The 121,896-nt window shown below is 38.1% G+C and overlaps 2 protein-coding genes and 1 long non-coding RNA gene across 7 annotated transcripts in view; 1 reads left to right on the forward strand and 2 right to left on the reverse strand.

Annotated features, from left to right (window-relative positions):
- LOC108263757 (uncharacterized) overlaps positions 1-31,677 on the forward strand; it is a 34,881-nt gene extending 3,204 nt beyond the window's left edge. The window contains exon 2 of the long non-coding RNA XR_001812260.3: positions 30,443-31,677. This is a non-coding gene — a long non-coding RNA (uncharacterized LOC108263757). The remainder of the gene's footprint in view (positions 1-30,442) is intronic.
- Positions 31,678-65,146: 33,469 nt separating this feature from the next.
- Positions 65,147-78,683, reverse strand: bcl2l11 (BCL2 like 11). Of its 5 annotated transcripts, none has more exons than XR_006982243.2 (5): positions 77,271-78,255; positions 76,294-76,711; positions 74,173-74,306; positions 67,101-67,262; positions 65,147-66,986 (listed from the first exon to the last, which is right to left on the reverse strand). XR_006982243.2 is itself a non-coding variant. In XM_047154400.2 (5 exons), exons 1-4 carry the CDS (start codon positions 77,657-77,659, stop codon positions 67,149-67,151), a joined length of 978 nt encoding a protein of 325 aa, XP_047010356.2. In that variant the 5' UTR covers positions 77,660-78,248; the 3' UTR covers positions 65,147-66,986; positions 67,101-67,148. The 5 variants fall into 5 exon arrangements, 4 of the variants coding, with proteins under 4 accessions (XP_047010356.2, XP_017320172.2, XP_047010357.1 ...); XM_047154400.2 differs by having other exon boundaries at positions 76,371-76,711; positions 77,271-78,248; XM_047154401.2 differs by lacking the exons at positions 65,147-66,986; positions 77,271-78,255 and adding exons at positions 78,344-78,487; positions 78,579-78,683 and having other exon boundaries at positions 67,042-67,262.
- Positions 78,684-84,792: 6,109 nt separating this feature from the next.
- On the reverse strand, positions 84,793-120,593 carry acoxl (acyl-CoA oxidase-like). Its single transcript, XM_047152909.2, is given in 20 exon segments — positions 84,793-85,502; positions 90,406-90,469; positions 98,910-98,943; positions 99,017-99,027; positions 100,621-100,708; positions 100,953-101,061; positions 102,751-102,821; positions 102,823-102,861; positions 105,502-105,591; positions 106,500-106,653; positions 107,634-107,747; positions 114,486-114,520; positions 116,873-116,919; positions 116,922-116,951; positions 116,954-117,014; positions 118,875-118,933; positions 119,041-119,124; positions 119,975-120,050; positions 120,053-120,091; positions 120,459-120,593. Coding segments are annotated over 20 exon segments (1,530 nt in total). The 3' UTR covers positions 84,793-85,312.
- Positions 120,594-121,896: the final 1,303 nt, after the last annotated feature.

A 121,896-nucleotide genomic window follows, 5' to 3' on the forward strand; every position in this document is an offset into this window, starting at 1 on the left:
CGTTCATCGCTGCTTGCAGATTTAATTAAGTTTATAATTGACCACTATGGAGTCAACATCATAGACAAGTTATTTCAAGTAAATATCACACCAGTAGTCTAGTTACAGGTAATGAGGTAATACATTTCAAACAATTTAGACAAGTTGTTAATAGGGAAGCTAAAAAAATAGACAGGTTGCTTATACTTAAGTGTCTGTACTCAGAATGAAACCATATATTTTAAAGTTAATGTAATCACATAATTTAACCAAGTACAGGCCAAACTGGTTTGCCAGCTTGGGTTTTAGCAGCTGCTAGCTGATCAGACCAACTTGGATTTTTTTTTTCTCTGTCAGATGATGGTTTACATCAAGTTGCCTTCTTGACGTTTTGTAAAATAACATTAAAGTAATCATCTTTTTCTTGCTGTCTGTTTAAGTAAAAAAAAAAAAAAAAACTAGAAATAAGTGTTCATGTGTTTTAAACATACAGCATGTGCTGTAGTAAAGATTTACTGTAGTTTAGGTTTTGGTGGACATCGACATCTGGTGGACATTTAGGGAACTGCCGGAGCAGCGTTTTAGCGCCTACTATCAAATAATGTGGTTCGTAAATTGGGGTCCGCAGTTTTATTACATATTTTTTAGGATGTGATTACGATAAGAATGATAAACTACTACCAACTGCCAGTATACTGTTTTAGTCGTTGTAGTTATTACTAATTGTAATGAAAACCTAATTGAATAGACCACATTGCTTTAATTGAATCAGGTTAGATTATGGCAGGCATTCAGTGTCTTTCTTTTATGAAGTTGATGATTTCATAAGCTAAACCTCAGTGATATAAAATCTACTATAAAAAATATCAGCTTGACTCAATATTAATACTTTTATAGCATGTTATATGAATATAGAATGAAACAATGTTTATAGGCCTGCTGTATGTTAAAAAAAGTGTTACTGGGTGGAAAAAGCAATGGCTCCAATAAAATAAAAATATTCCTAATGTGCTTATTTGAATAAAACTGATCTGTGCTGCTAACAAAATGGGGTTCTTGCATACAAATCGTTTGAAAACCCCAGGTTTAATGACTAGCCTGTTACTCTATAGTGAACACTGAGTGCTCTGGGCATAATTAAAACGCTATCTGACAGGTTAGGTTAGTTTGTGGATCACAGCCCTTTTGTTATTGCTGTCAATATAGAGCAAATAAAACTTTAATTAAATTTGGTCTGGCATTTGCACGCAGTGGTAGTCCTACCCATACTGAGGATGGTTGTTTACTAATGAACGGCTTAATGCCCGAGATGCGTCATAAAACACTTCAAAGTACAATATGACCTAACATTTTAAGTGATGACGTGTGTGTGCTTTATTAATAGGTTCCATGTACGTATATGCAAACCAGAGGCTTTATTTGCACGCTGTTGGGGTTAGAAATGCAAAGTCCAGTTTCACCGCAGTATCCGTATTCATTTCCTACTAAAGACCTAACGATAAAAGGAGATGTGTGTCCACTTAGTGAGATGTAGTTCACTATTCACACCAGGGAGATATGGTATTAAAACCGCCAGAAATTTAGTGTGGGACATTGCCCACTGTTTGCATTAAAATGGCTATGGAAGAGACTCAGCCACCAGATGGCGCTGCTGTTTACATTTTGATGAAAGGCTGCCGCAATAGAGCAGTAATTACATTACACTGTGGAAACAAATTAGGAGCAAACCAGTTTATATTTGTCATTTTGGCTTTTAAAGTGACTGGGTCTTCCTGTGGCGATACTGCTTGGTGATTTCCATGAGCTTACTAGGGACAAAACTATAGTGTTCAATTTGACACGTCATTGAACCTTAGTAATTTTTGGTGTGTAGATTTTTTTTAAAATAGTTGTGACAGCGCACATACTATTAAAACTGAATGAATTGAGCATTTTTTTTTACATAGTTTTTTTTTTTTAATCTTAAAACAAACCAATATAAGCTGCTAAATTGTTGTTTAGCTAATCGCTGTTGGTGTATCAGTTATTGGGTTGTAGGCATTGCCATAGAAACTACTAATTAATCTGAGTTAAAGATGAGCTCTTACGAGTCAGGAAGTGACTTTTTCTCTCTCTCTCCTATTTTAATTGCACCATGCTCTGTTGTTTACAGACAGCTGTAAACACTCATGTTTCGATGATGTGGAATATCCTATTTTCAATTTATTTATTTTTAATGTATAGAGAAACTACAGTACAAACCTCTGTAAGATAACTTCATATTGTAGGAAATGGCGTAAGACTTCAACTTTGTGCTGTTCATGTCCAAATTTAGACTCTGACGTCTAGTGGGTTAAAGTTACAAGTTGCTGTCCACAAGGTGGCAGCATACAGGACGCCAACACAATATAAACAATAGGGGTTTATAGGTCTAGCTTTTGTAACTTTAAATAGCACTTTTATTAAGACGTGTGAATTCTAAACTGGCTCATGGTATGTCGTACCATAATGAAATGTATTTAATGATAATGAGAAAGGCAAATTATTAGCAGAATACACAAAATAAGAAGCAGCCTAACAAATGGAATTTTATGATTCAAATAAATGCCTTTGGACTACAGCTGACAATTTGGGAAAACATGTTTCCCAAAACAGGTCCTGGGCTAAATAAAATGAAAGACCACTGCCTGACCAACCTAATCGATAAAAGTGCCATCTTTTATATGTTGCCTCATTTTCAAAATTACTGTGAATATTAGGACATACACTCACTGAGCACTTTATTAGGAGCTATACTAATACTGTGTAAGGCTTGCCTTTGCTCTCACAACAGCCTCAGTTCTTTGTGGCATGGATTCCACAAGATGGAAACATTCTTTTGAGATTCTGGTCCATGTTGAGGCAACTGTTGCTTTGTGACATGCTGGATGTAGCCACTAGTAGATGGTTAAATTGTGGCTGTTAAGAGATGCACATGGTCAGCAACAATACTCAAAAAGGCTGTGGCATTTAAGCGATATTTGATTGGTATTACTAGGCCAAAAGTGTGCGAAGAAAACTTTCCCCACACCATAAAACCACTTCCACCAGCCTGGACTGTTGACAAGGCAGGTTGGGTCCATGAATTCATGCAGTTGGCACCAAATTTTGACCCTACCATCTGTGTAACTCTGTAGAAATTGACTGTCCAGTTTTGGTGATCCAATGCCCACTTCATCCTCAGACAGAAATAGAACCCGACATGGTCTTCTGCTGTTGTAGCCCATCCACCTCAAGTTTCGACGTGTTGTGCATTCTGAGATGCTTTTCTACTCGCCAAAACTGTACAGAGTGGTTATCTGGGTTTCTGTATCCTTTCAGTCAGCTCGAACCAGTCTGGCCATTCTCCACTGAACTTCTCATCAACAAGGCGTTTCCTTCCACAGAAATAGTGCTCACTGATGTTTTTTCTTTAGTGCACCATTCTAGAAACTGTTGCGCATGAAAATCCCAGGAGATCAGCAATTATAGAAATACTCAAGCCAACCCCCTGGTACCAACAACCATGCCACGGTCAAAATCGCTGAGATCACATTTTTCTCCATTCTGATGGTTGATGTGAGCATTACCTGAAGCTGCTGGCCTGTATCTGCATGATTTTATGTACTGCATTGCTGTCACATAATTGGCTGATTAGATGAAAGAGTGGGTATACAGGTGATCCTAAAAAGTGCTCAGTGCCTGTACTAATATTGTGATTAGATTATCTGACACAGAGCCAAGCATGTAAAATTTTAAAGCTGGCAGTTTGCAGGTTTCTCAGAATTTTACCAACTTGTTAACATCAACTGTGTGTCCAGCAGGGAAAAACGTCAAATATTTGGTTTTCCTTAAGCTTAGTTATATCATTAATCTATTTTTGCTATGTCATTCTAACAAATAAAACGCCTTTGATTAGTCACAGCAGGAGAAACCTGTGAAACGATGAGTTAACCTGCCTTTCAAGGCACAGAGATCTAGTTCTGAACATGTGTCTTCACAACAGTGTTTCGTATTTACTGTGTCCAATCATTCTGTCATCACTCATGCAGTTACAAAAGTTGTTTCTTAAGCTCCTGTAAACGTGCTTAGTCAGTCCGTCCTAATAGCCGGAAGCAATTGAACCCTGGACTTAGTGATCAATGTGCCCTATGAGGATGACACTTCCCTGTGACTTCTATGTGGGAAAAAGTATAAGTCATTGTAGTGGCATTTAATGAATATTGATAATCCTTAGAGGTGCTCTGTAGCGGAGAGAGACTTTGTGTGTGTGAGGTGCTGAGTGGAACTCATGATGAGCCCCTCTAGGGTTTCTCACTCCCCGGAGGATGTGTGTAATGGGAGAATATTGATCAGTGTTTTTGTGTGTGTCGTTTCTCCAAGGAGACTGATTCAGTGAGAAAACACCTGCACTTCTTTCTCACAGGGTTTAGTAGAAGGAGTAAGGTACCCTGCTGTGTGTGTGTGTGTGTTTGTGTGTGTGTGTTTGTGTGTGTGTGTGTGTGTGTGTGTGTGTGTGTGTGTGTGTGTGTGTGTGTGTGTGTGTGTGTTGACTGTCACACTTGCCTCAAATGCGATTTCCCTGTTTTGAGAATAGTAACATGTAGTACGTTTTGACGTGCATATGTCATGTGGATGGTATTGTTAAATGGAATTTTCCATGCAAAAAAAAAATCGTCCACCGTGTGGGTGGTTGCAGCCACCAAAAACTACCACAACTCTCTGGTGGACATGCAGTATCATACTGCTTCACATCTCTTTATTTAATGGTGCAAATTAGGTCTTTTTTTCCCCATATGTCCACTGCTATCAGAGCTTCTAGATTACTTTCAAGTGTCCTAAAGAGTCAACCCTAAAATGTTTGGTGGATTTGAAACGGTGGATGATGGGTCAAAGCTCTGAGTCAAGAAGGCTACTGTCTTAGCATGGTTTAAAAAAAAACAAAAAAAAACACCATGTATCCACCAATATTTAAACTACATTTTAGTTTCCACATTTTCCCAGTTGTTGTCTCTTTATCCTCTACTACAGCAATAAATCACTAACGTATGTAGTGAGTCAGTAGGCCAGAGGGTTTGCCTGTAGATATCTGCTGAGCGAGTGTTTTTGGCTGCTGGTGTCAGACGAGTGATGAGAAGATGGGGATCTTCTACAATCCCATCCATGACATGAAAAGGTGGCCCGTTTCTGGGTCTTAAGGGTCTTAAATGGCTTAGACTGTGCCATTGGAGTTTTGTCATCATGGCCTTTAATGTGAGCTACTCCACTCTCTAAGTGTGCGGGTACGTGTGTGTGCTTGGTGAACAATAGGATGGTTATCCATCATCTGTCACTGATGCAATTTCAAATGTCAAAACAGTTTCAACATCTGATAATGGACCATTTTACATAGGAACAGGAAAGCCACTAGTAAGCATGTTTTATTTACAGAGTCACTTGACCGTAAACCTATTCATACAAAACGCTATTGGCCTCAAGGCAGGGGACACCCTGGATGTAGGGGCTAACGCATCACAGGCCAATTTGGAGATCCCAGTCAGCCTACAATGCATGTCTTTGGACTGGGGGAGGAGTACCCAGAGGAAACCCCAGAAGCACGCAGACTGCAGCAGACCTGTATATTAACCCTCTCTTTATTATTCTGTCATTAGACTGAGTGTAGGTCAGAATTAAACCCTAATGACACAACCCTGTGTTGGACTGGAATCCCAGGGTGTGTTCCAGACTCATGCCCAGTGTAGTTGGGACAGGCTCTGGATCCACCGTGACCCTGACCAGGATAAAGCGGTTACAAAAACAGAGTGAGTGATTGAGACATGACACAATAAACTTGCAACTCCTAGACTGACACTCCATCAGTTATCATTACTCATATAATTATAACCCGTCATGGATCTTGTTAACTCTGTTTTATTGAGCAGATAAGAATCATAACATTCTTAGGTTTTACTGTAGTAAGTAATGCATGCTATCCAGAATTGCCAAGACACAAGAACAAAACAATAAGTAAACTTGCATTCAAACTCTCGCCAGGCTTAAGAACAATGCAAAATTACAGTTAAACCAAAACACAAGCTCCACATGTATCTTGAATTATAAAGGTCACATGAAAAATATTGCGCATAGTCATGGGAATTGACGTCACCTTGAGCAACAATCAGAACATCCGTTTAGCGGGGAAAAAAAACGACATCAGTATTACAACATCTAGCAAAATAATGCAAGCACAGGAATACAACTGATGACAACAACTGCAATTTCTGGTCACACACTATGCCCTGCCTTTAAACATAGTGTTTTGTAATTTTATGTCTAATGTGCAAGGCAGTGATCAATGCAAAAGAAGTTTGGTCTACTCTTTAAAGACATCTATGCTGAGCAAAGGTACTAACCTGATATACATCAGTTAAAGTAAAGGCATTGTAAAGCTAATGACTTATGATTTGTTTAAAAAAAAAAAAAGAAGACGCACAGCAAATGTGAATTGTCAGTCTGTGACAGTCTTAGTGTGGCAATTTCAAAACACCTGTAAGCTTAAGGACATCGGGTCAAGAGAAAGTGGGCACTTCAAATATCTAGGGATAGTATATTATGCCATTTTAATAACACATTTTGCTAGCTAAATTTTAGAACTGCAACAACTAGTCGATAATATGAAAATCATTGTCAACAAATCTCGTTATCGATTAGTCGGGCTGCGCGTGGCACGGGACACATTTACTTCTACGATACTTCTGTTCTGAAAACACGCATCAGAGAGTACAGAGCAAAGTTGTCCCAAATGACACACTATGCACTCTAGACAGTAGAGTATGAATTTTACAAGGGTAATATCATCTCAAATGGAACACTAACGTTTTTTTACTAACCAGAAGTATAAGCTGCTTCCTAATCGATGGCACATGACGTCAAACGCACGTAATGTGACGCCATTAGCTTTAGCAGAATACCCAGAGTCAACAAAAATGAACTTCTACAGTTTACTGTTTGTTAACGTTACCTTTTATACCCAACATGACCTCAGTCACCATCAGACGGAGGTATAATAGTCCAGTGACAGCAGAATAAAAGTGTGTGACCTCCAAATCCTTTATGGCAGTGGAGCATTTTATATTAAATGCCATGAAGGCGAATGTCACCTGTAAACTTTACAAAGTGGAGCTTGTGTAGAACAGAAGCACGACAGTGATGCACGAGCACAAACTTATCTTTATAACCAAAATGCTCCATGATCTGCAAGGGTTTGGGGAAACTGGTGCGAATTGCTTAAAAGGTTTAGTGTAATTCAAGTTTGTCATTATGTGCTGTATTTGCACACTTGCAGTGTAAGTGAGATTTTATTATTAATTTAGGAGTGTAGTTTAATTATCATTGCTTTTATAAATGCATCCAAAAAATACTTAAATACACATTTAAAAAAAACAAACACATAATAACACATAAAACTGACAATTTGTAGTAATTTTCGCAATTTAAATTAACTAAAAACAGATCAGTCATATGGAAAAAGTAAGTACACCCCTACATTCATCACACCTTCAAATCCCTAAAATTAGAATCAGCTGTTCAAGATTGGGTGCCAGTGATTAGAACCTGCTTAGAGAATGCAGGTGGGACCTGTCTTATTTATACCCCTTTCATATCTAATGTCTGGTCTTCCTTTTGCTATTGAGGTGTGTGGTGTCATCATGCCAAGATCTAAAAATTTCTATAAGGTCTTCAGAAAAAGGTTGTGGATGCCTGAGTCTGGCAAGGGATTTAAAAATGATTTTAAATACATAATTCCACTGTAAGGAAAATAATCTATAAATGGCGCAGATTTCAAAGAACTGCCAATTTGTCCAGGACCACCCGTACCAGCAAATTCAGCCCAAGAGCAGACCATCTGGTGCAAAAAGAAGTCTTCACGACACCAAAATTTCATCACAGGATCTGCTAGTATGTCTTGCAGCTGGGGGTGTCAAAGTGCATGCTCCTACAATCAGAAAGAGATTGCACAAATTTGACCTGCATGGGAGGCGTTCCAGGAAAAAGCCTTTGCAAGACTACAGTTTGCCAATGAGCATAGGCAAAGGCCAGGCCTTTTGGAATAATGTGCTCTGGAAGAACGAATCAAAGATAGAGTTGTTTGGCCACAGTAACAGCAGACATGTTTGGCGCAGACCAAAGACAACTTTTCAGAAGAAGCACCTCATACCAACTGTGAAGCCCAGTGTTGGAAATGTTATGGTTTGGGGGTGCTTTGCTGCCTCAGGGACTGGACAGCTGGCATTCATTGATTGAACTATGAATTCTGCATCATATCAAAGAGTGCTTGAAGATAATGTGAGGCCATCTGTCTGAAAGTTGAAGTTGAATTGAAAGTGTACCGAGGAATGGCTCAAAAAGAAGAAATGGAGGGTTATGGAATATCCTAGTCAAAGGCCAGATTTGAATCCCATTGTAATGTTGTGGGGGGATTTGAAACGGGCAGCACATGCATGAAAACTCTCAAACATCTTGCAACTGAAAGAATATTGCATGGAAGAGTGGTCAAAAATTCCAGCAACCTGGTGGACAATTATGCAAAACAACTACAAGAAGTTATTTCTGCCAAAGGGGCAATACTAGCTTCTGAGGTCAAGGGTGTACTTACTTTTTCCACATAAGAATATCACATCTTTTGATATTTCTGTTGAATAAATGATTGAAAAAGCTCAATTTCCTTGTAGTTTTGTTCAAGTATATCAACTTTATTAATAGACACTGTTTCAAACATGATCAAATGTTTGCTTGTCCAAATATGTCAAAAAAGCCATCAATTTCCATGGCGTGCATGTGATTTTCATATATATATATATATAATATATATATATATATATATATATATATATATATATATATATATATATATATATATATATATATATATATATATATATATATATAATCAGTTGTGTTTGTTTGTAATACTCAGTTTGTGGGTATTATTTTAAATAAATGTTCAGATTTTCCACAAAAGGCTGCCTAGCTTTAAAAATGTGAAACACGTGACTAAGTCCTGAGCCAGAAAAATGAGCATCTCTAGGCATCTGTGAATTGACTAACAGAAATCTGACTAATAGACTGAGAGTGACTACCTGACGTTCTCACAGTAACAATTTGACACAGAAACACTGGCTTTGAAAATAACTTCAATTTCAGGCATACCAGACCCATTCAGGTATACTGTTTGTGACCACTGATACGAGCAAGACTGAATTTGAGCAAGTTGAATAAGCTCACTCACCACAGGATTAGAAAGACAGAGAAGTATCAGGTAATATACAGGAAGGATACCGAGTACTGATATGTTCCCAAAAATGTCAACTAGCTCATGGTATCTGCATTGTCTTAGATCTGATCTGTGATTTAAATGCAACTTGTTTCTCCGTGTCATCATTTGCTGTTTACTGTTCACTGAAAAAAAAAAACTTGACAGCACTATTTGCTGATTAAGTGCCTTAGTAGCACAACTGGACAGCAGAAGATTGTGAGTACATTGTCTGCTCTTTTTCCAGTCTTCAACTGCTCAGTTTGGGTGAGCCTGTACACATGGAAACCCTCAGATTCCTGTTCTTGGCTTGGAATGGAACCTTGTGTGGTCTTCTGTTTTTGTAGCCCATCTGCCTCAAGGTTTGGCATGTTGTGCATTCTGAGATGCTTTTCTGTTCACAACAGGTGGAAAGAGGGGCAGTTTGAGTTACCATAGCCTCGAACAAGACTGACAAAATGTGTTCTGAGGAATTTATTTTACAATTAAAAGGGTCTCTGGCTGCAAAAAAATTCAAATCTCACACCAGCGCTGGTTTTCATTGTCCGTCACATAACATGTGACTTATTTCTCACACACGATGTTTTTTTCCCCCCTCACCATTCTGTGTAAACTCTAGAGACTTTTGTGATTGAAAATCCCAGAAGACCAGCAATTTCTGAAATAGTAAAACCAAATCTGGCACTAACAACCATGCTTCCAGTCAAGGTCCCTGAGATCACATTTTCCCCTCATTATAATGTTTGAAGTGAACATTTACTAAAGCTCTTGTCCTGTATAGGCAAGATTTTATGCATTGCACTGCTGCCAAATGATTGACCGACAGGATAAATGGGTACAGGTGTTCCTGTTAAAGTGGCCGGGGTATTTTTATTATTTTTTTAATTAAAATTTTTATTTTTTTAACACGTGGTATGTCATATGATGTAAGTGGTCGTATTCGTGAAACTGAAAGTTAAGAAGATGGGATCCCTGCTGCAGATTATTCACAAGGGTATAAGAGTGAAACTGTAGCCCCATGAGTCATTCGGTTCGTATGGTTCAGTAGGTTTTGCCTTTGCACCTTTAAAATGCCAGCAGTGCTTGAAAGTATGACTTTAGTCATTGTGTTTCTCTCCTGTTATTTTTGACTTGGTAGTAGTACCTTTCTTAGATATTATTCATTTAAAAAAAACAGGCCCATGGTCATCAGTGAACCTGTAGAAGCAGTGAAGTGTTATGCCTTTCCGTCTGTATTCGAGATTGAATGATATGGTGCGTAAAATTGTACCAGTTGACAGTCGTAGCTAGCTAGCGTGATAACTACTGAGATATTCACTGGCAAATCTACTCACTCGCCCACTTTCGCTTTCATGGGAACATAGGGTATGAGGCAGGAATGCATCCTTAAAATGGGACTCCAGCCCATAGCAGGGTCCCATGGACATGCGCGCACACACACACGTACACACACATTCATTCACATACTCATTCACACCAGGGGGCTATTCAGCACAGCTCCTCCACCCACTGGTGGGATTTTGGGACGTGAGAGGAAGCCAGAGAACCCCATGCAGACACCGGGAGAAGATGCACAGGAACTCTGCGGCAAATCTATTCCTAGGGGAAACTTGCACTGTATGTACTTCTAGCTCGCTAGTAACAACTACACCTTCTGTATATATTGTAGATGTGCTACCTTTGGGTGGCTGTGGCTCAGGTGGTAGAGCGGGTTGTCCACTAATCGTAGGGTTGGCCCACATGACTCCACATGCCAAATTGTCCTTGGGCAAGACATTGAACCCCAAGTTGCTCCTGATGGCAAGCTAGCACCTTGCATAGCAGCTCTGCTACCATTGGTGTGTGAATGGGTGAATGAGAACCAGTGTAAAGCACTTTGAACCGCTAAGGTTAAAAAAGTGCTTTTTTATAAGTGTAGACGATTTACCATTTTACCACTTACCTTTTGAAACAAAAAAGTCACCTAAAGTTGTAGCGATTTACAAGAGGAACACTCCGATTTGACTCAGTGTGTGTGCTTGCAGTGGTTGCATAGGAGGAACTTAATTTTTCCCATGGACCTCATGCTTCCACAAACTCCAACTTGAAAAGCAGTGCTACATCATATCCGGTGCCTGTGACTTTTTAAGACCTTTCTTCTAAAACAAACAAGCCAATATCCCCCTCCATTATCCAAATCCAAAATGAGTTCCTAGTTGTCTGGGATTTTGTGGAGGAAATGTTGGAAGACTTTTGATTTACTTTAACTCGTTCGTTCTCTTTAACAAAGCACAGTCACATGCCCACACACATCTTGGCCAGGGGTTAGATCATGTTCCTTTGGTGTTAGAGGTCCGCACAGGCCTCCCCTGCACTTCTGTGGGAACTTGGCCAGTCATCTGTGGAGTTATGAGAGGCATGTGGGGGAGAGGAAGCCGTGGTTTGGTGTGTCAGCGCCTTATGTGCGTTCCATTCTGTTAACCTTCCACTCTAGCTTTTTGACTCATCTGGATCCCTCTGGTCCTTTGAGATGGGTGTGTGTGAATGTGGGGGAGGAAAAAAGCTGTTGCTTCTTTAGGAGGTTTGTTCAGTAGTGCCTTTATGGCTTCTAGGAGAATGAAGAACAGAATGGTAAGTCAGTACATGATCAATACTATTTGAATGGAGAGTAATGATGAGTGAGTGAGTGAATCAGTGAGTGAATCGGTGAATGAATCAGTGCGAAGATTTTGCTGCTGAAAGTATTTTGGAGTTTGCACTAGGACAATAACACTGCCATTTTGGATTGTACGTAAGAATAGGAAGCGTATTAGCATTTATTTTAAGATGACATGCACAAGATTCCACTATTTCATAATTTGTTTGCGACTGTAGGGCATCGGCTTATGCCTAGACAATGTGTGAGGAGTTGCTTTTTAAATTCAGGTTAGTCAGAACATAATTATGAAAATGAATTCAGTAGAAATATTCTGCAGTCTGTGGCATGGTGGCACAGTTGTTAATTTTGCTGCTTCACGGCTCCCGGGTCTCGAGTTCAGTCCTGAGCTTGGGTTACTGTCTGTGCAGAGTTTAGCATGTTCTTCCCGTGTTTGTTTGGGTTTCCTCCCACCTCCCAAAAACATGCAGGTAGGTGGATTGGTTTCCAGTCCAGGGTGTATTCCCACCCAGTGCTCCCGGGATAGTCTCCAGTTCCACCGTGACCCCTTGCAATGACTTGCAGTTATTGACATAATAATGGACAATCACAATTCTGATTCTTTAGATTATATGTATATAATGTTTTAATGCACAGTTTACACTGATTTTTTAATCTTTTACATCTACTTTACTTACATTATTAGTCATTTAATTCAGTTATTAACCTGGATATAATAGCAAACAAATACATTTTTTGCTGATCAAAAACAAGGAAAATACAGAAGCATTTTTTTTCCACAAATGAAAAGTTATTGTGCAGATGATTTTTGCTGAGTCTATGACGAAAAAGGAAGCCCATCTTGACCTCTCGGTTTTCCCAGCGAGGCTTTTGATCCGTCCTCTATTCATTGTGGGAAAACTGGAGAACCCGCCTCCAGTCTATCTTTAGTTCAGGATTTTAGCCGTACGGGGAGGGCTGTGTGATCTCATGTAAACTCAACACGGCCTCATGATTGCAAATCCATAAGGATTCACACAAGCCTCCTAGAGAATAAATATTAGGATAGGGGCAAGGTTATCTGATGGATGCTTTTTTTGTTTTTGTTTTTAAAAAATAAAATAATTTATTTTAAAGCAACTCATAAAATCCAACTAAATCTGTCTGACTTACTAGGATTCTTGCATATCTTGCATGAGATTGGGTTTGGTGAACTACATGCAATGGCAGCCTATCTACTTCCTTTCAATTCATAGTTTCAAATCTGTTTTAGCTAGTAGCAAAGACATGTTTCATCTATTCTACTTTGTACAGACGTAAAAATGAAGGGCAAAAAAGACATTCTAGAGGATCTGAGTAATATTGTAGTCTACACGTTTTCTTGTGTATATTTCAGTGAGTCGTTGATGTCAGTGAGCATGACGCGGTTCAAATACCCCCTTCACCGAAGCAAATACCCCACACTGGTACCGTTTACTGTAAACGAGGAAGGTTTGAGACATTTGTGCAAACCGCTGGCCCGGGAGCTCACGGTGCACTGAGCAAAGCTGCGTGGGGCTGTGTGTGGGCAGCCATGACACAGATGACTCAGCACCCAGCAGCAAAAAACTCCCTTAATAACTCACTTAAACTGATCTAGAATGCAGTCTGAATGATTCTTTAGCGATTTATTTGTTAGACATAACACTCAGGGCTATAATATGGTTAGTTCAGAGTAGATACTGAGTATAAATTGTTTGATGTATTACTATCAGACAGAGGAGTTAGTGGCAAAAGGTAAGAAATGATACATACTTTTATATCCAGTGTCCAATATACTGTAGCAGATCCATGCTACAAGTCTAATATATTCTTGATCAGAAACAATTCGTTGTTTAAATAGTTCAAAAATATTTTAGCTGTTTTTAGTTTAGTTATGCTTCACCAGCCTCTTTTATAATTTGACTTGTTTGCTGAACTTTACATTTTATTCCAGCACCACGTCATTTTTTGAGCATATCTGACCGCTGCATAGGCACCACGTCATTTATGGCAACCATAACTGACCACTAAATATTGCTGTTGGTAGTTTGCGTTTATATCATGTATTTCATGCCAATATTTTGTGTCACCATAAACAGACAGTAATGTGTACAAGCATCGATCAACATGAAAACTAAATCTGCCTGTTTTATGTGTGTGTGTGTGTGTGTGTATATATATATATATATATATATATATATATATATATATATATATATATATATATATATATAATATAATATAATATAATATAATTTGTTTACTTATTTATTTTTTGCATTTTGTTACAGTCTAACTAGTACATAAAATGAACAAAAGTTCTGTTACAGTTTAATATACTTGAATTCAAAATCATTTAAAAGGCCTATAATGTATAGATACTTTTTATTTCTATGCGGATTTCTTTAGTTTTATATGTAGATATATTTCTGTGTGGAACTGCCATGGATGTAAGGTAAAAAATTTGTAACCTTATACTATTACTTTTAATAACAGTAAAGTATTAAATACAATCATAAATAAATTGTACCTTTATATAAATTCTATTTTATACATTATATAGTGTGGCAAATAAGCTACTACATGGCCCCGCTTACAGGAATTTCGTATAAACAGACCGAAACAAAAATTTACTGCCTGATTGTATTGCTGGGTGAAATTTCTGGTAAATATGAAATAAGGCAAGGATTTTGAAATGTCACGTTAATGTCACAGGTAAAGATCAGTATCGGTATCAGATCTGGTATAACATGACTAAGAAATTGCCTGTTTGATCATCTAAGTCAGGTTTCAGTCTTATTTATGGTCACAGTGAACTAAACAAATTCTTGTTTGTGAAGCTGATAGTCATTTCTGCGAGTTTCTTTTCTAATGTTGGTAAGAATCAGCAAATTTTCTTGAAGAAGTCACTAGGTTCAAATAAGGTTGCTGACGCACAAGTCAGATGCACTGCGTGGGTGTGGGTGGTCAAGGCCCAAAACGAGGGTTGTGCTTTGAGTCAGCTCAACTGCAAACTGCAAATGCTAAAAACAAAAGCTTATTATTCTCAAGTGTCTAAAAAAAAAAAAAAAAAAGTGATGAACAATATATGGAATTACAGAAACCTGCTGGAGAAATTAGTCCTCGATTTAATCTGACACACTGTTATTGATAATACTTGCTCATGGTGGTTGTGTGTGTATTTGGCTGGTAGAGGTTCATAGGTTGAAAGGAAAGTGTTGTTAGGTGTTGTGCTGAATAAACTTGATAAAGACAGCCACCTTTAATAAGTGCTTTCATGTTCAGTACACATGCACAATTGTGTGTGTCTTTTGACATTTCTGTTTTGAGAAATTATACTGACTAATATCTTTTGTATTAGGGTTTTTTTTTCTTTCATTTATACTTATGATCTGGTCTACATATAAATGTTTCTCTTTATTGAATAGAATTAATACAGATTGCTACTTTTGTATCACAGTAAATGCTACATGATTTAGCTAATGTATTTATTTTAGTTACTTGTTTCATTTTGTTTTCCCCCTTCTGGGACATGCTCAACAGAGATTTTTATCTCTCCAGGAACAAACAACTAAGTGACTACTAGCTGCCTGCCTGCTAATCATCTTGTACCATAATGCACTGTGACATACTTGTATATGTAAATGAATTTGTTAAATTAATAATTAGTCTGGTGTTACTTCACTAATTTGTGACTAGAGATTGAACCACCAGTGGATCCGTTTGTTTTTCCTTAAATCAGTGATCTTTAGTTATTAATTACTATGGTATTTCTTTTTCGAATATGCATCCCTGGTGATACTTTGTTGTGCATTGTCATGTCTAAAAGTTACTGACGATCTGTTTCTAGCAATGAAAAACCCGATGCTTTTATATTTGACCACATCTGACTAAACTCAAGAGGTTTGTAAGAGAATATGAAACTCCTACATTATTGTGGCACATTTTAAAATGCAAACATATTACATTGTACTTTTTGTTTTTGTGTGTTTGTACTTTTTCCAAGGCTGATGCTAATCTATTTGTGATTTTTCTTTATCCTATTCACATATTTTGATTATGTGCAATGTCTTATTTAAAAAAAAAAAAAAAAAGTTAGAGTATTTTCAACTAAGAGAAAAACAGAGCAGCATGAATCTTGCTTACAGTATGCTGTCACAAATCTTCCTGATAGCTAAATTCTTACCTGAACAATTTTATTCCTACATTTTACCTCTGATATGATTAAATTTACATAGTGTTTGTTTTTCTGTTGTTGTTGTTGTTGTTGTTTTGTACCTGGCTGTTGGATTTATAAAGTGCTCAGAGCAACTTAAATTATACTTAAATTAAACTGAGAGGAAAGCAATTCTATGGGATCTGTATAGTAGGGCCAGTAAAGTAACGGTTAGGAGTTAGTAAAGGCTTAACACAAAACATCTTCCTCACAAAAACAGAGTACATTATATGTTCAGTAACCTACTTTACACTGCAATGCAGTACAGCTGTGAACTAAACAATAATATAGTGTTTATTTTCTGTTTTTAGAATCTGTTGTCATACTGTGTAGTGTAGAATTAATTCTGCCTTTTTTTTCATTACATGGAAATTCTAGACCTGCCAGAAATGTACACTGAATATTCGTTCATGACTAATTTTGTTTTATGAAACGGTTCAAGAGAGTAGGTGCTGTTTCAGCGCTGTTTTGTTTTCGTGTGTGTATTCCGTTCACGTGTTCCTCATAAAGGCGGCAATGCTTCATCTGACCAGAGGGGGGCAGCGTTTCTAAACTAATGAACACAGTGTTTTGTTCAGTGAGACAACAGACACGTCGTGTTTTTGTTTTTTGTTTTGTTTTGTGGTTTACGCACACCCCCCCCCCCCCCCCCACAAGATGTCACGCAATTTTGAAATGCGAAAAGAGATGAATAAAGCTCATTTTATATACTCTAATTCCCTTATTAATAATCCATGTTAAAACAGCCGGGGTTGTATAGGCTCTCATTTGACAGCATTAAAACAGATTACAGAAGCACTTTTTGCTATTATAATACATTACAATATTGTGCTGAATATAGCATTATAGACTTGTAAAAAAAAAAAAAAAAAGCATTTTAATTAGGCATAAAGTGACACGAGCACTTGTAAATACCTGCAAAACAATTCAAATGAGCAAAACAGATCATTACTTAGTTTCAGATGCAATGTCAGTCAAAGCAGATACAACATTTCAGGTTCTGATATAAGAAATATGTTGCTGTAGAAGGTGTAAAGCACATTTTATAACATTTATTGTTTAGCAAATGAGCTAAAATGTATTTACATTTAATGACGAATTGTAATCACACGTGGCATAATTTAGCTAGATTTTAGACCATAATTTTTATTTAGTCTACATGAATAAATATGTTCTGGAGAATGGGTGCCACACACTGTAAACTAGACCTGTTTGAGAGGTTTAATCAGTTTTAATGCAGAGACAATATTTAATGGCATTTTGTACCATAAGTGCACAAATGTATGTGTGTGTATATATGTGGTTGACTAATATAATTTTACTGTGGTACATTTTTATGTGTATATAATGTGGGCTATTAAATATTGTCTTAATACCACAGTAAAATAATATTACTCGACCACATATGAGAAATATTACTCAGATGTGAGTCTTCGGCTATTTCACTGTGAAATTCCCTTCATGTGTATTCATGATCAGTATTTGTAGCACATGAGAAAGGACCACTGCTGGCAGTTTATCCGTTTTAGTATAACAGTATAATCAGTTCACATTAAATGTGCTGGTTAATTTGACATTATAGAGCAAACTGTGGTGCTCACTTCATGTGAGGGTGGATAAAAACAACCACATTAGTGTGACACAAAGTCGGCATTATCAAGCTCACTCGCTTTCCGTCGCAGATGTTTAACTAACCTGCTGTTTATAATATTCTCTTGAAATCCTCATGCGTTTGAAAGACATTTCTCATGCCTTAAATCACATTTCCGTTTCTAGTAACTTCCATGATTTCTTTTATGAATAGTAATCCTGCTCAGAGTGCTGTTTAAAAACCGCCCACGCAAGGCGAGATCAACAGGCTATTTGTGTTGAATGGAGAAAGATATTATAGCGTACATCATGTTTAAGCTAAAAGGCTGTGTTTACTGTTCGACATGAAACGAAATTTAGCCTACCTGTACAATTCATTGCCGTAGTCATGTTTTAATGTCTGCATTAAACCCACACGCCCGAAGTTACTACTTTCAGTCAATTCCAGGCGCTGAAAACAGAAAGGTCAAGTTGTTTAAAGAAGTTTTTCCACACGCACAATGTCGTGGTTTATTGAGTCTTGAGACTTGAGAGTACCGGGTTGTGTCTTTTTGATTTCATAGCGACGCAAATGTAATGATTATAAAATCATCTATACTCTTTACATCTTATCTCCATCTGTAATTACTAATGTAGACAAAAATTACAGAAACACACACATACAAAAGCCTGTGTACTGATGTGAGAGTTAACATAAGATAGAAGAAATGTATCATATATAATATATGATATATTATTTCCACTATTATTATTATTTTTTTCAGATGAGTGTTTTGAGTCAGGTTTAAAAGTTTAAATGCTTTGGTTACAGGGATATTAACAGGGATATCTTAATTTGGGTAGATACCATAATAGCACAGAGCATTACTATCTTATTACTGTGTAATGGTCACATACTTTATATATATATATATATATATATATATATATATATATATATATATATACATATATATATATATATATATATATATATATATATATATATATATAATATAAATATATATATATATATATATATATATATATATATATATATATATATATATATATATATATATATATTATATATATATATTATATATATATATAAACACAACAAAATAGCGGATGTGTGTCAATTCTAGCCACAATTTTTTTCCTTGTGTATTTAACATAGAAAAAAGGTGTGTATGAGGCTCTTGGCCTCACTTTTGTTGATTCACATCAGAATTCTGACTGACAAAATGCCTGAACCACATTGCTTTCATTTTTGGCTCTGCCTTTTTCCTTTCTTAATGCTCTTCTAAAACTATAAATAAAATGAATACATTTTGAATGCAATTTATTTTGTGATGTCACCGATATAGGTGTGAGGGCAGTAATATGAGGGTTAGTGTAGTCTGTGTTACGTCTTTTCAAAATTCATTCATGCAAAAATCTCATTTGTATTTGTCCACTTGGGAAGCATACACTTTGACTTTTCTGTGACAAAGCTGTTGTATTGTTTGACAGTAGACATTAAATTTAGATGGGAAATTATGTAGCTTTTCACTGTACAGACTAGGGAGTGTTCAGGCGTTAAATCACGTGACGAGAAAATAAAAATGTAGGCTATAATTTACAAATGCTTGTCAGATGTTAATCTTTATGCCTTTGATATGAGAGCATATCGATGTTTCGTGGTGTACAGGTTGAATATTTTCCTTTGTTTATATCTAAACTAACCCCGGCCCGGTTTGAAGAGAGAGTCCTCTTAATGTTACAAGCTGGACTCAAAGAATTGAGCATGAATACCTGTGTTAGGCATTATTTCCACTCTCTGTTATCTTTCTCTAGCATGCAAGATTCAGTCGGGAGCACTAGTAGCTTTTTGTGGTCGATGGGGATTACTACTTTCCTAATAAGTGAATGAAGTGGGTGGAAATGATTTGCTCTGCATTTTAAAAATATGGCTTGATTAAAGTTGCCTGCATCACGGATCCCGGGATTGTGTTAGATTAGAACTATTGGTATTTATTATGTTACTTGATTTTTGACTGGCCTCTCGATGCTACATTGTGTCTGAGTGTAATCATATGGTGGAATAATCCTATTCTACAGGGTGTCCCAAAAGTCTCCATACATAGGGGAAGTTAATACTTTTTTAACAAAATGTACCTGTATTTACAAAACATTCTCTACATGATTCCCTCTCCCAATTTTGGCTCCCAGTTTGGCAACAGTGTGGTGTGTGTGTGTGTATGTGTGATGTGCTTGCTATGTTTCCAGTTAAAGTCCATGGCACACAGCTTCCCGATCACAGAAGCGACAGCTTCCTGATCCAGCCATAAGGATGATTTCAATACATTCTTCTACTGTCGAAGGCATTCTTAAAGGCTGGAATGTGTGTATAAATATAAGTATGAAAAATTTGGCAAGACATTCTGCTAAAAAGTGTTAATTTCCCTTTACAGTTGAGACTTTTGGGAAACCCTGTATATGTGCTTGTTTTTCTTTGGTTGTCATTTGTGCATTCAAGCAGAAGTGTGTGTGTGTGTGTGTGTGTGTGTGTGAGAGAGAGAGAGAGAGAGGGAGAGAGGGAGAGAATGAGAACATGCAGTACATAATGAAGCCATTCGATCAGATATCTTTGGGTAAAAGGGTTTATAAAACATGGTCTTTCCCTGCGCTGGTTTATTTGAGGCTGCTAGCTAATTGTGCATGTAGTGTGTATATATAGCATTTATTTTTGTACTTCACTAAAATTCAAAAAGCTTCAAGATTATGTAATTATGTCTCTCAAATATATACCATGGACTTCAGAACAAAGTCTGTTGAAGCTATATTATAGTGAAGTATTTTTAGGTTCTCTGTACTCAAGGCATGAGTGATTAATTAATTGACATAAGACAGAGTATGAAATCTCGAAAAGATGTGGTGTTATTTACACTGTTGTATTGTGGGAATTGGTCAAGTTACAGTAAAAAGGAAATTCTAAATTGATCTCTTTTCTTGTCTTGTAATCTTTGGTGACAGTATGACTAACAAGCATGTGAAGGGAAGCTGTATGTAGCAATGAATAGAAAATAACAATTGTGCCCTAGTGTATAACCTCATGTGAACAGGAAGATGATGGTGAATCAAGCACTTATTCACATTGAAATGGAAAAATAATTGTCACTGTTTGTCAAAAAAAAGTGCAGAGTTCATAATGGAAGTGATATAATTTGGTGTCATTCAGTATATCTTGTCTTCAGTTGTGTTCCCGATACATTTTTGGTATATATTTTTTTTACACAGTCATAATTTGAGCCATATTTGCAGGTGAAACAGCCAACATTTTCAAAATAATTTCATCACTGGGCCTGACATTGTCTGTTTTAGTTGTAAAGTAGGCTGTAAAAGCAGGTAAGTAATATCAGGTCTAGCTGATATTCAGATGCGATTGCAAGTGAAAACAGAGAGTGACATTATAAGGACGATGTGAGCAGATTACATCTCTTAAAGCTGAGCATCGTCAAACGTAGCTGAGGAAGACTGATACTCTAGTGGACCTCCATAGTGCAGTATTTAAAAGAGCCTGGTTGTCTCTCGATGGCTGGTTGTTCTGCTTTGAATGTGGAAATTGAGCAAGGGACCTTATTTATGTCATGATATGGAAACATCACATTCTTGTTAAAAAAACAAAAAAGGTTCCCAAGCTTCCTGTGTCCCTAAACACACATTTGTAATAGTAGATTGTGACTGTGGGTGACATGCGACATTTAATGATGGGTGACATTTTATGTACTGAATTCCAGGGACGATAAACTTTTTACAATTTCTCAAAGTGTGAATTGTTAAAATAACGGGAAGGTAGACAATTCGGGAGAGAAATGCAGAATTACAGAGCTGTGTCACTACATTTACTGTCTGAATATTTATTAATGTGTTCCATTTATTTGCAAGTAAGTTCAAATTAGTCATCAGTCACCACTGGCTTTTTCAAATCTCTTGCCACACATGTATTTTTAGGACAGAACAGTGTCTTATTCATTTAAGTGCGTTTTAGAGTCTCAATCAGCTCTGTGTAATTTCACTTTGGAGATTGTTGGAGCAGCGTGGCCTAGTCAACAGCTGTGACTTTTAACCTTTTGCTTGCCCAGCTGCAGCAGTTCAACCGGTTGCTGTACAGGTTTCCGTGTGTACCGACTTTTTCACCATCTAAAAAGAAACGACATGTCTACTTATCCAGTGCAGTTCTATTTTTAAATAGTTGTTTTTTTTATGTGCAAGGGTTTTCAAGCTCACTTACACAGTAAGTGTTAAGTGACAATCGCCTGATAATATATGAACAGTTCAAATACTGTTTCAGGATGAGCAATGCAAAAGGTGTGTGTGTGTGCGTGTGTGTCAGAGGGAAGAGATAGCGTGGGCTGAATTTGAATACCGAGATGCCAAGTAGAAAACATAGGATGTGTAAATGCCACATAGAAATATCGAATCCTTCTCAAAATATTGCACAGCCCTGAATAATATGCATGACCTTTTTTTCTTTTTTCAGAAAACCACAAGCCTTCTCAGTTTTGTTTTTCGGGCGTAATTTGGCTTATGTTTAAGTTCACCATCTTTGTGTTAAGACAAACATTCTTCGAACCTCTGCAGGATAGCAGCATATTTAGAAACGTGCATGGGCATAAAAACAAAACCGATATATGTAGATTTTTTTTCTTTTCTTTTTCCAATCAGTCTGTTGTCCTGCACACATTTGATTTGCTATTGTTAGCAGGTTGCAGTGTAGTGTGTAATGTGTAGAGCACTGTCATATGGCAGTGTTTTTTAAGTGAGATGTTTGTTTATTTTAGTTTGATTTTATTCTTAGATTTCATCTGTGTAATGTATTTTAACTGAGTTTGCAGTTGTAGATGAAAACAGGTCCATGACACATACTTAATTAAAATGCATTTGTCAACTGCTAGAACAGAAATACAAGGCTCTTAACACCTTTATGCACTTTACTCCATGCACATGACTATACAATACAAATTGTTTTAATTCGATTCTGCAAGTGACACTTCATTTAGCAGTGATGTGAATTTTCTGCTGTTGTAATTACAGATCACTGAGTAGTAGTAGTAGTTGTTGTTGTTGTTTTTTAGTGGCTCATTGCTTATCACAAACTTCTCATTTTGTTTTGACCATGCTGCCTTAACATTACTCGACTCTCAAAAGCCACGAGGTGGGCGTATGTTTCCAACACAATTTTAAAAAACAGCAAAAAAAACCCCCCAACCGGCTGCCTTAAGATCGGTGCTGTTAGTTTATACACTTAAATAATGACCTTAAATGTCTCATATTGACTATTTATGAGTACTGTTCTGTTGTTGGTGTTCATTCTGGTTCAGCTGTTTAGAAAAGGGTGGGGGAGGAAACATACATATGTCTGCATGGTATGATATGTATCTTTCACTTAAGAGAACTTTTCAAAAGTCAACTTTCAGCCTCTTTTTTTGGTCTGTATGTCTACATATGTCTAAGTGTGTGTCTGTGTGTGTGTCTGTGTCTGTTTGTGTGTGTGTTTTGTATTTCACAAAGTGTATCAGTACTCCCACCTGTGGTTGTGTGCTGCTTGCTGCTTTGCGCACAGACAACAGTAAGAGGTTAATGGTAGTCACAAAAACACTCCAGCATTTAAAAAACAAAACAAACAAAAAACAAACTAGAATTAGTGTCTGTGCAAATATGGACATTTAGTTTGTTTCTAGTTGTTACTGGTTTTAGTTTTTACTTTGTTGTTAGTTGAAACCCTTAATCTGTCTAATTCCTAGTTAATTCTAGCAATACAAAGCTATATATTTGTAGTTACTCTGATGCAGTTTTACACAAGCCATTTCTGTAAAGGTTTCTTCATTCTTAGCATGTCATATTTTCCTCAGTTCAGACCTCATTTCACAACAGAGGTAGAATTTAGTAGTGCTGTTTTTCCAGGCACAGAATGTAATGCAGTTCTGAAGCTCTGAAGCTTTTTTTTTTAACCGACTGTTACTAGTTAGGTTAGGCATGACTATTTAAAAAATGTGTGCTTAAATTGTACGGTTTATGGAGCTATGAGTAAGATTAGATGACATGCGTGGAGATTTGATCTTTGTTGTCTGTGAGAGTTTCAGTATTAATTGTCACTGCGTCTGCGTGTAGGAGTAACTTGTTATCAGCAGCCAGTCAAAAACAGAACACCGAATTTCACTCTACGTTTTTATTATTAAAATCGCTCATATTGTACGAACGCCTGGACTGCTTCGTATCGCGCTGAAATTCTTTCAATGATTCGCTTTTTTACCCCCCTGTTTTGCTTTTGTGGGTGAAGGTAAAACAGAAAAAGCTCCCCAACAATATGAGGTAATGTCTGCACAAGAAGTCCTTCGCAGCAGCAGCTCCTAATATATTATTGAGTAAAATTGTGTGAAACCGATGTAACGAAAACCAAGCGAGATTTGTTAGAAAATCACCATTTAGAATAAAATGACAAAAAAGGAGGGTTTGGTTGCATTTCCTCTCCTGCTGTGAGTTATCTCATGCAGCAATGCTGTATTGTCTGTGCTTCAGTTGAAGACCTAATTACAGTCGCAATGTTTTAAAGGAGACTACTGTTATTCTCTCGATCCTGATGAAGCAGAATCGAGTAGAACAAATGCGCTGGCCACAGCCGTTCTCTGTGCGCTTAACCACGGAGCCTTCAAACACACCTCTGCGCACGCTCTGTCACCTTCAAATGACTAATTTAGATGTAAAAAAAACCAACAGCAGCTGTGTGTGTGTGTGTGTGTGTGTGTGTGTGTATTTCATATCATGACAAGGAAATAAAATAAATTTCTTTTTCTGTTTTTAAGGTGCTTACTCAGAAATGAAAGACATATGAATACTAAATAGACTCAAAAGTACTTCCAAGACTATAATATAAAATTCCAAATCATTTTGTTGACCACCAAATTAATATCATTTCGATTTCAGATTTAATCAGCTTTGTAAGAACAACCCGAGAACTTTATTGAATATTGTTACTGGGAACAAATCTTCATCAGGTTGTGAACTGGTATTTTTAAATTTCAGAGCTAATTTAGGTTGGTGTTTTTGTTTAGTTTTTTTTTTGTTGTTGATTTTATTTATTTATTTTTTCAATTACATATATATTGATAAGTGTCATGTAGTTGTTTTTATATAAATAAATCCTGAAGTCATTTTGAAACTGATGGTTTAGATGATATTAGAGACACTCAGGGGAAATTTGACTCTCAAACATGTTCTTTCACAACCCACTCAGTTTCATAGGAAAAATCTTTAACCTTTTCAGCGCTAACAAATGCCCATCAAAGTGAGAGAGTGATTGTGTGTGTGTGTGTGTGTGTGTGTGTGTGTGAGAGAGAGAGAGAGAGACTAAGCAATGTTTTTTCAGGCCATACAATTTTTTTTTTGCCATTTTTTGCACACCAAGACACATAAAATTAAGTTAAGATGCATGAATATATATATATATATATATATATATATATATATATATATATATATATATATATATATATATATATATATATATATATATATATATATACCTGGAGATGTTTTATACCTGACATCATGACACATCTAATATATATATATATATATATATATATATATATATATATATATATATATATATATATATATAATATACATATATATGTGTATATCTGTGTATATATATGTATATACTATAAAAATGACAGAGGTGTTGTCAGTGCCAGGTCTTGATAAAGTTGAACGCGTGGGCAGATCCATGAGTTTGTGAATCAGGGGTTTTTTTTTTTTTTTTTTCCAATAGACTCCTCTTTAAGAGATGTTAACATGATTTAATAGTCATTTATCACGCGGATTTGAATGAGGGACTAGTTGTAGATTGCTCGGTGAATTTGACATGTAAGTTGTCTTTTACTCTCTGTTTGATATTAGCATTATATTAGTTTTTATCTGTCCTGGTTTTAAGTTGTTCAAGTTTGCCTGTAGTTGAGGGGGAAACAATAAACATGACTCAAAATATATCTGTCTATACTTTACCAAACAATTTAATATTTCATACACTCATATCGAGTTCAAATCACATGTAAAAACTAGAACTCATCTGATCTCAATTCAGGTAAACCTAAGAGTAAATTTCTTGAATTATTGTAATATTGTAGTAAACCTCTTGCTCAGTATGATGTCCATGTTTTAAAGTAATCTGCCCCATTCAACACATCTCTCTTTGTGAACATTTGATCACTTAAAGGCATTTCTTTTTAAAAAGGAAAAGAAATCAGAGTTTGTGCATTGATCTTGTACAGCTTTAAAAAATGTTCATCTGTGTCTTTGAGCTGTTCTTAGTTGGAACACAGATATTTGCCTCCCACTTCCTGTTTAAGGCTGTGTTGTTTACCATTCAAAGGTGCTAAATTTTTAACCCTGTCACCAGTTGTCCATTTGAGACTTTTAAGTGGGACACGGTTGTAAACCCACTGTAAGATCTATGCAAAGAACTACGCAAACTCTGAGCAGACAGACAAAGAAAAATAATACATCTCACCATACAAGAATGCACTTAATTGAACTTGGTGATGTTTAGAGGTGAGGATGATTTTAAAGAGGGATTTTGCGGTCTGATCGTCAGTCAGAAGCAGCCGGCGATGTTCAGCAATGTACACAGTAGTGAGAGAAAGTCCTAGTCATTAAGAAAGAGTATTGTGTTTCTCTGAATAACTCGAGCAGTAATCGTGGCAAATTTCATTTGTACTTGTAACGTGACATCAATCTTAATCTCTACACATTTCCTGATAGTCTACCAGAGTTTTTGTATGTTTCTTTCAGTGCATCTCTCTCTCTCTCTTTCTCTCTCTGTCTCTTTTTAAGACAGTTTAAGTAACTGATTAATTAGTTTCTGGTACTTTTCGCAGCCAGAAATCACACCTCTTCCACCCACTTTTAAGACAGATAGAAAAAAAATTGTTTTCCTTCGTTGACCTGCTTCTTTCTACCACCATGGGGGAGGTGTTTACTAATCACCGAGATCTGATGCTGACTCAAAGTAATGGATATGCTTTTCAAACTCATTTGCTAGTTAGTAATGGATGAGCACATGAAGCATCGGCCCTGTGTCTGTGACAAATGTCTGTTTAAAAAAAGCAAAACAAAACAAAAAAGCCCTGAAGTGGGCTGGAGAAAGCTTTTTGTAATCATTTTTTTTGTTCGTCTCTACGTGCGATGACTGTGTGACCAAAGGCTCAGACTGTCGATTTGATGGTCATATTTTGTCGCTAAACTCCTGACCACTGCATAAATATTAAACACGAAGCATGTAAAAACGTGTGCTGATGAGGCCTGAAGACAGCTGGCGATTAGCGTGAGCTACTGGCGTTTTCTCCGAAGACGTTTATGGGATTTAGTTGCATCTGTTCCTCAACACATTTATCGTGCGTTCTTATTGTCCTAGCATACAGCAAACAAGTGATCCCTCAGTAACCTAATGTGTTCTGTTAGTGGAAAGGCTTCTGTAGATTTAATATATAGCCAAAATAGAATCTTAAACATTTAAATAATGAGCCTAATATGTGAGAAGTTTCATTATGAATGTGTTGTAAGGAATTTGTTTTATAATTAAAGGAGTCCCCTGGCTGCAAAAAGTTCAAATGTCGCACCAGCGCTGTTTCTTTTCTTTCTTTTTTTTTAAAAATAAATATATTGTCTGTCTCCTAAACCAGCTTTCAGCTTTGATTCAAGGGGTTTAACAAAAAATATAGCATTAACCGTTCAGGAATGACAGTCCCTCCCTTTTCACAGGCTCATAAGTAATTGGACAAACTAACATTATCATAAATTTTAGGATTATTTTTAATTCTTTGCAGTAAGTGTCTGCCTGAAATCTGGAACCCATGGACATCATCAAATGCATCAAAGAGTTTCCTCCATTGAAATGCTTTGCCAGGCCTTTACTGCAGGTGCCTTCAGTTGCTGTTTTGTTTGAGGGTCTTTCTGCCTTCGGTTTTGTCTTCAGAAAGTGAAAAAATGCTCAGTTGGGTTGAGGTCATTTGACATTTAAGAATGTTTAATTTCTGTGCATCGGTTTTGCAGCATTTGACTGAATCTGAGCAGAGAGTATAGCTCTATACACTGCAGAATTTATCCTGCTACTTCTATCAGCAGTCACATCATCAATAAACACTATATATACACATATAGTGTATATACACTACCGGTCAAAAGTTTTGACACACTCATTCTTTACTTGTATTTCCCTCCACACATTTTAGAATAATAATAAAGTTATCAAAACTCTGGAGTAACACAAATGGAACTATGGGAATTATATTGTGATTTAAAAAAACAAACAAACAAATAAATCAAAATAATATTTTAGTATCTTCAAAGTAGACCCCCTTTTTGTCTAGAATTTCCAGAAATGTATTCTTGGCATTTCCCACCTATGCTGGACACCTATTGGCTGCTTTTCGGAATATTTCCCTCCGAGTTGTCCGTTTAAAAAGAAAATGTAGTTGTAAATAAAATGGTAGTTTTCTAATGAAAGAAATGAATATGTTGGCACAATTATATTTTTGTCTACAACACAGATTTCAAACATTTTATATATAATTACATCACTTTACCAGATTAATGGCCCTTTACTTTCATAAATTGTTCTCTCTTTAAGCTAATCAGAGTGACTACAGACAAAGGTCACCTGTTTATTAATAACCCCAGAATGAAATCTAGAACCCTGAGCATTATCAAAGCCTTTTGTATGGATCATCAATCAGACTGTTTAGCAGTAAGCATTTGCATGTTTTGTGAGCTCTCTAGAGGAAGTATGGAGGGTAGGAGAGAAGAGGCTGAAAATGCTAGCGCTGTGTCATCTCGGCCACATTTCACCCACCACTCCAGGCATTTGTCTGGTTTTAAACACACCAGAAAAAAAATCTGAGTTTATCAGTTTCTCACTCTGTTGGTCTTGTGTAATTATATGCAAATCCGGCACAATCAAAAACAGGAAAGGGAAACAATGCTATATTACACTGTAGCCTAATGAACCCGAAATGCACTAGAACAGGTCGTGTGTGTGTGTGTGTGTGTGAGGATTGTGTGGAACAAGACGATTTCATTATGATATATATTTCTTATTATTTTATGTTGTTAAAGAATGAAACATTTTAAAATATTATGCCTCTAATCTGACCTGAGACTAACTCATTTTAGATTAATAATAAGAAATAATCACTGTGATCATTATAGCATGTTATTGAGAATGATAGAGCTGTGCTGTGTGTGTACCACACAAACTTTTTCATAAATTACCTCTTTAATCTAATGTGGCAGTGACTAGAGACACAGGTCGTCTGTATATTAATAACCCCAGAATGAGATGTGAATGGTCTTGGGCGAATGAGAGGGGTTTGGGTTCGTGTGTGTGGATGTTTCATTTGGTGTGGACCAAATGTCTCAGTTCTGACCTTGCAGGGACATTTGGCTGGCCTCTATGAGAAAAAGTGCACACACACACACACACACACACACACACACACACACACGTGCAGCTTTTAGTTAAAAAAAAAATTAATGAACAAAACGAACGAACAAAGTTGCTTCCTTTTGGTTAACGAGGTTAGGGTTAGATATAGGTGTAGGCATAGCATTAATTAGCTAATTATGTCAATAGAAAGTCGTAATAAGTACAGTTAGACAAATTTGTCCGTCTTTGTCCGTGTTAAAGTATCAGGGGCACTTTATTGCAGTGTCAAGTTTCATACCAAATACTGAACTAAAGGTCCTCTGGTTGCTGTATATTTTCTTACCTTTTTCCACCCCATTTCTCATATTCATATTCTCATTTCTATTATTCATGTAAGCATTTAACGATAACGGTTTGTATTTTATGTTTGCCTTTCTAAATACTTTTCCTGTTAAATTGGACGTGTTTTTATCTTGTTGTGCTTTCAGGATGTGGGCTTTGAGACAAATTGTTGCCAATAAACCGAAAATGTATCTCGTGTTAATGAGTTAGTAAGAAAGGGGAAACAGCAGAGAAAGATGTGGTTAAACACACAAATGAGAACAAACGTGTTGGGGGGGGGCATTATTCAGTCTAGAAAACTGAATAATGCAAATTAAAGAATGTGTGGGTTAAATGCAATAGTGTTTGAAGCTTAGTGTGTAGCTAATACTTTTACGTGGGATTACGGCTTTCTACACGTTTTTTGCGCTTGAAATCTGTATGTAGTGGAAAATCTGTTGCATATTTAAATGCAGCATTTTTAATTGCCACAAAGAAACATGCAAATAACACTTGTAGTGAGTAGGATGTGCATATAGTGACTACGAGGTGCACTGAATAGATAAGACTACTCCTCCTCGTATTTGTGTCATGCAATACAGTCTGGGTAAGTCAATTTAAAATGCGTTAGAATAGCTCGTAATTTGTTTCAGAAGTGAACGTCTGTTTTTTTTATGGCTACAAAATGATGGACCAAAGCGAGCGCCCATTCTCGATTTGATAAGGAGGTGAAAGTAAAAGCAAACTGAAAAAAAGAAAGTGAAAACTGGGCATTTGATAGTAGTACCAATGGCTGTGAAAACTCAGCCCGGTTATTACAGCCATGTCTATAGCACAGAGGGAAATGAGTGCAGACAGGTGCTACAGCTCAATGCCAGACCTTCCTGATGTTTACAATAATAATAATAATGACTACTGCAATGTGAAGGTGCTGATGTTAACTGGTGTGTTTCTTTTGTACAGGTCACCAGAGAAAGACCTGATCAGCCACAGCTGCCTAACAAAACTGAGGACCAGGTCATCTCAGGTATCCATGTTTTGGATCCCTATGCTGCAATTCTTTTTTTGATGTCTGTCTATACATATCTAAAGATATCTAGTCAGATCAGGTCTATAATTATTTGGACAGTGATACAATTTTTGTAATTCTGCCTCTGTACACCACCACAATGGATTTGAAATGAAGCAAATCAAGATGCGATTGAAGTGTAGACTTTCAGCTTTAATTCAAGGGGGTTAGCAAAAATATTGCATTAACTGTTCAAGAATCCCTCAATTTTTACAGGCTCAAAAGTAATTGGACAATCGACTGATTCATGACCAGGTGTGGCCTGTTGCCTCATTATTTCATGACAAATAAAGGAGATAAAAGGTTCTGCGATGGACTGGCACCCTGTCCAGGGTGTACCCCGCCTCGTGCCCGATGCTCCCTGGGATAGGCTCCAGGTTCACCCGTGACCCTGAAGAAGGAGTAAGCGGTAGAAGATGGATGGATGGATAAAGGAGATAAAAGGTCTGGAGTTGAATCCAAGCACTGAATTTGCACAGTAAAGATGGATAATGACCCAAAACATACAGTGAAAGCAACTCAAGAGCTTCTTAAGGCAAAGAAATTAAATGTTCTTAAATGTCCAATGACCTCAACCCAGTTGAGCATGCTTTTCACTTACTGAAGTCAAAACTGAAGGCAGATGCAGTAAAGGCCTGGCAAAGCATCTCAAGGGAGGAAACTCAGCATTTAGTAATGTCCTTGGGTTCCAGATTTCAGGCAGTCATTGACTGCAAAAGGATTTCCATCAAACTATTACAAATAATCCTAATATTTTGATTGTCCATTTACTTTTGAGCGTGTGAAAATGGAGAGAGTCTGCAAAAATGGCTGTAGTTTCTAAAAGGTAACTGCACTGTTTTTGTTCAAGCTGAAAGTCTACACTTCGATCACATCTTGATTTGCTTCATTTCCAATCCACTATGGTGGTGCAAAATTCTGAAAATTGTGTCACTGTCCAAATACATATGGACCTGACTGTATGCCTGATTGTATACATGGAAATGTATATTTGAGCAGCAGATCATCAAGATGGCAAATAAGATGAGTGGATGTGAAACACTGATAACCTTGATACCACTGATAACCCAAGTGGAGTAATGTAAGGAGCTAATTGGTTGCAATAAATATTACCCTGAAAAAAAACCAACATGATCAGCGTGACATTTGTCTCTTTCTGTGGTCGGCGTTGTGACCCGAAAGTGTTTGTTTTAACGGTGTGTTTACATTTGATGTGTCCTCCTACTTGTCTACCAGTTGAGAGCAGAGTGGTTGAGCTGTGGTTTAGATGAACACTATGCATTCCCAGACTCTGAGGACGTGTGTAACGTTTTCAAATGTCACTCTCTCTCTCTCTCTCTCTCTCTCTCTCTCTCTCTCTCTCACACGCACACACACCTACACCCACATTATCAGACACATGCTTAGCTGGAACAACAAGTTTGGAAAGATATTGATAGAAGTGTCTTTTGCACCACAAAAAAGTCAAATATCAGCATCCATAGGTCATGTCCAATCATTGCAGTCTTTATATTTTTTTAAACTACAGAACTGTGTAAAAGTCTGCAAGAAATGCAGAAAGGTGCTTTTGTAGAAATGTTTCTAAATATTTGAAGTATTCTTTAATATTTTCAACAGCATTAGCTCTCTCAGGATGTTCATTATAACACAGAGTTATAGTTCAGCGTTCAAATGAAAGCAGCTGGTACATTCAAAAGCATCAAAAGAATAACCTGATAAAATTCTTCTGAAGGCTCCCACTTGCTTCTCTCTCTCCAAATACCTTCATGTTTTTAATTCAATATGAAAAGTGGCTTATTTACTGTTTCTTCAGCTAATGACCGTACTCTGCATAGCACTGTAAAACGTGCTCTTTTCTACTGACATACTATTACAGGATAGATAAATAAAATTAAATAACTAAGACCAAATCTGTTTTTAAAATGTCTGGTGTCTAGGACATTTGTACAGTTCTGTTTATCAGGCGCTCTTGTGTTATTCCTTACAATCCCAGGGTAGCCTTCAAACTAATAAAAATAGCTAGAATAGAATAATAAACTGCTTTTTAATACCATACACGGTATGTCATACAAAGTGAACAAGTTTCAGGTTTCCCTAAATGATAGTGAACAGATATGTACACTGTGAACACTGTACCAGCTCCCCATGCACGCTTTAAGGTGTATATGTAGAAGTGAAATATGCATAATAATATACATATATTTTACCATGTATGAAATGTCCATGCTCTTAAAACAGAGATTAAGTATTGTGGATGTTGTCCGATAATCAGGGGTGTCATTACTGGAGTATTCAAATCTCAACTGGTCTGAAGATGGATGTGTAAAGGTCAGGATATTATCACAGAGCAGATCACAGCAGTTATGACAGGCTCATCATGGCAAACACTTGCTGTTTAAGTAGAAATCCACTTCACATGTGCATCCTATATTCACTATACAGATCATCAGTGTTTAATCTGTTCTGCTGATTGCTCAGGGACTGTTGTTCAGGTTTTCGGAGGCCAAGTGTGCACATTTTAACAAATGTATCTTTTGCCTTGAAAGAAATTTCTGGATCTGATAAGAAGCAGATTTCTTTTCCTTAACATACCTTTACTGCTGATCATCAGGGGTGGGGAGTCACAGTGTGCTTAGTGTCAGCCTCAGACGCTCTGCCTACAGATGTCTGGCTTGTAAATCTACAAAGTGCAGTGAGGGGAAATAAATATTCGGACATGTTTTTCTTTGTTATTTAATATAAATTTACACACGTCTTTTGACTTTGTGCTTATAAATTTGAACAAAAAAAGCATTCATTACTCTATGTCTAAATTATTTATATTCTTTTTTTTTTTCCTCCTTTTTTTTTTTTAAATACTAAAAGCTGCATGATGTATGAATTATGATTCCGTCTAAATATTACTTCTATTATAAAAAGTAAATGGACTGTCCATCAGATTTTAAAAAAAGGCTAAAACAGTATGCCTGAGATAACAAAAATAACTAAATATCTTCCAGTGTGCAAAATGTTTAACATTCAGGCTAAAATATGTAATGTTGAGGACAATTTAAAAAAAAAAAAAAAGCCACAAAATATCATTTCTAAACATACAAAATGACTCTCTCTCTAGAGCTACAGAAGTTTTTGTTCATTTACAGTAATGCTCTGAAGTCATTTGGAGTTGATCCTTGCAGCTGACCTATGCCATATGGAACCAGTGGCACTGAGCATGCATTACTGGTACCAGTGCAGTATGCTACATCCTTAGTCACTGGAGAGGCCTGTATGGTTTTGGTTGTGTTTTGCATGGTGGCAAGGCTGAAGGAAGAGCGGTAATTCTGTGGGCACTGGAGGAGGTGCAACAGGAAGTCATGTCATAGCAGGTCAACATCTATCTTTGTAATTAATGATGTACATCTTATATTTCCCTAAAACATAAAGAGCCTTAAACTAACTGTCTATAAGTATGCACACTATGAAAGGGTTAAGCATAAACAAAGATATGGTTAAAAATTCATAGTAAAAAAAAGTCTTCAGATACCACAAGTTACCAACATTTTTATATTTTTTATTTTTTTTAAACAAAGCTGTTGGTGAAAACAGCTGATGTCTATAGTAAGGGAAAAGTAATGAGCTTTTTGCAGAATTGTGGTTAAATTTTGGGTCCCTTTGATGGAGATTATTTAGGCCATGCAAGTCCTTCTTGACTAATTTTGGATGTTTGTTTGGGGTCTTTTGTCTTGTTGAAGTGTTCATCTTCTCCCTAGATTCAGTTTCTTGACCCATGAGATTAAATTCTCCTCTAACGTTTTCTAGTACATCACCCCATTCATATTTCCTTCTATGATGTGTTATGCCCCAGTACTGTTTGAAGAGAAGCAGCCCTGTATCATGATGCTCCTAGTTTCAGTTTCAATTTCAGTTATCATGATACTTCACTGTGGGTATGGTGTTTTAGGGATCATATATGCAATCCTTCTTTCTTCAAACATTACAAGCTGAATACATGCCAGAGAGTTCTATTTTTTTTATTTTCTGTTTGACCAGTGTATATTGTTCCCAGAGATGATTGTGGTGCAGTTTATTGATAATTGTTCACTGTGTAATTGTTGTTCCTGCTGCTTTCAGGTCGACCTGCAACTCTTTTCCAGTGACTGCTGGTTTCTCTCTTCCCTTCCTTATCATTTAGTCTGAGAGAGCATTTTGAAATCTCGTGTGGTATACCTGTCCAGGGACAATCAGTGGTGGTTCCATGAACTTTCCACCTGCACGTTTTTATACCACTTGTAGTGACCGGGATGTTTAGGTCTTTGTTACAGCTCTGTAGCTTTTTTCCAATCAAGTGTTTATTTATTTATTTATTTATTTATTTATTTATTTTTATATATATATATAAATATTGTTGTCCTTGAAGAATCTTTTTTACCTTCCCCATGATTTCTACTTGCTGCATGAAATTTTCCATCCAGTTTTAATATTGTGTCTGAATACTTTTCTTCCCTGTCTTTCATTTTAAAATGTAACTTTGTACAGCTTAATATAAACAAGGTCTTGTGTTTAAGTTAGCTAGTGCATAGAAATATCAATTAATTCTGTGATTGATAATTGGCTTGCTAGCATGTCTAGATATATAACTTATATAATGGTAAGGGCTTAAATCAGTACAGTAAAACCTTTTTATATTGATACTTTTACATAAAACGGTTTGCCACAAAACTAAAATTACATGTGACACTCTGCATTTTCTTGTCAAATGTACTCCATGGAATACCATAGTGACCATAGCCAGGCTGGATATAAACCATTACAAGGCATTAAAGCTAGCTAGCAAGAAAACAAAAAAAAACCTAACTAGTTACTTTTTACTAAAACTTTTGGCACAATTTCCATTTTAAAATTCAGAGGTATGACGGCAAGTGTGGTTTAAAAAAAAGTAGACATAATATAATTTCAAAGCATTTCTCTGTGGAGAAAAATTGAAGGAAGTTGGGTTAAGATGACACTGAGACACTGAATGGCTTAATAAGATGTAAAAACATTACTTTCTGCAGCACCTATGAGACTCGCTCCTGGCGTTTCATGTTTACTTAACACTGCTCTATTAGCTATATTACATTAACAATACCTTCAAGTTTGTTAGTCTCTTTCTGTTGGCACGATTGCATAGTTAATCAAATTTATCTAGCCTACTTATCTGCTAGATGTAAACAGATAGTTTTAGCACATGATATGTTGACATATTGTGCAGTGCAAAGTGATGTTGAATCCCATGCTATGGACATTTTACCTTCTAAAATGTCTTATCAGAAATAAAATACCCTGAAAAGTGCACGTCTACAAGCAAAAACAATAATCATGCTGACGAGAGAGCAATTTCCTTTTTATGTGAATATTCCATGAAATTTCTGATTCACCTTTTGACTTCAACTGGAAGTCAGGTTCAGTAGAAAATCACACTGCTGTAGAGTTCAGGACGTTCAGACGTGAAGTCCATAAAGGCATGGTTTGTATGCCAAGGTTGGTATGCTTATTAATGCATGATAATGTTTTGTTCATATTTATAAGTACAAAGTGAAAAAATAGTTGTGTAAATATTAAGCGGTTATATTCACTAGGTGTATTAAATAACAAAAAACAAAAGTGTCCAAATACTTATTTCCCCATGCTGTAGTTAACCATCACTACAACAACCTATATGAGAATGTTAGTCTTCTGATTACATGTTTAGACCTTAATTTCACTTAAAAACTTTTAATCTACTTTTGATCACAACAAAACACTTTTTTTTTTTTTTCTTTCAATGGTGACATTTGGCAAGAATGTTGAGAGCTGAAAAGTCATCAAAAATTCAATAAATACAATGGACTTCTCTGGAATATAACATATATAATTGGCACAGCTGACAGAATTCTTCATCATCATCATATTATTATTATTATTATTATTATTATTATCATTATATTGAAAAAGGGAACATGTGATCAAACTGACTTAAGAGAAAATCTTAAGTGTTTCTCATCAAAACATGATTTCATTGCCTATACTACATTTAATTAAAATAATCTAATCTGCTAGCTTGAATTATGCAATTATGAGCGAGTGTGATCCATTGAGTATTGACATGATCGAATCACGTCATACACTCTCGGCATGCTGGCACAGTGGGTAGCGTTGTTGCCTCCCAGCTATGAGGGCCTTGGTTTGCTCCTGTCTGTGGGGAGTTTGAGTTTATTCCAGGCCTTTGAATATACATGATCAAATCATGTTGGCTGTACAAAACAGATCATGCAAACTCCACTAACAAGACTGTGTTAATGCAGGTCAATTAATTTACATAGAAAACAAATACGTGAACTTAACAATTAAAGTGTAAGAGCTGATTTTGTGTTGAAGTAAAATTTCACTTCTGTGGAACATTTGTATAAAGTAAATTCACTGAACTTTTTGTTTCCAGTGTACAGAATATGCTGGCACAGAATAACTTCTACATATACATTTTATGTCAGGTTTGAGGAAATACGTAGTTCCATAGTGAGGAACTAGTGAGTGTATAGTCATGTACATATACAGTGTATGTGTTGTACAGAGAACACAAAGTTCAAACTACAGTGTGTGTGTGTTGACGTGACAGACATACTTTATGCTAAATGTTAACAAAATATTATGTTATCAGTATACAGTCCACTCCAAAACTATTGGAAAGGCAATGCTTATTCTTTTGTTTGTGCTATACACTGAAGGATCCAAAGATGGATGAGACAATAGATCAGAATTTCAGCTTTCATTTCCTGGTATTTACATCTAGATGTGTTAAACAACATAAAACCTTTTGTATCAGAACACCTAATTTTTAGGGGAGCAATAATAATGGAACAGATGGCCTTAAAGTAAATAACACTTAATATCCGGTTGCATATCCCTTGCTTGCAATAACTGCATCAACCCGAAGATGCATTCACATCACCAAACTGTTGCCTTTTTAGATGAGGTCATTTATTGTGTTGGCAGTGTGTTTTGGATCATTGTCTTGCTGCATGATGAAGTTCCTCCCAATTAGGTTGGATGCATTTCTCTGAAAATTGGAAGACATTGTTCCTGTAAACTTCTGAATTCATTCTGTTGTTACCGACATGAGTTACATCATCAATAAAGATTAGTGAGCCTGTTCCAGAAGCAGCCATGCAAACCCAAGCCATGACACTACTTCCACCATGCTTGACTGATGAGCTTCTAGCTTTTGGATCATGAGCAGATCCATTCTTTCTCCTCACTTTGGCCTTTCCATTACTTTGGTTGAGGTTAATCTTGGTTACAGAACTTTTGTGGCTCATCTCTGTACTTCTTTTGCAAATTCCAATCTGGCTTTTCGATTCTTACTGCTGATGAGTGGTTTGCACCTTGTGGTATTGCCTCTATATTTCTGCACTTGACGTCTTCTTCGAATGGTGGATTGTGATACCGTCACCCCTGCCCTGTGAAGGTTGTTGAGGTCACTGACTGTTGTTTTTGGGTTTTTCTTCACAACTCAACAATGTTCATGTTATCAACTGCTGTTGTTTTCCTTGGCTGACCTGTTCAATGTCTGGTTATTAATACACCAGTGGTTTCTTTCTTTTTCAAGACATTCCAAATTGCTGTATTGATTATGCCCAATGCTCGTGCACTGGCTAAGATACATTTTCCCTCTCTTCTCAGCTTCAAAATGGCTTGCGTTTCCCCCATAGACAGCTGTTTTTCCTCCCATAGACAGGTCTTCATGTGGGTTTATCCTTTTTAATGACAAATACAGGTCATCACAGGTGAAACCTAGGACAAAAACCAAGAGTAGACGTTCAGAGATATTAATTCTTTAAACAATCAATTTAACAGGACATACCCAGGCAGCAAGAAACACACATCAGTCATAGGTTACAATATTTTTGATCAATTAAAAAAAAGTGTGGTTTCAAACAAAAGGTGCCATGTTCCAAGTTGTTTTTAACAATCTAGATGTAAATATGAGGAAATGAAAGCTGTATTTCTGATCTGTTGTCTCATATTTATCTTTTGATCTCAAACACAGATGTCTTCAATGTATAGCATTAAAAAATAGAATTGGCCTTTCTGTTCTGAGACTTTCATAGGGGACTGTATTTACTCTGCTGAAGGTCTTGATTTTAGGTATTATGAGGCTGATAAATAGGTAATTATGGTAATCATCACGATTGGTTTAGAGTTGCATTGCTTTATGTACAGTATCACACTCCAAATGGTCCAGGCTTAATGATTTTCATGACTCATGGGAGGTTAGGATTAGCATCAGATTCATATTCAACAGCTGTGAATTTATATTACATTTATATAACTAGAGGAATCGTCCTCTCTCATATCAGAAACTGAGTCTTTAACTGTAATCACTTATATAACGTTCATGCTACTGATTGTCAGGATTACAATGAGCTAACCTATGGAAGTCTAATATGTTTGTTTTAAAACTTCACACGCTTGACAAATGTGGATTTTGCAGTTCCTGTTTTGGCACTCCATCTTCCCATCCTGTATCTGTCCATTCACACTGGGGCCAGTCTCAAGTTTCCCGCAAAGGTGAAAGTTTGTTAACAATGTAACACTGTAATCTCGTTGTCTCTCTCTCTCTCTCTCTCTTGATTTTGAAGCATGTAGTTACATTTCTTTCACAGCATAAACCTCCTATTGATAGGTCTGCTGTTTTGGAATTATTTATATATATATATATATATATTTTTTTACTATAATTCTTTTTTAGGTCCATTTCAATAATTGAAATTTAGATTTGCATTCATGTTCATGGGAAAATAATGATAATTGACTTCTTGCATTGAAAAAAAATAAAAATTAAAAAATGGCTGTATCTTACAAAACTGATTTGATTTGATTGTCTTAAAAAAAATCTGATGAAACGTCACCTGTGTTGCACAGCAGGCTTGATGAGTCACTGCTTGACTAAGTCTCCTCACTGCGTTTGACGCTAAAACTAAAATAAAATTTAGGAAGTGGCTTTAGGTTAGCAACTTGGCATATCTTGGTGGCCTGCCATGTAAGGGAAAGCACCGAGCTAATGTCTCTTATGTGAAATCATTACGGTTAAGCCATAAAAAGAGCTAAATTCATATACTGATGGAATTTTTTTTGTTTTGGATTTATATTAGGCATTGGGTGGTGAGAGCAGTCTGAAAACCACACTCGAGTGAAAGTATTCTTATTTTACAGTTTCACATAGAAGTAAAAGCAGCCTTCAAATCTAACTTGGGCAAATTAAAGACTTGTCCAAAGACTATTGAATGTTGTTTGGTTTCAGGTGAATCATTTCTGAATCAAGTCTTGCATTTGAATTGTCCTCTTGTCCTCTGCATTGTAACGCTATTGTTCAAAATGGAAAAAAGAGTAGATTAACAGATGAGCAGTGAAGCAGCTGTGAGCATCCGTAAGATAAAAGCGCATGCTAAAGCATGTGCACAAAAAAAATGGAGCTTATCTGATGATTATTATTTTTACATAGACATCTCTGACATGTCATGTCTTTCATGTACCAGTGACACTAGACTGGACACATTTCGTTTCGTTATTAGATACCACTGTGTCAGTACGTGAGACTGAATCTGTAACAATAAGGAAGAACCTGTACGCCACATCTCTTCCTGACCCCTCCCGTTTCCATGACTCGGCAAAATAAAAAACACAGGAAGTTGTGTGACTTCCAAGCAGTGCATGGTAACTGTTCTTTGTCTATCTCGTTTTATTTGTGCTAGCACTTCACTCTGGTAAACCTGTTGCCCTCGCCATCTTAATTGGCGTATAATGGCAGGCAAAATTGAGCCCGTATTATAATAGGGATCTTATCTCTCTATGATTATGAGCAGCAGTGTGTCATGGTGATCCCTTTGTGTACATGAGTAAGTGAACAGGTGAGATGGGGAGGGGGATGTCAGACAGACATCTAGGAGCCAAAGCACGTGTGATACAGATACGATGACTATCTGTTTACAGGCTGTTGAAACCCACCTCACAAAAAAAGTGACTCAGATGACTCATGGCATTGAGAAACATCCTGAGATATTAACCCTGTCCTTACACAGCCGCAGACAACGTTGTGTGTGTTGACTCCAGGTTGTTGACAGGCGAGTCAAATCAAAAAGATTTTATGTGCCGTCGTGCCGCTTTTATGGTTTAAGATTTGCCTTATTTGATTCTGCTGCACTTTACGTTGTAGAGAAAACAAAGATGTGCTAATGACTCAGTGGCAAACAAGCATGGTGTGGGTTTTCACCTGCATGCTAATTGCTCGTGCATAACTTTTATTTGAGTTTCTGTTCAGTCAAGGGAGAGTTTCTGCTTAATCTTTTTCCAGTACAATTTGTTTTGAGTGTACATGACCAGTTATATTCACATCATGAGATCATAATTACCAACAACCCCCATCCTGCCTGCTGCTTTTCATTGGGCTGACTAAGGTCATTATCTTGAGGCAGTAGTCTGCCTTTTGTTTTTTAACTTCCAAAAGTGTCGGTAGTTAGAACGAGAGAGACAGTGCGGGGGGGGGGGACAGGAAGAGGTAGAGAGAAACTGTCTCAGCCCCAGTGAGAGTGCTCACTGCCCAGGGCGATACTTACACGCCCTTACATGTTGAGCTGCCTCTGCTCTCTCTCCTTGTGGCTTTGTCCGGCACTGTATAAACAAAAATCATGCAATCAGGTGCTGCTACCCTGAGAACAGACTTTACTCAGCGCTGTCTGAACCTCCGAAACACCCCCAGCCCTACCACGAAACCCCACACTCCCCGTCCCACTCTCTCCTTCCTGTCACACTCTGCCCCAGGCATGATGTAAGGATTAGACACTCGCACCAATGCAAGCATTTAAACATTCACCACTACGCTTATTGTTCTCACTAAACTGTTTGTCTTCACCTCTGGAAGTGGCATATGTTTCCCCTAGATTAACACATCTCAAACTATACAGTTTAACAAAGGTTTCATTAGCTTGAGACGAGCACGGACGCACAGCATATAAGGATGTTAAAATGCTTCTGAACATGGCGTCACGTTTGCAAATTCATATGAATCTGATCACCCAGCGGTACTTAAAGAAAAAAAAAGTTCCTCCATGGCTTTGGATAGTTCACTTCCTGGATTCTTTGCATCCTGAAGGAGTGCTACTGAGCTTCTTAAATCAAACATTTCTCTAGCTTGTTTAATATTCTTCTGGAAGATTGGTTTGGGGTTTTCACATTGTGAGTTTTATGGCCAGGCACAGAAGGGCAAACAAGGGAATCTGAGATAAGCAGTTTAATGGTGGAATTAGACACTGCGTGAACGAGATGTTCAGGAGGAAGAATGTGCACGTCTGGTATCATCAATTAATATCTTAATGTGGACAGCTTTTACGACACTTAAACATTTCACTGTAGTATATATAGTTTCCAGAAACATTTTGCACACACATCTTTCATCAGCTGTGTAAGCGAAGTGGCTCTGGAGCTGTAGGAGGTGAAATGAGTTGATATTTTTTGTTTCACTTTTTGCACCACTTTCTTTGTGCAACTGAATAAGGGCTTTTCTTTGAAATGTCATTTCTCTAGAAACTTTGTGTACTACGCTGATCCTTAGGTATAGCTGTTGTATCAGCATTCTTAATACACAAAGGGTCCAAAACGAAATGTGTAAGTGTGTTGACTATCCATTCCATATTATGAGGCCAGAATGAAACAATGCCTTACACAACCCAAAGTGTCATTCTCAGCAATGCTCTATCCTGGATGTCTGACTCATCCCTGAAGATCAACAAAAGAGCTGCTCCTTCAGCCTTGGGGTACTAGCATTAGTTAAACCTTGGTGAAAAAAATACACAGTTATCTAACTCATTAGCATAAGAGTTCATTTCTATTTCCTTTCACCGATAATCAACTGCCCTAATACTACATAAAATGCATCTCCAACAAGCAGCGGATCCTCCCTGTCATACTGCCTCATTAAGTTAGGCGTTGGTCTTTTTCCAATCTTCAACAGTCCAGTTTCAGTGAGCCTGTCCCCAGTATATGCCACTATATTCCTGTTCTGCTGAGGAGTGGAACTCCAATGTGTGGTATTCTGCTGTTGTAGCTCATCCACCTCAAGGTTCTATATGTTGCATGTTCTGAGATGCCTTTCTGCTCACCACAGTTGTGAAGAGTGCTTATTTAACCACCTTGTTAGCTCAAACCAGTCTGGCCATTCTGTTTTGACTTCTCTCTTCAACAAGTCATTTTCACACACACTGGATGCCACTTACTGGATTTTTTTTTTTGTTTGTTTTTGCACCATTCTGTGTAAACTGTAGTGTCTGTTGTGTGTGAAGGAGTCATCAGTTTCTGAAATGCTCAAACCAGACATGTTCACAAGTCCATGAGGTCCAAGTCCACGTCTTTGATCTATTTTTTAGCAATAGTTATTGTAAATTAACAGTGAATCAATTTTGACATATTAAAACTGATTACTTCGACGGAACGTATTGTTCATTTATTCAAAATTGTCTAATTGGGGGCAGTGGTGGCTTGATGGTTAAGGCTCTGGGTTATTGTTCAGAAGGTCGGGGGTTCAAGCCCCAGCACTGCTAAGCTGCCACTGTTGGGTCCTTGAGCAAGGCCCTTAACCCTCTCTGCTCCTCAGGTGCTGTATCATGGCTCACCTTGCGCCCTTATCCCAGCCTTGTAACATGCTGGGATATGTGAAGAAAAGAATTTCACTGTGCTGTAATGTATATGTGACCACTAAAGACTCATTATTCATAAAGCACACAAGGTTTTATTTAATTAATTAATTCCAAATTAAATAATTAATCAAAAACTATTACATTCAAACTATTACATTTGATCCAAAAGTTCTCCATTCATAAAAATTCAGAAAGATCCTACTTTTTTTGTCATTTAGTGCAAAATGACAATGTACTGTGTATTTTGAGCTATTTGATTCGTCGTAGTTTGCTGTAGTTCTCAAACAATGATGAGTAAGGTAGTCTTCCAGTGGGTGCCAGCGGTAATAACCCCCCCCCCCCCCCCCCCCCGTGTATAGATGTAATATAACTTGGTAAACCTGGGTATTATATGCATATACTACTTGCAAGCCCCTGACAGCTGCGTAACACCGCAGCTTCCCTTTGGACGAACTGATTCCTTTTCAAATGAAATGACTTGGCTATCTTTTTGTTGTTTGTTGTTCATTTATATAACAGCACTTTTCCAATGGGTGATGTACACGTCTTCAGATGCGTCACGCATGTATATAATAATGCTAGCTTGGTGTGTTTAGAGATGAATTGTTGTGATATTTGCTGTTGCAGCACATACTGATAGGGAATGAATGAATGAGGAATTAATAGAAAAATGTGGTGTTTGATGCAGTCATGTGGTCTTGCAGTCTTGTGTTTTTCACAAGTCTCTCTGTCTTCAAGTCCAAGTCAAGTCTCGAGTCAGCTGTTCACGAGTCCATGTCAAGTAGCGAGTCATTTTTTTGCGACTGAAGTGCGACTCGAGTCCAAGTCGCAGACTCAAGTTTCCATCTCTGGCTCAAACCCTGTCATACTGAGCCCATCTTGCACCAACAGCCATGGTCAAAGTAACAGAGATCACCCCTGCCCCCCAACCCCCACCCAAGTCCAATGTTTTATGTGAACATTAATTGAAGCTCTTGACCTCTATCTACATGATTTTATACATTATGCTACTTCTATATGATTGGCTGATTAGATAATTGCTTGTACAGTATTGACCAGGGGTACAGGCATTCCCATTAAAGTGATCCGTGTGTGTGTGTGTGTGTGTGTGTGTGTGTGTGCCAGTTTGAGTGGAATCAGCAGTTCTAAGGAAAGAACATAAGGGTTACAGTCTATTTTATAGACTTTGTTGAAGTACCATGTATTTCCTTCTGTAATGTAAAGTCATTTCTACTTATGTTCCTGTTGTGCAGAGAAGCCAGAAATTCCGTCCCGAATGTGGTGACTGCAACAGAAAAATCATGTTCCTGAAACGCTACGATATTGTCATTTATGATAGTTTCATACTGTGTGGTTTTTTATTTTATTTTTTTGTTTCATTATTATATTAAGGCTGTAGTTTTTTGCTCCTGCTTCGGTGTTGTTCTGGCATTTTTGGTTCTATTGTATTTGTTGAGAAGACTGTAAACATTGACTTCAGTGGAATATGCTGACAGGACTGCTTTTTCTTGTGCTGGTTATGATGCGTGCGTTATCTGTCACTGCTCATAGTCTCTGGGGGGAAGTTAATAATCCTGGACAGAGTTACCAGAGCCCTGATTAGCAAAGGACTGGAACAAAACCTACTGTGGTATTTTGTTGAAATACATGTTTAAGTACAAGGTGGTGAAAAATTAAGTCGGTCTTCTTCTTAGTTCAGATGTTAAAAGTTGTAAGAACTTAAGAGCCGGACAAAGTTTAAGCCTAATGTAAATATGTCTGACTAAACTTTCATGTGGATCTACATAACAGCCAGAATGTCACAGTTTCCCATTAAAAACACTGTAAAATGTTTGAATATAGTCAAATTATAATTAATAATAATTCCTTTTCTTGAAACTCAAAGCGCTTGGGGGGGCGGGGGGTTTCCTCAAACCACCACCAATGTGTAGCATCCACCTGGATGATGCGATAGCAGCCATAGTGCGCCAGAACGCCCACCACACACCAGCTATTGGTGGAGAGGAGAGTGATGTAGCCAATTCAGAGATGGAGATTATTAGGGGGCCATGATGGGTAAAAGCCAACGGGGGAATTTCTCCAGGACACCAGGGTTATAAACCCTACTCTTTTTACGAGAAGTGTCCTGTATCTAGTATTTCTTATTTTAAGATTACTATATTACCAAATGTAAGAAAAAAAATTCTGACGATAGAACAAGAATTTTTCAAGCTTGAAATGTTTAGAAAGATGTTTAATAATCTTATATTTGATTTATTGGAATCTTATAATAGGTAATACTAGATACATTTGACTATATTTGAGATATTTTCACTTGACGTCATTTTTAGCAGTCAAAGTCCTAGTCTTCAGACAACCAGAGTACAGTCAGCCGAAGAACTGAACAAACCACCTTAAATCTAAAGTCCATCCTGTTGCTTACCTTGAACCTGAAACTAAACATCTCTTTAAAAACCACATCATTTTAGAACTGAACAGAGTTTTAGTTTTGAGCTAACATTTCTCATATTATAATATTTGTCCAAATTTGAGGTTGCTTTTAACCCTTTCATGTATATTGTCCACATTTATGAACATTCAATTTAAAGCTCTTTTTTTCATTTTCATTTCATTTTCATTTTCAAATCAACTCTGAATCATGTGAGAGATTTACTGTACACTACAGTAACAAACTTCTATAGACTAGTAGTCATTCTCAATCTTTACCAACTTTCTACATTAAAAATGTTTTTGTGTCACACTCAACATTGAGCACCTTCAATAAAATTTTTTTTTAAAACTATTTTGTTTTTTATTTTAATTAGTGTTGTTTTAGCTGGATTTTTTTTTCTTGCATCATTCAACAGTCCTAAACTGTGTACATTTTCTATGTTCAGAAAGGATATTGTCGAAAATGTTTGTCTTCAAACTGAATATTTAAAATTTTGAACATTGGAAGATTTCATTTTATTATTATTATTATTATTATTATTATTATTATTATTATTATTATTATTATTGTTATTATTATTGCAGGCATACTATTTTTTTTATTTATTTATCCACAGTCCATTTACTTTTCAATATAAGTAATATTTAGACAGGATCCAAATTCATACTCTGCTTTAAGTAAAAAAATAAATAAATAAATGAATCTGTCTATGCTTTTAAGTTATTCCTGAAACGTTTAATTGGAGGAAGAAAGCACTGGCATGGTGTTGAAACATGGCGGATGCTGTGTTTTCAGTCTGGTAACAAAATGTGATGACTCACCTCATTCCGGCTGATGTCTACGTGTTCGCTTACTCACACAATCCTCTCTTTGAGCCTCCGAATAATCTATAGAGCATACACACCATTCTAATTAGTTCACATCAATAGCTTATTGTTTCATAAGATTAAATCTACACTTGCTGGCTTGGTCAGTAGTGGATATCGAGGTGAATTGGTTGGCACATACAAAATTTTTACTGCCATTTAGAAAAAAAAAGGATGTGACTAAAAGAATACTAAAAGCTATGAAAATCACAATGGTGCAAATATGCAAGTATTAGTGATTTTATTTGCTCCAGATGTGGAAATTTGCCTCTGATATAATAATAATAATACTACTACTACTTCTAATAATAATAATAGTAGTAATGGTAAATCAGGCAGAAAATCCTGTATTGTATATCTATTTTACTCTGCAAGAAATTAATCTACCAGTAAATGGGGAAAGCAGCAGACGCTCTGCCAGGAGCATTTCAGTTGACTAGCCGAAGCCACCTGAACTTTATACCTGCTTAAAATAACCCTGCCTAGATCAGCCAATTAGCAGACTGCGGAACACAGTGACTCAGTGCTCTGGTATACCCGCACGCACTCACATTGTCTGACAGTTCCCTGAGCAGTGCTTATGTACACAAAGCATGCAAACCTGGGTTGGTCCCGGGGTGATTTTCAAAGGAAAGAAGAAAATGTACATTTCATATACATTCATAAATAAGCAACATAAGTACAATAATAAGTACAATAAGTCTTTTTTTTATGTCAATTTTTGTAAAGGGCATTTTATACACAAATGATGAATTCAGTCCTCAAATCAATAAATTACTCATGATCAGTTTTATTACTGTAATTTGAAAAACTTGAGCAACAGTAAAAGATAAGTATGGTGTGAGCAATGTTTCAGGAGGAACCCTCAGGCCGTGGTGGTGAACTTGTTGACACTTCCTGGTGGGGATTTTTCACGAGGAGTCCTGAGGTGACAGAATGAAAGAGCCTATGGGATGACTAACACCTCTGGAAAGTACCGTACACAAAGCGCTCTCATCAGCAATCCACTGCCCTAGGGTGAAGCAAGGAGCAAACAGCCCACAGGTGAGCAGGGTCATTGCCCTCAAGGAGTCTGTGGTGGACTGGCGTGATTTGAGTTTTTCTTTTGTTCTCTATGGTATAATTCACCCAGAAATACTGATAGTTAATAATGATGAATTGAAGCAAATATGGGTGAGTCAGCATAATTTAGATCTTAACGTTCATTTGCTCCTTGTTGTTTTTCTTTGATTGTTAGTGACGATGCTCTTCTGGTGATGGATTTTTTTTTTTCTTTCGAAGATTTTTTTTAGACACGAGAGCTTCGTCACTAAAAACAGCTAACAATCTTTGTTTCTTTGTGAGATTCCAGAAGGTTCCATCAAGTCGACAGCACTTTCTGTCAGTCCTTATTTGATTTCTATTGTTATCAGATGCAAAGAAACACAGAAAAGATAGTGTATCTCAATTTGGCCAAACAATGGCAGAAACATAGACCATATATTTACTCTTTGTAAGGGGTTGAGTGACACACTTTTTCCATGACTCCAGGGAGGGACACTTCTTATGCTTGTCCTCTTTTGAGTCTGATGAGACAAGCACAGCTAGGCTCAAACCACTTCTGCAGCACCGTTCTTCTTGAGAGAGAGAGAGAGAGAGAGAGAGAGAGAGATCTATTTGTCTGTCTGTCTGTCTGTCTATCTGTGTATATAAATTGAATTGGATGTGTGCCTGGTGCCCTGTGATGCACGGGTGTCCTATCCAATATGAATTCCTGCCTCCTGTTTGTTGGTTTCTTTAAATTATGGACCCATGACAATACCACACATAATTTAACACACTGAATAACCAAGGAAATGATTCATTATGTGCTCCACAATGGACTGATGCCCCATCAAGGATGAATTCTCCCGCCTTGAGGCCAGTGTTACCAGGATAGGCTCTGGATCCACTGAGACCCTGTTCAGGATAAAGCCCTTACTGAAGATGAAAGAATGAATTAATGATTCAGTAGGGTTACTTACTGGTGAAAAATACGTTACTACAGTAGACTGGATTGATGTAATTAAACCGATAATGTGTTTACTATCATTTTTTGAAAGAAAATAATAGAAAACTGTGTACTTAATTTAGTTTTTCCTTTATTCATTGAAATTTGTACAATTTTATGAACAATAAAATGTATTCCTTACTAGTATTAAACTTAGAATAAAATAATTTATCTGATCCAAACAAAAAATATTTCCTTGTCAGGATTTTAACATCCACTGCTTAGAGTAGGCTGGATACTAAACTGTACAGGAAGACTTGTATTAAAATTATTAACCACATTTCAACCACATCTTTGGCTCTTGAGTTATTTCCAATGGGACCAGTGAAAAGAAGAGACTAGATTACAATCTGGCCTGCTGAGGGATATTCACTTAAACAGTAGAAAGAACTAGGAAGTAGACAATGATGATTACGATGATGATGATGATGATGATGATTATGATGATGATGATCGGCTGAATCAGGAGTTATAACTTGGAACACTAAACTTTGTAGTGCTTTGACCTTCGTACTTCTGTACACTACTGGAAATGAAGTCATGAGTACTTCAGTGGTATTAAGCCAAATACAATAGATGAACGATTTCTCACTTCCCATTTGCCTGCATTTCTCTTTCACTTTTGGACCTTCCTTTCACTTCTCTCCAACCACCTTTATTTACATGTACTAGCTCATACTGACTGAGGAACTTCAGTGTACCTTGATTTTTTTGCAGGGACGTTTTGTGTTATTCCAAAAGCCACACCAAAAGCCTTTGTTCCTAAAGCCTGAAAGCAAGCATTTGGATTGTAGATTATTTCCACTTCTGCATCAGGGCACCACATTTTTAATCAGAAGATTTCGAAAATGAATATTCCTGCCCCTGTGCTTAACTCATGGTGCTGTGCTCATTTCCCAAGCAATGACTTGAATTGTGGTCAGTGTGGTGGTTTAGGCTTAGAGTCAGTGAAATAGCTGTAAGTAATTTAATATCAGTCTGATTTCTCAGACAGAAAGCCAGTCTGGGCTTTGACTAAATTGCAGATATAATACAATAGTTACTATCTAAAGTAAATCCTATTCAATGTTCTTAATCTTTCTAAAATGTGAGCTGCTGTGAGTCTTCTCCTATAATGCCTGATGAGGTTGGAGAATAAATGGCAAGGGATCTGAGACCATTCCTCCATACAGAATCTCTCTAGATCCTTCAGATTTCTCCTCTCCAGTCTCAAGTCAGGGGACTGGGATGGTCATGGCAGGGCCTTGATTTTGTGGTCAGTAAACCATTTTTGTGTTGATTTTGATGTATGTTTTGGCACATTGTCCTGCTGGAAGATCCAACCATCAACCATTTTAACCTTTCTGACAGAGGCAGTCAGGCTTTCATTTAATATCTGTTGATATTTGATAGAGTCCATGATGCCATGTATCCTAACAAAATGTCCAGGTCCTCTGGCAGAAAAACAGCCCCAAAACATTAAAGATCCTCCACCATATTTAACCGTGGGCATGAGGTACTTTTCCATATGGCTACCTCTCTGTGTGCAGCAAAACCACCTGTTGTGTTTATTGCCAAAAAGCTCTATTTTGGTTTTATCTGACCATAGAACCCGATCCCATTTGAAGTTCCAGTAGTGTCTGGCAAACTAAAGATGCTCGAGTTTGTTTTTAGATGAGAGTAGAGTCTTTTTTCTTGAATCCCTTCCAAACAACTCTTGGTGATATAGTTGACTTCAGATTGTAGTTTTGGAGATTTCTGACCCCAAGACGCAATTAACTTCTGCAATTCTCCAGCTGTGATCGTTCAAGATTTTTTAGCCACTCGAACCATCCTTTTTACAGTGCATTGAGACAATATAGACACACGTCCAATTCCAGGTTGATTCATGATATTTCCAGTTTACTTGAACTTCTTAATTATTGTCCTGATGGTGGAAATGGGCATTTTCAATGCTTATACTGTTTTCTTATAGACACTTCCTATTTTGTAAAACAACCTTTTGCCGAACATCAGAGCTATATTCCTTGGTCTCACCCACTGTTATGAATGTCTAAGGGAAATTGGCCTATGTGTGTCATGGTTGAACAATTTCCTGTTCCTAGTTTTCTCATATGAATTCATAGGGGTGGCAATAATTGTTGCACACCTATATTTAACAAAGATATATATATTTTTTGATAAACATGTTTGTTTGCAGTTGTTTGATATCCATGAGAGTAGAGTATATTTGCGAAGTTTTGTGAAAAGATCAAAAGGTTAAACACTAAAGACAATTTTTCACAGCCTTCTTTGCTATTTTACCAAGAGTGCCAGTATTAGTGGAGATATATAGGATTACTCACTGTTAAATGTTTTTGCCTCTATGAATACCACAAAATAATGACTTCTCACCAGAACCTACCATGAAGGAGAAAAAATGAGAACAGCGTAAGAAAAATTGCTGTGCTCGAATTAGCTGTGTAAAGGGCACAGCTATATAGTGGAGACCAACTACTGTCACAAAATACTGGACACCAGTAGGTGGAAATGATATGCTGAATGCTAAATAAATAAAACAACTAAATGTTAATCCTTGAAAAATTCCAAAAGAAGACCACAGAAGTGTTTATGAAGAGTAACACAGAAGAGTACTTTTATGAAAACAGTAAAAACTTTATTTCTTGAACATACATGTTCAAGGGTGCTTTTCAATAATTTCACTTAAATTACATTACATTTTACTTATTTTTTTGGCCCCATACTATTATTTTAATGTTGTCATAATCAGGAAGTCCTTCAGTCATTTTTGTGCATATACTTGTACATATACACAAAAACTTCACTGTTGCTCATATCAAATTGCTGCATGTGTTCACATAGCGGCACAGTGGTAGAGATGCCTCCCAAAAACATGCCAGTATGTGGATTGGTTAAGAGAAATTGAGTATGTGACTCATGCAAATGCAAAGCAAATGACTGGCATCCAAACCAGGTTGTATTCCCACCTCTCAGGTTAGGCTCTGGATCTACCACGACTCAAGATAAAGCAGTTACAGAAAAGTGAGTCAGTGTGTACACATGCAGTGAAGAGACTACAAGAAGCTCTTCACACAGGGCTGTGGTCTGTTAGATGTTCTGTGATGGAGTTTAACTGCTGTATTCTACATATGTATAGATACAGCCTTATTCTATACTGATGTATTCTACACATGTAAGTTCTAATATGTACAGTTGAGGCCAAAAGTTTGCACACACCTAGGCTTAGAACATTCAGTCATTTTTTCACAACCACACATTTCATGTTATTATACATCTCCTGTGTTGTCAATTATGGTGTCTACTTTATTTCCATAAGAGGTTGTTTCAAAATAATAGCTAAAAGACAGACGTATTTAATTTTTTATTTACTATATCAGTTTTTTAGTGGGTCAAAAGTTTACATATACCTTGATAGTATTTAGTGGCATTGCCTTTGAAATTGCTTAAATTGAATCAAACGCTTGGGGTAACTTTCCACAAGTTTCTCATTATACTTTGCTGGAATTTTTTCCTGACAGAACTGGTGTAATTCAATCAAGTTTGAGACATGCTTTTTTTTAGTTCAGTTCACAATTTTCTATGAAATAAAAATTATGGCTTTGTGATGGCCACTCCAATACTTTCACTTTGTTTTTGTTAGAACTTTGGAGGTATATTTAGGATCATTGTCCTTCTGGAAGAACCAGTTGTGACTAAGTTTTAATTTTCTGGTTGATGTCTTGAGGTGTTGCTTCACTAGTTCTAGATAATCCTACCTCATGATGTCATCTATTTTCTGAAGTGCACCGGTCCCTTTTCGATCAAAACACCCTCACATGATGCTGCCACTCCCATGCTTTCCAGGTGGCATGGTGTTCTTTGAATTAAATCCACTTAAATTTTTTTCTTCATACACTGCCCTCCACTAATATTGGCACTCTTAGTAAATATGAGCAAAGAAGGCTGTGAAAATGTGTCTTTATTGTTAAACCTTTTTGATCTTTTGTTAAAATAAGTATTCACAGCAATACTCTGCTCGCATGGATATTAAACAATTGCAAACAAAACACATGGTTTATCAAAAAATAATCTTTGTAGGTGTGCTACCCAGGGTTGGGAGGGTTACTTTAAAAATGTATTACGTTACAGTTACAAATTACTTCATAAAAAATGTAATCAGTAACATAATCCAAGTATCACAATATGAATGTAATGTAATCTGATTACGTTTGGATTACTTCAAGGGCACATTTGTAATAAAGTCAAGAGAAAAGCAAAATGATCTAAAATACTTTAATCTATATTGGGTTATGTCAAAAGATTACTTTTAAATGAAAAAAAAATAATCCTGATAGTACTCCCTTTTTCTTTCTTTCTTTCTTTCTTTTTTTTTTTTTTTTTTTAAACAAAATGTACCTGTAATCTGATTATTTTGTTTTTTGACATAACTGTAACAGATTCGGTTACATGGATTCCGTTACTCCCCAAGCTTGGTGCTACCTCCCTTTGCCAAGATAACAGCTCTGAGTCTTCTCCTATAATGCCTGATGAGGTTGGAGAATACATGGCAAGGGATCTGAGACCATTCTTCCGTACAGAATCTCTCCAAATCCTTCAAATTTTGAGGTCCATGCTGGTGGACTCTCCTCTTACCTCATATTTACTTCATATTTATACCCCTGTGAAACAGGAAGTCATGGTTGAACAATTTCCTGTTCCTAGTCACCAGGTGTACTAAAAAAAAGAAGCAAAATATCAGTGGGAATTTACTTCCAATATATTTTTCTCATATGAATTCATAGGGGTGCCAATAATTGTTTCACACCTATATTTAACCAAGATTTGTTTAAAAAAAAAAAAAAAAAAAAAAAAAAACCCAACATTTTCATAAAAAAAAAACATTTAAAAAATCTAGACTGAGTGAACAGGTGATTACCAGGATGAATCCCTAGCCTTTTAAAGAGAACAGGTAATTATCAGGATGAATCCCTAGCATTTAAAAGGCTAGGGATTCATCCTGGTAATCACCTGTTCACTCAGTCTGGATTTTTTTTTAATGCTGTAGTAGGGAATTGTTCCTTGTGTGAAAGATTTTCATTCCATGGCAATGTAGGACTCAGTGTAGGACTCAATGTGGGACTCAATGGAAGGACTTAATGGTGATTGTACATGTTTGGTACTTAATTTGTGCTGCCTTTCTGAATGATGCAATGTCTGCGTACAATTGCTTGTACAGCTGCTTGTGGTACCTTAAGTTGTTTGAACTTGTTCCTAAGGAGGAACCCAACTTGTGGCGGTCCATTACAACTTGGTGTATGCAAACTTTTGACCCACTGGAATTCATCTAATATAAATCTGTCTTTAATCAATTGTTTTAAAATCACCTCTGAGGTGAAGAAATTAAATGCCTTAAAGAACATACATTGTGTGGAACTGTGAAAAACTGAGATTAAATCTTTAGCCTAGGTGTATGTAAACTTTTGACCTCAACTGAATATATGTTCTGCTGTATTCTGTAATTTATATATATAAAAAAAACATGTTTTGGAAAACCAACAGTTTCTGGTGTCTCGCTGTGAGTGAATATATTTTATTGATTTTCTGCCTTGTGTACAACAACTTTTCCCCACTTTGTGCCCAATATGAATACTGTCTCAACACTTGCATCAGAAGCTATGAAGCAGGTCCTAGCTTTAAACAGGCATGGAGACAAAAGAGCCAGAGAAGTGCTGCTTTCCCACCTCTTCTGTATGGCTAATTCACATGAAGAATGAGAGATCATCAGAGGAGGTCATGTCTTAGCCTCTGTCAAGAGGAGCCAACAACAACAACAACAATAATAATATAGTAAACAATTTGTGACTATGAAAAGTATGTGCCAACATTAGTGATCATAAATAAATTGTGTAATATAAAATTATTATTAATTCATTCATTTATCCATCTTTAATTCTAAAATGAATTAGTAACTAAAAAATGCTTAAACGTTGGCCATTACTAATTAATTCATGGCATGCATTAATGTTCTCAAATCCGTTTATGTGTTTGCATTATATTTTGTATTTTTTGTATATTTTGTGTTGTAATTTGCCAAAATGTAGTACGTAAGTCATGCTCCCCTTTTATTTTTTGACTTTAAAAAAAAAAGCCATTCACGTATTTGCACTTCACAGAACTCCTTGTCTCCATATTCACATAATATTTGCAGGTATAAGGAATATCATATGGTCTTAAAGGAAGGGTGAATGACCTCATATGAGGTCCTGGGTTACTTTACACACTGAAAATGAAAGGAACGTTAATTCTGTGTGATGGGCATGTGATAAAATACCAGAGGGTGTGTAGTTCTATGGAAAGTTTTGCGTGAATGAACTCAATAGAGGAAGACATTTGTCTGGGGTCTTTAACCACAGCATCCTGAGCACACTGCCTCTTGTCTGCAGCTCAAGGTTCGACTTACTGTGCTTGTTGAGAGTGTTAATGCATCTGTGTGCTTTTCCAGGCAAAGAATGTAGATTTCCTGAATAGTGTGGTCAAAACATTGAAAAGCGGCAATGACTGCTAGAGGTTTGGTTGGCCCACAGCAATAAGCAATGACAGCAGCGCTTGTTGAAAGTGTATATACAGATTGTTGAACACCGGAGAGGGATTTGAGTGCTTTCTTCTGATGTTTATGTGCCCTCAGGGGTTTCAGAATCACTTAAGAATCAGTATATAGAACCTCTCTCAGCAAGGAGCGCTTTCTAATCTAATTGAACTGCAGGTTTCATTGAAATATAGTAAATAAACATAGCTAAGACTTATGGCATATGACTAAACAAACCCATTTTGTTATCCCTAAACCCAGCTGGGTGAATATGCCAGCATAAATCAGCTGTGTTAATATTCCTTCTGCTGATGTTCCACAGGGATCAATGTTTGGGCCTCTATATTTGAAATAAACATCATAAACAGGCCCTTAATGTGAGAACTACAGACAGCTGCACAATTAGAGCAAAAATTATTGTCTAAAATAAAAACATTCAAAGACTGATTCAAATTTGTCACAAAAAAAGGAAAAACTACATGATGTTCCTAAAAAAAAAAAAAAGAAAAGAAAAAAAAAAAGTAATGCTATATATAATTACGCCTGGGGCGGCTGTGGCTCAGGAGGTAGAGCGGGTTTTCCACTAAACGTAGGGTTGGCCTACATGCCGAAGTATCCTTGGGCAAGACACTGAACCCTGAACCCCAAGTTACTCCCGATGGCAAGTTAGCGCCTTGCATGGCAGCTCTGCTACCACTGGTGTGTGTGTGTTTGTGTGTGTGTGTGTACTGTACATACGACTTATTACATCTTTTCAGTGATACAGTTCAGTGATCCTTACAATCATCCTAATACCTTTGTATCATTACTTGCACCACACTGTATGCTTTTTTGTATTGCGCAATTTGCAGTATTCATTCCACGTGGAATATTGCGCAATACTTGTTTTTCTCACTGACATAAACTCTCCTTATGCTGTTAATTTGTATGCTGTCTCTGTTCAATTGCTGTATGCATGTTATGTTAACTGTAGGGATGTGCTACTGTAGCATAAGAATTTCACTGTCTCTCTTATACTCTGTGTTCTGGAAACATATGACAGTAAAGTTGAACTTGAATATGAACTTGGTCACCTCGGCCAGGCCTCTCTAGGACTGTAGAAAGTTCAACAAGATAAACAGCTGAATCTACACATAGATGGCTGCAGAACAAGAAAATCGGTGCTTTGCAATGACCAAGTAAGTCTTCAGATTTGAACCCAAATGAAAACCTGTGGTTTGAACTAATTGTGAACTTACATGAGATCGATGTGGATGGGTAAAGATGGCTGTGGACGCTCTTCCTTGGATAGGCTAAAGATTGAACTTGCCAAAAACAATTTATGATCAAGTCTCAATCATTTAACAGTAGATACAATGGTGCTCGAAAGTTTGTGAACCCTTTCGAATTTTCTATATTTTTTGCATAAATATGACCTAAAACAAAGTCCTAAAAGTAGAAAAAGAAAATCCAATTAAACAAATATCAGAAAAATATTATATTTGGTCATTTTTTTTATCGAGGAAAATGATCCAATATGACATATCTGTGAGTGGTAAAAGTATGTGAACCCTTGCTTTCAGTATTTGGTGTAAATGGTCTGAACTTATATAGTATACCTTAGCAGTTCTACAAAGCACTTTACACTGTGTCTCATACACCTATTCAGACACATTCACACACATGCAAGGCGCTAGTCTACCATTGGGAGCAACTTGGGTTCAGTATCTAAGGTGTGACCCCCTTGTGCAGCAATAACTGCAATTAAACTTTTCCGGTAACTGTTGATTAGTCCTTCACATTGGTTTGGAGGAATTTTAGACCATTCCTCAGTACAGAACAGCTTCAAATCTGGGATGCTGGTGGGTTTCCTCACATGAACTGCTTGCTTCACAACACTGGATTAAGGTCAGGACTTTGACTTTGCCCTTCCAAAATATTAACCTTATTCTTCTTTAACCATTCTTTGGTAGAATGACTTGTGTGCTTAGGGTCGTTGTCTTGCTGCAAAGTTCTCTTGAAATTCAGTTCACGGACAGATATCTGTCACCCTCAGCTGAGAGGAAATTGGTTTGGATGGTCAGGAAAAACCCAGGAACCACCAAGGCACAGGCCTGAACTGGAAGCTGCTGGAACATCAGTGTCACTATCTACAGCCAAGCAAGTTACATCGCCATGGACTGAAAGGCTGCCATCCAAGAAAGAAACCCCTGCTCCAAAATCAGCACCTTCAAGCCCATCTAAAGTTTGCAGCTGACCATATGAACAAAGAAAAAGCCTTCTGGAGGAAAGTTTTATGGTCAGATGAGACAAAGATTGAGTTGTTTGGCCACAATGACCAGAGGTATCTTTGGAGGAGTAAAGTACACTCAACCAACTGTTAAGCATGGTGGTGGTAGCATTATGCTCTGGGACTGTTTTGCTGCCAGTGGAACTGGTGCATTGCACAAAGTGGATGGAATAATGAAGAAGGAGGACCACCTTAGAATTATTCAGCATAATCTCAAACCATCAGCCAGACGGTTGAAACTTGGACACAATTGGGTGTTCCAACAGGAAAATGACCCCAAACACACATCAGAACTGCTCGAGGTGAAACTTGTCAAGGGACATTCAACTAAATATTAGGTGTGCTGTATGTATAATTTTGACCTTGTATGTATAATTTTGACCTTGTGTTGACTACAGAAAACCCCAAATAAATTAAAACTTGTGAACCAAATTCTTGTTTTTTATTAAAGATGCATGTTTTACAACCATTCTTCCCCAGAAAAAGAACAGTTCAAAGAAATTATTGAAAGCCCAATATTGCCATGACATTCATGTTAATGATGAGTGTATATAAACTTCCAGCTGCAACTGTGTCTGAAGCAATGTTTTGCAGGGGAAAAAAAGCACTCTAAGGAAACTGCTTATGATTTTTTAAATGAAATATGCATATAGATTATACAACATACCCACTAAATTTATACAATATTTTTTTTTATCATTTTCATGTGGCCCATGGACCTTTTTATTTCAAAAGTAAATTAAGTAAATTCAGCGGCACTGCGGTGTAGCAGACAGTGTTGCTGTCTTATAGCACCATGGTCTCTGGTTTGAGCCTGAGCCTGGGTTGCTGTCTGTGTGGAATTTTGCTGCTTTAGTGCTCCTCCCACTTCCCAAAATATGATGGTAGGCGGATTGGCTAGGTGTGAATGAGTAGATGAATGTACATACATGTGCGCATGGTATCCTCTGAGTATCTGACAGTATCTGACAGGGTTTATTCTCCCACCTTGAACCCAGTGTCCTCTGCAACACTCAGTTGGATTCGTCCCACAGGACACCAGCCAGGTTTGCCTACTGGGTCGCTTGGGAGCATCTGATAGAAGCTTCAGTTAGAGATAAATTTAACTCACACCTCTGAATGAATGAACTTCTGCTCCAAATGAGATCGGGGTCTGAATGGACCATGTTCAAGTCCTCAATTGTAGAAACAGCTGCAATAAGCTGTGGCCAGAAGGTCCTTGATGGCAGTCGTAGCAGTAACCCTAAGACACGAAGTTGACAGCAGTGGTGAGAGAAGTTGTCCCCATTTGTAAGTCGCTTTGGATAAAAGCGTTTGTTAAATGAATAAATGTAAATGTAATGAAGAAATTGGCCTTCCGAATAATGATCTGAGCTCAACAATCAATGAGAACCTCAGAGTAGAGACACTGCTTTGCAAAATTGAGAGCAGCCGGTTGAGGTGGTTCAGGCACCTTACTAGTATGTCCCCAGGTCCTTGTAGATCTGTATCAGGCATATTCCACTGGACGGAGACCTATCTTCCTGGAGAGATTATAGCTCACTGTTGGCTTAGGAATGTCTGGGGATCCCCCAAGAGGTGCTGGAATCCTTGGCTGGGAATGGATATGTCTGTACTGACTGAATGATGACTAATTGAACTTCTCAGACTGTTGCCATGATGACCCCCAACAGGAAAGGTGGAAGCAAAAAAAAGAACTAATGAATGATCAGAAATATTTCTGATCAGAAATATCAATCCAAGATGAACACCAGCAAATTTCCCATATCTTTCATGTTCCAAATATGGATCAAACCAATTCCAAGACCGGTCAAGCCACATCCCTTACCACTGACTCATCTGAGATTTCAAAATATAATTTAAACAGAATTAGAATTTCAAACTCATAATCAACTATTATATATTTAAATTTAAATTCGTCAAACATTCTTCACAAAATGTGCTCATATATTGTTTCTTTGATCATTTCTTTCTAACCATAAAACCACATAATATATGGTTGCACTTGGTGTACATACATATACAGTATAATGTGGACAAACCATAATATCAAAAGCAGAATCAGTGAGAAACGTTGGGAACATATGACTTTGCATGGGCTTAGTTCTTAAAGTTGATTGCTGGAATTTAAACCACCAAAGAAAATCCAGAATTACTCAAATATTACTCTATCAGTCACAGAGCTGAAAACTGAAAGGTGGTAGTTACAGGGAAAATTTGGTTGACACTTCCTCAGCAGTTATCATCTTACAGGAAAGGATTCCAGTAAAAGTAATTCAAGGAATCCCTGTGCAGACAGAAAGTTTAACAGATACGTCTCTCTCTCTCTCTCTCTCTCTCTCTCTCTCTCTCTCTCTCTCTCTGTGTCTTAAACAGACTCCTCACATTTATCTGTATCATCACTGGATGAAGCTAAAACATATGATTTGCATGGAATTGGAAGACTCAATCTCTGATCCATGTTTGTATCTGAGTGCTCATTAAAAATTTCAAAAGTTATAACTTCCTGTTCTTAATACTACTTTACATTTTAACTGAATATTTAAGAAATAAAACTTTCTAACTTGGCCTGACTGCAAGTAGTTTTGATTTAATTTGTTTATTTAATGATTTCTGTATTCAGTGCAGGATGAAGATTCGATGGTTAAGTAGACTTTAAAAGACCTCTCTGTGTACAGCTGTCTGATATGCAGCAGAGAACATGATTTGAAGTAACTATTAAAGAAGTTTGTTTGAAGTTATAAACAAACTGATTTCTCACATTTACTGTAATACCCACAGACACTGCTTGGAGGAATGAACCACAAAACCTACTCTTGTCCACTGTGTGTGTGTGTGTGTGTGTGTGTGTGAGAGAGAGAGAGAGAGAGAGAGAGAGAGAGAGAGAGAGAGACAATGACATGCCCAAAGCAGAGAACAGCTCAACATAAGCTATATAATTATGTCCACATGTTTATGCGAAGTTGTGTGGAAGGTACCGTACTTTCCATGTCTTGCAGATTAGCTCTGATAGGCTGCCCATTTGGAGGAAGAGAGAGTTCTTTTTTCATGTGAACACTCAAATTAAAGGGGAGTGTCTGTGTTCGGTATACGTTGTGTGCGTGAGATACAGGACAGAGTTTCAGGTGTTAATTTCAAAACAAAGTCTCTGGTCCTTTCTGTACATACTGTATATTTAAATACAGTGTTTAGCATTTATTTTTGAATGTCCAGTATAAGATCTTGTTAAAGTTAAGTTCATCAACAAATACTTAGAATAATTAAAGCAAAGTTTCAATCAGTTAGTGATAAGAACATTTTTAACTGGTTACAGATGGTATTATGGGCCAGCATATACAGTTGCAATCAAAATGATTCAACCCCCATTGCAAATCAGGTTTATTGTCAAAATTTACAGACTTTCAGCTGTTTGCAATGAACAAATCTAATAAAGGCAATTGAAATGGTTCAACACAATGAACGCTTCAAGTGGTTTCCCCAAATTCAACTGAAAATGCAACTTATAGTGATTTCTCCAGTCTCAAAATTATTCAACCCCCTGAATAGAATTCCTCACAACAGCACAAATATATAACATGCAATATGTGTTTTTGTTTGATTTATTCATTGCAAACAGCTGAAAATCTGTCAATTTTGACAATGAACCTGATTTGCAACTGTACTTATGACAACATTTCCATATTTTTTAAAATCTGCATTCAATTTCACGTCTTATTTGCAGAAGTGTTTCTGACATCTTAAAACGTTCCCTCTACTTGAAATAAAACAACAGATTGGCTTGTCCAAGAAGTCCAAAAGTCTATACTAGCCTTGGCACCATATTTTTCATGCAATACAGAGGCACCAATACGAAAGCTGAAAGGTTAATGCAGTACCCTCCATCGACTCACCCCCACGTTCTGTCCTTTATGGTTCCCCTGCATGCTTATTTTTCTGTTCTTGCATAGGCCCTTTTACACCTGGTATTAACATGAGTTTCGCATGATTAGATCACAAATGGTCAGTACTTGAACAAGTACAAGAGCACATGGGGTCATGTGTGTCTTGGAGACACACTGTGATCTGTTTACTCAAACCACATACATAGGGAAGTAATCAGGGACGCATGTGTACATATTTGGAGTGTAAACGCTAATGTGTCTCAACATTGAAGGACCACCTAGTCACCAGTGTGACCAGGTTTTCACATGCAGTAGAGCTACTATTTTTACAAACATTATATTTATTAAATCTCTATAGAGGAGCACTACCTCAGGCCTATTACCATTCTCAATATGAGCTGTGCTTGTTTATGTAGAAATGTATTTATGTTTTAAACTATTTAACCTACTTTATTCTCATAATTTTCCTGACAGTTTTAGCACCTCGTTGAAATAACTATTTAGGGAAATTGGGTGTTTTAATGGTGCTTCATTAAGAAATGTAGTATGATGTCACATTTTAAATCTTACACTTGCACAGATGGACTTTAAAATAAAGTTTGAAAATGAGTATATTTCATTTTGGCAGTGTAAATTCAGCCATTAGACGGCACTGTTATAGGAAACCATGTTACGCTGTTGGATAATATTGATCAAAAAAACGCTGTGTAGGTTCTTGTTACAGCTACAGACTATAAAAGTGATATATTCTCTATGGCTCAATGAAATGTGTCTCTGCAATAATGTGCAGTGTAGTACATTAGAGGTGTGTGTGAACAGTAGGCTATGTTGGTGTATGTAGGTGTGGGTGAGAGCTGAAGGCCTACAGTGACTTAAATTTTTAACTCCAACTCACATTTTTTCCCTTGTGTTTCGGTCAACAGCTCCTTTCTGTTTGTTAACACCGATTTCACGTAGCCTAAATATCTCCCAACAACTTAATATATAGACTCAGGTCGAGATAAATAGCCAGGGGAGAGGATTTCTACTTTGAACTCCCCGTGAAATGGTATATTTTCCTATTCGAAATACTTATTCATGGAACATAACACTCAGACAATGCAGTATAATAAAGTGCACCTATTATGGTTTTTCAAATATTACCTTTCATGTAGTGTGTTATAGAGCTGTTTGTGAATGTAAAAAGTTTGCAAAGTTTCAAAAATCAAAGCACACGACAAAAAGAAGGAAGCGATTCTGAACAGCTGAAACGAGTCGTCAGTAATTCCAGACTTTACTTCCTGTACTAACCTACGTAGGTTTGTAACAAAAAGCCCAGCCTCTGGTCTTCATCTGCTGCTCATGAACAGAAGGGTGAAACTCATTATGGTAGTGGGCGTTTCCTTTTTGAAACACAGTGACAGCGGTAGACCAATCACAACAGACTGAGACATCTGACCAATCAGAGCAGAGTATGCTCTCTGAAAGGAGGAGTTTAGAATGAATCCTTTAGAACGGATCATTTAATGAGTCATTTCTGACTCTGGGGAAAAAGGTAATGCTGCAATTTAAATTATGAGAACATAAAAGTTTTTTTTTGATCTTGGATGCATGTAAATCTATTGTATGAGACCTTTAAAACAAAATTAGGCACGTTTCAAAACCATAATAGGTGCACTTTAAATATGCTTCATACATACCTGGTAATACAATAACTGTTACTGTTATTTGACATTGAATAACATTTTGCACAGTCATTGCATTAATTTTGCTGTAATGATGTCCATAAAAGGTCAGCAGAGTCATTACGATGAACCACCGTCAAATGAACACATCCCTTAGTTTGTTCAAATTGTATTGGCTACCAGCTCCTATGGGAAGAAACATTATTAACCAATCAATTTTTCCTGTACCCTGTGAGCTCAGGGCTATCGAGGTGACAGAAGTATGGTGACAGTGGTATGGTTTTATAATATAAAATGCCATTTTAGTATTGTTAGCATACTTATTTTAATACTTCTCAGGAGTATTTTATGGCAGTGTTTAATGTGGCAAGATTGGTTGATGTTAGATACCTGAAATGATTATGTAACACATTTGTTTGATCACTGCTTTCACTACTTTCTGGCAGGCACCCAACATGCACGAGTGCTTAGCACTTATCACTCTAACTATACAGATCATGTCGCGATTTTATTTAGTATGTTTCCTCATTCTCCACTGACATCCATTCCTGGCTAGGTTATCACTTGAGACACATGGGAACACTGGGGTCATAATGAGCACATCCAAAGTGTCTAAGGCTTTGTCAGTAAATATGCAAAAAAAACCAAAAACCCAAAAAACCAACATGTCTGTCATCTAAAGTTCTGAAGCTTCAGCACTGTTTCCCTGAGAAGACGTATTTTGATTTGTCTTAAACTGTTTAACCTTCTTGTTACGCTGACAGATGCTGGATCAGATGGTTGATGTTTATCACAATTGATAAAAAAGTTTGTCTCAGAAAACTGCAGCCTCATTTCTATAGCGTCTGCCTTGTACTTATCTGCCTTGGGTTTACATTATACTATCTTTTATTTGCATGGATGTCATTTCAGTAATTTGTGTTTGTGTGTGCTGTAGGGTTTTTTTGAGTATCTATTTACAACATCCAGACGCCTTGGCTTTTCTTTCATAGAGAGCCCTTGTCAGTGTACACTGTGAATACTGACTGCATAAACAGTGTCAGCATGGAAAGTAGAGGTCTCCTATTGTAGTTAATGCAAAAAAAATGTAGGCCTACATATAATTCTAATCTGAAATAATAAAGATGCTCGATCGGCTTGAGATCTGGGGAATTTGGAGGTCAAAGTCAACACCCTGAACTATTTGTCATGTTCCTCAAAACATTCCTGAACCATTTTTGCAGTGTATCAGGGTGCATCATCCTGCTGAAAGAGTCCACTGACATTAGGGAATACCATTGCCATGAAGGTGTGTTCTTGGTCTGCAACAATGTTTAGGTAGGTGGTATGTGTCAAAGTAACATCCACAGGAATGCCAGGACCCAAAGTTTCCCAGCAGAACATTGCCCAGAGCATCACACTGCCTCCACCAACTTGCCTTATTCCCATTGTGCATCCTGGTGCATTCTCTTCCCCAGATAAGTGATGCACACTCACCCGGCTGTCCACATAATGTAGAGGAAAATTAGATTCAACAGACCAAGCCACCTAATTCCATTGCTCCATGGTCCAGTTCTGATGTTCATGTACCTGTTGTAGGGGCTTTCAGTGGTGGACAGGAGTCAGCATGGGCGCTCTGATCAGTCTGCATCTACGCAGCCCCATACACAACAAGCTGTGATGCACTGTGTTCTGACCCCTTTCTCTCATAGCCAGGATTCATGTTTTCAGCAGTTTGTGCTACAGAAGGTCTTCTGTGGGATCGGACTAGACGGGCTAGCCTTTGCTCCCCTCACGCATCAATGATCCTTGGGCACCCATCACCCTGTAGCCAATTCACTGGTTGTTCTTCCTTGGACCACGTTTGGTAGGTACTAACCACTGCATACCGGGAACACCATTACAAGACCTGCCATTTTTGAAGATGCTCCGACCCAGTCGTCTAGCCATCACAATTTGGTTCTTGTTACAGTCACTCAGATCCTTTGTTGACATTTGCCCATTTTTCCTGCTTCCAACACATCAACTTTGAGCCCACCCCTTGAAAGGTGCCATTGTAACAAGATAATCAGTGTTATTCACATCACCTATCAGTGGCTTTAATGTTTTGGCCGACTGGAGTATATACATATATAATGCATTTCTTCAACAATAAACTTGCATTGTGTTTATTTTACAGTCAGGATTACATGTCAAAGTGCTTCCTTAAATTAGACACAAGTTAGGCATTTTTAGAAAGATGAAAAAGAAGCTTTTATTTACAGCAGTATTGCACAAGTTCAGCACAGCACAGTTTCAGTGCAAACACAACAAAATGTACAAAAGAACCAAAGAAAAATGTTTTGCTACAAACGTACTGGGTCTATGAGGTGGAGCAGTTAATTTGCAGGTAATGAGACTGAATTTATTCAAAAATCCAGTGAACTGGAATGCAGAACGGCTTCAAATTGAACTTCTCTGAAAATGTATGTTCTGGTAGGGGAGGGCACAAATATTTTGACATGAAACATGACATTTCTATTACCGGGAGTTTGATTCTATACCAATCTTTATATGGTTGTGCAACATACCAGAACACAATGCAAACGTCAACATTTACATACAGTATGTCAAAACAAGTTCTTTGGTTTGACTGATAAACCTGAAACAGTTATGGCAAGCTAAAAATGGGTTGTTGTCATTTTGACAAGAAATTCAATTGTGCATGAAAGAAATGATTAAAAGATGATGGAAACGAGATGCCCATAATCGCATTTTAACAAGTGGTTTGTGGGTATCTTTAATATCTGCCAATTCATCTTGGTGTCTATTGTCATCAGTTACCATTTCAAACATATTTAACATATCAGTTGTGAAGTGTCAAGAATGTATGACCCATCTTTTGCAATGATAGATGCAATACTGGGAAAATGGCAATACATGAAAAAGGGTTTGGGTAGATGCAGGTTAGAGCCATGGACTGGATCATGAAGGAAGCCCATTTTGTTTAAAACTCCACAGGTATAAATCCCCTGAGTCACTGAGGCTATTTTTTAGAACATCAATACATCATAATTATTGAATCTAGACTCTGTGATTAAGGTTGTTTTTGGTCAATAGTCAGCAAGAATAAAACCTCACTTGAAAAATCCCCTGAATAGCTTTAATCTCACACACACACAATTAAAAGTGGACGCACCACCCATTATGAAATGCCCAATACAACCACAGTTGACCAACCACATGTGTATTATTAAACCCTTCACTCATTAAATTACTCCATGGGCCAAATTTAAAACAATTCAAATCATTAATTTGTTAAAAATAAAAGTTCAATAAAATCATTTTAAAGCGGAAACCTGTCTTTCTCGTCTGTCCTTGTGTTGTGTTTTGTCAATGTTAAATCACTTGGCCTCAAAACACGAAAGGGCATCGTTTCAAAAAGCCAAACTGCGAAATGAACAAGTCGTTGAATGTCTGACCTGGTGTGTTTCTGTAGCTCTCAGAAGCTGTCAATAGCCAGTCGTAGATTTCCTTGTTCCCACCAAGAGCTTCAGGCAATACATGATTTTTCAAACAATTTTGTATGTCATGTGTAGACTATTTATACAGAAGTGCAAATTCTGAGTCAATAAAGAAGGGCAGGCAGAACTGCAACATTACCGCTAACTAATCCACTCCAATTCTAAACAAAACATAACACAACTTAAATACAACAGTGGCAAATAAATACAGAACTAAGGTGAGTTTTTAAACGATATACATAGTTAAAATGAACATAACGAAAAACAAACAGCGAATGGGCACTGAAAGGGAAAGATAAGAGCACTGAGGCCATGAAGGCACGTTTTCGACACGTCTTCACTTGGCGAAAAACGGAAAAACTCCAGAGACAGAGAGAGGCCTCACCACCTTCTCGACCCAGTGTTTTAATGGCTCAGCTTTCCATGTTCATGCAGGAAACATAGCTGTCTATGACTCCAGGTTATCCCAGAATTCCCCACCCAATTCCAGCGTATCCAGATCCAAATTCTCCTCTGGACAGGGAAAGTAGAGGTCAGCGTGTAGTTCAAAGAGGAACAGATGCTCCTTCATAGTGACATAGAGGCAGACAGAGAGATAGAGCAAGTGAGAGAGATAGAGAGAGAGAGAGAGAGAGAAAGAGTGAGAGAGCAAGCGCAGTCTCTGGTGTGGCGTATTTACATATCTACAGTTGGGTGCTACTTGTCTGCTGGGTGCTCTCTGTGTCCATCATCTTTGTCTCAGGAAGAATTGTAATAGCCGTCCAATCAGGAGCCCAATCCACAGCATGATGGCGGGCTCGTTTTGGGCCTGCGGACGGGCTGCGCCACCATTTCTTTCTGCCTGTTGAGAGTTAAGAGGAAAACATTTGCCTTAGTGTGTGAATACTTTGATTCATGAAATCACTCATAGAAATTCAGACAACTTATGTGTATATTACAGCCTCCTGTGATATCATTCACAGCTCAGTGTGATTGAACCACGCCCCATTGTCTCTAGCTACACATGCTACTCCTGAGTTACCACTGATATTGACTCCTGCTCTGTGGACCTGCCTGCTCCATCCTGATGCCTCACTTTTGCTTTGAGCTTTCATCGCCTGAAATCTCTCGTTGCTGCTGAGGCTCACCCAACATGGACTGCCTAAAGACCTCTGTGAGATTACTGTGGATGGTACCACACAGACACCTTAAAGACGACTGTGGATGTTCTTCCTTGTATAGCCTAAAGACTGCAATTGCTAAGAACAGTTTACGCTCAGGTCTCCATCATTGAACAGTTAATAACTTCAGTTCGATACCATAGACTTAAAGTTAAAACTCTATGCTCCTACTCAAGTTCCTGTTAGCACTTGTGCTGGTGTCACCCAGATGAGGATGGGTTTCCTTTTGAGACTGGTTCCTCTCAAGGTTTCTCATCTCAGGGAGTTGTTCCTTGCCACCGTGGTCTCTGGCTTGCTCATCAGGGATACATTTAAAAAAAATTAATTGTTAAAAAGTGCTATATAAATAAAATTGAATTAAAATTAGCACTAGCTTCTCATGTCATGTCATTCTTCCAGTCAGGGATCTTGGCATCACTATCGGCTAGCAGTGTTTCAGCTAATAAAACGGAGTCTCCTCGTTAAAGACAAATTGGCTTTGTGAGATCTGGCAGCAGTCAGGCTGAATCAGGTGGCCTCTTCTAGCCCTTGCTTTTGGCGTACTTTCACACCGAGCACACAGAGTGACCCCGATAAGAACAGGCCATTTCCCCCTGGGGACTCTTGGCAGGAACCAGTGAGGAAACACACTCCAGAATGAAAAAAGGAAAAGAAAAAAACCTTTCCTGTACCGCATAAAAGAGGGATGAAAAACACCAGGCTCGAGAGGGCTGCCTCTACTTCAGCTCCAGGATAAGAGCCGTTTGCCTCAGACTAATAAGGCCAGCTATAAGAGCTAACAATCAGGGACGAATAATAAAAAAGAATTCAATATGGATTAAGGCAGGTGCACATGCTTGGACAGGAAAAACCAGGAAAGCAAGAGGATACTGACTTGAAACATGTGGTCTGAATTAACCTCGATTTATTCCACTTGGCGAAAAAGCGATTTTTAATAAACAAATACAGCGGGTGAAAAATGGGGGGGGTTCAGAAAAAAAGCCCAGCCAAAAACCACAACGTGCCCAAGAAGTGATTGTGTTCTCAGCCAGAGGAAACAGGTGAGGAGGAAGTGGAGTAAAATGGAAAGACATTTAACCCTCTGGTGTGGCAGAGAGAGAGAGAGCAAGCGAGTGAGAGATTGAGTGAACTGCATCAATACCATGAATGACTGTGCCAAAGGAACGATTTAAGTTTTAACACGTCACCCAGTGTCACTCAGGTTACGCTGGATTACTGAGACATGTCACTTTCAGTCGATGGCTTTCAACCCAGAGTTACAAATAAACAACCGAGAAACATAGAAATAAGCACACGTCTAGACGTTCGGAGTAAAAGCTACACTTAAAATGCCAACATGAGCTATATGAAGCCATTTTATTTGGCTCTACTCTCGTGTTACTAGTCAAAAACTACCAAGATCCGATGAACAATATACAATCAAGCACAACTGCATTACTTTTCTTTTACTATTATACACATGCACATATTTGGGTATTTTTTGGCAAGTTAATGTCTCAGTTCAATCTGGTCTAAACACTACTGCATCGTGCTCTTCTACAGAGACAGCATGCAGTCCCAGTTCAGAGCCAAATGACAGGGGGAGCATCCCTTTAATCATCTCCAATTAACTTACATACCACTGTGTAAACAACAGGCAAAGAATCACAGCTATAGTAAAAGATCACTTCTTTTTTAAGCCTCAGTATATGTACATGGTGCATATCTAGACCGTACATGATCAGATCATCGCCATGGTTCTTACAAACAACTGCAATACAATACTAAATTAAAAACAGGGGCATGCAGGGAGAAAGGGAGCAATCAAGAGTGGTTATTCACTCACCACGAGTGAGTGTCAGAGCCACTCACTCATGGTGATTTCTCGGGGAAAACTGGAAGTTGGTGCACGAGACCATGTGGAAGAAAAGCAGAGACGCCACAAGCACATGAAGCCAGAGGACTGCACAAACACTCAGCTCAGCCCAGCATCAATGAGACGATATGCACTTTTTGCTAATATATTCTGAGATTTATTTAAGCTGTTTTAGCAGAAAAAACTTACTTAAATTATCCTTATCCCTATAAAATGTCAGCTTATTATTCAGTTATTTATTTTTTATTTATTTGATAACTATTATCCATCCATCCATTTTCTGTACCGCATATCCTACACAGGACCACATGGAGTCTGGAGCCTATCCCAGGGGACTCGGGGCACAAGGCAGGGGGACACCCTGAAAGCATACCAATCCATCGCAGGGCATAATCACGCACACATTCAAACACCCATTCACACACTACAGACAATTTAGCCACACCAATCAGTCAATCAGAGTACCCGAAGGAAACCCCCAAAGCATGGGGAGAACATGCAAACTCCACGCATGGGATGCAGGAACCGAACCTCCAAACCCTGGAGCCACCGTGCCTCCTTGAAAACTGCTATGAATTTTGTTTTTTAAATCCCTTTTTGATTGGCATAGTTATGAAAGTGAAGTAAATCTGGGGATAATTATACACAATTTAAATGATACTTAACCTGCAAAGTCTGACTTTACTCAACTGCCTTGTCTACAGTCTTTTAAAGCTGTTGTGATTGGGCAATGGCTGATTTATGCTTCATTAACTGGTACAAATTACAGCAATGATTAACTCCAACTCCAAGTAATCAAATCACATGTCCAAAATCGGAGGAAATTCATGATGCCAAGAGCAGAGACAATGCATCAATAATACTGTACGTATAATTCCTTTACCTTAAACCCAATAGTGACAGCATGAAAATTACAGTACATGTACATACCTTCAATAATAACAACTATTTTCTTGATGGACTGTCTAATACATGGCTTTAACCTTGACAAATGTACATCTCCTCACGCTTGTAAATCATTAAGCTTCTTGCCAGAGACAGAGTGCTAGTTTTGCGTTGCCAAACAGCATGCACGAACATAAATACCGTCACCCATCATCCCCTGAGAGGTGGCTGCCTGAATAAAGAACGGTCCACAGGCACAAAGGAAGACGCTGTTCTGCTCCGCAGGGGCAAGAAGATGTGCAACAAAAGAGCACTGATGCACATCACTGACAAAAGTCGACCGTGTGCACTACTGGGATGCAGACTGGGCTAGAACAACGCCAACAACTCCGAAGACAGACATCTGCTCTGTATTAGCGCTTCACTTGCTTACTCTACTGGAGTGTTTCACATCTCACACTGCTTCATGAAATGCGGAGTAGGAGGCTTAGTGGTTAGCACCTCCGGGGTTGCGGGGCTCGAATACCGCCTTCGCCCTGTGTGCGACACACACACAACATATGCACAGAGCTTGCATGTTCTCCCCGTGCTTTGGGGGTTTCCTCCTTATACTCTGGTTTCCTCCCTCAGTCCAAAGACATGTTGTAGGCTGATTGGTGTGTCCAAATTGTTCACCGTTTGTGAACGGGCATGTGAATTGGTGTGCGATTGTGCCTGTTGATGAGTTGGCACCCCGTCCAGGGTGTCCCCCACCTCGTGTCCCGAGTTCCCTGGGATAGGCTTCAGGCTCCCCCACGACCCTGTAGGATAAGCTGTATGAAAAATGGATGGATGGAGTCCAGTAGGAATTCTGAGACAGAGCAGTGAATAATAACAGCACAGTGGCAAAATAGGCTCTCAGCAAAAATGTTTCCTTTTTTCCACTTCTGAACTCATAATTGATCAATGCTGAAGTAATATCGGCAGGACACTTGTTGTACTGTAGAAGGCGAGTGGCAAAGCAGGCCAACATGGTCTCATAACTCTGTGGGTGTAAAACATTTCGCACGAGTGCACTCGTATGAAGAGACGGTTCAAATTAGGGGGAGGGAAAGTATTAGCAGTGTTATACTTCGTTACAATTTCAGTCTAATTATACTGTAGATGTTGCACGAGGCTTATCAGAAGGCTGCAGTTCCTGATCTTTGATCACGTGCTAAAAACACAAATGAGCAGCACTGATTTATTTAGTGTGGTCACGCAACATGTCTCCTCTATTCATTCTTTTGCTTGTAATGGGAACACATGGATGACGGCACTAAAGAAAGCCCTGAAAGTAGGTCAAGTGACATTTATCCATCAGACAAAACAAAGCAAAGCAGTGACATCACAAACATGTGAGAAGGAAAATAAACTAAATTGGAGGTTAAAAAAAAAAAGCCCAAACATATCCATTTTAAACTTCTTTGGACAGCTCAGTTCTGACCCTGACTGAGAGCAGAGCTTAGCTGAGCCTCGAGTGCGTCTGCATGGCGCTGAGCAGAATGACCAAGTGGATAATTAGAGCCCAGAGTCTAACCACAGGGTAAACATTATGAAGTCAACTCGTCCAGGGTCACATACGAACCCTGCCATGCAACACTCTCAGCCTCAACTTTTACAACTATTACAACTACTACCTTCTCTGTACATCTGCAGTGCTACAGTATCATGCTATTGTGGCCATTAGCTTAGCTCTGAAATGGCAAAGGAAAAAAAAAAGAGAGATTGAAATATTCCTTGCCTTCTTTGGAGCCATCTTCGAACACACATCAGGTAGTGCATTTAAAGTCTAGGAATTGAATGCTCGCTTAAAAATGACAAATATATGCAAAAACTACTAATGTTCACCAGAGATCATAACGTAAACATCCTTACTTGAAATCTATAATACAGAGGATAGAGCATGAGAACCAGACAGACTCTCATATGTCACAAAGGATTCTTAAATGATTAATGTTTGTGTAAGAAAATAAAGTAAAAAATAAAGTTAAACACACACATACACAATTGTGCCATCTAAACAGTTCTTGAAAAAAATTCAAACTAGGAGCAAATCCAAAGCTGTGACTGACAAGCATATAGTCAACATATGCGCAAGAGACGAGTTGTGGAATGCTGAATATTGTAGCTTCATTACAAGCTTGTTTGCAGATAAGCCTTTTCTGAAAGGGAAACTCTCCATTCTACAAAAAGAACTTAGTGACAGTGGAAAGCCAAATTAAAAGGCATGTTTTGCAGAACATCGTACGTGGGACACATGACACTGCACCTGTTCTGCTTTCTGGCATATGACATCGTTCTGTTACCGACATCTTAGCCACTTCTACATGGAGGTAAAGGAAAACATAACCAAAACAAAACAACTCTGATAAAGGTGACAGGCTGTCTCTGAGTCAGAATATTACTCACTGTTTCAAAAAGCTGCAAATCAAGCTGGTGCTTCCTGCTCATCAACATATCTCTGTATACTAATATATTTAACAACACAGGAAAGTTACTCTGAGCTAATGTGTGTGTACATAGCTAAATAGTGTTAAATCATTGGTGGCTATTTTAGCTTAATATAATGAAGTATCCCTTTCAATCCACCATGGCGCAGCTTCTCTTCCGCTATGCTTCAGAGTGTAAGTGCGTTATAGACACGTGACAGCAATGCCAACATTATGATGATGTCTGAAACGCAAACACAAAACGAACCTCTAGTCTAAGCCGTTTACAATGACTCTCTTTCTAAACCATAGAACACTAATTGATCTATTTTACAGACCTGAGCAAGTGAAAGAACACTGAATAGGAGAGAGAGAGAGAGAGAGAGAGAGAGAGAGATCAGCTCATGTGAGATAAGTTGCTATTTGCATAAAGAGCTCAGGGTCTGGCCTACATGAAAGCATGTGATGTGGAAGAGTATGATGACATGCAATACCATACTAGCATCTGACATAAAAGCTAATGTGCTTGTGATAATGAAAGTACACCAAGATAAAGCTTAAAGATTTTCTGGGGGGAACAAATAAAGATAGAGAAATAAATATAGAGACGATCCAAAAAATACAGCTTACATGGCTTAAAAAGAAGCCAAGATACTGCCAACACTGGAAAACATGTTACTAGAAGTTTACAGCAGAAAAAAATGAACACAATTATTTTATGCTTTATGTACTATGTATATGTGTAATAAATGCGTAATAAGTGTCTCGTCTGAGACGTAAACTCATGGTAGAAAATTATAAAGAGCTCCGTCCTCCATGTACACAGTTAGAATCCATCCATCCATTTTCTGTACTGCTTATACTACAGGGTTGCTGGGAACCTGGAGCCTATCCCAGGGAGCATGGGGCACAAGGCAGGGTACACCCTGGACGGGGTGCCAATCAGTTAGAATAAAATTGTTGGAATCATTTAAGAAAACAGGGTTTCCCTTTCAGGAAAGGTTTCAAGCAGAGCCTCTTTACAAGAACTAGTAACCTCCCAAAGAACCCTTGAGAAATTTCTATTTCTAGAATGTACCGCATGACTCATGAGAGGCGGTTCCTTAGGAAAGGACCTTGATTTCTGACTATAAATGAAGTGATGCAACGTTCAGACATGGGAGTAAAAAAAAAAAAAAAGGTACACAAATCTTTAAAGTAAAGGTTAGTAAACACATCTCGAGTCAGAGCCCTTCTCCCTATGGTATAGGAAATCTCAAAATGCTTTCAAGACTAGATCCTCATAATGAACTTAGACAGAATAAATATATTCTTCAGACAGATTTGCAAACAATCTGTTATTAAACACACACACACACACACACACACACACACACATACACTCAACTATATGCTTCTCACCTCATGAAAATAAAGCTGGTTAAATTCATCGCCGATGCGCCGCAACTCTCGCGCAATTTCCAACTCCGCTTGCATGTCCCCCGCAGATGCTGCTCCGTGGGGTGGATAGTGGTTAAGGAGAGCAGGCCATAATTCTATGAAAAGATCAACAAAGAAATAAGGAAAGATAAGGTATGTGCTTACTATGCAACTTACCCTCATGAACTAAACATAACACCAGAAAATCCTTTCTATAAAAAAATTATAATTAGGTAGATACAGTCTGCAACATTTTTTTTTTAAAAAGCAGAGGTTATTTTATACTAATTCATATCACCATCATTTCAGCACTGGTAGTCATGAAAACATGATTCGGTCGAAATCTTGTCTGTAGTGAGATGTCAAATGTTATGTAATGTTAAACAATCCTCTTCTTGCCTTTTTCCTGTTGTCTTTATCTTATTTCTGATTCCCGGCCTGCCGGTAACAAATGACATTTCAGCCTCTCTAAAATTCTTCCGTTCTAAGAAGCGTTTCAGCTGCCACGCGCTGACGATTTTGAAGAGCATACATGATCAGCGTGCATGAACGTTAGGACAGTAGTTTGAACAAGTGAGATAATTCAGTGAAACTGCGCTGAAACTCTAAAGACCTACTGTAAATCTGAGTTGTGGTCAGAATATACTGGAGAGAATACCGAGGCTAAGCGCTAATAATACAACCACAATCTGGCTGAAGGTGCAATGATTCTCCAGCTATGACTCAAGCGAGAACCAGTTTTACTGTTATTTCTCATGCCCAATCATATTACGACCATATGCTACTCATTTCCACACGTCAGCCTCGCTGAGGCTTTCACTATAAAATAGCCAAAAAAAACTCACTCATGATATTACTCAATTACATTCTCTACTTTTACAAGCTCGCCACAGGCCAATACAGACAGCAATACTGACGGGTAATGATATAGTGTTTGTTTGTTTACATCTGAAGTGTCACTGTGGTCGGATGGATTTGCGATGTGCTCTGTTTTGACTTACACACTAACATGATACAGTCTGTTACACTGTGTCAAACATATCACAATGTATGCCAGAACCCTCTCTATTACATCTCAGCTGGCACTGATGCGAATACAACTGGCAACCATACAGGCTCACAGTTACAGGGTCAACTGACTGACATGAGGATTTTCAAGACGTCTTATGAAGCAAAACACGGTCACGTCTGTGTGCTGATTTGATGACAAACTGCTACAACGAAGCCAAACAAAACAAGTGAACACTGATGGGGTTGTGAAGCCCTGCTTCACATGAGACAGATGAGAGCCTTGATAACTTAGTGTTGCTTTCCTTCTCCAATAAAAGTGTCCTCTTAGAGACAGGATGCTCGCAAGGCACTCCAGGAACATGATTTATCACAGGCTCTCATCTCTTGCCTCTCTATAGCAGAGAATAGGAACGGTTAGATCTCGTGTCCGGGCTTCACAAAAGACTATTTTGACTGCCAGAGGATAGAGCTTCTGCTCCGGCTGGTCACCCGAAGCCTCCACAACAGGACACAGGAAAAAAAAAGAAGCAAACAAGCAAATCAGCTTACTCCATCGCTTCCATTGTGAGGAGAGGTGCATGCTAACTCCCTGTACACTCTAAACATGGGGGTTGCCCTTGGTGCGAAGACAAAAAAAAAAACAAAAGTGTTTCCTGTGGGTATGTGAAAAGGTACACGGACCTCCTAACCCAAACGGATGTTCATGCACATGCAAGTACAGTCACATGTGTAAACAAACACTCAAAGGTTCTGAAAGATATGTGAATAATAGTTGACATGCTTTTTTCTGTTCTTTTTTTTTTGGGGGGGGGGGTGTTCCAACCAGTAGTGACTGTTTAACACGAGAAGGATAACTAGATTATAAAATGTGTTTACTAACCCTAATGTAACTTTGCAACACAACTCTCTTCTATAAGTACAGAAATACTAGGCATATCATGCACATTTTGTAACTCCACAGCGCCAAAGTTTTTAAGTGATCATGTCATGCACGGTAAAGTTTTGGGAACTTATTATTATTAATAATAATCCCCCCCCCCCAGAAGTCGTTATGAATGAGATATGGTGGTGAGATTACTGTCAGAAGCATACCGTGCAGAGCGTGGAGAGTACAGTAATATCAGCATGCAGTCCCAGCACTCTAGGGGAAATGTGGCTCGGGTCCTTACCATGATTCTGCGCGTCGCCTCGCGCTTTGGAAATGCGCTGCAGGGCGTGAGTTATCACTTGACTAGACGGACTCGGGGTCTGAGTGGCTGTGCTATGGGTGATTAGCGGAGAGCTCGGCTCACTGTCGAACGAAAAATATCCACTCGACGACCTGGAGAGGGTTCGGAACACAGGCGACCTCGACTGGTAAGCCACGCGGCTATTCGGCAGCGCGATCCCTCCCCTAATCACTTCCAATTCTCTGTGCTGAGGGCTCTCATACGGCTCGGCCCGGGAGGCGCTCTCTCCGCGTCCCCCATGCTCCTTTAAGAAGGCTGGGCCATCGGCCCGGTATTGCCGTCTGCGGGATAAAATAAAACAGCAGTAATTACCTACCGTTTTTGGCATTGCGGGTGTAAAAGTTGTTTTGTTTTTGAATTTGTAACTCGAGTAAACCTGCGCGCACAAGCGAGGTTCTGGCACGGCTGCTCGAACATGCACGCGACGCACTGTTTTTCCCAGTTTCAGTTCACCGCTATGTTTACTAACGACGCCAGTTGTTGTGATGGCCGGGTCATGCGAGGCAGAAGCGCCGGTCAAACTGCGTCACAAGTCAAATTCATTCCGAGCCAAGAGCCAACTTCCTATTTTCTTTCTTCGACGCAAATCGCCTGAAACACGCCGCGTTCGTCACGTGAAACGCGTTTAAAGAGCTCGCGGCTTTGTTAAAGAGCGCTCGAGGATAAAACCTCACTCGCACACCACCGGAGAATTTAGAAATCTTGTCTCGTGCACAGAAGAAACTGTTCGCCTGTGGCGCGCGACTGTAGCTTATGTGAAAGCCTTTTTGTTGTTGATGATGATGATTACTTTCCCCGTGCTTGCGTTTCTAAACAATGTCAGTACAGTCAGTAACTCACGGGTAATGTAGTGCACAGCTGCCTCCACACCGCGGACTGCTCCAAACGGCTGTAAACATTAAGTTTATCCGCTCGTGCCGACGGCGAGGTGACGGATTCCTGCCGCGTGCGAGAAAAACTGCGAGTACGAGCGGCACGAAGCGCGAAACGGAAACGCGTGTCCTCGGCATCAAAAAACAAAACAAAACAAAACAAAAAAAAAACCAACAACAACCAACGATTGGATTACAGCGTAGTTGACTGGCAGTCAAGAAGCCAAAAAAAAAAAAAAAAAACTCATCCAAAAAGAAGAAAAAAAAGTTTTCGGGAAATTTTGAGCTCCTCCTAGCGGCTTGTGAGCAGCGTCTCAGCAAATAAGCGCAAAACAAAACAATATAAATATTCAGCATCTAAAAAGCATAGGTATCTAAAGGTGTATAATCGCAATATTTCGTACCCCGTGCTTTTCATAACATGTAATAGTCGTTTTACAGGTGTTGCGTCAACGTCACGTGAAGAACTATCCCGGTTCCAGCTGTGTGTAGACTATTAAAGCCGAAAACTGTGCCATCCCGACTGCTCTGATCCAGCGCTCGTGCGTGGGCAACACAGTAAAACAACAACAAACAGGTGCTCTCCTCTTTTCCACAACACGGCTAAATAATTCAGAATGCTTAAGCGGCAGATCAACAAGGACTTTTTATTTATTAATTTGTTATAAATCTCCCCCTTTTCTCTATCAACTAAGACTGATGTCCTGCACAGGAGTGTTATGGTGCGAGAACACCGCGCAACTTTGTCGGCTTATTTCTATATTAAAGTCGAGAGTAATTATTATTATCATTATTATTATTCTAATTATTATTATTACATTTCGAAACAAGCAAAAGCAATACTTACGTGCCTTAATTGCATAAAAAAGTCCCAAAATAATCCATGAGCTGGAACGAATTTAGCCATTCACGCAAACAATTAGATTATTATCCCCCTTTATTGCTTAAAATAATCATTTAGCGCTTCTTGGAACGGTTCTCCGAGCCTAAAGAAAGATTTAACAGGCGACCTAATCCCAAAGCATTGTGTGCCATACTCACTTGGACATGTTTCTGGGGCATACGGCTTCAGGAGACCAAGGACAGAAGAAAAACCGACGACGACGAGCAAAGAGCATGCAACAGAAATCCACCGCTTACAAAAGAACACAGAGTCTTCTCTGATTGCAGGATGGCTAAATAGAACTAAAAGTTCCGAGTTGTCCTGTTAGTGGGATATATATATAGAGAGAGACTATATATATGTATATATATATAGAGAGAGAGAGCGAGAGACCTCTTCCAGTTCGATGAGAAGCGTCGCGGGGTTTATTTTCGACTCTTTTGTTTGCGGCGCTCCGAGAGAAGCGCACTCCTCTGCACTATACTTCCTCAGAGCGACTCCGAGCAACTCTGCGTTACGTTCACGCAGTAAAGCGCCCTTTGGCCCCGCCCACCTGGGGGTGGGGTCTGTAACTTAAAACAGGACACTGGCGTGTCTGCCCAACCCCTGGATCGCTTATAACTACAGTGCATGCATATATGTACAGAATAGATTGTAATCTATAGGCTATAACGGGTGAAAAAAGACGTCAGTTCAAAAGTTTGCACACCCTCTTTCTGAACGTTATAAATGTTCCTTAATTACATTAAGCCCACCGTTTTAACTGCTTCCAACTTCCAACCTTTATACGTTTTACTGCTTTTGGAGCCTCTTAATTGTAACTGTAGACATTTCCCCCCCAGTTTTCTTTTGTTATTGTTTTGTTGCGGGGTACACCTAGCCTATATTTTATGTTATACAGAGGCATATTTCCCATTTCCCCCCTTCACATAGAAACCATATGAGAGGTTTGCGTTCAAGAATACTGTGCAAGGATTGTCCTCTACATTACAGGCTATACAATCCCATCAAGACTGTACATGGTTTTAGTTTTAGTTGTTTATTTGTTTTCAAATCAATTAAGTTCTTGTGGCAGCACACATACGTTCTTATTCATAATTTATTATTCATTAATAAGACATGAATACATGAATAAATCAGGGTTTGTAGCTACACACATTCAGAAAGACTAACAAATCTTGGGGGGACAAGGGACGGTGGCTTAGTGGTTAGCGCACTTGCCTCACGCTTTCAGGGTTGAGGGTTTGGTTCCTTCCTCAGGTACTCCGGTTTCCTCCCCCAGCATGTTCAAAAGTGTGAATGTGTGTGTGATTGATGACTGCACCCCATGATGGATTGGCACCTCATCCAGGGTGTCCCCCTTCTGTATCTGAACGACTTTCACATTACGGAGGAAGCACCTTCCTCCTTCCTCATCTAGGGTTTGAACTCTGCCTTCTGACATGCTTGTTCTCTTTCTACGTGCGTTGGGGCACATAAACATATCATCGACTATATCGTCAACACCGTGGGATGACAAATTCTTATCATGGGGAGGAACTGCACTGGTATGTAATGGACTACAATGTGATATGACACAGCCCTATTATGTATTATGATGAGGAGGAGGGAGAAGCCAGTTTGTAAGGATGCACACCTTTGGCTAATCAGTGGGAGAGAGAGAGATAAAGGAGCAGCTAGAAGCGCCAGGGAGCTAGAGAGATGCACATGCGCGTTATGTGTGTGTTATGTTTACGTTCTGTTCATTATTGAACATTATATGTTTATGGTCAGACAGTTGCCGCTTCCTCCTTGCCCATGTGTAAAGTTTGTTACACGCATTAACCCAAGTCAAATACCAAAGAAAATCTTAATGAACCTGGCTACTTGATTGTAGCAATTTCCAGAGCATTATTTTTTAGCTACACTTCAACTATATGTATGGTGACTAAATCTTATCTTAGGAGGTGAATTTTGCTAGTTGCTGTCATCACTATGTTTTTGATTGCACCAAACTACCTAAATTATGCAGCTAGTTAGCTACTGAGATTTTGACAAATTATATATTATCATTTTGCAGACCACTCTTTCAACTGATAGTGGTATACAGAGTAATACAGAGTGGAACTCGAAAAGTGGGTGGGGGCTTGGGTTGGAATTCTGGGCTGCTTATTATTTATGCTAGATAGCCAATAAACTGCAGTTGACACGTAGGAGCTGCTGAAGAGTGTGAAGGAGACAGGGATGTGGAAACTTCATCACCGTAAAAGATAGACAGATGCAAATTTATAGGACATAAGATATGAGAGGGACGTGTGCTTTCTCCCAAACATCACTTGTTTCATAACTCAGTTTCTGAATGAAGGTCCTGTTATTTAAGGAATAAAATATGATGGGGCATGCTGTTACAGGAAGTATTCAACAACAGTGTGATGTGATGCTGTTAATATCCAGAAGCTGATTATTTTCCCATAATATCATATGTTAGGAATTTTTTTTTTGTCTTATATCACAGCAATTTGCCAACCCTTTCATATTAAGAAATTACATCATATATTTTTTTCAGTTTTCCCTTCATTCATTTGTTTTTCCTTTCCCCCCAGGTGGAGGTCATGGTGTCAGCAGATTGAGAACATCAGCCCAGACTTCTCTATACTTAGCCACAGATTCCAATTTCTCCTTTGGGATTCCCAAATTTTCCTAAGCCAACCCTGCTATAAAATCTTTCTAATAGGTCATAGGCCTGCCTTGGACTCTCGATAAATCTCTAGCAGGAACCAAACAGGAGGTGTCCTTGTAAGGTATCCGAACCACCTCAACTGGCTCCTCTCAAGAGGCTCTACTCTGAAGCACTCTTGGATTGCTGAGCTCCTCAACCTATCACAGTGAGTTAACCCAGCAACCCTACAAAGGAACCTAATTTCCGCCACCTGTATTTGCAACCTCCTTCTAGGATCAACTATTGAGTCTCTGCTCCAGAACCTTGGAATTTATTTTACCTGGGAGGCTGAGGAGTGTGATTTCTGCATATTTGGAACACACCACGTAGTCTGCTTTTTAAAAACTGGGACCACCTTCCCAGTCCAAATGCACTGCCCTCATTTTGAAGAAGTGTGGTAACCACACAACTTTCGTGCTAACTTGCTGCTATGAAGGTTTCAACGCATCATAGAGATCCACAGAGCTCCAAAACAGTGCCAGAAACCTCATGGAGGGAGGGCTTCAAGTCTTAATGTCAAAATTGATGACTGACCTTTGGTCCAAGGTGCTTAGTACACTTATGAGCAAGCTTGTGTTTGAATAAATGTTTGTTATTGAATCTTCTTCCCACTGGGAAAAAAAAAAATCCAACTGCAAGTCCATGTGCTTAGATCATATGGATACTAGTGAGTAATCCTACACTTGCATGAGTAGGAGAGAGACTGCCTTGATCACGAAGTTTGGTACCAGAGCCTTTTATGTGTGTGCATGTAAACCTTATTATATCTACTTCAAACCTTTCCACCTTGTACCCTAACTCTGCTAGGACATGGTTTAAAATTATATATGATTTTATGTATTTTTATTTATTTTAGAGAAAAAAACAACAAGCAAAAACCATGCAAGGGTTGTTTAATAATGCCACTGTACTTAAAGAACACTGGCAACTCTCAGTGCATACAGTTGCTTGTTAAATAACATCTAGAGTTCATTTAGGAAAATCTTGTGTACCATCAACATAGAATCACATTTCAAACAGACAAAGTCTGAAATGTCTCCACTGCAGGAATAGGACATCTAAAGAATGGTGACAGTGTATAACTCTCAGTAACTGACATGAACATTTAGCTGCTTTTAGTACCACAACTATGTTAGAACATAAAGACAGCCAGTAGCTGAGAAAGTATTGAAAACAATAAAGGACTGTTATTTGACAAATAATTGAAGTTCTAATAATAATTTAAGTTCAGCAAGCAAAATACACATTACATAAGCATAAAACTAAAATATTGTAGAAATATGCTAAATTAACATTTAAATTAATGTTTATCAATAGCATGAACTTTACACTAGATGAATGGAAACATGACAGCTGACATATCAGCACAGATTATACTATGTAATTATGTATTGTATGGACAATATTGCCAAAAGTCTGTGGTCACCTGACCATCACAACCATATGTGCTTGTTGAACATCCTATACCAAAACCATGTGCGATAAAAGTGTCCCTCTTTGCCACTATAATAGCCTCCACTCTCCTGGGAAAGCTTTCCATGAGATTTTAGAACATGGCTGTAGGGATTTGCCCATTCAGCCACAACAGCATTAGTGAGCTTATGTATTTAGGGGATTTTGATCTATTTTGATTAGCTTACTTAATGTATACTAAATGGCCAAAAGTATGGACACCCGACCATTGCATCCATATGTGGGCCTTCCCCAAACTGTTGCCAAAAAAGTTGGAAGCACACAATTGTCTAGAAAATCTTTGTATGATGTAGCATAAAAATTCCCTTCACTGGAGCTAAGCGGCTGAACCTAAACCTATTCCAGTGTGATCATGTTCCTGTGCACAAAGCATGGGCCATAAAGACACGGTTTGTCAAGGTTGTTTTGGAAGAAGTAAAGTGGCCTGCAGAGAGCTCTGGCCTCAACTTACCTGGAAGGCCGATTGTGCACCAGGCCTCCTTGGCCGACATCAGTCCCCTACATCATTAAAAGCTCCTGTGGACGAATGGGCACAAATCCCCACAGCCACGTTCCAAAATCCATCAACGGGAGGGCTAATTCTACATTAATGCCCATATCTTTGTAATGGGATGTTCAACAAGCACATATCGGTGTGATGGTCAGGTGTCCACATACTTTTGTCCATATAGTGTATATTAATGTTTAATCTAAGGCATACCAACTGTATAAATTCCCTGTGGGTACTTTCTGTAAAATGATACATACAAAATGCACACACTCTTCTGCTAACTCATCTCCTTCAACTATTCAAAGGCTTAATCATTAACTCATTAGCCAATGACTTTGATGAGTCATTACAAGAAAGTTGTCAATGTGAAAAATGTGCAGAGCTACTGCAGAATTTGCACTGGGTGTTATGAGAAACACAGACAAGGGGACCCAAACGCAGAACACAGACTCAAGGACTGAAGGTTAAACAGGGTTTATTGAAGACAAGTGGAAGCTGGGGTGTGTGGGAAAAAGAGTGTGATAACATGTAGTTGGGGTCAGGATTTGAACTTTGGTCAGCGACGTGAGAGCTGAGTGCAGAGCAGGAAAGCCATGGGGAAGGCAAGATGGGACTGGGTGTAGCAGGAACTGAGCCAGGAGTGAACAGCAGAGAGGTGGAGCGCCACGGCCAGGGACATGCACGCGCACACACACACACGCACACACACACGCACACACACACACACACACACACACACACACACACACACACACACAAACAGAAATAAGAGGGACAGAAAATACTAGAAACATGGGGAAATACACGCGGGCCCTGGCCTAGACCATGACATTGGGGGACAACGCTCTAAATCATATCCTGTGATACTGCTCAACAGTTCTAGGAAAGGACTGGGACAATATAGAAAGTATCAAGACTTTAACAGGATAATAGTTATTGGTGTCTTATGCTAGATATTAAGGTACTTTTGAATGTAGAGTAGTCTAAGTGACTGGATTTGAAGATGTTTGGAAGGTGTTTCATATTCATCCCAGCTAGTTTTCGCTCCTGCCAAGCAAAAGCCAAACCTAATAGTCGATTAAAGGCCAAGATTACGTATTTGAGACCAGTTCCGACTCCTGCTTGGTTTGAAGAAAAAATCTGCAGCTAAACAGGTCCTCTGCAGATAAGATTGGATACCCCGTCTTAGGTTTCTTCACTGTTCCAGCCCTTTGTGTGACTGGTTATAAAAAGTCCAGTCACCAAGACTTATGAGTACTTGACATTTTAGTAAGTGTAATGTTCGAATCAGTGAGAGAGAATATACAAGTACCCCCACCCTACTGTTTCGCTTGCCACCGCCCCATAATGGGTAGTTAATGGACTTGCCAGCTCAATTTCTCTCAGCTCATTGTAGAAACCAGCGAGACCAGACCTGCTCAGGGAATCTACAAACTAAGTCATCACCAAACTCAAGGTTTACTAGGAAGACTGCTTGGAAGAGATTCAAACACAAATTTGGATTTGTATGAAAATGAAACTGCAGAGAGAAGTGGAGGGCCAGGTGTTTGGCTGCAGGGCAAATCTCTGAGCCTATGTCACACTGGACATCATGAGTTGTAATTGACTCATTAACAACAACAAGCTAGGGGATAAAGAGGTGAAGATGGCTTTCAACCAAGAGGAATGATCAGTGGAAACAATATGGAGACTGGGTAAGCTAAGTACATCTGTTTGACACTGCAGTCCCAGAGACATCCAATGTCCACAATGAATGATGTTAGGAATCAATGCAAGAGTTATTTTTCTTATTTTTCATTTTATGTAAACCAGCAATTTCTTTTAGAATATTAATAATGCAAGCTTTATTTAAACCTTCTATTTTAAATAAATTATTTTTTCCAGCTGTAGATTTAGGTGGTATTTTAATATAGGATATGACTAATAAGAATAATAATATCAACACAATATGAACATAGAAGCTAATTCCAATAACCATTCCCTTATAAATATTCTCTGGTGCTGCCCAGCACATTAAGTGTTGCTGTGCTTCACCTTTCGGCCCATTTTTTTTGGTAAGTTTTAATATGCACTTTATATCACACAGCTGATTGTATAGTGCTTAAAAACAAATCGGGCCTTTATACTAACATTGCTTGTATTTATTAAAAACAAGATCAGATATAAATATACTTCTATAATAACAGACCTTCAATAATAATAATGTTTGATTTGTATAATGACATTGTTATTGGTGGAACAAGCAAATCATAAAGCATAGAGATTCACACCACATAACCCAAAACCCACTTTTGAAAAGACAAATAAGGTGCCGTTCTTTTTCATCATTCCAAACATCCTAATGTTATCCATTGTAGGAGAAATTGCTAAACTGTTTTACCAACAGGAAGCAGTACAATTTAATCCAAGTGTTGTAGTATATTGGTTGTCTATACTTCAGAGCTTTAATGTGGCTCTCTGCTGGCTTTAGGACTGGGGAATGGTGCTCTCGGGCTGTGGATAGAAGCCCCAAGGTGTAATGGAGTTGGGCACACTGCCGATGGGTGATTGGATGCTACAGGAAGGCATGTTGAAGTCTGACGTCACCTTCAATGCATCGTCCTTCACTGCACAACTCCAACAGCTGAACACAACAATGGAGAACAAGTGAGTCAACACACATTTTCACTGCACTGGGATCTACAAATGTGCTTAATAGGTCACTTAAAAGTTGTGGTTGTAAATATTTGTTTCTGTAGAAAATCAGAGTTTAGCAGAACATGCCTTTAAATACAGAGGCCTACAGGTATTGCCATGCCCTCTAGTGGTTTAAAATAGCAAAACGGTCGCATAGAATGTATAGAGCTTTATTTTTTTATTATTATTATTATATGATTGTTGAAAACTTATGTTTTATACCATTATCTAATAGAAAACCATATAATACTGTATGGTGTAAATTCATTACAATAAATTTAACTCTGCAAATGCATCAACTGCTTTATTTTGTACAGCCTGCACTGGCTTTGAGTGTACTACTGTTCCTTGTGACATAAAACTGACTCAGTCAACACAAATGAACATTGTAACTTGTAACGCTACACTTCCGCTCACACTACTATAAACTATATGGAACATGGCTAGAAAGGTTGAGAAAAAAAATTATGTTTGTGCAACTACAACAGTGTTACTGTGGAAGCACTGAAAAATTTTCAGGGGAATGCTGTCAGATTCCCAATACAGTAAGATCTGGAGAACTAATCTGGACATCTGAGTGCCTCTTATGTAATCTCTGTGACAGGTCTGAAAGTTCTGGCACTCTCCACAGGTAGTGAAGTGACAGATTAAGCATATATTAGGACGTTTACTCAATACTTGCAAGGGATTGAACCTCACACACACACACACACACACACACACACATACACACACACACACAAGTGCTACAATTATTCATTCAATGATAAACCAATGCCCAATCCTCATGGAAGGATATGTGGAAGCAAAAAATAAATAAATAAATAAATCTCAAAGTAATAATAAAAATAATAATAATAATAATAATAATAATAATAATAATAAAGATTATCTCAAAGGAATGCTGTAGCCAGACACTACCACAAAAAGCAAAAACTTATTCTTTAATTTGCACATACTTTTTTTTTTTTTTAATTATATCTGAAAACTTTACCTTTTCGTGATCAACATACTGCATCCTTAATACAGCTTTGTTCCTTTCATGTAAAAGGAAAAACACTTCTCTGATTAAATTGGGTGGAGTTACATTACGCTTGTTACGCATTACTCATATCACACTCATTCACCTTCTGTTTGTTTCTCAGTAAATCCTGCATGAGTCACTCAGGTTACTACAGTCTGCCCACCACCCTGCCTGACAAAGAGCTTAGTTAGCATTCCACCACCTCAGCTTTTGTTTAACCGCTGGATAGTTGAGATGAAAGCCGACTCAAAAGACGTATTGAGTTTATAAAGGCATGAGGCATATTTCACCACTCACTCCCTCACTCTTCACCACTCACTACTGTGTCTCCACGTCTCTCAAGATGAAAGAAGCCACTTGTGTGTGGGGAAGCCTACCTGATTTATGCACCAGTCTCTTTACTAATTATACTACAAAAAAACCCCAACACTAAATACTATTTAAAAAAATATATTTATTAGAGACTTTTTTCTTTGGTAAAGATGATAATTATGAAATTTTTTAAATTAACTCCTAATTTAATTAAAGAAATAGACCAGTCTCATAACTTTCATAAGCCTTGATGATGTATGAGAGAGAGAGAGAGAGAGAGAGAGAGAGAGAGAGAGAGAGAGAGAAAGTCTTTTTTTCCCCATGCTGTGCGGTTGATGAGGCTGTCTAATATTGACAAGTGTAATGAGAGCACTAAGAGAACAATAGCACTGGCATTCTAAAAGGCCAGGGGCCTCCTTAAAAAACTCACACCCTCCTGTCACAACTGGTGATTCAACACCATGCAGGCTCCCCAGGGGCCAACACTCACATACACAATAACAGCACACATGTGGGTGTGAATAATGTTGCACATGACAACACTGTCACTTGTAAGTACATAGACATATACAAGTACATATGTCTTACATATAAGATTTCTATAAAAATGTCTTATATGTTTGTCTTCTGCATTTACATGTCAGCTGAAAAGAGTACATTTTCATATAATCATTTTCCAAACATTCAGACAAGATACACTATATGTGTTCTAATGTTATAATGCTGTTATAATGACCTCTGATGCATCCGAAATCATGTACCGTGACAGCACCAACTGCACTCGATTCAGTATGTCCTGCTCGGTCGTTGAGACAGTACGTACTGATCAGGATACGGTCTGTGAGAAGTATGAACACTATCCAGATGTCCTACATCCGCCATGTTGGCATTGTCATGTGACCTACAAAATAAAAAGAGCTGACGCGCAGCCTTCCGCCATTTTTTACTCGGACAGCTCTTCTGTTCCAGTCCTGTTGTATTATGGGATAGCACAGTGTCCAAGTATCCATTGGTTCCCTACTGCAGAATCACGGCGCAAGCAGTAGATCATTGGGGTTTTTCTCACCTACTGAGAATTCGGACATACTCTCCTTTGGCGTGCTGCTTTTCGCCTACTGTAAAGTATGGTAGTAGGGACGTAGCCCTCCACTCTTCTGGAAAACTTTCCGCTAGATTTTTGGAATGTGACTGTGGGGATGTACCCATTAGTGAGGTTGGGCACTGATGTCGGGTGAGGATGCCTGGTGCGTAGGCAGTGTTCCAATTCATCCCAAAGGCTCTTTGCAGGCCACGCCAGGTCTTTCCGCACCAACTTTGGCAAAATATGTCTCGCTTTGTGCACAGGGGCATTGTCATGCTGGAACATGTTCGAGCCCCTTAGTTCCAATGAAGGGAAATTTTAATGCTACAGCATACAAAGACATTCTAGACAATTTTGTGCTTCACACTTTTTGGCAACAGTTTAGGAAAAGCCCACACATGGGTGTGGTAATTCATGGTAATTAACTGGATATAGAATCTTTGCTCCACAGATTTTCTGCAGATGTGAAGACTTTTCATGTGAAAAGAAAGAAAAATTTGGCACACTACAGCTCCAAAAATAGAAAATTATTTATTACTTGTTCTCACCACAGGTGACGTTTCGAGCCCAATGGCTCTTCATCAGACAATGAACACATACACTAATGAGCCCTTATATACACAACGGAACTTTTCATGTGCACAGAAAGTCAGACGTCTTTTCACTTAGTGTTGGTCTGGCTGTGTCAGTAATGACTCACACCCTCCTGATTCACATTGCTTTTATAATCCCACTCTGATAACTGAATATGCTATATTGCTGAACAACCACTTGCTTCCACAAGAGCTTATTGACCTTTAATTATATACTAGTAAATGCAATTGTTTGACAAACTGCCATAAAACATTACTCTACAGACAAACACTCCACAAGCATTGAACTCGATTCAACCCAGAAAACCCATATTTCTGTTACGAACTGAATTTTAATATCTACATCCAAATCCACAAACTCAACGCATAAGACGAGGTCATGGAAGACTCATGAAATTGGCCCGTAAAAATGGTACACATCACCCTGCTGATAACTAGAACAAAAGCTTAAGGTTCAGAGAAAAAGAATTCATGCCAAAAAAATAGCATATGGTCCTAACTATAGAGTTATTTCTGAGACTGAAGAAAGGCTTATTTGTGCACACAGAGGCTGTGTTAGCTCTGGAAGAATGGTAAACACACACTGCTGATTGCATACTGACAGACTGGTGTTAAAGCCACTGTCCTCTCAGCTTCAGTATGCTCCTATACATGGGAGTGTGCTGATAAGGCTGTTGCTGTATTTAGTAACAACTAATTGTGAACAACTGGTCAAACCACAAACCACACGCTATGTGTGTATGTCTGCTGTGGGCTAAAGGGATTGTAATCAATACCCTTTATTGACACTCCCATTCTGTCACTAGCTCTCTGCTTCATCTACCTGTTTGTGAAGAGTCATAAAATGAAGAGGATTTCATATAAATTAAAAAAGACTGCCAAGAAAGAAATTGCTAATAATACTCTAAAAGGTAGCTGCCACCATTTTCTGAGAGACACTAATTGGTGTTCATATGCGTTACAAATGAAGGTGTCATGATAGAGACAAAGTAATAAACATAAAAATATACAAAACAATAAACATTGCTTGCTATTTTGTCCACAACGTTTTTAAAACCTCTTCATTTATTACAGAAGTATACTTCTTGAAGTAACGGGAATTATCATGCCACACTGATGGTACAGTGGAATAAAACGCTAAGTGATTTAGACTTGGCTTAGTTGTTGGTGACAGACAGGCTAGGCTGAGTATTTCAGAAACCGCTGGCTGCCTGAGATTTTTTACACACGACAGTTGACAGAGAATGGCGCGAAAAGCAAAAAACATCAAGTAACTGTTTGTAGAAATGTTTCACTGATGAGAATGGCCTGGTTTGAGCTGACAGCAAGGCTATGGCAACTGAAATAACCACTCTTTACAACTTTCCTGTGCAGAAAAGCATCTCAGAACAGACAACACATCGAACCTTGAGGTGGACGGGCTACAACAGTACAACACCACACTGGGTTACAGTCTTGTCAGCCAAGTGTAGGAATCTGAGGCTATAGTGGACACAGGTGTGGAGGCTATTATAACAGTAAATCTGGAATTGGATGTTCAATAAACACTTATAGGTGAGATGGTCAGGTATACACTAATATAGTGTACTTAAAAATATGAAACTGGTGATACTGGTTTGTATGGTTACCATGCTGTGTGTTCTTCATACCAGTGCACCTACATTTGCAAGCAGCATCAGATATATTACACCTTTGAAGTATAATTCTGTTGTTCGATTACCAGACCTACGCGTTAGCAATGATTTTTTTTAATCCTTCAATGATCTGTGCTTTGTGGTTAATAGGTCTTTGAACCAGACAACGAATTGTGGTCGTACTGAACACGTACCTGGCTGCGGTTCTGTCTGCTAGCATGAGTACTAAGGTTTGTTACTCGTGTTCGAGATACCACCCTCGCTCCTGATACACAAGACCTTTTCCGTGCAGAAGGCAGAATTACAAGGGAAAATAGAGAAAAAACCACATCAGTGATACTGATTAGCAACAGAATACAGTGTGTATGGCCAATATAACATAAATACATAAATACATAAAACATAAATACAAGCACTGTTTCAGGAAAGAGGCAAAAGAGAAGAAATACATACAGTCAAAGCTTAATAATGTATTTTGTTTATTCTTAGCCAGAAGACCTTAACCTTTAAAAGCGAAGTGATATAAAAGGAAAGACACTGTTTAATCAGAATAAACAGTAACAAACAGCATACCTTATATTTTGTTTGCTATCAAAGAGGGTCTGTGTACAGGTCTATGATCGAATGGAACATGTTTCTAGTGGTTTAAGCTCATTGAAAGCAGGATGCTCTGCAGAAGACAAAGGGGAGTGGAAAAAAATATTGCAGGTTAATATCTCCACTCGACTTAGGCAAGTGAGAACTAACCACTGCATAGCATCAAAGAGCTGGTCGGAAAAAACAAACAACAGCAGCAGCAACACTGAGTAAGATGTTTGCTTAACTGAGTGGACAGAGAGGAATAGTGTAACCCGTGTCCCTGCAGCTCAACTAACAGGGCATTCGGCAAACCATCTGGGACAAACTTTGACCTCTCTCGTTAGTTTCGTTAGTGTGTGTGTGTGTGAGGTTCAATCCCTTGCAAGCATTGAGTAAACGTCCTAATATATGCTTAATCTGTCACTTCACTACCTGTGGAAAGTGCCAGAACTTTCAGATCTGCCACAGCTGTGTAGGACCTACAGACTGCGTGGGCCTGGGGCAGCTTGTTTAAATTGTGCATAAATCCTTGACTGAACACCAGGGACTTCATATTTATCCTCAACCTAAAGCTGTACGTACACCACTCATCACTGTGCTGGAAAACAACATTAATGTTCCAAAATGATGGCTCGCTCATAATGCACCAAGAATGGTACAACTGTCTTCAGATGAAGAAACTTTTACAGCTTAAACTGATAAATGTACAACAATAAAATGGCAACAAATAAATGCACATAAAACACTGAGACTGCAGTGTTTCCCCTAATTTCATCTTTAAAACATACAAAAACATATATGTGTTTCTTTAGATAGGTGATGACAGATAGATGATTAGATAGTTGATGGAGCAGAAATGACCTTCTACTTACTACATTACTTCTTTGCAATATTGCATGCTCACTGTCCTGTGTCAGATTGCTATCAGACATGCAGAATTGCATTCTTGCTATCGGAAAAACATTGCTACTTATCGGGAAATGATTATACACCTGTGTAGAAGTATAACGGCTGCAATTATAAAAAGTATAACTACAATCAGTTAGTGACAAATGTCTTCTTCTCTCTCTCTCTCTCTCTCTCTCTCTCTCTGTCTCTCTCTCTCTCTCTCTCTCTCTCTCTCTCTCTCTCTCGCAGTCACTATGTACGCTCTTCTTCATGTGTACAAAACCAAAAAACGAGATGGACATGAGCATGACCAGAATTGCTCTTCGAAATGCATTAACCTCTTTCGACTAAATACAGAGCAAGGCATCGCAAAATGAAACTGAGAGTGCAGTTGCATACCAGAAGCCTGACATGAGCCGATTCTACAGGGTTTGAACCACAAGAACAGTTTCACACGACTGGACTGAAAAGGACCACCCTACACCCACCCTTTTTTCCACAGCCAGTCAGAAGGTTTCAGAACTATTTGTGTTCGTAACTTATAATACATAGTTCGAAATAATTACATGAGAATAAATAAATAAATAAATAAATAAATAAATAAATAAATAATTTGATTGGGTTAGCAAACACTGAAAGGGGCATACAGCATCTTAACTGCAAACTTGTCATGTAATTATCATGTTAAAGACATTTAGCAGTCAAAAAGTGATAAGCAAAAAAGCCCTTGAAGAGTAGGGGGAAAAGCTTATACAGTAACAACATGATGGATAGCACCATAATATACGTCTGTATTGTGACTATCAATACATCTACAATATATACCTTTTTTTCTCTCTCATTTTCTTTTAAAATAGTTTTTATTTTAAGTCATTCAAAAAACTTACATTATGTTTTTTCTTCTTGTGGAATTTTACCATATTTGTCCTCCAACTTCAACCTCAGCAATTTAGCCCAGTCAATCCACCTACAGAAGGGATGTGTTTTGGGATTTGGGAGGAAACCAGAACACCCAGAAAAAAACCCCTACATAATCACATGTAAAACCCCACAAAGACAGCAACCAGAACCCAGAATTGGACCCAGGACCTTTTGAATGAGTTACTAGTCAGTATCTGTCACAGCCATGCACTAAATCATTCCTTTCGTTCAGTTGTTCCTGACGGGTTTTGCAACCTGATCCTTGCCGGTTGAGTCAGTGAATTCTTCTGATAATGACTGGGATTTGCTTCTCTCTCATTCAGCAGATCAGTTTTTGAATCAGGGAATGTTTTTTAAACATAAAAAAACCCTTCTCTGTCAGTTTCTTTAACCACATCTGTGAGTTGTGCAAGTTGAATTTGCAATTGAATGTATACAGAACCTAAGCCATGCCTCTTGACTCAGTGAATGCTTTAGGTTTACGTCACTCCTCAGCAGTTCAACTGAACGAGTGAATTCAATGTGTCCTGTTCAGGCTTGTTCTGTCAGAGCAGGAGATTTCCAGCATTTCAGTACAGGAATTAGTGGTCAATGTTGGGCTATGTGTGAGAAATATTTCTTCTTCACAGACATACAAGTATTCACTTTTTACACCTTTATGACACAAGTAGCAATGATTATTAGCTATTTTATTCTCATCAATTTGTTTGTTGTCTACCTTGGGCAGCAGGATGATTAGGCTACAAATTTGAGTATACCACACAAATAAACAGATTGGTGTAGGACTCCAAAAATCATTTAACTGAATGAACTGAAAAGACTTACAAAAATGTCATCTCTCCTCTGGACCATGGAGTTGTGAGGCACCTGCACTACCTGCTGCACCACACTTATGCCCCTACACACAATGGATCTCTCAGATCTGTCACTAAACAGTTCAAACTAGATTAGTGCAAAACATCCATGTTGAATACATAAAAAAGTAAACAGCTCAATACATACTGTGACCTTACAGAACACGGTCAAATGTCTGTGGACACCTGACCATCACACCCATATGTTCTTGTTGAACATCGCACTCCAGATTTAGTTCCCTTTTGCTGTTATAATAACCTTCACTCTTCTGAGAAGGCTTTCCATTATATTTTAGAGCGAGGCTGTGGGGATTTGCTCAATCAGCCACAAGAGCATTAGTGAGGCCAGTCACTGATGTCAGGCAAGGAAGCCTGGGACGCAGTCGGCGTTCCAGTTCAGGCCATTTAATTTCTTCCACTCCAACCATAGCAAACCATGCCTTTAAGGACCTTGCTTTGCACACAGGGGCACAGTCATGCTTTAACTTTTTTGTGTAACTGAGTGCCTCCATCTTTGTGGAAACAGTTTGGGGAAGGCCCACATATGAGTGATGGACAGGTGTCCACAAACCTTTGGCCATATAGTGTACATATAGTTTTAGTTAATTCAACAACTTTTCCTTTGTCCTCTAAAAGGATATTTCAAGCAAAAATCCTAGCATTACCTGCTCATCTCTATCTGGCTGCTCCAGTTGGATCCCTGGTGTCTGTGTTCTAATCTCTACTACATTTAACTGCCATAACAGCAGACTCCAGACATTCTACATTTTTAATGCAAAAGGCCCTGGTTTAAGAAATCCCCAAAATATTGAGACATTTTAAACCCCTTGTCAGACATCCTTTATATATCGCCCAATGAATGGGTATTGTCATATTGTCATGGATATTGTTACAGACACCTGCAGTGATCAGGGAGTTACGCTGTGTTATGCTAAGTTATAACCTGCAAAATGTTCAAACTCTGACTATGAAAATCCAAAGGAAGCATCATCTCAGTTTAGAATTCTTACTCAGAAAGTCAGGAAGTTCGTCTCAACACTGGGTTCAGCATATGACGTCATATCATCATGACCACTCACAGCATCAACAGGAAAAAATGCAGCACTTCTTAACTCTTAAATGAGTTATACAGTATATATTGGCATTTGCTTTAGATCAGTCAACATACAGACACATTTGCTTGTTAAATCTCTAACACTCACTACACAGTTTTCTGTTTTGTTGTTTTGAGGAGGTAAATGCATCGCTCATATCACTAACATTGGCTACATTGTTGCTTGAATGCATGGAAGTCAAAACAGACAAGTTCTGACTTTCCACTTCTGAGATCATTCGAAAGCAGCATTATAAATGCTGTGCTGAAGGTTAGAGACTTCAGTTAACCTGTGCCACTGATGTCCTAAAGTGCCAAAATAATACCACCAAGCCCTTCACAAGCCAAATGTTCTGAACTCTACAGCAGTGAGATTTTCTAGGACTGGAACCTGACTTTCAGTAGAAGTCAAAAGGTGCCTCACAGAGGATTTCTTGGAATCTTAATATAAAAAACGTTGCTCTCTCATCAGCATGATGTGTCCATTATTGTTGTTGCTTGTAGACATGCACTTTTCAGCGTATTTTTTTATTCCCGATAATACATATTAGAAGGTAAAATGTCCAGAGCTTTGACTTCAACATCACTTTGCCCTGTACTGAGTCAACATATCGTGTGCAAAAGCTGTCTGTTTACAGATAAATAGGCTTGATAAATTTGATTAACTTTGCAATCATTTCAACAGAAGGAGACTAACAAACTTGCTGAAGGTATTGTTAATCCAATGTAGCTAATGGAACAGTGTTGACTAAATATGACACACGAGGAGCGATTCTCAAGCCATTCATCATATCAGTGTCATCTTAACCAATCTTCCTTCATTTTTTTCTCCACAGAGAAATGCAGTCCCCTCTGAATGTACTGGAACTGAAAGGCCAATTGTATTGTTTTCGCTATACATTGAAGACATTGGGGTTTAAGTTCAAAAGATATGAGACAAGAGATCAGAATTTCTACTTTCATTTCCTCATATTTACATCTAGATATGTTAAATAACTTAGAACATGACACCTTTTATTTGAGCCCACCCATTTTTTCAAGTGATCAAAAATATTGGAACATGTGACTGATAGGTGATTCTTGCTGCCCAGGTGTGCCCTGTTAAACTGATTGTTCAAAGAATGAATAGCTCTGAATGTCTACTCTTGGTTTGAGCTTTAGGTTTTGCCTGAAAGACTGCATTTGTTGTTAAAAAGGATAAACCAGCATGAGAGCTGTCTAAGGGAGAAAACCAAGCCATTTTGAAGCTGAGAAAAGAGGAAAAAACTATCAGAGTCATTGCACAAGCATTGGCAAGCATTGTCCTGAAAAAGAAAGAAACCACTGGCGTGCTAACAACCAGACATTGAACAGGTTGGCCAAGGAAAATAACAGCAGTTGATGACAGAAACCCAAAAACAACAGTTAGTGACATCACCAACAACCTTCATAGGTGAAGGTATCACAATCCACCATTCAAAGAAGACTTCAAGAGCAGAAATATAGGGGCCGTACCCAAGATGCAAACCACTCATCAGCAGTAAGAATCAGAAAGCCAGATTGGACTTCGATTGGAAGTACAGAGATAAGCCACAAAAGTTCTGAAACCAAGTTGAACCTCTACCAAAGTGATGAAAAGGCCAAAGTGTGGAGAAAGAAATGGGTCCGCTCATAATCCAAAACATACAAGCTCATCAGTCAAGCACGGTGGAGATAGTGTCATGGCTTGGGTTTGCATGGCTGCTTCTGGATCAGGCTCACTAATCTTTATGGTTGATGTAACTCATGATGGTTGCAGCAGAATGAATTTAGAAGTCTACAGAAACAATCTGTCTTCCAATTTACAGAGAAATGTATTCAAATTAATCAGAAATAACTTCATCATGCCGCAAGACAATGACCAAAAAACACACTGCCAACCCAGCAATGGACCTCATCAGAGGAAAAACTGGAAGGTTTTAGACTGACCAAATCAATCACCAGAACTTAGCCCGATTGAGCAACATTTCACCTCCTGAAGAGAAGACTGAAGGGAGAAACCCGATAAAACAAACAACAACTGAAAGAAGCTGCAGTACAAGAAAAATGCAACAGTTTGGTGAGGTCAATGGGTCTTCAGATTGATGCAGTTATTGCAAGAAAGGGATATGCAACCGAATATTAAGTGTTATTTAGTAAGTCTTATCTGTTCCTATACTTTTTCTCACCTTAAAATTGGGTGGTCTAATACAAAAGGTTTTATGTTTTATATTGTTTAAGACATCTGAATGTAAATACCAGGAAATAAAAGCTGAAATCCTTAACTCTCATCTCATATCCATCTTTTGATCTCAAACTCAAATGTCTTTGGTGTACATCACAAACAAATTAATTGGCCTTGCTGTTCTAATAGTTTCAGACGGGACTGTATTTTCAAATGACATTTTGTCTACTTTTTTTTAAAACCACACTTACCATCATGCTTCTGAATTTTAAAATAGAAATTGTGCCAAAATCTTCAGTAGAAAGTAACTAGCTAGTTACCATTTTTTCTTGCTAGCTGGCTTTAGTGCCTTTTAATGGTTTATATCCAGTCTGGCTATGGTCACTTTGGTATGACCTAACATTGCGCTATACAACTGACTGTAAACACAGTCTTACTTTTGTTTAAATGTAAATTAATATTATAATAAAACCAATTAAACATTTTTGTGTTGGAAGCACCATTGTAACCTTGCTCTGGATTCCACTAAGTACATTTAACAAACACAATAAAAAATTCAAATGCAGAGCTGTGTCGCATCTAATTTTATTTTTGTGGCAAAATCTTTCATGTGTAAGTATCAATCTAAAAGGTTTTATGTCATTGTTTTAAGCCCTTAGCATATGCTTATTAGATAGGTTAACTATCTAGAAATGCTAGAAAGCCAATTTTCCTTGCAAACATTAGCTAACTACATTTAACAGGCTAGATTAAATTAAGTTCAATTAAGCAAGTAAGGTAATTCATTGTATTTAAAAAACAACAAAACAAAGATGTGACCTTCATGGGCATAATTATGCAGTGGTAGGGAGAGAAAATGTAATTGGCCAAAAAAAAAAAAAAAAAAGGTGAGATCAATGAGAAATGAAAGTGCTTTAAGTCATCTGCCAAGTGTACCTCATGGTGGGGGAAAGCGCTTCCATTTTAACTATCATTTAAATACACCTCTGAGTTAAACACTTCCAGTAATCACAGACTTTATCGATATTGCAATGCACTGGCTAGCTACAGTAGCTGAAACACAAGACCTTGTTATGTTAAGCTGTACATCTTTTATTCAATAGACGTATGTGAGGTGGGGTATGGCATGCACTTGAAAACTTGTTACCAAAGTATTCAAAATTGATGGGAATTTAGCAAAATACTTGGGGATATTACAAGAGAACCTGCTTAAGTCTGCTAGGAAAAAAAAAAAAACAGCAACAAAAAACTAAAGCATGGGAGAAACTTCAGCTTTCAGAAGGACAGTGGACAATCCCAAACACAAGTCCAAAGCAATGTAGGAGTGGTTAAAACAAAAAAGGTGAATGTTCTACAATGGCCAAAAACCAGATCTTACTGACAATCCTTGGCACTGTTTGAAAACTGCAATCAAAAGACTGCAATCAACCTGGAGCAAGGGCGAACATCACTCCCAAACAGTGTGAAAAGCTGGTAGGAACAGGCTTAAAGCTGTTATTGCAGAAACAGATGGTTCTACCAAGTATTATCTGAAGGGGTTGAATGAATGAATGAATGCAAGTAGCATTCATTAACTTAATTTTTTTTTTTAAAGATTGACTTCTGTGCCAGTGTCATTTGTAAGTGAGATGAATCTTATTACTTTTAATGGAGTTGAATACTTTTGCAAGTCACTAATTATTTTTTCTCCCTGATTGTCAAAGTGATTCTTATTTTAATTTTTATTAAAACTCCTACAGACATTAGCTTTGTATTGAGTTATGCGTGGCATGTAAGGTGGCTTTGTATAGTTCTGGATACTAATAATGGATGACAGCAAATGAGGATGGCACATGAGTTCTGCATATAGGGTGACAAGCGCGTGTATTTCAGCGTGCAGTGTTAGTAAAGAATTTATGTAAACATTTTGTAATTCTAATACTGTACAGCACATTGCAGACAGAGTGTAGGGAAACTAAAGTTGCGACACAACAAACGGAATCAAGACCTTTGTCCCCTCAACACGCATCCAAAAAATTTTTGTCTGGTCAACGTTGCTTCTCTGCAATTTTTTTTTTCCACTACTCAATAACAAAATAACAAAACCTCGAGCTGTCAATTGTGGGTACAAGAAGCTGTTTGTGGCACTTCTGAGAACTTTCCATAGACTCAATGAGTCGGAAGAACAGAGTGGCGTGAGATGCCGTGAACAGATAAATGGAAACCTGTTTTTTTTCACACATACCTTCTTTAACAAGGCTTGGTCTTCATTCACGTGGCACTAGATGGGAATTAAACTGTGTGAATGTGAGTGTACACAAAGTGAAGCATGTTTACTGCAGCACAGAGCTTACTAAACATCCTCCTGTCAGAAACATAGAAACACTTTAATGCCATTAATTATGTGAATCAGAATTTTTTTTGGAACAATCTATATAAAGAATAACATGTATTAAACTATAACATGCTCTTTAAAAAAATCTCTTATATTAACTGATTTTAATAAAAAGCACCGAATAAAATGGCAGAGTGGATTTAGAATAAGCCTTCTGTCTGTAACATCTGTCAGATGAGATTCATATTCTTGTGTGTGAGTGTGTGTGTGTATGTATGTATGTATGTGTGGGAGGAAGATGAGAGAATGGAAATTTGGTATGGGGGGGATATCAGCTTTGTATAGCTCTTTGGTTAACAACATACTGAAAAGTATTTTAGAGCACACACACACACACACACACACTCACACAGCCACTCAAGTTCTTATTTACTTATAAGAACAAACAGGATGAACCCATTTAATGCTCATTATAACATTAAACATTCGCAGAGCTATAGACTATTGCATATCATTGCACAAGCAAAAACAAGGCACAAGAAGGGTGCAGTGTACATGTTTGATTTATTCTTGACATTGATCCAGGTGGTAACGCAACACAGAGTGCCAAAAATGTGAAGAAGGTTTGTAGAGGCGTGATTAAGCATTCTGCTGTGATATCCAAACAAATTCACTTGATTCCTTTGCATTAAGAACCCGACATTGTGATAGCACATTTTTGTTATGACATATTTGATTTCACTTTCAGATTTCATAAAGTGGTAGAAATGACCAGCAGGCTTGCAGAGTTTACAACAAATATATTCAGTTTTTTTTCTGTCACTAGATTTTATGTTGATATTTTAGTGATAGTGTAATAAGCACACACACACACACACACACACACACACACACACACACACACACACACACACACACACACACACACACACACACACACACACACACACACACACAAAACCCCACTTTGAAACACTTACAGCTCGATTTCGGTAGGGTGGAGAATCATTTTATTTGATAGTTTTAAGATCATATTTGGAGAGAGGGGATGGACCCAAAAGCATAAAAGGAAAGTCATGTGAGAAAGAAAGTGAAAGTACAGCATCTGACCTTGTGTAATGAGATAAAGCTATTAATGGTATTAATGATACTGCCAGATATTATGCAAATAAATTCCTTCATTTTGTGAAGTAAAATTTAAATTAAAAAAAATTCACTGACAAGATTTCACTGGGTTTTTATAGATATTATGCTTCATTTACGTGTGCATTAAAAAAAATCAGCAGGTCGATTTTGTGTGTGTTTTTACAGTGTGTCTTTTTTTTGCAGCTGGTGTGGATTTAAACGTTGGTTAAAAATAGAAGTGCTTTGAAAAGACACTTTATAAAAGCTTTTGGTGTGAACTGGCATTTACTAGCCATAACTGAGCTGTTTGTTCTTATTTGTTATAGATAAAATAATTAGGTCTGTTGTATTTAGTTAGTAGTTAGGTAGTGTGCTGATATAATTTTTTAACATTCACTGGGTGTTAAGAAATGGGACAAGAATTATAAGGCAGTGCTTTAAGTCAGGAGAAAATACAGTCTTATAGCCCTACAACAAAAACATGGTGTGAGGTGTTACCTCTGTGTATGTGTGCCAGGCCAAGGCCAATTAAATGATGCAGGCATCAGTTCCAGGTACTGAAAAACTCTTCTTTGTTCTTATTAACCTGCTCAGGATAATATAAAAATATTAATAAAATATTAAAAAGCTAATTAGAGATTATTCATCATTTACTAATGCGACTAGACATTAATGCCATAGCGGATATACATGTATATGCCCTATAAGTTCAGTGAACAACCACCAGCCAATAGCAGCTCCTCAACCACCACAAAATAAATAACGGCTAAAAACATGTACAGGAAACTGGGGTTTTTTTTTCCCTCTGAGAGGGCCCCAGTGACACTGACCTTAGTGTAAAGGCGTGCAGCAAGGCTACATTGTAAGACCTTCTCCCTGTAGCACAAAGCATTCAGCAGGAAGCTCAGGTCTCCTTTATCTACAAAGAAACTGGGGAAGCTGTTGAAGAGAAGAGATATGTTTGCATTAGTGCTGCAAAGTGTAGCAAAATCAATCCATCTGCTCAGGAGCCAGAAATAAATAAAAAAACAAACAAACTTAAAGCTAGAGTACTGAACTTTTGCCTCTCTATTGCCATCTCTGTTTGAAATATAAAACTTCAAGTTACTTGCGGAGTTATTTTTTCATGTGGGTTGTGCTTCGGCACTGCTCCTCTGCGCGGATTAATCTGATGGTTTGAGGTATACTTATGAGTTGCATATTAGCTCCAGTAATTGACAATGGAGGTGGCGGAGGATAAGGTTTTTTTGGAGTAGAGGCGAGTTGCTCGCTCTAAAAGCTAGCAGAAAATATGTGCAATTTCCCACATTGACCATAGCAAAAAAAAAAGGGGAAAAAACATAGGAAACTCGATACCCAGCTGAATCAAGCAAGTAAGTGTGCTAATGTTAGCTAGCTACCTATTGAGCCACTGAAATGTCTTAACTGTTCAGCAGAAAAAAAACATCTCTGCGTCAGTCCTCAGTATCTTCAGATCTCAGAGTTTTCGCCACTTCTCAAAAGCCATGCCAATATTTATTCTCGTTTTAGCACGGACTCGTTCGCTTTCCTTTTTTAACTGCAGGCTCTCCACAGTTCGAGGTTTCTTGGTTTTGACAACAGCTGATTCCCCAGATGTCAACGATGATTGCGTTTAGAACGATCCAGATTAATCTAGATGACAACTTTAAATTCTGAGCAACTGCTGTTAGAACAAGCTACGAACACGCCACCATCCCCAGCACCCACACACGCGATGTAGTAGCCGGCTCTTCTTTCTGTTTACGGACGTGACGTAACCACACAAAAACGAATGACGTCAAGCTGACATTTCCTGCAAAATCAGACCAGACAGTTCAAATTATAAATCATTATTATAAGCTTACCACTGTAAATTCTTCACTTTTTTATGTACTTACTCAATATTTGTTTTTGTTCATTTTTAACCAAAAAACGTTCAATAGTGCACCTTTAAATTGAGATTATTTGTTAGCCCTTAAACTTCCATATTACTATTCAGTCACTCATTTTAAGGCATATTATTCAGTAACTACAATGAACACAGTTGTCTACCTTTCATGTCTGAGGACACCTCTATGCTCTATTATCTAATGACTAGAAAACCAAAAACCACACTACTTCGATTTATTCCTCAGTTTTATATGTTCCAACATAGAGGACAGGGATGACAACAGCAGCTGTTTATTATCATTACTGTTATCCTTTCTTTAGTACATTTAATATGTGAGTTTTACCTTGCTAAGTAGATATGTAATCTATTCCAGACTAATATGTTCATTTAATTTTCCAGATATATGTTAATTTAAATCACACTAGTTACTGTAGTTAACATTGTACACTTTGCATTTTACAGTTACCTCATGTAAACATTTTTACACAAATTGACTTAAAAATTAAGACAGGATACAATTGAGCAGTTTAGAGATTAAGGGCCTTGTTCAAGGGCCCAACAGTGGCAGATAAGTGGTCCTGAGATTTGAACTCAAGACCTTCCAATCTGTAGCCCAGTATCCCGATGCCTTAAACACTGAGCTGCCACTTCCCACCACTAAGCTACCACCATTTTCATTCGCCTGTAACAACATGTGAACTGCACACAGATGCAAAGGCAAATTAGACAATTCAGACCTGGTTTTGAGGCTGTCGGAGGCATAACTGGTCCTGTTTTTGATCATTCCAAATACCACACTTTTTCCCATTCTGCCTGTAGTACTGGCTCAAAAATTCACAAAGCACCACCTATTAATGTAGGACAGAAAGGCAAAAACATGCAAAAAGCCCCCCCCCCCAAAAAAAGCAAAACAATCCCCCCATTTCCCATCCAATTTGGTCGCCTGCCAATCCGCACCCTGCGACAGCTAACAACTGGGGAGTGTGAGACATATAGACATATAAAGCCAGCCAAAGGCATCTTTTGAACAGGGCAGTGTAACACACTCCGAGGAAAGTGCTATCTGCCCTCTTCCACATATATGAGCTTACAGATACCCACGATAGGCTAGTGTCGCTATGATTGACAGGTGTGAGAAAGTATGGCATCCTTCCTACCCAAGGAGTATGGCCAATTTTGCTCCCTTGTCTCCAGGCTACAGGTGGCATTGTCGTGATAAAAAACTTGTTATCTCCAATACTAAAAGATATTTAAAATAAACACAAATTGTCAATCTTGAAAAGGAAAAAAATGTTTTTCTGAATTGCTTTTAGTTCCTTCATAAAAACCCTTCATAATCCATCACCATGATGAAAACCAAAGAATGTTCAACACAAAAGAGATGGCTGTCTGATGTGATGTCAGCTAATGAACATAAAAAACATCCCGTTAAAAATATACCATTGAGCACAATAAGCCCTGTAATAATAAAACTAAAGTCAAATTGAAGACAGTCCACATACACAAACCTAAGAATTTAAGAGCTTGAAATGTTCTGCATGAAGCACTGTCCAGGACTATCTACAAATATCTCCAACATTGTTGTACACTACAGAGACTCTGTGCTGTTACTGTTCCCAGTGAAAGCTTTGCCAAATATTAATTAGGAAAAATATATATTTTTAAATGCACCACTCAGCAAAATGTTATGTTTATCTCAAACTATTGTACACCATTCCCAAATGTTTATGTTCAAAATATTACTCATTACAACTATTAGTCCTTTTACATATTCTTTTTTTGCTCATTTTCACAAAGAGCACCAATTGTTCTGGAATTGAACATGTGTAAAGTGGTGAAGAAACAGCTGTAAGTATTTTTGATGTTGGTAGAAGGCATCAGGTCACAAGAGTTAAATTAAGCTGAGTATACCTTTAAAAATAAATACCCATAAAAACCCCATAAAAACACCAAAAAAACAAAACAAAAAAAAAAGCATTCACAGTACATGTATGAACCATTTACGTACACCACTAAAACTGTCTTGGTATACCTGATGAGGGTATCAACCTGAATGAAGCATCACTAACAGCTGTGGAAGTCCTGGGTTCAACATCTGTGCATGAAAAGGACACGAATACCTTAACACTAATACAGCTATACACACTTAGAAAAACCCAAATTCCATACGTATTATATCTGTATGACTGACATCCTGCCCCATACGGCCACAACAGGAAGAGTGGGAAAGGGCAAAGGAAAGAAGGAGAGCTGGTCTCTGTGACTGTGGGGACACCAAGTTAATAAAAAAAAAAAAGCCACTAAACTTTTCCCTGCCATTTTTGCTACACAACCTTATTAACATCTCTGCAGTTCAGTTAAGGCTGCTTCCAAATACAAGTCTACTCTTAAAAGGTACAAACTGAGCATGATGTAAGCAAAGTAATTAGTTAGTAATTAGTGGAAACATCTCCCACTGAGGGGAACACTGCATAACACAACGAATCAATGACTTAGAAATATTCAGTAAATGCTCATTTCTGACTCATAGCTTACATTTTTGATGGCACATACATGTACTGCATTACAATATACAAGTGAAATTGTTACATCAAATCAGGACATGAAATTTCCATTCAAGGGGCTTCCCATGAACGTGCCTAGGTTAAACCCTGTATTTCACTGCAAACGCCCCCTCATGACTGGGTATTCCACCATTTCCTCTTCAAATCATCTTCACTGTTCTGTTGTTTCCTTTTTACCTTTGATCAAATTAGTGAGAAGGAGGCTTGTAAGGGTTTTTCCCCCCTCCCTCTCCTCCTAATATGATCATGAAATAAGTCAATTTTCCACAGCTTAGGCAGAATTACTATTTTAGTATTGAGAAGGCTTCTGGTAATCAAATTGCAGAAGACGAAAGTTGAAAGTGTCTTCAGGCAAACTGTGAACAGAGAGCTTATACTTGAACATTTGTGTGTGTGTGTGGGGGGGGGGGGGGGGTGAGTGGGAATTTCATAATTTGCTTCTATTTCAGCAGGCTATAAAACGTTTAAATAAATAAAAAACAAACAAACCAATACTTGATAAGTTATTCAAGCATACTCCTGTCACAACATCAGCACATGCTGCTGCGTGTTCAGTGACGCACCATATGTCCAACTTTCTCTTTGCATCGTCACCACCAGTAATTATCATTAGTTCAATTCTACTTGGAATGAGTCTTTAAAGAACAACAATTGTTATGTGTTTTCTGTTTTTGGCCTTTCATTTGCTTGAAAAAAGATCATGAGTACACCACAATGTGCTGCTGGACGATCACTAAAATAAGGCAGAAAACAAAAAATAACCCTAAGCAACATGAGTTTGCCAAGCAAGCCTTGTGATGTAAGCTTTTCTCTTTTTTGCCTCTCAGTCAGCGGTTGTTGAGAAATGGCGTGTGGTTTTAAACGTTCTGAAGTTTGAATAAGTGCTTCATCTGCTATCAGAGGAGGTGTTTGACACAAATTTACCTGGAGCATGACCATATTGTCTCCTTCAAAAGTCACAAAGATATCCGAGTCACACGTCAGAGAGGGGGTCCTGTTCTCCATCATGAAGCCCTGATGCAATGAATTGGCAAAAAAAAAAAAAAAAAAAAAAAAGAGAATGTGATATTGTGTATGTGATGTTCTTAATATTACCATGTTGCTGTAGTTCAGAACGTTCAGCACTCTTAGACTCACACACACACACACACACACACATACACACACATACACACACACAGATTATTGCACTGCAGTTCTGTTACCTTTTTATTTCACATCTTGTGTGGTGAGAGCTCAGAAAACTTAAATGTCAAATGGGTATGAGTTAAGAAGGTGCACTTTTCAGTGTGGTGCACTGTTCAATTCACTACGGGGGTGCAGTTTTGTGGTTTTCCCCTGCTTTTCACACTGCACGGTGCAAATAAGTGCAAAGCCATAAAGACGTGTGTTTTTAGATGTAACTGTGATATACATTAACGTTCAATTATATAGGCTATGAAATTTGAAAAAATAAAATAAAATTAAAAAAAAGAGCAACGTTATCTAGGTTCATCAATGCAACAATATGCGAGAGCTGCCCCCTAGTGGCTGATCTAAGTGAAGGCTCTCCGCTGGGATTCGAGATCTTGAGATCTTCTGGATTCATGGCTGCCTGTAAGGGTAAGTGTGTGCAAGGCTGCAATCTGGTTAGATGAATTCGTGGGCTTCCTCTCGTTTCAATTGCGGAGCCATTAATATACAGAACTTCCAGCTAGTTGGGGTTTCCTTTGGCACAAGTGTTGTTGGACAATTCTGTCTGTTGGTTTTAAAAAATATATGGTGTGAGTGCTTTACCAGAGAAGGCTGCTGTTGAAAATTATAGGAGAGCCTTCGCCTTAACAAGAAGCGCTACAGTAAAATGTAGCCAATGAATTTTTAATGACTGCAGACACAAGAGGTTTGAGACGGTATTGTGTGTATGTGGGCACTGATGCACTCACCATGCCTCCATTACACTTGCGACATTCCTGTAGGCAGGCCACATTGGCCCATGTGCTGTAGGCTTTGAGGCCAGCCACCAACGCCTGCAGGGGACAGTTACTCTGAAGATCCTGCCCCTGGCATAGAGCTTCATCCAGCAGCCCTGCAGTGTGTCTACACACACACACACACACACACACACACACACACACACACACACACACACACACACCATATAATAATGCCTTATACATTATTATTGTTGTTGTTATTGAAATTGTTGATTACTACTACCTTCTATAATCCAGATACAATGTAGATATAAAAATAAACCCTAATCCAAATAAAAGCATCTTTGTATAATGATAATACGGGGTCAATGATAAAAGTGGCAGTTCAAGTATACTGAGAATCTTAAGTACTGTCCTGGAGTGCAGTTCCAGCGGTCAAAAGTTTAAGATGTTAATTGAGTGTGTGAGTTCACCGGAAATGCTCTGTACGACACCTTCCTGAACGTCATCACAGCTCAAAGCATACCTGTAAATAACAGATTAAAGAAACAAACAAAAAAAGACAACAAAAAAATCTAATAAACTAACTAAAATGACTAGTTAATAAAATTGCTGAGAATCAAATGCCAAAGAAAATTTGTTGAACTGTTCGAAGTATTATCAATAACGGAACTCTTTTCTCTCTCTCTCTCTCTCTCTCTCTCTCTCTCTCTGTCTCTCTCTCTAGAGCTGCGATGACATGCTTCTGAACTCCTTCTGTGTTCTGTGTGCGTCTATATTCTGTGGTATTTCTCAGAAGGTGTACTGACGTGTGTGCAGCCTCTAAAAGCTCAGCCAGCAGAGCCCCTTAGACTTTAGACCAACCAACAGGTGCTACATTTTTTCAGTAAAGGATATAAGATGTCTTTTCCAAAGGTCTGATGATATACCAATGATATAAAAATAAAACAATGATTAGAAAACAGTTATCCTGTTATACTATGATGCTATATACAAGAGAAAAACACAGAATTTGTATTTTTACATTGTTCTTCTATTACTGTGGGGTAATAATAAGACATTTAAGGTTTAAAATATTTCTGGAGCTTCCCTAAAATAAATAAATGAATGTATTAATCTAGTTAAGAAGACTGGCACACCAACCTTGTGGTGAAGGTGAGCGCAAGGGCAGTAGTCAAGTGGGGCATCAACCTCAGATGGTGAGTCTGGTATGCAATGATTTTAACCTCTTAGTCTTTTGGCCCACACTGTCTGCAACTGAGAGAGAGAGAGAGAGGGAGAGAGAGAGATTATAATAAAATATTAACATGTTGACAATTGCAGTATACTGTAGAGTGTAGGGATGTCACGAGAACGGATACTCGGTACCAACATTCTTAAAACATGACAGTACTTGTTTTCTGCAGTAGTGTTAGTACCGTTTGTGATGAAAGTACCGAAAGTACAGAGGTTGCGATTCTTCCAGACCTGATGGGGGCAGCAAATACGCGCAGCTGTTTTAGTTGGTCCACAAGTGGTGAAGACGAAGAGCAACGCCTACAAGCACACGGGAAAAACTACAGAAGTTTAGCTTAACTTAAAAAGTTTAGCTCCGCCCCGACTCGTTGAGAGGAAAGCTAGTATCGATTTCCGGTGTGCAACTAATACTATCATTCATTTCAAACAAAGCGAGGAAACACCTGGAATTTGGCGAAGCACCTGAAAGACGGTCCTATATTATGTTTGTTTGAGGCAGATGGCGTTGTGGCGGTGAAACCAGCTAATGTTATGCTCCATGTAATGTTAGCGATAGCCTGTTATTTGTTAACGACGCTAACACATTGCGATGTTATAAATTACCTCCTAATGGGCCTCCATGCATCGCCATTCAGCCCGTGTCCTGTCAGCAAACTGTAGCCTAATGTCACTAATAATTATTCAAATGTTCATGCTTTTAATAAAGCGTTTTGGCCTGCCACCATATCAGTGAATTTAAACTAATGCTTGCATTCAGAGTATAAGGTGTGCGTGTGTGTGTGTGTGTGCGCGCGCGCGCGCGTCTGTGTGTGTGTGTGCACGCACGCGTTTAGGAGTGCACCTCCGGAGACTCATTGTCAGACAGTGTTTGATAACTAAAATACCCTCCCCCTCTCCCTCTCTCTCCCCCACTCTCTCTCTCCCTCTCTCTCTCCCTCTCGCTCTCTCTCCCCTTCTCTCTCTCTCTCTCTCTCTCTCTCTCTCTCGCTCTCTCTCTCTCTCTCCCACTCGCTTTCTTTGCCAGTATCAGCCAGAGGAGGATTAATTTTATTTTTATACCACACCAAGGTATCAACTTTGGTATCAAGTATCATGTACTTTTGGTGGTATCGGTACCGACTACTAGATTTTTGGTATCGTGACATCCCTAGTAGAGTGTATATATAGTGGTGCTTGAAAGTTAGAATTTTCGTTGTATCTGCACAAATATGACCTAAAACATCATCATATTTTCCTAAAAGGAAACAAAGAGAACCCAATTAAACAAATGAGACAAAAATATTATTATACTTCATCATTTATTTATTGAGGAAAATGATCCAGTATTACATATCTGTGAGTGGCAAAAATATGTAAACCTGTAGGATTAATTTGAAGGTGAAATTAGAGTGATTTCAATGAATAGGATGACAATCAGGTGTGAGTGAGGACCCTGTTGTATTTAAAGAACAGGGATCTATCAAAATGTGATCTTCACATGTTTGTGGAAGTGTATCATGGCATGAACATGATTTCTAAGGACCTCAGAAAGCGTTGTTGATGCTCATCAGGATGGAAAAGATTACAAAACCATCTCTAAAGAGTTTGGACTCCACCAATCCACAGTCAGACAGATTGTGTACTAATGGAGGAAATTCAAGACCATTATTACCCTCCCCAGCAGTGGTCAACTAACAAAGATCATAGCAAAAGCAAGACGTGTAATAGTCGACGAGGTCACAAACAAACCCATGGTAACTTCTAAGCAGCTAAAGGCCTCTCGCACATCAGCTAATGTTGATGTTCATGAGTCCACCATCAGAACACTGAACAACAATGGTGTGCATGGCAGGCTTGCAAGGAGAAAACTACTGCTGTCCAAAAAGAACATTGCTGTCTGTCTGCAGTTTGCTAAAGCTCACATGAACAAGCCAGAAGGCTAATGGAAAAATGTTTTGTGGACAGATGAGACCAAACAGAAATTTTTGGTTTAAATGAGAAGCGTTATGTTTGGAGAAAAGAAAACATTGCATTCCAGCATAAGAACCTTATCCCATCTGTGAAACATGGAGGTGGTAGTATCATGATTTGGGCATGTTTTGCTGCATTAGGGCCAGGACTGCTTGCCATAATTGATGGAACAATGTATCCTGAATTATACCGGCGATTTATAAAGGAAAATGTCAGGACATCTATCTGTGATCTGAATTTCAAGAGAAAGTGGGTCATGCAGCAAGACAACGATCCTAAGCACACAATTTGTTCTATCAGTGAATGGTTAAAGAGGAATAAAGTTAATGTTTTGGAATGGCCAAGTCAGTGTCGTTACCTTAATCCAAATACAAACAGAAATGTTGTGGAAGGACCCAAAGCAAGTAGTTCATGTGAGGAAACTCACCAACATCCCAGAGTTTAAGCTGTTCTGTACTGAGGAACGGGCCGATCTGCAGGACTGATCAATGTTACGGAAATGTTTATTTGCAGGGGATCACACCAGATACTGAAAGCAAAGGTTCACATACACTGAATCATTTTCCTCAATAAATAAATGACCACGTATAATATTTTGTCTCATTTGTTTAATTTGGTTCTCTTTATCTACATTTAGTAGATAATCATGATAATCTACATTTTGTGAAAATCTGATGATGTTTTTGGTCAAATTTATGCAGAAATGTAGACAATTCTATATTTTCCATAATTCTAATAATTCCAAGCACCACTGTATATAACCATCATTTATTTAGTGTGTTCATATTCACAGGTTCTTCATTACTAGAAGCATAGTAATATAGTACTAGAAATAATTTTTTTAAATAGTCAAGTGGTACATTGTGATGTTAATAGTGGAGAGAAATGACATCAGTTGTAAATGTTTGCATGCAACTTTCTGAGTGTGATATGAAGAATATACAATTTATTGGAGAATATTTTACTAACCTCCTTCTCCCCCATCCCCCCACTCATCAAATTTGCAATTGCTATTCTTCTTGACATTTTTTTTTTTTTTTTAACTCTTCTGGACATTGTATAAAAACTTTTTTCAGATCAACAAATAGGCTCATGGGAAAAGTTCTTTTTAAACCCAAATTTTAATTTTTTAAACCTAAAATGATATTTATGGTACTAAAAATCCATTTTCCTTTTTCACCCAACAACCATGGGGGATGCAAACGTTTGCACTCAAGTGCATCATGAAAGAATACAGAAATCTACCTAGCTGCAACAAGTGTGAGAAAAATGATGCAGTATATCGTTGTGTCTGTGTGTGTGTGTGTTGCTGTGGTGGACTGTCAGCTTTGTGTTCAGCGCTGTACGTGTATGAGGATGTGTTTCACTAAGATATGGTGTCAAAACTGAGAAGCATGCACCTGTTGCCTCTGAACCACCGCAAGCTGTATCTCGAAATCTACTCACTGCAGGTGCTTTCCCACAAGACAGGAGTGAAGAAGGGCCAAGTGGTGGATGTGTGTTAATGTGTGGCTGGTTCCACTGTGACGGGGTCTTGCCCTTTGTGTGTGTGAGACTTACAAGCGTGAAGCATTTACTGAATAATTCTTTTAACTCTTGCATCTGATTTTTCCATGTAGTCGCGTGCTATTTTCAGAACAAACATGCTTAGCAAGTTCTCCAATAGCAGTGCATAAGGGAAAACTAAAAAAAGAGAACTGTTGTTGTAAAATTCTTACTCATGTAGCTCTTATAAATCAAAGTAAGAGCCAAGATAGGTTCATTAACATTCTGGCTGAGGTTTAGAGCTATGTCAGCTTTGACCGTTAGCTAGACCACACAGGAGATAACACCTGTACCCGAGTGTGTGTGGGTATGATCAGGGGAAATCCTCCAAGAGAAAGCCCCCTCCACTACACACACACACACACACACACACACACACACACACACACACACAAACACACACACACACACACACACACACACACACACACACACACAAACACACACGTTTTTGTTGAGATATAATTTTACTTTTCTTTTTATATCTTATATTTATGCAACTACGTATAAGTAATATGAATTTTCTAGATTTAATCATATACCTAACCCTAACCTTTACCTCAGTGACCACAAAGCAATGCATTAAGCCTTTTATTTATATATATATTAAAAAAAAGTAGCATATAACTTTCATCTTGCTGGTCCAGAGAAAGTAGGCCATACCCCCTGTTTTTTCTGTTTTTGTTACATAGTCAGGACATTTTAGACTTGACCATTCAGAAAGACACACGCACACACACGCACACATTTTGCCACAAGTCACCAATGTGCAGTAACATATACAGAGAATTTCAGAATTATTGGCACCTTTGAGTAAAATACGCCACATAGATAATAAATTGACCTAGACATTGCCACTAAGCTCCTATTAGAAGAAGAAGAAGCCTTTATTCGTCACATATACATTACAGCATAGTGAAATTATTTTCTTCACATATCCCAGCTTGTTAGGAAGTTGGGGTCAGAGCACAGGGTCAACCATGATATAGCACCCCTGGAGCAGAAAGGGTTAAGGGCCTTGTTCAAGGGGCTTGAAACCCGGCCTTCTGACAAATGACCCAGACTCATAAACATTGAGTCATATATTTTTTATGTTGCTTCCAGACTGTCCCTTTATAACCAATAGCAGAATGATTTCGATCACGTACCACTGAGCACGGTTAAGGAAAAAAATTAAAAAAACATTCAAGATGTCAATCAACAAATTAGCCCAAAAACAGAAACAAAAAAATCAAATAGAAACAAAAATCAATAGCAACTTTGAAGGAAAGAGCATACCAAAAAAAAAGTTCTCTGTGTGCTCACTGGTCCTCATTGGTCCAGTATCTCATTAAACCTGTGTCCCAATCATATAAAGAATTAAAGAAACGGAGTGTGCCGGGGAGATTAACCTCCAGTATTAGTTTTGACTGGGCATTGCTCTAAAATATCGGATGACTTTGTACATTTCAGGCAAAATAATTTAGCGTAGTGTGTTGTAAACAGAGTAACATTTTCAAAGCTACTTTCATACCAACGCTCGGTGGGCTGTCATACAGGTATCACTACAGCAGTAAAAACATCCCTCCGGTATATCTGATTTTCTAATGTGCGTGTGTACAAGTGGTGGAAAAAGGCAAACATTTTTCGCTTTTGTCTTTTACACTCTCTTTTTCTCGCTCTCTTGGGGATACCATCTTTGGAGACAACCCTGCTACTCATCCACCCACGCACATGTGAAACACACATGCACGCACAAAGCCACATGTAAAGAGGAGACACTGCAGTAGTAGTGGGGAGGCCGAGAGTCCCCCCTCTGCACGGGATGCTCTCTGTGGTGAGCAGACTCTCTACACGTCACTGTTGTTTACACGCTCTTCTTTTATATGCTCTCTGCCCCATGACCACATTAAATGCCTTTTATAGTATGTGCATCCTGTTTTTGATGTCAGCACTTGAAAGATATCAAAACAGAATCAAACTGAGTGTGCTCAGGAGTCCTTGTTTCCGTGGCGGCTCGTCCATATGGGCAGTTCATTTTAATCAAAGTCCTCATTCACATCTCCATACATTTTAACTACTGTTGAGTCACCAACGATAAAATTTTTTTGCTATTTGATGATATACGCTGATGTTTCATTGAATCATTGATGCTCCTCTTTCTAGATATAGCATAATCATGGGGCAACGTGCTCACTGCCCCATTTAGCTTCCACAGAGTTGTACCTAGTTGTCAAAATTGGGTACTGCAAGAAACGCTAATAGAGGCCCATAGAGGCACGGCTCACACTACCCCATACTCAAAGGAGGAGCACAGGATAGGACAAGCAATGGCAGGGTTGCAGATTGGGTTACATGAAAAATACTCAGTCACCAAGATTTTGATTTATAGCAAATAAACAGAATTAAATGAAATACATTTCTGCAAAAAGGCAAAGCGGAGGTTCAAAAAATGTGTATATGATGTACAGCACCATTTCTATTGCAATATATATTTCAAATATTGAGAGATGTGAAAGGGGGTTATGGAGGGGATAATGTCCATAGATCAGATGTATGTGTCAAAAACGTTTTTTGTTTTTTTTTCCAGTGCCCAAATGGACAACTTGTCAGCCCTGGTTAATGATATTTCCTCACAAACAGCTGAACAAATATACATCTAAAACCACTTTAAAATAATCTGCAAGACTGTATGCTGCATGATTGTATGTTGTTAACGCTCAACTAAATATTACTAGTTACTCTAGAAATTCACTAGATAGTAACCTACAGCATAAGGCAAGTCTTATTGACTTCCCTCCATCCATTCATTTTCTATACTGCTTATCCGACAGGGTTGTGGGGAACCTGGAGCCTATCCCAGGGAACACTGGGCACAATTACATACACATTCACACACTACAGACACTTTGGACATGCCAATCAGCCTATCATGCATGTCTTTGGACTGGGGGAGAAAACCAGAGTACCCAGAGGAAACCACCGCAGCACAAGGAGAACGTGCAAACTATGCACACACAGGGCGGGAATCAAACCCCCAACCCTGGAGGTGTGAGGTGAACATGCTAACAACAGCCACCATGCGCCCTAGTCTTACTGACTTTCTTGACTTAATTTTGTTTGAGGCTATGTTGTTCTTCATGATGTCCTGCCCCACTAAAATCTATGGTCATGCGCCACCACTGGCTTGCTCATAATTACCCAGTAACCACCTTTTGTCTCGAATGAGGGAATTATTACAGAAGCTGATTCATTCAGTTCTCATACACAAAGATTATGTCTTACCTGTCACTGTAGCGCACTGCTATGATGAGTCCCAGCTGCAAGCAAAAGAGTAGGCGTTAAAAGAGAGCACAACAGGCAACTTAAAACTGAAACTTTTGAAACAAGCAAGCGGAGGTGGAAAAAGTAGAAAATATTCATATTTACTGGGGATGAGTACTGTATGTATGGGTATTATATATTGACCATGAGAGTAGCAAGTCAAAATTATAATTGAATAAAAGTATTTAAAAATGACAAATGTTATGAAGGTTACGGTTAGGGCTTGAAGCATAGAATTCAAACTTTTCTTATTACTTCATTGTATAAAATTTATACAAATCCATCCTATCCCATGTGATGTGAATGAGTTCTTAAAAGAAAAAGAAAAGGTGAAAGAATTTGTTTTTCCTCCAGAAGATACAACTGAGTAAGAGTGTAAATATTAAGTGTTACTTTTACTTTTACAATTACTTTTCAGCTCTGAAAATACTGTGGTACTGAAATGACTGAAATGACCTTTTACAGTATTTGAAACGTGTGCTTTTAAACATGTATCAGACTAGATAAATGGAGCCTTTGTGCACTTATGGTCCCTGAATATCAGTATATCAGTCTAAGTTCAGGCCAAAGTACATTGCGCTTATGGGTATTATTAATGGAAAAAATTGCAATACCATATTTTCTTCTTTTATTCTAAAAGTAGTACTGGGTCTGGATTGTATACTGTACAAAATTTTAGCCATATGCATTTACACTTGTAGTCACAAGCATCTCTCGTTAGAAAAAATATCATATTGCTGTATCACAAGTTAAATGTAATGAGCTGATTTATATATTAACGACCAGCTTGCTTAGTTGTTTCTCATTTTTAGTTGGCTTAAGACTGTGGTCATGCAAACAACTGTATGCCATTTTAAATGTCCTTAAAGGGGATTTTGTGCATTTTCTTGTAATTCTTGAGCATTTTGTTGTAATGTGTTGAATATATCTTGGAGAAATTATTGCATTTCTCTCAGACCTCCTGTACTGGTATGAGCAAATTGATTTCAATGCATCGCAGGTGTGTTTACACTATCAATTTTAGGTGGCTAATGCTCGAACTATCGGCTATCATCAAAAATCCACACCAATAATTTTTCCCAGTTGCATCCATTAGGGGAGCAGCTGAGAAGGGTCCACTGTCATTATACAGTACGAAAGCGGCCTCTAGGGGTGAAAATAAAATCTATCACTGACAAATTTTGTTGTGTTATTTGAAGTGGTTTTTTAAAATTCATTTGGAATGTCTCTATTTTTATTTGTTATTTGGAGTGTTACTTTTTGTTTCAGTTTGGATGTATATCTTTAATTTTACTTTATATATTTATTTAATATTAAAAAGTAAAGAGCATTTTCATGGTACAGTCAGTACTGTTTATTTTTGTAATAAAGTTCAGCAATATTTTACTTTGAGTGTTATTGTTTTATTCAGCATCAATTTTAAAATCTATCGGTTGATTAATCGGTTATCGCCAGGTACTTGCCAACTTAGTTATCGGTATTGGTAAAATTCCCTATCGGTCGACCTCTACTATCTGGATATAATTCTGATGCTGCTGTTTCATTGATTTTCTCACCTTTCCAACTGTGCAATAATGGGGAAGTGTGTTCACTACCCCATTTAGCTTCCATAGAGTTGTACCTAAGAGTCAAAACTGGGAACTGCAAAAAAAGAGACCCATTAGAACAAGAATCATGCTGCTCCATGCTCAGGGAAGGAACCAAAAACAGGACAGTTAATGGCAGGGTTGCCAGTTTGGCTAAGTTAAAAATTGTCTGTGGCCAGCAAGATCTGGTCCTATGTCAAATAATCAAAATTAAATCAAATAAATTTGCTCAAAAAAACAAAAACAAAAAAACAAAGTGCAGACAGTGTGTCTATGATGTACATAATCATTTCTATTGCTAGACATTGGCAAATATTGGGAGAGGGAAAGAGTGGTTATGGAGTAAGTAATATCTGTACCTCAGAAACATGTTTGATTTTTTTTTTTTTATCAAAGGCTGAGAAAAAGAATAAAAATGTGTCACCTTCATCTCTATCCAGATTTAATTCTGATGCTCAAGACACATAGTATGCTAATGATGCAAAAAAAAACCCACCCCAGACTACCCTGGCTGTCAATGTTTAGGGTTATAAACCCTTAAATCTTCTTTTGTAACAGCTTATCAGTTAAATGTATTAATGGATTTCTAGTCTGGTTAATTTTTGTGCATTTTCATTATCTCCTTGCCATTGTTCAAGGAGTGTCAAATGTTTAGTTTCAGGTCACCCCCTTGTGGTCAGCAAGAGACAAGCATCATGCACTATTAAAATCAGACAGATTCACAAATGAGTAATACTGCTGAGTGCATGATGAGTTCCTGACCTTCATGGCAGTCATTGTCGTCATAGTGAGTTCCAAACGGGTCGGGTGAGAGCAGCAAGCTTGGTGTTGAAGTGACTTTACACAGAAAGGGAGAGGGGTACTACCCATCAGCTGACACTGAACCAAACCTGTGTGAGACATTAACAGTTTATTTGGATTACCACAGAGACCAATTTGTCATGACCAAATTTCCATACAATATTTTAATACATAGAACATGCTATTTCTCCATGTGACATGACAACTAAGGTCCCCATCACAGTCCTGCAAAGCCTGCACACAAAAGGTACAAAGTTAATAAGGTCTGTTATATGATCACATAAACTTAATATGGTCACACATTTTTTAAAATCCATAGAACATTCACTGAATATTTAGTGGAAGGACTGAAATCTGTTACCAAATGATTTATTTGACATTTATCCTATCTCACCAATCCCAGTGTGGGTATTATTGTTATGAAAACTGTCTCTAGTGAAACAGGCCCTCACTATAAGTGATCTAAGACTTCCTGATAAACAGGAAACAGGTCTGTATGTTGAGCTGGGCCCCTACACATCACACATCTTCAACATTAGGGCTATACCAGCAACTGCAATTTATTCAACTGATTCTGCAATCTTCTAGAGCATAATTGCGAAAAGCGATGGAATGTTGGTCATTTTAAAGTTAGAAACCTTTTTAAAAGGCAAAATGATTTTCACAGTAGTTCTTTGATCATTATGGTTCAACAGCAATATTCAGCCTGACAAATATAATTCTTTAGGGTTAGGGTTATTCATACCATTTCTCAACAACTCAACAACACTTAGCTGAAAGAAAAATGCCAACTCCAAAACAAAAATAGCATGGAAATGGAAGTGCAATATGTGCACACAACCATTCAGCAATGCTCAACGCTCTAATGACAATAATTTCATTTCGTTCATGATGTCCATAATGGTTTTTGTTCAACAATAGGCCAAAAAAAGAGAAAAAAAAACATTTGAAAATTTTAAAGCAAGAGCTGCACAAAATACTGTATCGTGATTCCATTGTTATATCTTGTAACTCTTTCTGCCATACAATAGTCAAATTTTAAAAAAAATCAGGCCCTAGGGAAAAAAATTTGGAGCACAAAGACATTTACTTTAACCAGCAAAACATTTAGTGTCTTAGGTTTCCCAGCTCTTTCCTCATTATCACAGGTAATTAAAATTGTCAAATGGTATAGTTATTAATAGTGGAGAAAGATCCACTAATAGAATAAATTAGTTCAAAAGGTTGCATGCACTGAATGTGCATAAGCTGCCATCTGGATTGTCTGAGGTTGGTCAGGATGCTCACAGCTCACAAAAAACAGTTCCTAAATTTGTTAGTGGGCCCATATATTGTACTCGTCTGTAAAATCAGGGAAATATCACAATCATTATTATAACATGCTATTTCTTTGCATGTACAATAATTCAAAATATAATATAATATTCTATGTACACTAGATGGTCAAATGTTTGTAAACACCAGACCAATAACACCAATATGTTCTTGTTAAAAATCCCATTCCAGATTTAGTTCCCCTTTGTTGTTATAACAGCCTCCACTCTTCTGGGAAGGCTTTCCAATAGATTTTGTAATGTGGCTGAGGGATTTGTGCTCATTCAGCCACAAGACTTTATTGAGATCAGGCATTGATGTTGGGTGAGGAGGCCTGGGGTGCAGTCAGTGTTCCAATTCATCCCAGTGGTGTTCAGTGTGGTTGAGGTCTCTGTGCAGTCAAGTTCTTCCACTCCAAACTTGGCAAATCATATCTTCATGAACCTCACAGGGACATTGTTATGCTGGAACATACAACTTTGTGTTAACAGTCTGGTGAAGGTGCACATATGGCTGTGATTGTCAGATGTCCACAGACCTTTAGCCATATAGTGTATTCTATATATTCCATGGGCAAACTCTGATAAACAGCAAATGTTGGTTACTAAACATGATAAAGGGGATGAATAAATTCACTTGTCTGGCAGGTTTCCTGTGGTATCCTGACATGATCAAATATCAAGATACTATTGTTAACTCCATGTAAGCCTTAACAAGGATACCACACACACAAAAAAAAAAAACAAGAAAACCTTTTCTAGCATTCTCAAAAAATGTTAGTGTTTCTTTTTTAAGATTATCTCAATTTGTCACACCTTCTTTATGTTCCATATCAATTGCAGTCACTCCTAGACGCATGACCCCATTTCATTGTATTGGCACAATGAAACAGTGAGAACCTGAGAGAAAATAAGAACAAATGCACTTTAAATATTTCCATGGATAATAAAATGCGTAATAAAATACAGTGCTCTTTTGCACTGGAAAGTCCATTGGATTTAATTTCCAATTCTTCAAATAAGGAAAAAGAGAAATATGGCCTATAATACTGGGGACTTATACTACAGGTAAGAGCAGTCAAAGCTCACAGCAGGCAGTGAACATGTAAAATGATAAGGTAAGAGCATTAAGCCCATTACTATCCTGCAGGTGATTCAAGTTTGTTCACTGCATTTATTATCTTAACCTGCTACCCAGAGAACATCATCAGAGTGTTCAGTAATGTATTTGATAAGGATCTTAGGCTGTGGTTTTACAAAAATAATTTTCTGAAATGAAAAGAGCAAAAATGCATATATGTGCAGGCAATATGTGTTATTTTGAGTTCAAACAGATAGTTTTAGCACAAATTTCTGCTCAGTGTGAAACTCTCATATATATCAAGAACAATCAAAACCAGAATATTTTCATAGACAACATTTTGCTTGCATTTAAATTATTTGGAGATACATAATACATTTTTCCATGTTGGAAAAGAATTGTGTTTAAAAATTTGAGAATGATTTTTGTTAGAGTAAAGGTAAATATACAAACCAGTTATTTAAGTGGAAAATTTGAATGGTTATGTGCCCGTTCTTATAAATGGGTGCTAAAGATCACTCAGTTGGAAATAAATCGGGTTCCCGGTTAACAATCCCACAACGTCAACTGATAGAACATTCAGAATGCTTGACAGATTGAACCTTCTAGGAAGAAGACAGTCCTACTGTATATCCATTGCAGGCAATGCACCTTTTTGGTCATACATGCCATGACATTCTCCACTGATCATGAGCTGTGCAAAAACAGCAGCATGGTTTCCTTTCATTGCATTTCCAATGTATACAGTATCTTCTGTGCATTTTCACAAGGTGCATGGTCAACAAACTTAATTATGTACTTAATTATGTACAGCACTGTAATAGTAACCCTGCTGTTCTATGCATTAACGCTGTAACACAGAGACCCAGAGACAGTACATTGCTCCTGTGAATAATGAAGATTGACTTGGATCCAGGTAGTGTAACTACATTTGCATAATGATAATGAGTGAGTTCTAACATATTATTGTTTTTTTTTATCTATTAATATCAACACTATTACTTAAGCTGTCTCGCATATTTTCATCTTTCGTTCTAAGAAGAAAATCAATTTTGCGCATTAGTCAAACAAGAAATAAAAGTGTAAAGGTTAGCTGACACAAGATTTGCCCCAGATTAACAGCATAATTGAGGGAGCAGTTCATCAACTCTACCTGTGTTGAAGGGTCATAGTGAGCCTCAGTGAGTATGCCCTGCACATTCCTCCCATGACCTCTTTCTGTCATGGCAAACATCCCAGTGAATGCCAACTCCTACAAGTTAAGAAAAGTAGAGATGGCCTTTAACATAACATGCAGTGGTGCTTGAAAATTTGTGAACCCTTTAGAATTTTTTTTTATTTTTTTATTTTTTTTTAACAAAACTGCATAAATATGACCTAAAACATCCTCAGATTTTAACACAAGTCCTAAAAATAGACAAAGAGAACCCAATTAAACAAATGAGACAAAAATATTATACTTTGTCATTTATTTATTGAGGAAAATGATCCAATATTACATATTTGTGAGTGGCAAAAGTATGTAAACCTTTGCAGTCAGTGTCTGGTGTGACCCCCTTGTGCAGTAATAACTGCAACTAAACATTTCCGGTAACTGTTGAGCAGTCCTGCACATCGGCTTGGAGGAATTTTAGCCCATTCCTCAATACAGAACAGCTTCAACTCTGGGATGTTGGTGGGTTTCCTCACATGAACTGCTTGCTTCAGGTCCTTCCACAACATTTCAATTGGATTAAGATCGGGACATTGACTTGGCCAATCCAAAATACTAACTTTATTCTTCTTTAACCATTCTTTAATGAAACAAATTGTGTGCTTAGGGTTGTTGTCTTGCTGCATGACCCACTTTCTCTTGAAATTCAGTTCACACACAGATGTCTCGATATTTTCCTTTAGAATTCACTTGTATAATCCAGAATTCATTGTTTTGTCAATGATGGAAAGTCATCCTGGCCCAGATGCAGCAAAACATGCCCAAATCATGATACTACCATCACCATGTTTCACAGCTAGGATAAGGTTCTTATGCTGGGATGCAGTGTTTTCCTTTCACCAAATATAACACTTCTCATTCAGTTAAAACAAAAAGTTCTATTTTGATATATTTTGATCCACAAAACATTTTTCTTTAGCAAACTGCAGATGGGCAGCAATGTTTTTTTTAAGAGAGTGGCTTTATCCTTGCAACCCTGCCATGCACACCATTGTTGTTCAGTGTTTTCCTGATGGTGGACTCATGAACCTTAACAGTAGCCAATGTGAAAGAGGTCTTTAGTTGCTTATAATTTACCCTGGGTTCTTTTATGACCTCATGTACTATTACATGTCTTGCTCTTCGTGTCATATCACAGCAAACCAGTGATTGCATTTCCCATCCTGCACTGCGGTCTACAAACATGGCCGCCATGGTCTACACTTCCCACACACACACACACACACACACACACACACATGCTCACCTTCTACGCAATTGCAATCACACACACCTGTTTCCAATCTCATACTCACTCACTCCATGCTATAAAAGAGACCTTTTGAACACCAAGACTTTGCATAGTATTGGATTTGGATTTGTCTGCCTGCCTCTCTCC

This window comes from Ictalurus punctatus, chromosome 3, assembly GCF_001660625.3.
Source record: "Ictalurus punctatus breed USDA103 chromosome 3, Coco_2.0, whole genome shotgun sequence".
NCBI lineage: Eukaryota > Metazoa > Chordata > Actinopteri > Siluriformes > Ictaluridae > Ictalurus > Ictalurus punctatus.

What these genes read in the sequence shown, in the direction of transcription:
- bcl2l11 (XM_053679508.1), bottom strand. Translation starts at nt 77,659, where the DNA reads ATGCTGAATATTTATATTGTTTTGTTTTGCGCTTATTTGCTGAGACGC. An exon ending in TACTCTCCACGCTCTGCACG is followed by an intron (nt 74,307 to 76,293) that starts GTATGCTTCTGA and finishes ATCTTTTCATAG; the next exon opens with AATTATGGCCTGCTCTCCTT. An exon ending in ACCAGCTTTATTTTCATGAG is followed by an intron (nt 67,263 to 74,172) that starts GTGAGAAGCATA and finishes AACTCTCAACAG; the next exon opens with GCAGAAAGAAATGGTGGCGC.